Source organism: Trichosurus vulpecula, chromosome 7 (assembly GCF_011100635.1).
Source record: "Trichosurus vulpecula isolate mTriVul1 chromosome 7, mTriVul1.pri, whole genome shotgun sequence".
NCBI classification, from domain to species: Eukaryota; Metazoa; Chordata; class Mammalia; order Diprotodontia; family Phalangeridae; genus Trichosurus; species Trichosurus vulpecula.
This window is the reverse complement of record NC_050579.1, coordinates 45,596,305-45,740,483: the sequence shown is the minus strand read 5'-3', so window position 1 is coordinate 45,740,483 and position 144,179 is coordinate 45,596,305. Positions and strand designations below refer to the sequence as shown.

The following is a 144,179-nucleotide window of genomic DNA, read 5'->3' as shown; positions in this document are numbered from 1 at the left end:
AAACAATCTCTGTAATGCACTTTTAATAACTTCTTTTGGCTTTGTTGGTTTTAATATAATGGGGGGGTGAGGGGAGAAGTTTGGTCCCTTAAATTGTTCTGGCAGGAAGCTTCAGAGGCTTGGCCAAGGATTGGAGAAAGACCATCCCAGAATGATGAGCCTCCACTTTGGAGCCTGTGGAAGCACAAGAGCCCTCAGAGCTCCAGACAGAAAGTATGGCTTTGGCAGAGCAAAATCTGAATCTGTCATATTGAGAGTTAAAAGGATTGTTAGGTAAACTATTTACACCCAGCTTTTTTTTTTTTTAGTCAAACTGTAAAAACTGAAGTCTAGTGACAAGGGTCCTTACGTAACTCACATCTGGGTGTGACGCTGTATTGAGTTTTGCTCTAATTTGTATAACGTAGTGTAGAAATCAGATACTACTCAAAATGTCATTATGTAATAAAAATGCTATTTTTATAGAAAAGGCAGAAGTGAGTGGATTGTATGCTTTTCTCAGTCATTCACAACTAAGGAATCAATCACCAAGTGTTTTTCAAAGCTTTTTATGTGGCAGGCATTAGGGATATAGAGACAAAACGTGAAACAGTGGCTGCTCTCAGAAGCTTCCATTCTATCAAGGCAAATAATGTGTATCCATATAAAAACACAGAAAACAATACAAAGTATTTTAGGGAGGGGGAGCACTAGCCACCAGGGGGAATCAGGAAAGGCTTTACTTAGCTGTGGTGCTTGGGCTGAGCTTTGAAGGATGCTAAAGATGCTCAAAGGTGGAGATGAGGAGACAGCTCAGTCTAGGATGGGGGATGGTCTGTGTAAAAGCAGAGTAAAGATGAAAGATGGAATGTCATGCTTGAGAACCAGCAAGAAAACCAGTTTGATCAAACTGTAGGTCGAACCCAATGAGAGAATAATGTAGAGCAGAGGGGTCAAATTGAGGCCCTCCAAACTCCTGAGTGAGGCCTGGGCCAGATTAAAATGCAGTGGGGAAAAGGTTAACCAAGTAGGATACAATGAAACACACATAATGTTAATTTGTGCTTTTCTAAGTCAAAATGCAGCCTGCTGGGATCTGTTTCTATTTGACTTTGACCCCATTGATGTAGAGTAAACTTGCAAAGATAAGTTGGAGCTAGGTTGCAGAGGGCTTTAAATGCCAAACAGGAGTTTGGACTTGATCCTAAAGGCAACAAGGAACCACTGGATTAATTAAGCAGGAAACTGACAGCTACGTAGAGGATTGATTGGGGAGGGGAAAGGCCGATGAGGAAGCTATTAGGATAGTTCACATGACAGTTGATGAGGCCTGACTTAGGATGGCGATTGTGTGAGTGGAAGGAAGGAAGCAAACGCATGAGATGTTGTAGAGGTAGAATCAACTAGACTTGGCAGCTGAATGGATATGTGGGTGAGGAAGTGTAAGGAAGTCAAGAATGCCAAGACTGCAAACCTCTGGGACTGGGAGGATGGTGGTACCCTCAAGAGAAATAAAGAGGAAGAGTGGGGTTTAGGGAAAAGATGATGGGTTCTGTTTTGGACATGTTGAGTTTGCGGTGCCTGTGGGATATCCACTTTGAAATGTCCAGGAATGTCACGCAGGACTGGTTTATATAGATAAAGTCTTCTCTGTCCTTAAAAACTTTTTCTTAGATCCTAACTTTTCACCAGCTATCATCCTATATTTCATTTTTAAGCTAAACTTCTTGAAAAAGCCAACTAGGCCCCTCAACTTCTTCCTTTCTCTCTTCCAATTTGGCTTAACCTCATCATTCAACTAAAACTACTCTGTCCAAAGTTACTATTGATCTCTTTCTTCAACTCTTCTCCCATTCTAGGGAAAATAGATATTTCCAAAATAAATTTTGAAGTTTAGATCTAAAAAAACCCAAGAAATGCTATTTTCCTATTTCAAAGAGGATTTTTGATGTAGAGCTAATTAGTACTTCCAAGAATAACAACAAGGTGATGTGTGACTTTGAGGTCCATAGAAATTAACCTCCAAATAACATATCAGTCTAATTTCTATGTCTCACAGTCTGTATGTCTCTGCGGTTTATGAGTTCTCTGTCTTGCTCTGTGTTTCTGATTCCGTCTCTCTTCTGTTGGTTACTGAATTCATCACTGTGATGAGCTCTCTGATCTGTACATTGGGCTAAATTCAGTCTTTGAAAAAGTTCTTCTCATGAATCTGCTTCCCTCAATTCATCTTTTCTTCAGGCAGTTCCTATTTCCCTGAATTCAAAGGAACAGAAGAAGCCTTGGGAGTTGAAGATAATAATGTAGCTTTTTCTGATGGAATTTCTGTCATGAAAAAGAAATGTTTGCTGCCCGAGGAAAAAGAGCTCAAGGAGTACCTCAGGTCTGGGAAAACCCACCAATGATCTCTTCAAAAAAAATTTTCTTTTAATTTACTAAATATTTCCCAATTATATATAAACAGTTTTAACAATCATTTTTAAAATTTTAAGTTCTGATTTCTCTCTCTCTCTCTCTCTCTCTCTCTCTCTCTCTCTCTCTCGTCTCTCTCCCCTTCATGAGAAGGTAATTTGATTTCGATTATACATGTGAGGTCATGCAAAACATATTTCCATATTAGCCATGTTGTAAAAGAAAACACAAACAAAATAAAACAATAAAAATAAAGTTGAAGAATATGCTTCAAGTTGCATTTAGAGTTCATCAATTCTCTTCTGGGAGAAGGATAGTATTTTTCATCACAGGTCCTTTGGAATTGTCTTGGATCATTATCAGAGTAGCTATGTCTTTCACAATTGATCATCTTTATAATATTCATCTTACTGTGTACAATGTTCTCCTGGTTCTACTTACTTCACTTTGTGTCAGTTATATCTTACCAGGTTTTTGTGAAACCATTGTGCTCATTTCTTTTTTTTTTTTTTTGAGGGGAGAAGTCAGGGGTTAAGTGACTTGTCCAAGGTCACACAGCTGGCAAGTGTGTCAAGTGTCTGAGGCCATATTTGAACTCAGATCCTCCTGACTCCAGGGCCAGTGTTCTACTCACTGTGTCACCTAGCTGCCCCCTATTTTGCTCATTTCTTATAGCACAATTGTATTCTATCACAATCATATGCTATAACTTATTCAGACATTCCCCAGTTGATGGGAATTCTCTTGATTTCCAATTCTTTGCCACCACAAAAAGAGCTGCTACAAATATTTTTGTACAAATAGGTCCTCCCCCACCCTTTTAAGAATCTCTTTGGGTTACAGACCTAGTAGTGGTATTGCTGGATGAAAGGTTATGCACAGTTTAGCCCTGTGGACATAGTTCCAAATTGCTCTCCAGAATGATTGGATCAGTTCACAACTCCACTAACAGTACATTAGTATCCCAATTTTCCCATGTCCCCTCAAACATTTGTCATTTTCCTTTTCTATCGTGTTAGCCAATCTGATAAGTGTGAGGTGGTATCCTCAAATTATTTTAATTTGTATATCTCTAATTAACAGTGATTTAGAGCACTTTTTCATGTGACTATTGGTAGCTTTGATTTCTTCTTCTGAAAACTGCCTGTTCGTATACTTTGACCTTTTATCAACGGAAGAATGGCCCTTATTTTTATAAAATTGGCTCACTTCCTTTTATAGTTGAGAAACGACACCTTTGTCAGGGAAACTTGCTATAAAATTTCCCAGTTTTCTTTTTTCTTTCTAATTTTGGCTGCATTAGTTTTATTTGCACAAAACCTTTTTCATTTCATGTAATCAAAATTATCTATTTTAATAATCCCATCTATCTCTTGTTTGGTCGTACATTTTCCCCTTAGCCATAGATCTGACAAGTACATTTTCCTATGCTCCCCTAATTTACTTATGAAATCATCCTTTATGTCTAAATCACTTATCCATTTTGACCTTTCTTAGTACATGGTGTGAGGTATTGGTCTATACCTAGTTTCTGCCAAACTGCTTTCCAATTTTCCTAGCAATTTTTGTCAACTGTTGAGTTCTTACCCCAAAAGCTTGGAACTTTGGGTTTATCAAACATTAGATTACTATGCTCATTTACTAGTATATATTGTGTACCCAATTTATTCCACTGATTTTTTGTAGCCAGTACCAGATTGTTTTGATGACTACAACTTTGTAAGATAGTTTGAAATCTGGAACTGCTAGGCTACCTTCCTTAACATTTTAAAAAATTGATTCCCTTGATATTCTTGACCTTTTGTTTTTCTGGATGAATTTTGTAACTATTTTTCCTAGGTCTTTAAAATAATTCTTTGGTAGTTTGATTGGTATGGTACTTAATAAATAAATTAACTTAGGTAGAATTGTCATTTTTATTATATTGGCTCGGCCTACCCATGAACAATGAATATTTCTCCAGTTGTTTAGATCTGCCTTTGTTTGTGTAAAAATTGTTTTGTAATTGTGTTCATATATTCCCTGTCTTGGTAGTAGACTCCCATATATATTGTACGCAGTTATTTTAAATGAAATTTCTTTTCTTGCTAGATTTTGTTGATAGTATTATAGAAACACTGTTGACTTACGTGGGTTTATTTTGTATCCTGCAACTTTGCTGAAGTTGTTAATTGTTTCATCTAGTTTGTTAGTTGATTCTCTAGGGTTCTGTAAGTATACTATCATACTATCTGCAAAGAGGGATAGCTTTGTTTCCTTGTCGCCTATTTTTATTCATTCAGTTTTTTCTTTTGTTATTATAGCAAGCATTTCCATTAGAATATTTAATAACACTGTTGATAATGGACATCCTTGCTTCATTGCTGATCTTCCTGGGAAGGCTTCAGGTTTATTCCCATGCTTTGGGATTTAGATTGATACTACTTATTTTAAGAAAGGCTCCCTTGATTTCTATGCTTTCTAGTGTTTTTAATAGGAATGAGTGTTATATTTTGTCAAAGGCTTTTTCTGTACTTACTGATATAATCATATAGTTTTTGTTGTTTTTGTTATTGATATGGTCAGTTATGTTGATAGTTTTCCTAATACTGAACCAGCCCTGCAATCCTGATATAAATCCCACCTGGTCATAGTATGTGGTCTTTGTGATATGTTGCTGTAATGTCTTTGCCAGCATTTTATTCAAAATTTTTGAATTAATGTTTTCATTCACAAAATGACTAATGTGGAAATGTTTTATATTATTGCACAAGTGTAATTTATATCAGATTGCTTAGTGTCTCGGGGAGAGGAAAGGCAGGGAGGGAGAGAGAGAATTTGGAACTTAAAACTTTAAAAAAGAATGTTAAAATTGTTTTTACATGTAATTTGGGAAAAAATAAAACATTATTTTAAAATATTTGCCATTGCTATTCATTAAGGAAATTAGTCTATAGTTTTCTTTCTCTGTTTTTGTTCTCCCTGGTTTAGCTTTCAAAAATATATTTGTGTCATAAAAGGAATCTGGTATGACTCCTTTACTTATTTTTTCAAATAATTTAGATAGTGTTGGAATTAAACATTTCTTAAATGTTTGGTAGAATTCATTTGTGAATCCTTCTTATCCTGGGAATTTTTTCTTAGGATGCTCATTGATGGCTTGTTCAATTTCTTTTTGTAAGATAGAGTTGTTTATTCTATTTCCTCTTCTGTTAATCTGGGCAGTTTATATTTTTGTAAATATTCATCCACTTAGATTGTCAGTTTTATTGACATATAATTGGGCAAAATAATTCCTAGTAAGCTTTAATTTCATCTTCGTTGGTGGAGAATTCACCCTTTTCATTTTTGATACTAGGAATTTAGTTTTTTCCTTTCTTTTTAAAAACCAAGTTAATCAATGGTTTATCTATTTTATTTTTCATAAAACCAGCTTCTAATTTTACTTATCAGTTCAATAGTTTTCTTTCAGGTTTTTTTTTCTTTGTTTGTTTTGGGGGTTTTTTGGAGGGGGGAGGGCATGGTAATTGGGATTAAGTGACTTGCCCAAGGTCACACAGCTAGTAAGTGTGTCAAGTGTCTGAAGCCATATTTGAACCCAGGTCCTCCTGACTCCAGGGCTGGTGCTCAACTCACTGCGCCACCTAGCTGCCCCATTTCAGTTTTATTAATCTCCCCTTTGATTTTTAGGATTTCCAATTTGGTGTTTAATTGGGGATATTTACTTTACTATTTTTCTAGTTTTTTTTTAGTTGCATGCTTAATTCATTGTTTTGTTCCTTTTCTCTTTCATTGATGTACACATTTAGAGATATACATTTTCCCTTAAGTACTGCTTTGGTTGCATCCCACCAATTTTTTAATGTTGTCTCATTGTTGTCATTCTCTTTAATGAAATTATTGTTTCTGTGATTTGTTCTTTGATCCACTTATTCTTTAGGATTAGATTATTTAGTTTTCACTTAGCTTTTAATCTATGCTTTCATAGCCCTTTGCTAAATGTATTTTTTATTGCATTTTTGTCTGAAAAGGGTGCATTTAATATTTCTGCTTTTCTACATTCGGTTGTGAGGTTTTTATGCCCTAGTACATGATCAGTTTTTGTGAAAGTATTATGTATAGCTGAGACAAAGGTATACTCCCTTCTATTCACATTCAGTTTTCTCCAGAGGTCTTTCATATCTAACTTTTCTATGATTCTAGTCAATTTCTTAGCTTTTTAAAATTTATTTTATGTTTAGACTTATCTATCTCCATGGGAAAAGTTGAGGTCCCCTACTAGTATAGTGTTATTGTCTGTTTCTTCTTGTAATTTATTTAACTTTTCCTTTAAAAACTTAGATGCTATGACATTTGGTGCATATGTGTTTAGCATTGATTTTACTTCATTGTCTGTGGTTCCTTTTAGCAAGATGTAGTTTCCCTGCTTATCCCTTTTGATTAAGTCTATTTTTGCTTTTGTTTTGTCTGAGATCAAGATTACTATCCCTGCCTTTTTTATTTCAGCTGAAGCATAATAGGTCTGCTCCAATCCCTTATTTCAAATCTGTGTGTGTGTGTGTGTGTGTGTGTGTGTGTATCTCTTTTTGTTTCAAATGTGTTTCTTATATACAACATATTGTTGGATTCTGGTTTTTAATCCATTCTGCTGTTACTATTTTATGGTTAAGTTCATCCCATTCACATTCACAGTTATAATTAATAACTGTGCATTTCCTTCCATCCTATTTTCTTCTATTTATCCTCCTCTCCCCTTTTATCCTGTCCCTCCTCTAAAGTCTATTTTGCTTCTGACCATCATCTCCTTTTATTTGTCCTCCCTTTTATCACCCTCCTCTCCTTGTCTTTCCCTTTTCTCCTCCTACGTCCATTGGTAAGATAAATTTCTATTAGCAATTGAATATATATATGTATACATATATATATGTTTTCCTTTTTTATACCAATTTAAATATGAGAGAAGATCAAGCATTGCCCAACCTCCCCATTTTCCCCTCTACTGTAAAAGCTCTTCTTCATGTGCCTCTTTTATGTGAGATAGTTTTCCCTATTCTTTTCCTTCCCTCTTCTCCCACTGCATCCCTCTTTCTCATCTATCCATTTTTAAACATCATACCAAAATAAATCACTCATACCTGTGCCCTCTTTCTTTGTTGTTGTTGTTTGTCCTTTGTTTTTGAAGAGGACCAATGTTTAAATTGGATTTAAGTGAGGCATGGTTGCACAGATATTGCACAGTCTAGATGACTCTAGAAGAGCCATCAAAATCCAGTGGCAAGACAAAAGTCACGACAACTGGTGATGGCTCAGGATGCAGTGGATGACCTTGGCATCTTTGATGTCTGACCAAGCTTAGCAGGTCACAGCACCTGTGTTAGCCACCTTCATGGCCTTTGGAACAAATTGTTCTCATCTACCCATTCCACTGGGGGAGGTCTTCACTGATAGGTTTATGGCCTGTCACTGACCCTCAATCTTGTTTAGCCCATCTGCTAGCCCATCTGCAGGGTGGCTGCTGGGCATGCTACTGCTTCTTGGAGCCACAGGTGAGAGTTGAGTGCCAAGTGGACACCAAAGGCGAATGAGCAGCCCTGAAAAGGACTCGGCTAGCCCTTCTACCAGAGGTACTAGTCCTCTTTGAATATCCATACACCCTTTTCTGTGTAGAATCCTTTTAGCTGCTGTAATAATGACAAAGTTCCTAGAAGATACCTGTGTCATGTGCCCATGTAGGGAGGTAAACAGTTTAACCTTATTGAATCCCTTATGATTTTTCTCTCATGTTTACCTTTTTATGTTTTTCTTGAGTATTGTAGTTGAATTTCAAATTTTCTGTCTAGCTCTGGTCTTTTCATCAGGAATGTTTGAAACACTCTTTCACTAAATATCCATTTTTTTTTCTCTTGAAGGATCATACTCAGTTTTACTGGGTAGATTATTCTTGGCTGTAGTTCCAACTCTTTTGCCTTCTAGAATATCATATTCCACGCTGTCTCATTCTTTAAAATGGAAGCTGCTAAATCTTATGTGATCCTGACTGTGCCTACGTGGTATTTGAATGGTTTCTCTCTTTTTTTTTAAAGTTCATTACATTTATTTTTAAAAATTAATTAATTTTTAGTTTTCAACAGTCATTTCCACAAGATTTTGAGTTCCAAATTTTCTCCCCATTTCTCCCCTACCCCCACCCCAAGATGGCATGCATTCTGATTACCCTTTCCCCTAGTCTGCTCTCCCTTCTATTGCCCCACCCCACCCACCCCTCTTATCCCCTTCCCCCTTACTTTATTGTAAGGCAAGATAGATTTCTATACCCCATTGCCTGTACATCTTATTTCCCAGTTGCATGTAAAAACAATTTTTAACATTTGTTTTTAAAACTTTGAGTTCCAGATTCTCTCCCTTCTTTCTTCCCATTTTTAGATGTTTTATTGCTTTCTTTTTTAAGTGTGTTCGGTGGATTGGTGGATTCTTTCAATTTCTATTTTACCCTGTGGTTCTAGAATATCAGGGCAGTTTTCCTTGATAATTTCTTGAAAGATGATGTCTAGGCTCTTTTTTTGATCATGGTTTTCAGGTAGTCCAATAATTTTAAAATTATCTCTCCTGGATCTATTTTGCAGGTCAGTGATTTTTCCAATGAGATATTTTACATTGTCTTCTATTTTTTCCTTCTTTTGGTTCTGTTTTATAATTTCTTGATTTCTCATAGTCATTAGCTTCCATTTGCTCCATTCTAATTTTTAAGGAATTATTTTCTTCGGTGAGCTTTAGACCTCCTTTTCCATTTGGCCAGTTCTGCTTTTTAAGGCATTCTTCTGTTCATTGGCTTTTTGGACCTCTTTTGACATTTGGGTTAGTCTGTTTTTTAAGGTGTTGTTTTCTTTAGTATTTTGGGGATCTCCCAAGCAGTTGACTTGTTTTTCATGATTTTCTTGCATCACTCTCATTTCTCTTCCCAATTTTTCCTCTATTTCTCTTATTTGATTTTCAGTCTCCTTTGTGAATTCTTCCATGGCCTGTGACCAATTCATATTTTTCTTGGAGGCTTTGGATATAGGAGCTTTAACTTTGTTGTCTTCTTCTTATTGTATGTTTTGATTTTCTTTGTCATCAAAGTAAGATTCTGTAGTCTGATTTTTTTACCGTTTGCTCATTTTCCCAGCCAATTACTTGACTTTTGAGCCCTTTGTCAAGGTAGGACTCTGCTTCCAGAGTGGAGAGTGCTGTGTCTCAAGTTTCAGGGGTTTTGCACAGCTGTTGTCAGAGGTGCTTCTAGGCACCTGTAAATTTTCAGTTTTTCTAAGGTGGTATGATCAAAGGAGAGGTATTTACTCCTCTCCTGGCCTGTGCTCTGGTCTGTGAGTGACCACAAGCACTCTTCTGCCTTGGAACTGTGAGGAGGGTTCCCTCTTCACAGCTGCCACAAGCTCTGCCACGCCAGCACTCCTCCTCATCCCAGGACCACCACCCAGGACTGTGACCCAGATCCAAGCATTGTAAAGCAAGAGAATCCTGCCTCAGTGCCAGCAGAGATCTCTGCAATCACCCTCTGATCAGCTGCTTGATTCCCCCCACTGCCTATGGGCCTGGAGCTTCAGAAGCAGCCACTGCTGCCACTGTCACCTCCACCTCCACCACCCCAGGATTGGGGCCAGACCATGCTCTTCTCTCATCCAGGTCCAGTAGAGTTTCCCCACTGACCTTCTACTTTGTCTTTGGCATTTGTGGGTCGAGAAGTCTGGAAACTGCCACAGCTGCTAGCAACTCAATCTCCTGAGGCCTGTTCTGACCTGATCTGTGCATGTATGTATATATATTTGAGCAAAACAAATTCATGCATTAGTGATGTCTGAAAAACATGTTTCAATCTGTACTCTGAGTATACTCTGATCAAGATATTGAAACTAAATGGAAGACATGCAGGTTTCATCTTGTCTTCCATAACTGTGATTATCTTGATCGGAGTTTTTAAATCTGTCAAAGTTCTTTGCCTTTACAGTATTATTGTTACTGAATAAATTATTCTCCTGGTTTTGCTTACTTTACTTTGCATCAGTTCATAAAAATCTTCCCAGGTTTTTCTAAAACCAATCCCCTTCATAATTTCTTACAGCACAACAGCATTCTATCACATATATATACCATACATTATTCAGCCATTCCCTAACTTATGGGCACTGTACTGTTCCCCCCAGTTTCCAATTCTTTGCTGCCACAAAAAGCTGTTATATTTTTGTACATAAAGATCCTTTTCCTCTTTCTTTGATCTTTTTGGGGCTACACAACTAGTAGTGGTATTGCTGGGTAAAAGAGTTTATATTCACAGCTTACTAGCCCTTTGGCCATAGTTCTAAATTGTTCTCCAGAATGGTTGGATCATTTTAGAGCTCCACCAACAAAGCATTAAAGTATTTCTTTTCCCACAGCCCCTCCTGCATACTATTTTCCATTTTTGTCAGTTTTGCTAATATGATGGGTGTGAAGTGATAGTTCTGCATTTCTCTAATTATTAGTGATTTAGAACACTTTTTAATATGGCTACTGATAGTTAAGAGCTTTTCCTCTGACAACTATTTGTATCCTTTTATCATTTATCAGTTGGGGAATGGTTTATTATTATAAATTAGAATCAGTTTCTTATAGATATTAGAAATGAGACCTTTATCAGATAAACTTGCAAGGATTTTCTTCAATTTCCTACTTCTCTTCTAATTTTAGCTGCATTAGTTTTGTTTGTGCAAAAACTGTTTAAGTAAACAAAATTGTGCATTTTATCTTCTGTCAATCTTTCCATCTCTTGTTTGGTCATGAACTCTTCTCCTTATCCATCATTCTGACAGATAATTTCTTCCATGCTCTTCTAATTTATGATATCACATTTTGTCTAAACTACAATTTAAAACTTGTCTTCATGTATAGTGCGAGATGTGGGTCTATAACTAGTTTCTTTCAGACTGCTTTCCTGTTTTCCAAACAGTTTTAATTGAATAATGAGGTCATGTCCCAATACCTTTGGGCTTATCAAAAACTAGATTACTGTGCTCTTTTGCTGCTGCATATTTGATCCCCTAATCAACCTATTTCTTACTCAGTACCAAGTTGTTTTGATGATTATAGTTTTTTGTAGTATAGTTTGAAATCTGGTACTGGCAGGCCCGCTTCCTACTCTTTTTTCATTAGTTACCTTGTTTTTCTTGACCTTTTGTTCCTCCAGATGAATTGTCACTTTTTTCCCTAGCTCTCTAATCTTTTTGTAGTGTGATGGATATAGCACTGAACAACTAAATTTAATTTAGGTAGTTTTTAATTTTTATTATATTGGTTTGGCCTTCCTGGGAGCAATTAATATTTCTCTAATTGTTTGGATGTTTTGTGTAAAGAATCTTTTGTAATTGTATTCATATAGTTTCAAATACTTGGCAGGAGGACTCTCAAGTATTTTACACTATCTGTAATTATTTTAAATGGATTTTTTCTCTTTTCCTGCTGGATTTTATTGGAAATATGCTGATGATTTGTATGAGTTTATTTTATATTTCATAACTGCTGAAGCTGTTCATCGTTCTAATTAGTTTTTTCGTTGACTTTCTAGGGTTCTCTAAAGAAACCACTATATCAGCTGCAAAAAAATGAAAATTTTGTTTCCTTTTTGCCTATACTTATTCCCTCAGCTTCTTTTTGTCTTACTGCTATGGCTAGCATTTCTAGCACTAGATTGAATAGTAATGGTGATACCTGAAAGCCTTTACTCTTGATTTTATTAGAAAGTCCTTTAGCTTATCTGAACAGATAATGCTGATTCTTGGTTTTGAATAAATACTATTTATCATTTGAAGAAAAGCTTCACTTATTCCTATACTTACTATTGTTTATAAAAGTAATAGGAATTGTCAAAAAGCCTTTTCTGCATCTATTGATAAAATTACATTTTTTTTTTGTTTTCGTTATTGATGCAGTCAGTTGTGTTTATAGTTTTCCTACTATTGCACTAGCCTTGGATTCTTGGTGTAAATCTAGTGTGATCATAGCATATAATCTTTGTGATCTGTTGCTTATTCTCCTTGCTAATACTTCATTTTTTTGGCATCAATATTCATTAGGGTATATTGGTCTATAGTTTTCTTTCTCTGTTTTGGCTTTCTCTGGTGCAGGTACCAAGATCATTATTTTTATCATATAAGACACTTGGTAGGAGCCCTTCTTTTCCATCCCCCCCCCAAAAAAAAGTTTGTGTAGTTTTAGAATTGTCAATTAAATGTTTAGTAGAATTCATTAGTAAATTCATCTGGTCCTGGGAATTTTTTCCTTGGGAGTTCATTTAAGACTTGTTGGTGTTGTTTTTTTAAAGTACTCTATTTCCTATTTTGCTAATCTGGGAAATTGATTTTTTTTTAATAAATATCATCTATTTCATTTAGATCATCAGTTTCATTGGCATGTAGTTGGACAAAATAGCTCCTAATAATGTTATTTTTCTTCAATGGTTGTGAATTCATCTTTTAAACTTTTTATACTGGTTACTTGGTTCTTTTTTTAAAAATCAACTTAATAGCTTATCTATTTTATTGTTTTAAAATAGTTCCTACCTTTCAATGGCTTTTTTGCTTTCAACTTTGTTAATCTCTTTTGATTTTCAGGATTTATAATTTGGCATTTAATTGGAGGTTTTTAATTTGTTAGTTTTCTAGTTTTTTTTTTATTTGCATGACCAATTTATTGATCTGCTCTTCTCTTTTACTGATGAAAACATTAAGAGATTTAAAATTTCCTCTAAGTATTGCTTTGGCTGCTTCCCAAGGGCTTTGATGTGTTGTCTCATTTTTGCCATTATCTTTTTTTCATTCTTTTTTTTTTTTTTTTGGAGTGGGGAAGGCAGGGCAATTGGGGTTAAGTGACTTGCCCAAAGTCACACAGCTAGTAAGTGTGCCAAGTGTCTGAGGCCATATTTGAACTCAGGTCCTCCTGACTCCAGGGCCAGTGCTCTACTCACTGCGCCAACTGGCTGCCCCATTTTTGTCATTATCTTTTTCTTTTGTTTGTTTGTTTTTGGCAGGGCAATTGGGGTTAAGTGACTTACCCAAGGTCACACAGCTAGTACGTGTCAAGTGTCTGAGGCTGGATTTGAGCTCAGGTCCTCCTGACTCCAGGGTCAGTGCTCTATTCACTGCACCACCTAGCTGCCCCCAATCGTCATTATCTTTAATGAAATTAGTGAATGTTTCTATGAATTGTTCTTTTACTCACTCATTCTTAAAGATTGTTACTTAGTTTCCAATTAATGTTTAATCTTTGCTTCAAAGGCCCTCTTTAATTGATTGTAATTTTTATCACATTATGTTTAGTAAAAGATGCACTTAGTATTTATGCTTTTCTGCATTTGTTTATGAGGTTTTTATGCCCTAACATATTTTTTTTGTGAAGATGCCATGCACAGCTGATAAATAGGAATAAACTGAGATTCTCCATTGTTACAGTTTTACTTTTCTCACTATTACTCATTTACCTCTTCTTCTAAGAACTTAGAGGCTATGCCATTTAGTTTCTACCTTATCTACCTTAATTTATTGTTTGGGCTTGCTGAGCTCTTCTAACAGTTTAAGAAGCACTGAAGGGGTCACAAGTGAAAAGTTTTAAGAAGCCCTGGTTTAGAGTACATTTTAGCAAAATGTAGTTTCCATGTTTATCTCTTTTTATTAGGTGTATTTTTCCTTTTGTTTTGTCTGAGGTTATAATTTATACTCTTGCCTTTTTTACTACAGCTGAAGTATAATAGATTTTGCTCTATCCCCATATTTTAACTTTATGTATCTTAATGTATCAAGTGTAAAAAGCATCTCTTTCTGTATCAAGTGTTAAAACTTTAAAAACATTGTTAGATTGTTCTGCTGTCTTCTGTTTTATGAATGAGTTCATCTTATTCACATTGACAGTTATGATTGTTAGGATTTTTCTTTTCTTTTTTCCCCAACCCCTCTTTGAGAGATTGTTTTGCTTCTGATTAATCTCTCCTTTAATCTTACCTCCCACTTACTCCCTTTCCCTCTGTTTCCCTGTGGATGAAATATATTTCTGTATCCATCTCTCTCTCTCTCTCTCCCTCTCTCTCTCTCTCCCTCCCTCTCTGTATTCTTCCTTCCTTTGACTAGTGTAGATGAGTGAGCCTCCCCGCTCACTCTTTCTTGTATAAATTTCTACTTTCACAACCTTATGTTGGAAATTTCCCCCCATTCTTCCTCTTCCAGGGTATTCCATTTTCCATTCTTCTTTTAGGGGTGATTCCATGATCATGAAGGTGGTTTCCCCAGGGTGAGGCTTATCTACTGCACTCCAGATGGGCTGATCCTTGTGATTTTCCCAAATGCAGGAGACTTGACTGCATAATTTGTGGTAGTGGGAGACCCTGTTTGTGCTCTCTCCTGATCTTTCTCCTTAAAAAAAAAAAAGATAATACAAATATAAGAGAATCACTCCCAGGCCCTCTGTCAAATTCGGCTACCTCTATGACTCTTCATTGTGATAGAGTTCTGAGGGGCTACAGCCATCATCTCCCTAGTAAAAATGTAAACAGTTTAACCTTGTTTAGTCCCTTATGACTGTACATTTATGTTTATCTTTTTATGGTTATCTTGACTCCTATGTTTGTCTGTCAGATTTTCTACTTAGCTCTGTTCTTTTGATCAGGAATGCTTAGAAGTTCTTTATTTCATCAAAGGTCCATTTTTCTCCATGTAGGAAGGATTATGCTTAGTTTTTCTGGTTATTCTTGGTTGTAAGCCTTCTGTCCTTTGCCTTCTGGAATATTGTATTCCAAGCTTTTTTCTCCTTTATATTGGTGGCTGCTAAACTATGTATCATCCTGTGAGTCCACCATACTTGAATTCTTTCTTTCTGGATGCTTGCAGTTTTTTTTTCTTTGATTTGGGAGCTTTGGATTGATTTGGGGTTTGTTTTAGGAGGTAGCTGGTAGATTTTAATTTCTGCTTTTCCCTTTGTTTCCAAGAGATTTGGGCAGTTATTTTTTATGATTAAAATATGCTATCTTTTTGGTCTTGGCTTTCAAGTAGCCCAGTGATTCTTAAATGATCTATTTTCCTGATCAGTTGTTTTGCTTCAAGATACCTTATATTTTCTTGTATTTTTCCAGTTTTTAAATTTTGTTTTAATATTTCTTGATGTTTGGTTAATTTGGTTAATTGGTTAGTTTGGTTAATTACAATTTTCAGGGAGTTATTTTCTTGGATAAAATTTTGTACCTCTTGTTCCAAGCTGTTAATTCTCATTTCATATCTTTCTTCCATAGCTCTCATTTGGCATATAAAAATAATTTCTAGCTCCTTTTCTAAATTCTTGCTTTAACTTTTCTAGGGACTCTTTTTGGACTTGGGTCCAAGCTGCATTTTTCTTTGAGGCTCTGCTTGTAGATGTTTTTGAGGCATTCTCTTCTTCTGGGTTTTGTCTTGAGCTTCCTTCTTGCCATCATATCTCTTTATGGTCCCTCTTTGGTGTCTAAGACCTTAGACCCTTTGGGCCTAGGATGTCTAGATCTGAGATATCCCAATTATACCTCAAGAAGGTCAATGATTAAAATGAAAGGCAGACACCAAAATATTTTAGCAGTATTTTCTATAGCAGCTAAGAACTAGAAACAAAGTAGGTGCCCATAAGCTGGGGAATGGCTAAACAAATTGTGGCATATTGTAATATAATATTAGGTATGAATATAACGTATTACTTGTACTGTAAGAAATGGTTAAGAGAATCATGAAGAGACTTATATGAACTAATATAAAAATGTAAGCAGATCCAGGAACTATACATATAGTGAATGTAAATGTAAAGAACAGCAAAACAATGGAAACTGAATGCTATGAAATCATAAACAAATTTGGCTCTAAAAAAGATATATGAGAAGATGAATCCCCCTCTTATGTACATAAGTGTAGACTATGCGTTTGGAACCCATGAACTGGGTGTATGTTGCCAAACTTTTTCTACTGTTGGTTTTGTTGAACTGGTTTTTTTTTTTTCTTTCCTACTCTTTATTATGAAGGATGGCTCTGGAAGATTGGGGAGGTGGGAATGTGTGCAAAATATATTGGGAAACAAATATAGTGATATAAAAAAAGATACCAACAAAAATAGTTTAAAAAATATAAAAAGACCAAGAAAGGAAGAAGTCTTCAGGAAGAGAGGATGGTCAAGAATCCAGTTTTGCAGAGAAGAAAGATGAGGACTGAGAAAAGGCCACCGATTTAGCAATTAAGAATTTCTTGGTTACCTTAGAGCAGTTTCAATCGAATGATGAATTTGTGGGGGTGAGGGGAGGAGAGGGAGGTAAGGAAGTAGAAGCAAGGCATATAGATCACCAAATATTCCCTTAGTATTTTGTTTGTACCTTATGCACATAATGGGTATTATTTTGTGTTATAATTCAGTAAGTGGTCTTGTCAAATTTTTCTATTTACCCTAGCCACACTGTACATAGAAGATATTTAAAAAATTCTTGTTAAATTCAAAGTTGAAAGGTAACAGACTCTTTTAACTCTCCAGAGGAGATAAGTGAGGTTGAGACCACAGTAGGAGGAAGAGAATTTTGTATTTCACCCTAGCAGCCACTTCCTGAGACCATAAAACAGGGAGGGTATCACGGTACAAGGGAAAGATTGTTGGATTTTGACACAGGGATCTCAGTGTAATTACTGGCTCCAACACTAGGTTTGTGGCTTTTGGCAAGTCATAGCTTCCCTGGGCTTCAGCTTTCTCACCTGTAAAATGAGGTCGCTGAACCAAAGGGGGGAAAGCATTGGAGAAAGTATTTGAATAAAAATCAATATGAGAAACATAAGTGATCTTGTTACCTAAGTATACTACAGACTACCTGGAGAGAAGGAAGAAATAGATAAGGAGCTTGAGAAACAGATCAAAATTGTGGAAGAGAGGCAGAATATTATTAGTGAGGAGAGACTTCAATTATCCAGACATCTGTTGGAGCTCTCTCTGTTTAAGGCAGAACAGCTAATAATTTCTTGAATGGCCTTAATGATAATTTCATCCTTCAAAAAGATGGAGAAACTAACAAGGGTAAATTTTATTCTGGATCTGATTTTTCACTAACTAGTTGCTGGGGTAGAAATGATATGAATCCTGGGGAAAAGTGACAATACCCTGTTGGTTTGTGATAGATGAGAGAAAATTCAGGTGTGGATTGAATTTGGGAAAGCTGATTTCAAAAAGTTTAGAGGAAAAATATATAGAATCTCATGTACTATGATTCTGCATGGGAAGTTAGCCCAATACAGATGACAGATGACCAAGAATGGAAATCTGAAGATACAAAGGGAAACAATTAACAATGAGGAAAAAAACCCCAGGATTTGTCATAAGAGACCAATGTGAATGCACAATAACTCAGCAATCAACAGATTTTACAAAACCAGGTAATAGAGAACAGATATAGGTCCTTGGCATGAGCCTGTAAAAATGGGACAAATGCAGAAGTTCAGAATGAGTTTAAGCTGACAAAGTTAAGGACAATGAGAAGGATTTTTTTTTTAAGCTATATTGGCCCCCATGCCTGGAATGCTCTCCTTCCTCACCACCTCCTGGCTTCAAGACCTAGCTAAAGCCCCACCCACATGAAATCTTCCCCAATCTCTCAACTATATTGTGTTTCCTCAATTATCTAAAATTTATCCTGTATATATCTTGATTGTACATAGTTAACATGTCTTCCCCTTCAGACTGTGTGCTCCTTGAGGGCAGACACTTTCCTTTGCCTTTCTTTGTATCCCTAGCTCTTAGGACAGTGCCTGGCACAAGAGGCACTTAATAAATGTTCATTGACTGGGAAAAAAAAGCTACATTGGAAAGCAGGTGCTGTTGAGGAGAAAGTGAGGCTGGTGACTTTGCATAGCCCTCTTTCAGTTACATCAAATTCACTTGCATGTCATGGCATCACCTCCCTGATACCACATGGTCCTTTTCAAGAATGAAGGACAAACAATAATTGGGAAGCAGGTAAGTGGGTGCAATGGATAGCTTGGAGTCAGGAAGATCTGAGATCAAATCCAACCTCAGACATTTATTAGCAGAGTGACTCTGGACAAGCCAATTAACCTTTGCCTATCTCAGTTTCCTCATCTTCCAAGGTTGTTGTGAGGATAAAATGAGGTGTAATATAAAATATTTTGCAAGCCTTAAAGTGATGATGATTGAAAAAAAGATTAAAGAAGGATCTTTGCTTTGGATGGATAGGATGATAATTAGCAAAAGAGGGAAGACAGCTGCTCAATTCTTATTTTGTTGTGTTCTGTGCCAAAGACAGTTATCTTTGCCCTGGAAATGAAAGACCACAAGTGACTAACAAGGAGCTGAACACTCAAGATAATTAAGGGGACAGTATGTGAGCTGAACTACATTTGGACAATCATGGAAAACAAGAGAGGTACACAAGCCTGGAGAAAGGCAAATGTTCCAGTTTGCATATTATAGGCCAGTCATTTTTACTTTAATTCCTGGAAAAATTCTAGAATAGATCATTAGAGATATGGTTGACAAGGGAAGAGTGTGGTTTGACATGCACAAGGGAAAGTGATAATTATAAAGAGCCAGCATGGAAACTGGCAGAGAAGGCAAATATTGTGCATATGCTTTCATACCTAGATTTTAGCAGAGTTGTGAGAAGATGGAGAGATGTAGACTAAATGAAAATACAGTTAGATGGATTCAGACACGGCTGGATAGACAGGCTCAAAGAGTATCTGGTTCAATGGGAATGTAGCACAAAGTCTGGAGAAGCTCAGGGGCCAGTGCTTGGTTCTGTGCTGTTTGACATTTATCAGTGACTTGAATGAAAGCACAGATGGCATACTCATCAGATTTGTAGATGACACAAAGTTGGGACAGATATCTAAAATAGTGGGTGCCAGAATCAGGATAAAGAAAAAATCCTGATGACAGGCTATAACATTGATTGGTCTTAATCTAATACTATGAAATTCAATATGGACAAATGTGGAGAGAATCTTAAGACTTGTGTACAAAAATCAAGCTCCTAAATACCAAATGGGGGAGGCACATTTAGACAGCCGTGTTCTGAAACAGACTTGGGGTTTTAGAAGCCTGCAAATTCCATTTGAGTCAGCAGTATGAGGTGGCCGCCAAAAAAGCTAATGTGACCTTGGGTTGTATTCAGAAAGGCATAGTTTCCAGGAACAGGGTACTGAAAATTCCTCTGTACTACTCTCTTCTGGTCAGACTTCATCTAGAGAATTGTTCAAGTCTTAGAACTGGTGGGAGTTTTCAGAACATGGTAACCTGTATGATAAAGGGTCTTGAGTCTACCTCATATGAGGATCAGTTGAAGAAACTGGTTAAATGTCACCAAAGGATTTTCACAGGATCGTACCAAGGTCTTATACTCCATTTTTCATTACCTGACTTTGCCTCCTTCTTCTGTACATTTGTTTTTTAAAATCTAAGTTGACTACTTAAGTTCTTGTACATTCACATTAGCCTCTTCAGATAAATTGTCATTTTCCTTCCTCCTCGCAATTGTTTTCCTTTGTGTCTTCAGATTTTCATTCTTGAACGCATCATTAATGCTGTTCTAGTATCTGAAGGAGGGATTAAGTTTGGTTTGACCCCAGAGGGTAGGAACAGTAGCAGTGGGCCCCAGATGCACAGAGGCAACAACATCAGGAAGAACTTGCTAACAGAGCAATCCCAAAATGGAATGCACTTCCTGGGGAGATGGATGGATTCCTCCCTTCTTCAAGTGTCTTCAGACAACCTAGATGAACACTTGTTGGGTGTGTTTTCCTGCTTGGATTGGATTAAATTAGAAAATCCTTTCTAGTCTTCAAATTTTGGGATTCTTCTAAATTACTTTTATGGTTCCTTCCAGCTCTGAGTCTATGATTCTCTGACCTGAATTTCTCAAGCACAGGAATGCCCTCAGTTTACATGTTTATTCTGAGTCTCCATGTTTATGGTCTGGATTCCACTAAGGCAGGGAGGGATTCATTTCTCCCAAGACTCTCGAGAAGCTGATGGAGTTGGATCAGGCTCCTGGCTGGGACAAAACCATCCCTGCGATGCTGCAGAGGTTTGGTAAAGGAGTGTAGTACAACATGGAAGTGATCTGGGGGCGGGGGGGGGGGGCAGAAACACAGGAAAAGACTCTGGCACAGATTCCAAGGGAAGAAGTTTGTGGAAGAGTATATGCCTGCCTGAGATACAAGTCACTAATATCCACTGGAATGATTAAAAAAAAAAACAATGACATCGAAAAGGTTCATGAGGTAGCAGGTGGCCTTATGAACTGGAGCTAGGCATGGAGTCAGAAGATCTGAGTTCAAATATGTCCTCAGACACTAGCTGTGTGACCCTGAGCGAGTCACTTAATCTGTTTGCCTCTGTTTAAACTACAGTTACAGTAAAATAGAAGTTTTACAGTTTAACTGTAAAATAGAGATGATAATAGCACACTTATATTCGCAGAGCTGTGATGATCAAATGAGATAATATTTGTAAAAAATGCCTAGCACATAGCAGGCACTGTTTTAATGCTTATTCCTTCCCCCTTTCCCCAGGCTCTGGGATAATGCTTTCATACTTCAAAAGATCCACAAGATAATTAGTGCTGGAACTTCAACCATGAAGATTCCAGCCCATTCCATACACTCTCATTCTTGCAAGTCTTTCTTCTGCCCTCCCATAAATTCTCCTATGGTGACTACCCAACATGCTGAGAACCTTATAGATATATCAGTGGAACAGAAGCTGTCAATTCTCAGCACATGACTTGCCCACCTCATTTTTTTCAGTCATATACCTCTCTGATAACATCTCTTTAACACCCTTCTCTAGCACAGTTCTTCCCAACCTAGGACAGTAACACGTAAAAGTTCACCAGCTTCCAGTCACGTAATAGGTTAAACACATTAAGTTGTGTTGATGCCACTCCACATTTAACACAAGAGTCACCAGTGCCCTCTGATGGCTAGGCTGAGAATACCAAACAGAAGCCAATCCAGCTCTGTTAATCGGCTCATTTCCATGTCCAGGAACTAAAACTCAATCGTGGCACATTTTAAGAGTTGCCCAAGGAATCTGAAGGATACCTTCAAACCTGCTACCTCTAGCCTTTGGATTAAAGCATTAAAATGCAAACGTGTCACCTGGAAGAAGAACCACATTAAGACATTACCAACCACTGAAGCTTCACCTTGCGTTAGTCAGACTCATTATCCAGTCATTTGAGAGAATGGGGTGTGTGACTGGCTCTGCAAAACCATGCATTAGAGGGAGCCTTCATTGAGTGCTCCTTACCTTTCTCTTTCCTTTCAAATACCCCTGCTAGCCAGTTTATTTAGGAAAGAAAACCTCTGATAATACTAAAGGCAAGTGGTATTCTGAGTCTTTCAGAATATTTGTATTTAAAAGAATGTTTGGCAAATTTTACTATAAAGGAATATACATCTCTAACAGTGAAATTTCAAACATTATCATAAGCCAGTGGGAGAGGTTTTTAAAGGCAGGGTTCCTTCACCTAAAAATCATACCAAAGGCATTTAAGTGTTGACCTCATTTATGCATAAGGCTGACTTTATGCAAAATTACTTTGGTGACATCAGGGAATAGTCCAGAACATGAGGCTTCTATTGGAAGGCAAGTCTCGGTTAAGTGCCATGGTTGGGGTTGGGAACACTCAGCAAACATTAAGAGAACAGTGAATCCCTTGAGATGGAGGAGCACCCTAAAGGGAAAGCAAAAAGTAGATAGAGTAGGGGGAGCCCTAAATCAAATTCATTTCCTTTCCAATATCATTTAGGGCCAGCTCTTTCCTCGATGATCCAAGATCTAATTGTTACCAGTGCACCCATTTTGCCCCTTGTTCATATACAAAGATGGAGAAAGGAAAAGAGGACAAATTCAAGCTAGGTCATGGGATTGCTAAATTTGATTTGGTAAAAGGGGATGAAAACTTCCGGCCAAAATTGAGGTTTATGAATTGTGGGAAAGCAGCCCCTTAGCTATATCAAACTAGCTGTGTGACCTGGAGTAAGCTCTTTAATCTCACTAGGCCTCAGTCTCCCTAACTGTTCAATGAGGGGTTAAGCTGAGGTCCTTTCCAGTCATAACACTGTTTGACTACCTCAGTTGTCAAAAGTTTTATGTTTACACAGATTTTTAAAATTCTGAGGTATCATTTCATACTCAAAAATTGGCAAAAATGGTAAAAGATGAAAAAATTCAATGACAGGAATGAAAGAAGACAGTAACTAACTGCTGGTAGAGCCATGAATTGGTCCAGCTGTTTTGGAAAAGTTTGGAATTATGCAAGAGGAGTTATAAAATTGTTCATTCAATTCAGCAAAACAGTTCAAACATTTATTAAGTGACAACTTAAGCAAGGCAATAGTAGATACAACCAAAAGCTGAAAGAGCCCCTTGTCCTAAAGAGGCTTACGTTTTACTGGCCAGCAGCTGATAGGGTTTATACCTCAAGGAGTTTATTGAAAACAAGGAAAACCCTATTTGATGAAAACTCATAGCAGCACTAATTGTAATTGCAGAAGAAATCAAAGCTATCTATAGTCACATTAAAAAAATGCTCTAAATCACTATTGATTAGGGAAATGCAAATTAACACAACTCTGAGATACCACCTTAGCCCAATCTGATTGGCTAATGTAACAGAAAGGGAAAATGATAAATGTTGGAGGAGATGTGGGAAATTTGGGACTCTAATGCATAATTTCTTTTTCTGAAAACTGCAAAGAAACATAGGAAGATCTATATGAAGTGATGCAGAGTAAACAAAGCAGGTTCAAAAGAATATACACAATTATAACAATCATATGATGACAACTTTAAAAGTCAACAAGTGTTACATTTCCAACACTGATCGCAATCAGTTACCAGAGTTCACTTAACTAGAGGAAGTACACATCATGGGGGATTTAATTCTGAGTACCTTGAAGTTTTGTGTAACGTAACAAAAAAAATTAATAATTAAAAAAGGAACAAGCAGAAAAAAAGAAAAACATCATTCACGTTAAAGACACTTTGCTCTGGAAGATACTGGTTATATTTTAGAAAGTAACTTCTGGTATAAATTAAGAGGAATAGTAATATTACTGAAACTAATAGGATTGTTGGCAGCCTGTTAATGTGTCTGCTGAAATGAACTATTATCTGAATTTAATTAGTTGGAAAGGCTTAAATTCCGGGCAGTCCTATTTAAATGAACCATAGTAACATCATAGGAGTTAGAGGTTAGCTTTTACTTCTCTAGGCTGTTCCAGCACAAACATGCATAAAATCTATCAGATAATTGTTTGGAGCTAAAATGCAATGACAGGGGGTCCAGGGAGGGGAGAAGATGGAAAACACCGGAATGGAAGGGGACAAAAGTACTCTTGGTTTTTAAAATAGTTGGCAATGATACCTGTACCCACACTAAATACATTACAAAGCATTTCAACAAAAGGCATTTGTGCTCAGCCTTTTAGATACACATAAGCTCATTAAGAATCCAGTCAAGAATCTTCTTTTGTTTCTGTATCCCCAATACTTGCCTTGCACATAGCAAGAATTTAATAAATACTGAATTGAATCTGGGAGTCCTGCTTATTTTTAGATCTGGGAAAAAGCTCCCCTTTTCTCTTCAACCATAACCCGTCTTCCCTCGCTCTTCAGTACCACCCTAGAGCAGACACAGATGCTGTTTAACTTAGGTTATGAAAAGAGGTCTTAAGGCTGGTCACTACCTGGGGGTTTGAAGCAGAGGACAAAACAGTCTGGGTCAGATTAGAGATTTATCTCCATAACTAGAGGTGGGGGTGGGGAGTAGGAAGGGAAGCCTAAAGTATTCTGAGGCACATCAGCTTTAAAAACTCCTTAGCCTGGCATTTAAGGCTTTCCACAATCTGGTGCCCACCTACATTTCCAGTTTTATTTCATTCTGTTCTCCTGTACAAACACTATGTTCTAGCCAAATTGAACTACTGGCTATTTTTAATCTGTATTGCCTCCTTCTATCTGCCTCTCAGTAACTTTGTCTTCCTTTAAGGCTCAGGTGTCGCCTCCTCCAGGAAGCCATATCTGATCCTGTTGTCAATGTTCTCCTCCTCAATTTTCCTTACATGATACTTATTTGTGTAGATGCTTGCTGTATACTCCACCCCTGCTCCCTCCAATCCTAACAGAGCGTACGCTTCTTGAGGCAGGCCCTGTTTCCTTTTTATATTTCCAGTATCTAGCACCGTACCTTCTTAAGTCTTTGCTTATTTTCAGATATAAGGCAAAAGAAAATAAAAGTAAACCATATCGAAATATGGTGTGTAAGAGAAATCAACCTTTGTTCTGTCTTCTAACTAGATGTCAGAAAACCCTAGAGGAGCCTTCTAGATCTCCGAAGCAAGTGTATTGCCAGGAAACACAGCTAACAATTCATTTTAGCTGAATTAAAAAATAAAACAGATTTATTGTTTATATGTAGAACATGGAAAACAATTCTGAAAGGCACTTGATTTATTCAATTTGAACTTCCCTCCCATTAATTTACTATGGTGTGAAAAATAGAATTTAATAGCTGTATTGGACCATAAGGTTTGCTTCCAGAAGGGAGGTGGCCCCTATCTGTGTCTGAGACAGTTCCCTTTCCACCCCCACTCACCAGTCACCAAGAAGCAGCAGCCAGTGCTGCTTCCAGACTGCTTGGGCAATCTGGCACCTACTGAGGAAAAAAAGAAGGCCTTAAGGGGAGGAATTGGGAATAGAACTAAAGACTTCAATCATACTAGAAGTGTGAGATATTCATGTACAAAGATACAGATGCACACAAATGAGACAAAATCAGAAAGACACAGGACTCCACCAAAAGGAAGTTGAATAAACTCATAGACATTAAAAGGTATGTTTCTGTGATTTTTTTTTCTCTAGGAAGTGAAATATTCACTCTTAGAAGTTATATGTAGTGGGAGGAGGGGGAAAGGGAGGAGTGGCCATGATCAGGCGATAATGTTTACAAAGGGCAAAAACAAATTGTACATTTGTTAAAGAGAAACATATATACATATATATGCATATATATGTATATATATGATTTCATTGTTAAAAGATAATTTTTTTAGTTCAAGACTGTGTTGGTGATAACCATCATGGTCCTTTTCTAGGAATTTAAGATATCTAAAATTCAAATACCTGTGAAATATAAACACCATCACTTATGGATGGCTACAGATGACTCCAAGACAAAAGAACTTTGTTCAAACAAATGACTACATTACAGATGGCCACAGAAATACAAACAGGACCCTAATTAACAAAATTTCTAATTGTTATTTTCTGCTATGGGCTATTAGAACAAAGGAAGAAAAATAAGTAGTTACAAGGATAATCATTACAATTATTAGCTTTCCAAGTATTGTTATTTAGAATGTCTTCTGTGTCTAAGTCTGAGATTTAGCCTCCTAGCAAATAAAATTAAAGTCATAAGGTTAATTCCAGCAGACATATTAATAATTAGGATGAGAATAATCCTCCTAGTTTCCATAATATTACTATTATTACTAAGTTCTTCCCGTGATCTCTTCGTTAAATGATGATATTATAAAGATTCCTCTGGTGAAGGTCCACGTTAGTTGGTGTTTGGGTTTTAGCCATAGTATGTCTATATAAAAGCACTAAGATTATATACACATTACAATTCCAAAATTTTGTGTACCTCAGATTTTCCACACATAATGAAGCAATATTCACTGAAATGCCTGGTGGTTACCCTGGGGTCTTGAAGGCTTTGCCAACAGAACATAGCTCTGATTGACAGATCCTGCCAAAGTGGAAAAGCTTTGAATATTTGTCTTTTAAGAACCAGCCTATCTCTGTCAGGAGTGATTTCAGCTATAGCAACTAAGATGTCAGAAGGGCTGGTTAAGGGAAGAACCATGCTGATGAGATCCTGGCCCCTGAAATGCTGAACTGCCTAAGGAAACAATACAGACTGAATGATAATCTGGAGTAGGAAGGGCATTATTTCTGGACTTGTTCATGAAGGACCCCGCCTCCAGTCAGAGCTCTAGACACTAGAAAATTGTACTCAGGGAGACAAGAGAGCCAAGAATACAAACTTTATTGAACAAAGGTGATGGCCATATGCAAGTAAAGGGAAGCTGATTGGCAGTATACACAATGCAGATTTACACCTGGCCTCTCCCTGTCTTTTTGAGAGAGAAGTATTAAAAACAATGACTGACCAAGGACTGAACAGAACCATACTCAACAAGACCTCTAGCACCATTTAAACTGATGCTTCCCACAGGACAACCTGGTTTTCATGCATATGAACTGTTCAAACTGCAAGAAAAGTAAAGCTAAGTTGGGTTATGAGGGACGTGGCTTCTATGTCAAGAAAAGCAAATTTGGAATTCAGCCTAGTTTCATAATGATCACCAATAATTTGCTTCCAGCCATCAAAAGTCATTAAAGGAAAACTAAGACATGTTAATTTGGTAATATTTGTTGTCACTGTGGCCAGGTTAAGGAGAAGGAAGGAGATTATGTTGAAACATTCAATTACTTTTGAACATGCATGACGGCCCTCTGGAGAGGTCTATTCCAGAACTAGCAGGAGGCCTGGCCATTGATAGACTGTTTTTAGCCATAGTCAAGAGGCAGTGCTTATTTGGGGGTAGTGGTGGTGGTGGTGCAGGGATGGGTAGATTTCTAACATGAGCTAAACTCATTCCTAGGACTTGCATTTCTAATACCAAATTTCCTTTCTCAAGATACAGAATCCCCAAGAGGAGCCCTCAATAAAGGTTTTTCCTGCCTCTTCTACAGAGTTGAAAACAGGAGACCTTTCTGTTACAAATTAAGTTAATGAGGTTTGAAGATGAGTGAAATGGAAGGGGCTACCCTATAACTCTAACAATAACATGGAGTTTAGGAACTCACCGTCTCTGGTCAAGAAGCCTGATGGCATAAATGAAGACCTAGAGCTTAGACACTTACTCTGAACTCAGGAGGCTGCATCCCAACAGCAATTTCAGTTCTAGCTTCATTGGCTGAAGTCAAAATAAATATATGAAAAGGACTGGAGGGCATAGGAGGGAGGAGGAAATCAAAATAATCTTGTGGTAAGGGGTAGGAATTTTATTCCTTCCCTATCACAGCTTCCAATGCTGCAACGCATAGAGGTAGTTAAGAGCTAAATTTTTAAATTGGTTTTCTGACCGGGGGAAGGGTGGAGTAGGAGGGAGTCTGAAAATTTATCACTCATCTCTAAATATTTATGACCAGGCTGGCAGGTTTTAGACATGCTTGAAGCTGGAAATGGAAAGAAGGGGGAAAACAACAGCATGACAGGAATATACAAATACCACATCTCAAGTGCTTCAAAAATTAGTTTAGATTCTGCCCTTCACCCAAGGAGGATGCTACTTTAATAATACTATAGTACACTGAGAGAGTCCAAGAGACAAAGGACTTGAATGATCTATATATTTAAGATGGGACAAATGTTTTTGAAAAATGAAGAGCTCGCTCTGCTCCTTCTGCCTGCCATGCTGTGGCCGAGGCATCCAGACCCCACCTGACTAGTCATATTTGCCCAAGCCACGGGGGTGAGCCAAAAAAGGAGAGCAGGGAACTGAGCCCCATGTTCTCCTCCACGGGGTAAGAAGTGTTGGGAAAAGTGGCAAGTCTTCATTTATCATGTCAAGGCTTGTGGCGATGCCCTGAGGTTGCTCCCTTACTCACCAGGAATTTGGTCCAAGAGAAGGAAAAAAAACATGAAAATCAACCAACTCCCAAACACCTCATCCCCTGAATGGAGTGATGTGGCTTCTGGTGGTCAGCAGCAGCAGGGGGAAAGGAGGAACCCACCTGCTGGCTTTAGGATTTATTGAAGGCTGCCAACACGGCCCAGATCATCTCCGTGGCACTGTGTCTTGTTCCTTCCACTTCTGGGTCAAGCTCTACCAGGTCCTTGGCTCGATTCATGGCTATGTCATATCTGTCATCTGCCAGGGTGGAGAAGACACTTTCCAGCACATCTGAGGAGTGGGCCAGCACCAGGAGTGCCAGGGTCCTGCGGTCCATGCGCTGGGGGTCATTCACCCATCGCTCGAGAACACTCTCCTGAAGCTTTCTGACCAGCCGCTGTTTCTCGGTTGTGTTGGTCACTGGGTGGGTGGTCATGTCAAACAGCAGGAAGTTTTGCTTCTCCGTGGTCAGAATACCCTTCTCCACCAGGTTTTTGGCAATTCGTTCTCGCACATTCCTCAATTGGTACTGCAGTTTGAAGGGATTCCATGTTTCACCTGTGATGATAGGTGAATCGATACAATACACAGAGAGAAACAAGCAAAAAAAAAGATTAATTTTTTGACTTACAGAAGCAAGTATTAAATTCTAGGTGTCTCTGGCAAATTCTGTGGAGCTATGCCCTCTAGTCCAGGGCTTCACCATACACTCTGGGGTGATCCTCCTTCCATGGTTCATCACTGGACAAGCACTGCAATGGCCATAAGGTCTTGTGAAAAGGGAGAGGAAGGTATTGGTGGGGGGCAGGGGAAAGAGGCTGAAACTAAGGTGAAGCTTTTGGATTCTCTCCGAATATCAATTATCCATGCTTCCTCTGTCTTTGGACGAGAGAGAACACTCTATGAATCCTAGCAGAGAAGTGTTAAGAACAAAGGCTTTGCAGCGACAGAGAGCATCCAACTATAAGCTTATGATACCCCCCTGCCCTCATATTTCTGGCACCTTCTTGAGACTTTTCCAAACTTTATGATAATCTGCATGGTAGGGCTCTTGGGGCAGTGGGCAGCAGTTGGAAAGAGCAATAAAAAAGGATATGTGTGTTCATCTCCAGAAGGGACTGTGTGGCGTGTGAAGAAGCACACTGCCTTCCCTGTCCCTGGCTTGGGGGTAGGGAAGAGGCGAAATGGCCACTGGCCCAAGCCAGAGAGGGGGAAGGACTGACACACTCTGCTGACGAGGGTGAGGAGGAAAAATCTCAGCTACTTGGGCTGCTACCAACGGGGGCTGGGAGACAGATCAAGGGACATGTGTAAGACTGTGGCCCCAACAGTCCCCAAGCAGGTAGCCCTGTGGTCTGGGGCCTCTCAGGCAGAGGTTTCCAGCCTTTTTCAAGCTCTGTACTCCTTGGCTTTATTAACCTCCTATTCAACATGAAATGAAATAAATTCCTAAGTTCACCATGAAGAAACACACAAAAAAATAAGATTTATTAATTTCTATAGGATATGGTTATTTGCTAAATATTTATCATCTCCTCTTGACAAGCTTGTATCCCTTGGTGTACTTATTCCAGACTGGGGACTCCTACAATAAGAAAATAATACTTGTCCCAGGCCTGTGGTCTTTGGTGTCTGAATGTAAAAGAATTACAGCACTACCCACTCGTAGCAGTGGGTATGATAATAAAGGAGCCTGGGGCAGCTCTGGCTGCCTTCTTGCTGCTACCAATTATGATAAGGTTTTTCATTTTTTTAGATTCACACTACCTACCGAGTCTGTGTGGTGGCCACAGTCTTCCTTCTGTCTTTTCCCCTGCCTCACAGCCTGACCTAGGGCATTCCCCAGGGGCCCCTCGGGTAACTATCACATTGTTCTCTCTTGCCTCTCTCAACAAGGTTCCCCAGGCTTTACTGACTTTTATATCCTCGCTGCCTAGGGAACAGGCGGCATGCCTCCCAACACTATAAACATACCACACTGTGTCCTCCTGTTTGTTTGGGGTATCATTGTTCCCCAAAAGGGTAGTGTGACCCCTGTCGTGCTACATATCCCATGCCCTCCCCTCCCCTGCAGCCATCACCCTGCTGTCCAAATTGTCTTGAAGACTGGAAAAGCCTCAAGAAGGCACCAGAAACAAGCATGGGAGGGGAGAGGAAGGGAGCCACAATCGGGTGGCAGTGCTGGCACCTGTGTCATTAGGCTGCTCGGTAGAGCCCTGGACAGCCGGATGTTTGGGCAAGTCACTTAACCTCTGTGTCTACTTCAGTTTCCTCAGCTGTAAAAAGAATAACAACGCCATTTATCTTCCAGGGCTGTTGTGAGGATCAGAGGGGACAGTATTTGTAAAGCAAGTGGCACGCGCCTGTATGATGTTAACTATTATTATATTAATTTTATGCATTCAAAATCAAGTTCTTATTCTCTCATAAACAAATAATCTGAATTTCTGCTTCTCTTTTCCTGGGAAGGAGCCAGCCCTATGTCTTGGCCACTAAAGAGCAGAGATAAGAGACATTCTGAATTCTTTTACCAGTGAGCAGCTCGATCCACGTTTGAACTGTTTCTGCCGGTTCTGTGGCCTTGATGTGCTTGAGTGTTTCATCCAGTAAGACATCGCCAGTTGGACTATCCGACTTTAGCAACACCTTTTAGGGAAGAAGAGAAAAGAAACAAAGGCCATGTATTTATTCATTCAAAAGAACTCCACAAGTAGATATTAAGAAACTATTATATCCATAATGTTATATCACTATAGGAGATTAAAAAAAGATGTAATACATGTTCCCTGCCCTCGGGAGTTTTCAATCGAATGAGGATTTAGGACACACACCCACAAAAAATAACAAGACCTTAGAGAAGAGCCCTTTCAAGGAAGGATAGAAAGGACTGGCGGTGGATGTAGGGGACAGGAGGGAGGGGGGATTCAAAGAGAACACCAAGGTTTTGAGACTATGTGAATGAAAAAACAATCCACAGAAATATAAAAGAGGAGCTAGTGCAGAGAGACAATGAGGAATTTGGTTTCAGAGCTAAGAAATGGTCACCGGATTAGTGACCAATGAGACCACAGTTTCACAGAGGAGATGAGAGCAGCCTGGCTGCAGGAGGGGAAAGGGCGAGTTTGTGAGGACACAGATGAGAGCTTTGGGCATAATTCCCATGTTCACCCATTTGAAAGGAAGGAAAGAAACTGGATAGCAGCTGAGAAGGCATTGAGGACAGGCGACCACGTGCCGCTCCTTTCACCTGTTCCCCTCCCCAGGGTTTCATCCCCAGCTTGGCAGTGGGAATGGAGGCCTCAGAAGGTTCTTAGGAGGGACCACAGTTCAGTTCCACCCAGTTTTCCTCTCCTAATGGAGGCAGTGGTGTGGTGTGAAGGGGAGTTCCAAGTTACCTTTCTGTCGAGTAGTCTCTTCTTCCGTATGGTCGGGGGCTCAAGATGGATCCGACCTCGCATGGCCAATTCTATCAGGATGCCTCCTCGAAGCCCAGAAGAAATGCAGTCATTCCAGAAGGATGTATAACCCTAGGCAAAGGGGAAAGAGAAGGCAGAGAGAAAAGAGTGTGGTGTGAGGGCTCAGATTTGTCATGGGTATCTTTGAGGATGGTTCTGTTCACTCTTCAGATTCATTTTTGCAGCACATACCAATACCATGTCAACATGGATAACAACATGGATAACAGCCTATATAGTTTGTGCATGGCTCTGTTACCTGGGACTGCAAACTTTCCTAGACAGGAGCTAGTTTCCCCCCACCAGCTTGGGACCTTCTTGGCATAAGGAGACAGCATCTCCTTATCTTTTCTCCAGCAGCCAGCACATGATTTGGAGACAGAATACTTGGGTTCAAATCTGACTTCTGTCATTTACTATAGGCCTAAGGGACCCCGAGCCAGTCACTGAACTCTGAGCCTCAGTTTCTTTATCTATAAAATGAGGGGGGTGGATTAGATGGCCTCAAAGATCCTGCCAGAAGCAAACCTGTGATTGTGTAGACACAATACAAAGGCCCACACAAGAAAGTTCACTGTTTTCCTGAGTCTTTGTGGCTCTTCCAGAAATAACAAATAACATGGTTCCACTAGCAGGCGACAAATAGCTTGTCAATCTCTCTTCCTAGAAAAGAACCTACACACTCTCTGAAGTCTGGTAAATGCTGAGAGGTAGATTTAGTTTTGATATAAGGAAAAACTTGCTAACCATTCAAATAATCCCAAACTAGAAATGTGCATCTAGATGCCTCAGTGGATGGAATATGGGGCTGGGAATCAGGAAGACCTGAGTTCAAATCTGGTCTCAGACATTTACTAGCTGTGTGACCCTGGGCAAGTCACTAACCCTGTTTGCCTTAATCCGCTGGAGAAGGAAATGGCAAACCACTCTAGTATCTTGACCAAGAAAACCCCATGAATAGTATGGTCCATGGTCTCACCAACAGTCAGACACTAATGAAAACCAACTGAACAACAAGAAATAGTCTAGTTCACGAGATGGTGGGTCTCCATTCTGTCAAAGCAAAGTCTAGATGACCAGACAGATGGCCACTTGTCAGGCATGTGCATGTGTATGTGCTGATTTCTGTTCAAAGTAGGAGCTGGACCAGATGGTCTCTGAAGTACCGCCCAAAGTTAGGAGTCTGTGATTCAAGGCTAACCAGGAAATTTAAGTTACAGTTATAGAAAGGCATTGTAGAGCTCTCCACAAACTTGCTCTTGTGACATTCCAAAGTTCAGGGGAAAATACAGATTAGTCAGAAAGAGCAAACCACAAACCATCTAGCTCTCCGACAGTCCAACCAATGATCATTAAGCACAATACACTGTACCACAGTGCTGGGGGTTAGGGAGGCATAAAGGAATTTTTAATCTAGTTGAGAAAAGATATAAAGGCGAGTAAAAGAAGAGCTATCACAAGGCAGTAGATGACTGATCAAGATATAAATGGTACTAACAGTGTGCTTTAGGAGTTCTAAGGGACTGTTCCTTTTTACTGTGGAGTATTCCAGGAAATCTGAACAAAGAGGTAGACTGAGCTACATTTAGGCTAGGGAGAGAAGCCTAGGGTGGGCATCCTAAGCTGTGAGGGGATAGCATGAACGAAAGGGGAGGGGCAGGGAAGAATAAGGATTGTTTGGAGGACGGAGTGTTTGGGGGATGGTAGTATCAAAAGTGGTGGATAGGTCAGAGCCAGGTTGTAGAGGGTCATGAATACCAGACTAAGGATTTTGATTTTACAGACAAGAGAGTCCCTGAAGTTTTCTGAACAGTGAGTTTCATGATGAAAACACCACCGTAGATTAATGTGCCTATCTCTATAAGGGCAGAGGAATTTACAAGCAGGACAGATTATTGCTTCTGGAGTCCTGCTAACCATAACCAGATTCTAATCTTTAATCACACCCTCCAAAATCAGTGGGATCCACAGCTTCAGCTGCTTCCTGTGACAACATAAACGAGTTATCCTGATCTATCTATCATAGGTTTATAGGAAGTGGAAAAGTACATCAAGCACCCACCTTTCCTTTTCCTCCAGGCCTGCCATCTCAGATCTTTTCTAACCCTAACTCTTTTAGCCCAAGTCCCAGTTAACCCTGACAGGTCAGCAGAAGCCTTTACGAACTCTACCTCGCCTCCCGGAGGTTCCAGAGGTCGATTCTACTCCCTCATCTGCCAGTGAACCGCACCTGCAGCAGAGGGCACATGGAAACAACCACATCTATTCTTTTCATATGAACACTGGAGTTTATTCACTTTACCAGCTGGTTCAGATTAAAGCACAACCTAATTCCTGAACAACAAAGCAGCCTGAATAGGCTGTATATGCACATCAGAGGCCATTTCAACTAGGTGGGTAAACGCTTCAATTCAAAGGAAAGTATTTAGAAAAGATTCTTCTGGGGGTTTCTTCTTTACAACTCACTACTCAGCTTCTATTTTATGGTGAGGTCAAAGATTTCAACAGTGTAAATAAAGGAGGAACAGAAACCAGGGTGTAAGAACTGGACTTCCTTGAAAAGGGTTCTTTCCCACTTCAGCCTTACAAAACCTATAAAACCCCAGAAAAATACCTTCCTTTAGGACTATGCAGGAACATGAGGAGAATAAAGATGGCCAAGTAAGAACAGAGGGGTGCAAGGTGGGAACAGGTGTGAGGGAGGCCGTGGCACTGCCTTCCCTGGTGATGTCTCAGAGCAAAAGGGAATACCGACACAAATCTTGGTAAATAATACCTAGAAGCAAAGGAGAAGATGTTATCTAGAAGACTGGATCTCCAAAGGGCTCTTCCTGGGTTTCCCTTCTCAATGTAACACATCCAGGTGATCATATCCCTATAACCCATGCATATAAGCAGTCAGAAGGATCCTAGTGAGAAAGGAGCACTGTTTTCTAAGGCTGAGCAGTACCTTCTGGTACAAGAGAAGAGAACCCTTCCTCAATGCCTGTGCCAGCAAAACATCACAAAAAACCGATGGTGAGGTTCAGTGGCAGATAAAGGAAGCTTGGGGAGGTGAGGTGGTTTGTAAAGGCTTCTGCTGAAGGCTTCTATCAGTGTTAAAGAGTTAGGAACTTGGGCAGAAGTGTTAAGGTTAGAAAAGATCTGGGATGGAGGGCTGGGAGGAAAAGGAGAGGTGGGTGCTTTATGTACTTTGTCCACTTCCTGTAAGCCTGGGATAGAGGGATCAGGATAACTCATTTACACTGTCACAGGAAGCAGCTGAAGCTGTGGATCCCACTCATTTTGGAGGGTGTGATTAAAGATTAGAATCTGATTATCAGGATTCCAGAAACTATAATCTCTCTTCTTTGTAAATTCTTCTGCTATTACAGAGAGAGGCACATTAATCTAAAATGGTATTTTCATCATGAAACTCACCTGCTCAAAAAACTTCAGGGGCTCTCTTGTCTGTAAAACCAAATAGCCTAAATAGAAATATTTGAGGGGGAGGTGTGGAGTGACCAAGATGGAAAGTATGAAGAGGGTCATATGTTAGGTCAGGAAATTTCCATAACCTTTTGCCAGAATAATCTAGCCTGAATTTCCACCCAGTGATGTATACATAGTGCCCTTCCCTAGGCTGAGCTTCCTTGAAGACACACCTTAAAACAACTCTGTGAAGGTCAAGGATTTAAAAGCTTCCTGCCCAGGGCAAACAGAATTAAAGATGGAAAAAAAGAATCCTTAAAGCATACACTACAAAAAAAAAAAAAAAAAGCATACACTAAAAATATCTTCTAGAGCTTTGACTAGAAAACTGGTTTAATTTCCAAAGAAGGAATCAACCCCCTGAAGATATAAAAGAATACTGAAAAAAATGTAGCTAATTTTAATTTATAAAATTATGTTAAATAGCACTTTTTGGAAAATATGGCATTTTTTCTTCATCTGGTCTATTGAAGGGGCATACAAATATGAGCGCTCCAGAGCTTCCCCTGGATCTCTTCTTGTCTGCCTCTTTATCCGATGCCTATCCAACTTATCCTAACTTGCACAGACAGAGCTCATATAGCTATTGCTCATGGGACCATTACTGATACCTGAGGATAAAGAACATTGGCCTGATGAGGTCATTTAAATTCAGTGGATGATTCCATGACAGAATGATGACAACGCACTGGTCTTGGTGGCTTTTAAATACAGATTCAGGGCCAACACAACAGCACTTATTGAGGGAATCTTAGGGCCAACGAGAGGTCCATAAGGGCCAAGCAAACAGGTACAAAGGTAAAACGTGTCCTTTTCACCAGGCTTTTGTATCTCCAGCACCTAACACATTGCTGGGCACCCAGTAGGCACTTACAATCAATTAGATTTTAACCAATACTTAAAACTGTCAAGGTGGGGAAGGGAAGAGGGGTATAGCTTGGACTGAACATCGGGACTGGAGGGAGCAAGGCATTGGAGAGGGCAAAGAACGTGGTTATAGGTTGTAAGGCTGTAGGAGAGGTGGAACTGATGAGATTGTGATCATCAACACAGAAGTGGAATGTTTGTATGTAATGATAAGATCAATGACCATCTCTGTGTATTGCTGAGGGAGAATGAAGGAGTAGGCTCTCCTTGGAGAAGGTGTGAGCTGCTGCTGATGGAAGGAGGAAACTTCCTAGGCCCATTCCATAGGTAAAAGGTGAGCTCTCACCTTAAACAAAAGGGTATTCCAATCCCTTCCCCACCCCCAACCAGTGAGCTGGTGGTGGGGTGAGGGTGTGTGTGGGTGACAATATAATCAGTGCTGGAAATGTGGCCAGGGAAGCTATCATCAGGACAGAGACAGATCTCAGTGACTACAAGGAGGTGGAAGGAATGAGAAAGAAAAAGGTTTAAGATGAAAGCAAGTTTGATATTTGTGGAGCAGGCATTCCAGAGAGCACAGCAGAAGGGGGGGGGGAAGCTTTAGAGTGAGGCATGCGGGATGGAGAACAGTTTGAACAATGTCAGCTGGGTGTTCAGAATTACTGGGATGGGGAGGGTATGATGGGGTAGGAATTACATTCATCACTGAGTAGGTTAGCAGTGTATAGCTGGAAAAGGGAGAGGGGAATCCTTCTGTCATGGATGCAGGCAAGGCAACTGGTGTAGGTAGCATTGTAGGAGTTAAGATCAATCAATCAATCAATAAACATTTATTGTCTACTGTGTGCCAGTCCCTGTGCTAAGTGTTGAGGATACAAAGAGGCAAAAGACAATCCTTGCCCTCAAGGAGCTTATAATCTAATGGGGAGATAGCATGCAAGCAAAGATATACAAAACAAGTTATATATAGGATAAATCAAGATATATCTATATAGGAAATAATTAACAGAAAGAAGCCATGAGAATTAAGAGGGGTTGGGGAAGGCTTCCAGTAGAAAATGGAATTTCTTAAAGGAAGACAAGGAGGTCAGCAGTTGGAGCAGAGGAAAGAGTGTTCCAGGTGTGGGGGCTAGCCAGAGAAAATGCTTTGGGCCAAGAGATGGAGTCTTGTTCATAGAATAGCCAGGAGGTCAGTGTCGCCGGGTCGAAGAATACATGCTCGAAGAGTAAGGTGTAAGAAGGTAGGAGGGGGCAGGGTTATAAAAGGCTTTGAAAGCCCAATAGAGCAGTTTGTATTTGATCTTGGGAGGCACTGGAGTTTTGTTGTTGAGGAGAAAGAAATGCTGCACATAATCTCTCCTGCACTTTAGGAAAATCACTTTAGTGACTGAATGGAGGATGGACTCGAGTGGGGAGAGACTTGAGCCAGACCAACCCAGGCATGAGGTGATGAGAGCCTGCACTAGAGTGGTGGCCACATCAGCGAGAAGGGTGACTGAGAAAGTATAACCAATGACCAATTCTTAATGCTACTTTCTCATTTCTGTGAAATCTATGAAAATAGCCTATGTGCATACATCAAGGGTACCCTTGATGAAACTAGAAGGGAATAGATAGGCTTTTGATGATTATTTCTATAGCAGAAACCTATATTGTCTCAAAACTGATTGAAAATTGACCAGAACATAAGATCCCACACTATCTACTGTTGGTTGATTTTTTAAAAATTGTTTGTTTTTTTGTCGGTTGATTTTAAAATAGCATTCGACACCATAGTGAAAAATGCAAATTGAGGACTCTTCTCAAACAAGGGGTCTCCTACACATTAAAATTATACAAGACTCTATGATAAACGCAACTAAAAATAATTTTTTTCATCAACCATCTGAGCATTGACAGCAAGCAAAGTACAAAAGAAAGTAGACTAATTTACCACAGACAGGTGTCTATCAGTGCAAAGGAGGACCCCTCCCCCTCACAGGCTAATGCAGACAGGTCTGGCGGCAGCGGCAGGGTTCTTCAATTGTTTCTACAGATGACACTGTCCTGATTGCATCAAGCACTGGAACATGAAAACACTTGTCCAATTAACTTCATGATAATTCAAGAGAACAACTGGTTCTTTCCTTTATTCCCCTATTATCCTGCAGAATGGAAAACAAGCCTTCTGCTTCATCCTCTGGCCTGGCCATAATAATTCCTAAGAGCCAACTTCCGAAACCAATAACTGGCAAAGTGGAAGGCTTTGTGTGAGCGATTCCTGTGAGTTAAGCCAGCCCTTGTGTTTTAATACGTAAAGACTAAGGAAAAAAAGAGAAATTCTATTCTCTTTCACTCAAAAGCTATCATATAGAAGATATTGGAGAGATATTTTTTCCATATAAATGGATCTTATATTTCTGCCCTTAGAACATACCCTCACGGCTAACAATAAGAGGTAATAGCTAACATATACAGAGTATTTAAAGTTGTATAATGTGATGTATAGATAGGTATAAAATCTCAGTTGACTCTCACAGAATTTCAGAATTGGAAGACACCTGTGACTATCTAGCAAACTCATATTTGAAAAGGAACCCTCCACCCCTGCCTCCAACCATGGCACAAGGGACAACAGTCAACCTGTTTTTGCTTGAAGACTTCTAGAAAGGGGGAGCTGCTTTCTCCCAAAGGAGCGGTTTCTACTCTCAGAAAGTTCTAATCATCACAAGATCACAGATTTGGAGTTGGAAGGGACCTCAGAGGTCCTCGAGCCCAACCCCAGAGATGGACTGACATGCACAGGGTCACACAGCAAGGAAATGTCTGAGGCAGGATTCCACCTACGGTCCCCCTGATCCCAAGTTCAGAGCTCTCTCATCTCGACTACATTGGGGCATTATTTTTCTTGACATCCAGCCTCAACTTCCACTCATTTCAAGTAGCGAGGCCCTCTAGGGACAAGCAGAACAATCGTTTCTATGGGATAGCCTTTAAAGCACTTGTAGCAGCTATCTGTCCTCCCTGAGTCTTCTCCAGCTACACACAGGCAGTTGGCTGGGCCAAAGCCTTAGTGGGAAGGGACTTAAACCAATTCTTCATCCTCCAATCTCTCAGTCCTTTGGTGCTTTCCTGGGCCATCATCCTGGCGCTGGCTCCATTCTCTTCCCTTCTCATTCTAGAACCTTTTGTCCAGTTCCCCTCTATACTATGTGCCACTCTTGAAACCCCTACTCCAACCCTGGGCTGCTCTGCTATTCCCCCACCCCCCACGCTACTGATGTAGTGGTTCTTCTCCTGGCTAAGGTCAATGCCTCTGCATGGACCATGTTCTCATGTCTTTCCAAGCAGACTGTCACCTCTACCAATCCTCCTTTCCTTCTCATTTTCAGTCTTTCCCTGGTTCTTTCCTTACTGCCTACAAACATCTTCAACATATTTTTTCACTGGCTGTCCCCCATGCTGGAGATGTTCTCCATTTTTGTCTCCACTTCCAGACTTCCTTCAAGCTGAAATCTCACCTTCTGCAAAAAGCCCTTTGTGGTTCACCTTAATGCTAGTTTCTTCCTTTTGAGACTACCTCCAATTCATCCTGTATATATCTTATCTGTACAAAATATTTTAAAGTTGTAATCCCCATTAGACTGTAAGCGCCTTGTGAGCAGGGGCTGTTTTTGCCTTTCTTTATATACCTTCCCGCCCCCCCCCCCCCGCCCCCTGCCCTTGGCACTTAATAAGTGCTTTATAAAAGACTGGTGACTGACTGCTGAAATCTACCCAAGTTTCTGCATCTTTAAAAACCTTCTTTGGATCTAACCACTCCTCAAGCTTCTTAGCCTGGCTATCTCCTCCCTTTCCCAGCCAAACCCCTTGAAAAAGCATCTCTGCTTGTTGCCTTCATTACCTCTTCTGTCACACTCTCTCCTAGGAACAATCTGGCTTTGATGGCCTTTCCAAAATTCTTGTCCTTCTTGACCCCTCTGTGGCATCTGGCACAGCTACCCTCACCTCCCGGATATTACTCTCTGAATTTCTCTACCTTGACCACCATCTTCCCCACTAAGACCCTGATGGGGATAGCCAAGGACACAACCACCACAGGACAGGAATAGCAGTACTCCACAAACCAGAGTATCTGCCTCCCCCTCAGGCTCCTCCCATCCCCAGCCATCATTGCAAACAGGGGGGTCATCTTCCTTGTCACTACCAGCAATAACTGCTAACCAACTGCCACTAACAGACAGATGGGGAGTAGCACTGCTTCCAACCTAGTGCCCTCATCCACCATCCTGGCTAACTGCTCCTGCAGCCACAACTACTGAAGATCCAGAAAGGAGAGTTCTTGCCACCAACATCCGAAACTGATGTGATTTTATTAGTGGAAATAACATTAAAAAAGAAACATTACCATATACTTTGTGGCAGCTAAAACCTCCTCTAGGTCAGTGATGTCTTCCCCCATTAGAATGGGAGCATCCTGAGGGCGGGGCCTGTTTTGCCTTCCTATTTGTCTCCCTAGGGCTTAGCACATTGCTTTACAAATAGTCATTCATTCATTAATTCATTCTGATGACACTGTTTCCTTAGTCTTCCTCCTACCTGTCTTACCATTCCTGCTCAGTCTCTTTTGCTTGTCTCAATAGCCACAACATGCCCCTAACACTTTCTTGTGGTGGAGGCTGCTCCCATTTTGAAGCCATGCCTGAAAATAGAAATACTAATCACTTTAGGTCTGGTTCTTCTCTAATAAACAATATATCCAGTACTTTATTTGCCATCATGGTAATTCTACTATTAATCAGTTGCTTAATGGGTAAGCCATATGATTATTTTCAATTGGAGCGAGCATAGGATACTGCTGCTTTTGAAATTTTGAGCCTGTGTGCTATCAAATAAAAGCGATGTGTGTGTGGCATCACTAGAACACGGGTGACAAAAACAAAGAGGAGCCATAGAGCTTTCCCTCAAGGAATTCACAATTTAATGATTAAGACACAACTAGAGAACAATTTTGTTGTTGTTTGTTGTTGTTGAGTTGTGTCCAACTCTCTATGACCCAATTCGGGGTTTTCTTAGCAAACATACCGGAGTGGTTTTCCATTTCTTTTGCCAGCTCGTTTTGCAGATGAGGCAAACAGGATTAAGTGACTTGAACAAGGTCACACAACTAGTAAGTGTCTAAGGCCACATTTGAACTCAGGTTCTCCCGACTCCAGGGCCAGTGCTCTATTCAGTGCACCACCTAGCACCCCTCAGAGAACAACATACGTATCTAAATAAGCTTAATATTGTGTGGCTACACACTTGGGCCATGGAAATTTAGGGAACAGAAAAATCAGCATATACAGGAGAAACTGAAGGTTTTAAGGAGGAGCCAAGACCTGAACTGGACCTCAAAAGAACTATAGGATTTAGCCTGATAGAGAAAAGGAAATCCTGTGAACAAAAAGAAGCCACAGATGAAACATATGTTTTCTGTGAATAACAAAATGGAAATAAAAGATTCACGTTGGGAAGTACTGCAAGAGGAGGGAAGACAGATGGAGGCATCTGATTGAGGTCCGTGAAACCCATGGTAAGGAATGCTCTATTAGTGGGAAGGAGGAAAGGAATTACCATTTACACAGCACCTACTATGTGTCAGGCACTGTGCTAAGCACTTTTTACAAATATCTTATCTTACCCTCACAACAACCTTGGGATGTAGGTGCTACTATTATCTTCATTTTACAATTTGAGGAAACTGAGGCCAACAGAAGTTAAGTGACTTGCCCAGGGTCACACAGCTGAATTTGAACTCAGGTCCTGACTCTAGATCCAACGTTGTATCTGCTGCACCATGGCTGCCCCTGTGATGGTGATTACTGATAAAAGTTATGGAAGAGAAAAACCTATACTAGCCTGCTACTAATAAAATGGGAATAGAATCCATGGATTACTGAACAAAAAGCTTAAGACTTTAGTATTCTTCCCAGCTATAGAGTTCTTGGTGACACTTGTCACCTTCATTCTTGATAACTATGGCTCAGTAGGTAGGAACAGATAAAAGTGGATTTGTTCTGTGAAGTTTGGATTCATTCAAAGGGCCAGAGGGCCACACGTAGCCTTGAGGCTGCAGGTTCCCCACTCCTGGTAGGCAAGTTCAGTTCCACAATTCAACAGCCTCTATGTGCAAAGCACGTGAGAGATGCTGAGGGGACAAAGATGAAAGAAGCCACTTTCCTTAAGGAGCCTTAGTTTAATGAGAAGAAACTGCATTCCAGGCAGGCATAAGCAAATCATAAGCAACAATCTCTAAGATCTTTCCATTTCACAGGAGATAGAAAGTGGACTTGTGAATTCATTAATTTAGGGACTACTCAGAAAAGAAAAATCCCATTAACGGTACCTTAAGAGAATTGCCCAGAGAGGCACTGACATGGGACATGGGATGGGAACCTAGGTGCTCCCAAGGCCTGAGCTCTCTGATCATTCCACCACAATGCGATCCTTCTGTTTTTTATCCTTGGGAAACTTGTATAAGCGGCACCTGCTTTCATCCTTCCACTAAAAAGTTACGGTACCCTGGATTACGCATTAGCATTCGCCATGTCTTAGTGTGCCTGTAAATGCAGCTGTTAGAAAAGGGATTTAACAATGTTTTTACATGATTGCACATGTATAACCTATATCAAATTGCTTACCAATTTGGGGAGGGAAGGAGAGAATTTGGAACTCCAAATTTTCAAAAATGAATGTTAATAATTGTTTTTATGTGCAATTGGGAAAAATAAAATATTATTTAAAAAATAAAATTTAATAAAAGGAAAAACATGATATTTACTGAGATTCCTTGCTCTGCTTCCCTTTTAAATGGATGCTTTGCTGGTAAAATGGGGTTAAGGAGAGCTCCTCGAAGGGCATTTTTTCAGCTGTGTCTCCTGGGTGGAACCTGCGGAACTATTGCCAAGAGGACATCCTTCTACTCTAATCTCTGAAGTTGTGATTAGTAGCATCAGACATTTCCTCATGTACCCTTTTTCACTCTGAGCAGCCTAGAGCATGTAGGCCTCTTACAGGACCTTAGGATGGAAAGGGCCCTGGAAGGTCATGTGGTGTAACTTCCCACACCATCAATGCTCTCCCACACATTCTGGACAATAGCTGCCCAGTCACTGCTGGAATGTTTCTTGTGATTGGTGGGGCCAGGGGTGGGAGAAGACTTACTACCAGGTTCTAAGGCCCTCCCTTTCATTTTTTGGACAGCCCTACTTGTTAGATTTTTTTTTTTTTAAATTTGGAAAACGCCTCCAATCAGTAGTCTAAGTTCTGTCTTCTGGATCCACAGAAAATTAAGATAATTCTTTCCTCAGATTACTGTACTTCAAATATTTGCAAAGTAATAATCTGAATGCACAGTTCTCCCCATGTTACTCCCTTCTCAATAAACTCCACTGGCTCCCATATCTAGGACCAAATATAGGCTTCTCTGTTTGGCACTTAAAGCCCTTCCCAATTGGGCTCCAAACTGCCTTTTTAGGCTTACTGTGCATTATCATCTCCCCCCACAAACTATCATGTCTCTATTTTTATAAACTTAGATTTTTTTCCTGATAAAACGTAAATTCCCCAAGAACAGCAATTCTTTCATTTTCGTTTTTGTATTCCCAGGACCTAGCAGAGTGCCTTCCTCATTTTTATTTGTTGTTCAGTCATTTCAGACCCTTCGTGACCTCATTTAGGGTTTTCTGGTGTGGTTTGCCATTTCCTTCTTCGCTCATCTGACATTGAGGCAAATAGGGTCATGTGACCTGCCCAGGGTCACACAGCTAGTAGGCTTCTTAGGCCAGATTTGAACCCAGGCAGATGAGTCTTTCCTGACTCCAGGCTAGCCCTCTACCCTCTGCATAGATGCTAAATGTTGCTGACTGTCTGAAGACAGTTTTCCTGTTCCCCGCAAAGCTCCTCTCCTCCACACTAAACATTACTAGTTCCTTTAGCTGTTCCTCAGGTGACATGATTTTAAGTCCCTTTACCATCTATGGTCACCTTCCCTACTCTGGATGCCTTCAAAATCCAAAGCATCTCTTTTATAAAAACAGAAGGCAATATTCCTGAGGTTCTATCTACGACACTGGGATTATCTTCTGGACGCTACTTTAGAGAGCGACTTTATCAGTTTCCAAACTTAGACTCTGGCTTCGTCTTAAGGTCTTATGCCACAGGTGAGCGTGCCAAGTCAATAAACATTAGAAAAGGGATTCCCAAATTGTTTTGAGTAAAACAGCCTTTTTAATGTGAAGTAATTTCTCAAAACCTGAGAGTAGTTGAGTATACAATGACTGAGAAAATACAAGGTGATGAAAATTCAATATGGATTTAGTTATAATTCTAAGAAAAGCAGCATGGTATGTATAGTGGACAGAGAGCAGACCCTGGAATGGAGGAGAAGACCTGACCTAAATACCTCCTAGGACACATCCTGAGTATGTGCTTCTGGAAAAGTCAATGCTCCTGGGGCCTCTTTAAGACTAGAAATTGCAGAGGAGTGACTGAGCTGCACACAGGCATTCCCTACTCCAATGAAATCACAGGCTCAGATCAAAAAAAGGGAGACATTTAATATCTCAAAAATAGTAAAACATTTCTGATATTATTTATTCAGTCACCAGTTGCTGTCTTACTTTGTGGAGCCATGGTACCTATTTTGTTGGAGCTAAATAATGATTAAAAATGACAAATGCTTAGTAACGTGTAAACAGACAATTAGACTCTTTACCATGATTCCACGACACACAGGGATGAAGGGTCACAAACTGGGAAGCTGTGAATTAGCGCAACAACAGCCTAGGACAAATGGCTTGTGAAACAGCTATCTACTGAAGGTAACCGAGGAGGAGGATTTATGTCCTTATTGCTTAACAGAACATATGATTAAACCACTAGATTACATATGAAGATACCTCAGGGCATAAAATTCTTGGGAGTTCTACTCAAAAGAGTTAACAAGTCTGAACAGCTCCCTTGGCTTAGTAAGAAGGGCAAAGACAGGTGGCAGATGATGTTGTCTTTAGAAGCATGTCATCCACAATAGTAATGTGGCAGGAATAAAATGGCCCTATACCAAGTTCCTAGACTCCATGGTCACATCATCAAAAGGGGGGAAAGGGAAGGGAAACAAACATTTGTTAAGTGCCTGCTATGTGCCGGGCACTGGTTAACAAATAAAGTGCTGTGGGATAGGTACTGTAATTATCCCCATTTAACAGGAATGCAAACAGAGTGACTTGCCCAGGGTCACACAGCTAGTAAGTGTCTGAGGCCAGATTTGAACTCAGGACTTCCTGATTCCAGGCCCAGTGCTCGAACCTCTCAATCCCAGCCAAAAACCAAGGAGGATGAGGACGGGCTTTTCCCTCACTGCCAAAGTTAGATCTAGAAGAGAGCTGGTACTTTGAAGAAGGAACAGAGAAGGATTAGTTCATCTGAACTATATTTATTCTACATATAAGATAAGACTTTAGCCTTTCAAGCTATGAGGCCAACGATCCCTTTGTTATATGTTATGGGTCTGATAACATTTTTCAATATAATTCCATGAAGTGTAATAATCAAATAGCAGAATTTCACAGACCATGCAGAACAACCTGACAAACAAGTCTCCTAACCCAATAACAACAGCAATAGCCATTTTAATCCCCGGGAGAAGTAATACTCATATTACTATTAAATTAAAATATAAAGCTCAGCTGTCTTACGATGTTAGGAAATTCAAATATAGAAAAGAGCCTAACATTTGCAGAGAGATTGTATTTCATTCATTCTTTCCAACAAGTTGTTTACATGATTGACATGGCCTGGCTGAAAGACTCACCTCAGGCTTTCTAAGGAACTAACAATAAAGCTCTTAGCAAGAGATAGCGATAGCCTGATTGAGTATAATGTCAAGGCTGGGGGCACCATATTCACAATTTTAAATCAAATTCTCACTTACCCTGTCTGATATTTTTTATCATTTATTTTTTATATTCTTCAATAGTGTGAACATTAAATTTTTTCTACTTTTAAAACAAATTCTCTTGATGTCTTTTGTTTTTACATCACATTTATTTCCATATATACACCTTCCTCCACCCATTGAGGCTTCCATGGTTACAAATATAAAACAAAACAAAATAACAAAAAACCCAGACCGGTCCAATACAACTGACAGAGAGGCTGACCATGTCTGATAGCTTGCGCTACTTTCCATACTTAGAGTTCTTTAGTTCTTCAAAAACTTTGACTTTTTTCTATGGGCAAGATTAGTCAAAATGATAAAGCATTAATTTTAAAAATATTCCTATCTAGTCCTAATTGGGATTTAGTTCAAAAATTTTCGTTAAAAGTTTTTTTTAAAATGCCTACTACTTGCAGAATACAGAAGTCTGAAAATCTGTGGCTATTCCATTTGCATACCAATGAACACAGAGTTACACTAACATACTATACTCCAATAAACAATGGGGGAAATTAAACACAGTGACTTGCATATAGAAGGTGCTAAAAACGTTTCTATTATATTAATGAAATTACAAATGAATAGCCAATCTAGGTACTGTATTTTGCAAGAGGTTAAAAGATTTCTCCCCCCAAATCATTAAGACAAGAAAGTTGACTCAATTACTATTACAAGTAACTTTATATCTAGAAAATATAGTCTAATAAATTATTAGTTACAGAATCCCAGTCTTTCACGACTAAACATCAGTGAGCCAATGAAAGCTCAGTATCAAGAATTCTTATCTTAACGATGGCAATGTTGACATTTCAACAGGAAATGAATCTATTTTCACGCTGGCCAGGTTGGCACTCAGGTTCAGTGTTCTCATCTGATGCCAAGTACTATTTGTCTGAGGCAATACCAAATTTTTCAAACGTGTTTTTCCATATTTGAACTTCCCAATTTCTCACAAAGGAGTTTATATTTTCAAGGAAAGTTGCGGCATTATCTCCTAAACTACAGATTTCTAAGAAAAGAGAAGACTTTCTGTGACAGCTAGAATATAATCCTTCTGGGAGATAGCTGAATGAATTAAACTCTTGCAGTGAAGTCTTCTTCGAGGTCAATAATTATCTGAAAAAAATCTGTCTTCTAGGCTTTTAAAATATAGATCTAAATTTAATTTTTGGTGACATTAAATAATATTGTTTCTAAGCAGAGGTTCTGAACGGAGTAATATGGAAATCATTGGCAAAATTATCTTAAAGGTGGGTCTTTTGAGTTATAAAGTTTTTCGTGGAAACAGTTTCATATGTGTTCAAATATGTAACTGATAGACAGGCAACATGACATAATGGCTTGCTTCTGACACCTAGCTGGGAGTGCAATCCTAGGCAACTCATTCAACCCCTCAACACTCTAAGACCACAAATTGGTGCAAAATGTTGACCACAATTGGTTGAGGAAGTTTCTTATACCAATGAAATCACAGGTCTAGTGTCTGTCTCTGTATGATTGATACCAAACACCCAATACCACACAACCAGTTGCTTTGGCCAAAGAGAATGCACATAGTAAGTAACAAAAGGCAAAGGCTGGATTTGGCTAACACCCTTAAATGAGCTTCTTCCAATTTAATCATGGTGACTCATGCTTAAAAAGCTTTAACAGCCCCCTTCACTCACAGTTCCCCACCCCCTTACTTATAGAATAAAGTCTAAAGGCCTAGCTAGACACACAGTTGTCTTAAATTCATTAATATTTGTTAGATGAATATTCATGAAGTCAGTAATTTGGAAGACCAGTAGAAAAAGTGTAGGTGCCACCTAACTTACAGATTCATAGAGACAGCAAAGGCAAGTAACTAGCAGTTCAGAATTGCTAACGTTTAGGTACATCAAAATACTTTGTCCCAAACGCTCTCTTTTAAAAATGCCTACAAATTTTTCTCATGTTTCCTGTGCTGCAAGTTAAATAAGCTAAAAACCTTATTTATGAGCTTCCCTTTGAAAGCCAACTAGAGCAATTGAAAAGGCTATTAATTCAATTCAGCAGCCATTTAACTAGTGCCTGCTCCATTCAGGGCACTGTGTACACAGCATAGCTGGTTAGAGGTGAGATGATCATTAACCAAGTATGGGCTGTTGTGCAGAGGGGATTTCTGCACAGGGGAGGAAGGGAGAGTAGACAGATGACAGGATCATAAGGTTGCCAACACAGAACTTAAAGTCAGAGGGACCATCTAGGCCAACCTCTCATTCTACAAATAAGGAAACTGAGGGTCAGAAAGGTCATGTGACTCACCCAAATCAGTATTAGAATCCAGCATTTTTCCAAACAACCTCTAGGATTCCATTCTCCTCTAAGACTCCATGAATTCCTTTTAACTTGCCCATCCTTCTCAGCAGACTTCTTGCCTCTCTGGGCATTTGTTCCTCCATTCATTAAATCAAAGGGTTGGGCTCCATGATCTCTCAGATCCCTCCCAACTTTATATCTACAATCATCAGTTAATATTTGTGTTTCTAACATCATGTACGGTGCTTAACATTTTTTAAAGTGTTTTATTGACACTTTTTTATATGACTTCACCTTCCAACTAGTCACCCCTGCCCCTAGAACCTTGTCCTGTGACACAACAGTTGTGTAAGGTCCTCTTGTCCCCTGCTGTAAAATTCCTATTTGCACCAGTATAAAAAGACATACAAAGACAAGATCAGATAAGGGTGGTCCCTGGAGCAGCAGCATAAATCTGAGGATACATAGGTCAGCAGGAAATGAATTCAGCCCACCAGGGCTAATGCCAGCCTCAAACAGTGAACGAATAAATCTCTTTAGCATTCACCGTCATCTACTCTGTGAGAAATGTTCTGGCCACTGCACTAAGGGATACCAGGAACTAGATTCCTATCCAATCCTAAACACTGCTCTGAATGTCGTTCCTAATCAGTAGCTTTGCTTACTTAATATATTCTTTAAGATTTTCTTATATAATGCAAGAGCCCAATCCAACTTTTTCAGCTAACTCTAATAGTACAATGGAGTTTTGTTTTCTCAACTGATTCGTACTGAATATTTCTTTTGTAATACAGATCCCCAATTCAACTTTCTCAGCTATCGGAGGAGAAGGAGGGAAAAGAAGGAGGTACTGGGAACCTCTAAATAAATAACTCCTTTGTGAATGCAATTAACAAAGCTATAATTTTAACTAAGGAAAAGGCTATAAATCCCCACCGGGCAAGGAGTTCTCCAAGAGCCTTTTTATGTACCTATGAAGTACCGGGCAACTGTCTAATATTAAGGTAACACCAACTTTCTACATAGGTCCAGCAGCTTCACCTAAGGAATAGGAAGTAAAGAGAGTATAAGTACCAGCCAAAGGTGTAACAAGGGCTCTCCCCAGTTACACCAAAGAATCCAAGGCAAGGGAGATATGATAACTACTTGGGACGTTTCCTTAAGTACCCTGAAACACTCCACTGTTGGCCATGTTATGTTGCCTTTCAGCTCAAATCAAAGAGCAGAGTGTTTGTTTAAACGAGGCAAATTCAATATTTTCAATTCAAGTTAATGTTGAAGCAATATTTCACCTTAAGACATTTTCAACATCTCTATCAGTAATAAAGATTTCCCGTGTTTACAAAGAAGATACTCAAATGCTTACTGAATGTAAACTCATAGTCCCCACTCTGTGAAAGATAAAAAAAAGTATGTGAGGAAACTGAGACAGAGAAGAATTTAAATGACCCATTGAGGGATGTCCTATTGGGAGGAAGACTCTTACCCAAGGCTTGACATCTCAAAGCATTATTTGACTATATAATAAATGTTCTGTCATGATAAGGAAAAACACAGCAGGAAGAGGAAAGTTTAAATTGTTTTTAAAAAAAAAACCAAAAGTCAAATAAATACTCACTAAATGAGAGTATTTAAACTTAAAATAACTAAGTGAAGAATCCCTAACATTCAAAAAGTTATAGCGCTCTACCCATTCCGTACATTTGTAAAACAAGTAAACGCCCTTTCCTTGTTTCAATGCAAGAACAATTTCCTTCAGAACTCAAGAAGTCATCTATACAATGGACCCTCTCCTGAGCAGGTAGTTATTTCAGGCTTGTTAATAGTGAATGGTTTCATCAATAGTTTTGTCTAAGGAAACTGGGAGTACAGTAAGCCTTCCTCTCCCACAAAATCTAAGACTTTGGAGGAGTTTCTCAGTTATTTATACCTCTGGGTCTTACCTTATGGGCCTCAGTCATCATCCCCAGAGGCTACTGGAGCTCCAAAACTGTGGAGCACAAAAGTCATCCTTCGCCAAAAAAAAAAATAAAAAAAAAGAAGAAGAAGAATCCCAGGAGTTTTACTTCTCTCAAACGTCTCAGTATTAATATGACTAATATGTATCATGCACACGGAGATCAATACCTGAACTCCATTACCTCCTTATCCTTCAGGCCCAGGAGCAACACCTCTTCCATAAGGTTGAGGCGAATATCCTTAGAGTCCCCGGAGTCATCATTATCCAGACCTCTCTCTTGGTTGGAGTCTTCCTCACCTTCCAACTTCTTTTCAGAATTCTTGCCAACCTCAGCTCGCCGCCGGCCTCGGTGAGTCAAAGATGACATTCTCACCTGTCCCAGGGGAGGTTGAATAAAAACATATACATATATATATATGTGTGTGTGTATGTGTGTGTGTGGTTGTGTATGTATATACGTTATATAGAGACACCTTCAAATACATATATATGCTCAAATATCTCTTTCAATATAGATCTCTATATATGTCTCAAAACAAGAAATATTCAGAAATTTGAGTTGATAATAGAGAGAAAGGGAAACTTTTAACAATGAAATTGGAAAATCCTATTTGCTTTTAAAACGGCAATGACCTGACTGCACATGTATAATCTTTATCAAATTGCTTGTCTTCTCAATAATGAGGGAAGGGAGGAAGGGAGAATTTGCAATGAGAAATTCTAAAAAACACAAAGGTCAAAAACTGCTTTTATATGTAATTGGTAAAAATATTAAAATTCATTAAAAATAAAGTAGATAAGCCTTTGTAAAAAAAAAAAAAGGGAGGGGCAACAACCCAGTTTCTTCATATAATGAGTCAGATCAAACCAGGAAACCTCCTGCTCAACTAGATAATATCCTTATGATTAATATATCATCCTTCCTGTCTAGGGCTCAAGTGTGAACTTTCTGTGACCTAATGTAAAATATCCTCCACGATGCATCTACAAATTAAAAAAGATAGGTAGCTTGATTTATTAACATAGTTCATTCATTCATCTAATATACACTTCTTAGGTACCTGGCAGCTAGATACTGTGAAAGATCCAAAAATAAGTAAGAAACACTTGTCTTCAAGAAGCTGACATTCTGGTAGGTGAAATAAGACATGGACTCAAACAGCCACAACACAAAACAGAATACGAAAGCATATGAAAGAGGTTTAAAAAAGGGTTCTATGAGATTTATCTGGAGGAAAACTTCACTTTGGATTAGACGAAACAATGGAAAAAGCTTCACGAAGGAGGTGACAGAGCCTTAAAAGATGGATAAGATTTCAATAGCCAGAGAGCAGAAGGAAAACAGCATAAGCAAAAGTGGGAAAGCATGGGATGTACTCTAGGGCTGGGCACACAGCACAGTCCGGCTCATGTTTAGAATTCATGATGGGGTATCATGTGAGATAAAGTTGAAAAGAGAGGCTAGAACCAGATTGCAAATAGCCTTCCTTGAAAGCCAGACTACAGGGTTGGAGCTTCATTTGATAGGCAGTGGGAACCTACTGAAGGTTTCTGATGTGTGTAGTAAAGTGATCAGAGCTGTGAAGTAGAAAAGTTAATCTAGCAGTGGTGTGCAGGATGAACTGGAGAAGGTAAAGAAAGACCGAAGGCAGGGAGACAGAAAAGGCTATTACAACAGTCTGGGCTAGAGGTAAGGAGGGCTGGCCTAGGATGATAGCTGTGGGAATGGTCAGGAGGCAGCAGATTTTAGAATTTTTGTGATGGCGGAATCCATAGGACTTGGTGTCTTATTGGTCATGGAAGATAAAGGAGAGAAAGGGTTAAAGATGAGTTCAAGGCTGTGAGCAAGGGTGATGGTAAGAATTGCTGCACATCCATAACAGTAATGATGTGAGGCCAAGGTTATAGTTCTATCTTCAGGGAGGTTAGTCAACTTTGTTTCATTCCACAGCTAGTAAAGACTTAATGTTGGTAGGTCAGGCAACAAGTATTTATTAAGCACCTACTATGTGCTATGCACTGTGCTATGTAGTGATTAAATTAATCTCAGCCAGCTATCCATTTGGCAAACACATAAAGTGACTGACTGGTCACAAGAGAAAGTGGCATGGGAGTGTGGGCAGATTTACATTTGCCGAGGGCACCACCATCATCTGAGTCACCCAGCTTTGTTAACTTCAGAGTCAACCTTGACTCTTTCATTCACTTCTCTCATTCACTTCTAATATCCAATCAACTGGATTCTATCTTCACGATATCTATCACATCCACCGCCTTCTCTCTATTCACAGCCACCAGACCAGCTTGACTCAGGACCTTCAGAATTTCACCTGCTCTATTTCACTAACCTGCTAACAGATCTTCCTTTTTCAGTCCTAACTGCCCTATTAGTATTCCCTTATGTTTCACCTGGCTTGCATTTGCATAAGCCATCCCCTGTTCCCGGAAGGTGGTCTTTCCTCCCGGACACCTTCAAAGATGCCTCCCATGCCACCTCCTTCCCTAAGGCTTTCTCTGACTTCCCTAGTTGCTAACGCTCATTCATGCCTCAAATTATTTTGTATTACATTTGTGCATATGCTATAGCTCTCCGACAAAATATAAGGATCTAAAGAAAGGACTTGTTTCATTTTTTGTCTTGTACTTCCAGATGTCTTATGCATAGTAGTCTGGCTAATGTTTGTTATTCCATCACTACAAATCCATTTCTGATACTGTAAAAACTCATAGTACATGATCTCCCGATGATTCATGTGGGGTATTTTCTTCAAATCTGAAGTTAAAGTGACTATTAAAAAAAACTATATTAGGAAAATAAAGGTGTAAGGAGAAGGGTAATGATAGCCAGGCCATTCACATATAGGTATGTCACCGAGAGAATAAGGGAACAAGGGAGCTGTGCAGAAACTCCCCTAGGTAATAGGACTTGGAGGTAAATGGAGGCTTGCCTAGGGATCACTAGTCCAACTCCCTCATTTTACAGATGGGGTTAACTGGAAACTACAAGAGCACTAAAGAGACTGGCTAAGGCCAGAATTAATAACAGCAGCAGGTGTGGCATTTACCTACAGCTTCGTTCTTTCATTTGAGCCTCACGACAATCCAGCGAGGTGGGGACTAAGGGGAAATTGCGGCTGACCTAAGGGATGTGCCCACGTGTCAGAAGTTAGATTTGGGGGGAGGCGAGCCTCCGATTCCCAGGTTCAGCACCTCATCCAGGACCCTGTCCTTTCTTAAAGGACGCTGTATGCAAAATAGCCACGCTGTGCATCGGAGGAACCTAAATACAGACTGTACACAAGGGAAATTTAAAATCAACACTTAAAAGGGGAAAAGATGTAAGGTCGAATCCCTCAAAACACGGTTTCTTATGCAAAATACGGCCCAACTAGGCACACTCGTGGGGTCGTTCCAGTAGGCGGGAGGATAGGCTAGTTGGAAGAGTAAGAAGAGGAAGAAGAGGAAGAGGAGGCAGAGGAGGAAGAGGCGGAGGAGGAGGACGCGGGTAAATGCTCCGATCTGGCACTGCAGGAAGGAAGCGTACGTCCTGCCCGCTCCACGGCCAAGAAACTTTAAGCCTCGCATGGCCGTGACCAAGGAGAAGAATTTCCCTGACGGAACCGTGCGGGGGCCAAGTACGTGGGTGTGTGTGTTCGCGAAACAACCGCGAAGCCGACGGACAACCAACAGGTCACCGCAGCCCGCGCCGGTTCCCAACCAGATAACAGGCGGCCCGGCGGCCGGCAGAGGCCTCGGGCGGACTCACCTGGCGTCGCGGCGGCTCCTGGGGGTGCGGGGCCCGGACGGTTGCAGGCTTTCCCCGGCTCAGGACACTTGTTCACCCTCCGATCCTTCGGGGTGAGAAACTTCTCCGGCGCCGACAAAGCACCAACTTTACTTCCTGATCCTCGACTGCAAACAAGGACTAACACATCAGCTTCCTCGGCGATCGCTAGGCAACCTACCTTGGTGCTTCTGCCTTCGGCCAATCAGGGGCTGCCAGGGCGGAGCTCCAGCCAATGGGCGGCAGCGAGGGGAGGGCCTCTCCCCCGCTATTGTGTTGCCGTCCATACAAACCCCACAAAAAGGAGGTAGGTCGGGGCTCTGGCCGACAGCCGGTCAGCCCAATGACAGATCCCTGACCTGGAGGGCACGGAAGGCAGCCCACCTTCGGGGCCGGCCCTGGGCCGCTGAGGGAGGGGCGTGACCAAAGCCCCAGAAGCAGGTGTGCGGGCGGAGCATCCTGCCTGCACTAGGCCGGGCTGGGCAGGGGACGGAGGGGGAGGGGGGGTCAAACCCGACGCTTTGGGGGTTGGCCCAGAACGCGTGACGTCAGCGGCCCGGCCTGCGGGCCAGGAAAGCCTGAGCCTGGTCAGTGCAGAAATTGATGCTTTCAGAACATGGCCAAACTCTCCATTCCAAAGAAATGGAAATCCAAACCCTGTCTGGTGGGCCTAGACCCCAGACTGGCGGATTCCGAGGGCTCCCTCCTAGAGCCCACCGAGCCTAGTGGAAAACGGGTGATGGCCCTAAAGTGTGGCGTCTTGGGTTCGAATCCCACCCCCTGCAATTAGGTTCTTGATGTTTTATTTATCTCTCAGAGATTCCAGGCCCCTCACTGGCAAAAGAGAGATGATAATCCTTGCTCCCGGGGCTGTAGTGAGGAAATGGTGCAGCGGTGAATGTGAATCACTGTGAATACCTTTCCCGCCCACCAGTTAAAAGGGTATATCCTAGCAAAACAGCATATATTGAGAGCTTTGCCATTTTTTCTATTTAAATAAAAAATTAGAGGCCATGAAAGTCATACGATGCAGAACAGTAAATGCTTTATTTATGTTACTGAAAATGGCATACAATGCTCCAAATCACTAATGATAAAAGAAATACAAATCACCCAACAAATGAGCAAAAATGACAAAAAATGGCAACATTGAAGGGCCTGAAGACAGGCACATTAATAAATAATAAATTGTTGGTGCAGCTGTGAAATGGTACAACCATTTTGGAAAACAATTAGAATTACAAAAATAATGTGACTGAAATGTCACTTTGAACCAGAGACTAACTAGACTCCATGACTGGGCTTATACCCCAAGGAAGCCATGGATAAGAAGAAAGTCCCCATAGCCTCCAAAATATTTATAGTAGCACTGAAAGACGGAAACAAAGTAGATGCCATCAACTGGGGAATGGCTAAACAAATTGTGGCACATTAACATAACGAAATACTATTACTGTCTGTGATGAGTGCAAAGAGGCATGGAAAGAGCTAGATGAACTGTGCAGAGTGGAGTAAGCAGATCCAAGGAAACAACATACATAGTTACTACAACAATATAAATGAAAAGAACCAAAAATCAAAAATAGATGTAACAAAATTACAAATATCAAACAAAGCTCAGATGAAGAGCTATGAGAAAACACCTCCACCCTACCCCTTTGTAGAGGTGAGAGAGCCACAGGTCTTACTTACATCATATGTTTTTGGACTTTTTCAATGTATTGATCAATTGTGTTGACTTTTCTTCTCTAAAAAAATACTGTTTGTCATAATGTAATATCAATTAAGTTGGGTGTCTTTGATTGAGCCTTACTAGGTGCTAAACCCCAGGCCCCCGCCCCCACAAAAATGCTATCTATTGGACGCTAAGCCTATGTGGGTGTGAATTGGTAACTAAGGTGGGGCTCCAGGTGGAGCCAATAGTAAGAGCCTAAGTTTTGGTTGCTCAGATGACATTTGATGACATCTGAAACTGTATAAAACAAGAGAACAGAGTTATTTGCTTAAGGCTCTCACTCCTGCAGGCGAGGGACTCTGGGCAGCTGCTCTAAGGGCCTTCCGGCTGAACTCAGATGTTGTTGGTTTCCTTGGTAACTATGAATTGTATTTGGTCTATTTGTAATTTGTTTGTATTTGCTCTGAAGTTCAGGGTGCTGGCTTTTTCCCCTGAACTAAGTGAATGGTGTTTGTGTGCTGGATTAAAGTAAGATTGTTAACCCCTTAACATTGCTTTCCTTAGTAAAGCAGATCAAAAGAACCTGGGCTTGCAGTGTTCTGTGAGCTGGTTGTTGTTGGTTTTACACCCCCACAGCAGCTGCTAGATGAATTGTTGAAACACGGGATGTTTCTCGGAGAAGGGGAGGAGAGGGATACATAAGGATACTATGGTGATGTAAGAAAGAAAATATCAATAAAAACTTGCCAAAATAATGTCATATAATAAAATCTGTTGCTATATTAAATTGTAAAAAAAATTTTTAAAGTACCAATATTTGCAATAAATTATAGATCATCATTTTAATACACTATAAAAAAGTATGGAAGAACATTGTTTTAATAATAAAACATAAAGTCACAATTTATATGGTAAAGCTGAAACATACATATAATTTTGAGTCCTCCAAATGTTACTACCTCAATATATACTATTTCAAAAGAGTGGTAGTATTAAAGTAAATTCAGAATTAATAGATGTATTTCTAAATGAATAGTCTACCAAACAGAGCTGACAATTTATTTGCCTTTATCCCTAAAAGTCCTCAGAATAGATCAAAATTAGGTTCTTCATAATATTTTAAGCTATAGTCAATTCTGAAATGTGTGCAAACTGTTTTAGGGTTATATTAAATTTCAAGTTCATTGGGGATAGGGGCAGGGGAGGAGACGCACCTTAAAATGTAATATTAGTACAGTTTAAATAGCAATGTTGAGAAGATCTCTACAAATAAGCAAAAGGGAAAATGATCTCTATATGTAATCCTTTGGTTCACTAAACTTTCTCCTTTTTGGCACTGAATCTTGACTACAGGAAGATTCAAATAGTCGGAGGACCTGTCAAGAGAAAATACAACTAAGGAAGGATGCATTCCACTGTGCCAACTTCATTGTGAATTTAGGTCTCTTTCTAATTCATTTGCTATTTGGGGCCACATAGCAGGGCTTTATGGTGATGCTCAATGATATAAGAACTTACATCTTTAAAAGTATGTGAATATTAATATGTGTCCATTTCCTGATGGCTGCTAAAACAGTACACATTTAAAGTATGTACTAGGGAATGTCAGATTAAAAAGCATCATGCTCCTCAAATAAGCAATTTTAGTCTCTTGTATATTTCATATTACTGCCCTTCATGAACTCTATATGCTAAGCCATGCTGTACTACAAATCTGTTCCTAATGCTTAGCATGACATTCCCAACTTCTAGAAAATACTCCCTCTTTATTTCTACTGTCCAGATCCTTTTCCATAAAGACTTAGCTTAGGGTACTATCTGCTTTGTGAAGTCTAGCATTTAAAAGTGTTTTCCCAACCTTAAATTTTTCTAAAGCATTTTGTTTGGCTGTATCCTTTCCCAGCATCATAGATCTTGTGTTTTATGTATGTATCTATATATGGTCTATATATGTGTAGTAATACATATACAGACACATACCTGCACATGGGTATATATGCATATATGTATATATGTTTGTATATGTTGTGTTCCCTCTATTAGAATTAAGCTATTTGAGCTTAAAGACTGGATCATTTTTTATCTTTGTATCCCAAGTGCTTAGCACAGTGCCATTAACACAGTAAATGTTAAACAAATGTTTAACTCAACTGAACTGCAAAGAGAAATACTTTATGAAAGGCAAATGCAAAAATGTGTTTCCTTTGAAGTTGCATAAGATTAAAATCAGGGCATCATAAACATGATTTTCTGAGCTTATATTAATTTTCACAAAGATTTATACTGGGGAAACAGCTATCAGTATAGATTGCAGTTCAGAAATCACTTTATAGAAAATTGTTAAAACTTTAAATTTCACTGGGAGGAAATGGGAAGCCATATTTTAATTTTACTACAGGTGAAAGTGCTTAGAACTTTAATTAGTTTTTTAGAAAAGGTATTACATAAATCTAAGTTAATATTATTATGTATTTAAAATAATCAGTGTTAATTTAAAATGAAAGTAGCTGTGAGCTGTTTATTTTCTTAAATACTTGAAATGAGAGTTTTGTTCTTTTTAAAATGTTTGTTGTTTTTTAACTTTAATGTATCACACCTTTCCTAAAGTCCTACCCAGAAGCTTCAGTGTCATGAAGGTGACCTCGGAAGTTCTGGAAGACTATGTCAACAAAGTGGCTGTAGCTGTGCCCACTGGGCTGGAAAGGCTTTGAGCATTGGACCAGGAGTAGACTGTATGCCTGTTGTCTTAGGACCAGGCACCAAAGTTTGGAGAAACCCAAAAGGTTGGCTAAACAGTGATGAAATTTTTGGCCACAGCAACTCACTAAGACCATGATCCTTGCTCAGTGGAGTGAATACTCTCACTGACAAAATCATGGCTCCTCAAAGTATGCAATAATATCTGACATAAATCGCTGACCTAAATGATTTGATTTAGGAGAACCAGATTCTAGCTTTATTACAAATGGTATGTGGACAAGGTATCTTATTGAAGAATTAACTCCCTTTTAAAATCACCATTTAAACAAAGAACTATCAATAATACACTAGATGCCCCATAGAAAGCCCATTATCTATCCTATTCACCATTTTAATGCTAGTTTATGGAAATATTCTGATAGTTCACATTTCATACAATATATACCACAGCAATAAATTTTCTATAATCAATATAAATTTACCTTTCTCCCTGATTCAGGTCGATTTCTCTTCTTAGTTTCTTTACATATCTTCATTGGCTGATTTTCGTAAGCCTGAAGAGACAAAATAATTGGTTAGCTTTCAAAGTAGTGAAAGGCATTACTTGGTCATATGTTGATTTCCCTATCATTGTCATACCAAATCTCATCTTTAAAATGACCGAATAAACTTCAGCATTATGAAAAAGTAAGTAGTCACCTTATTCTTCCCTGCAGGAAAACTTTTTTATAGACAGTTGCAATGTTTCTTCAATTTTTATTTCCATGATGGAAATATTGCTGTAGCATAATACATAAATATGGCAATACAAACATCACTATATATAGCAATAACACTGAAAGCTATAGTTGTGAAGATAATTGTGAACATTTAATAATTCATTTGACAAATATTTATTTTGCACCTACTACGTTTAAAGCACTCTGATAAACACTGAGGATACAAGGACAAAAATAAAAAACCATTCTTGCACTCAGGGAGTTTATACTCTACTAGAAGATGCAGCATTCAGCATACATGCAAACAAGGAAATGTGAGGTACCTTGAGCAGAAAGCACCAGTAATTAGAGGGAATCCAGAAGGGTTTCAAGGAGAAGGTGGCACCTACACTGAGCCTTGAGCAAAATGAATCATTTCAAGGAGTAAAGGTGAGGAAGGATGATCATTCTAGTCATGGAAGACAATGTGTTCAAAGGCATGGGACATCAGATGATGGAATAGCAAGTTCTGGTATTGGCAAGTAGGCCAATTTGGCTGGAATAAAGTGGCTTGAAGGAGAGTGAATATGAACTTAGTTTAGAAAGGTAGGCTGGATTGTGGGGAGCATTAAATGCCCAGTGGAAAGGCTCGCTACTTTGTCCTAGAGTCAATAGAAAGCCAATAATACCTTCTAAGCATTGACACAACATGACTAAGACTGTATCTCACAAATATTATTTTAACAGCTTTATGAAAGATGGATCAAAGGGGAAGAGGACTAAAAACAGGGAAATAAGTTAGGAGACTGGAATAATCCAATCCAAAAAGGGGAAGAGCCTAAATGAAGGCCTCAGTGTCAGTGGAGGGAAATAATTCATGAAATGACATGACAGTAGAATAAGGCTAGGTAACAGATTAGCTATGGAGGATGAGCAAGGAAGAGTGAAAGGTGTCTCTAAGGTTATGAAGATGGATGAGGCACAGGTTTAGGGAGAAACATAACTAGGTCCACCCTAGAACTGTCAAGTCTGATAAGCTAATGGGACATCTAGGTGGTGGAAATATCCTGCACACATTGGTAATGTGGAACTGGTATTCAGGAAAGACGTTGGGGCTGGTTAGATAGATTTTTTTTAGTCATTTACATAGAGTTGATAACACTGCCCAACACATATTTTATCATATAAAAAGTTCTTGATGTTTTATTTGTGTATTTTTGTGATGAATTCAAAAGTACAGGTGGAATTTTTTGAACACCCATAATTATTGTGATATTTTGATCTGGATTATTTGTAATAAGTATCTGGCATACGCGTAGACTCCATTACCTTGCTGAAACAGTCTCTCTACCAGGAGGATGTCGGTACTTCTGCAAGAATTATGATGTAAAATGGGTAATTTTGATTATATTAAATTAAAAAGGTTTTGTACAAACAAAACCAATGCAACCAAGATTAAAAGGAAAGCAAAATGCTGGGGGAAAATGTTTATAGCAAGTGTTTCTGAAAAAGGCCTCATTTCTTAAATACGTAGAGAATGAGTCAAATTTTTTAAGAATATAAGTCATCCCCAGTTGCTAAATGGTCACTGTGACAGCGACTATGAGTAATGGGAAGGGATCAAATACAAGAGAGGTATAAATAAAGAAATTAGGCAACTGACTGAATATGTGACATGACAGAAAGTGAGGAATTGTGGATCTGGGTGACTGGAAGAATGGGCTATCATAGAAGTAATGGAAATTTAGAAGAGGCGTAGGGTTTGAGGGAAAGATGTTAAGTTCTGTCATCAAGGTTGAGACATCCAAAAGATATCCAGTGTGAAATCTCCAAACGTCAATCAACAATGTCTTTTGTATTTGATCCTTTCCTATCACTCATGGTCCCCTCTTACTTTCCAGTCCTTTGCATCCTCCTCATTCAACTGCTTTTTCCACAGTTACCAAGGTTAGCTCTTCATTGCCAACTCTGATAGCCTTTTTTCAGCCTTAATACTTTTTGACCACCTTCTCCTCCTGGACACTCTCTCTTTCTGGGTTTTCCTGACTATAAGCTCTCCTGGATTTTTCTCACCTGACTGCTTGGACTAATAAGGCATTACTATGAAAAAGTTGGATGTGTTTTTGTTTTGTTTTTTAGTACAAAAAGAGAAAGGATTCTTACTCAAGCCAACTGTTAAAAAACTCTCCCACTTCCCACAGAGACCTATACATTTTTTTTTTCACTTTATAGTTGTACCACGTGTGGCTTAGAATACTAGAGTTGACATTCATCTGGATCTGGATCACCTGGATCCTCATGGAATCTCTAGGACTCAAAGTACCAGGAAAAGGTTTGCTCTTTCAGGTAATGGCCCTGTACATACTGCTCTTCTCTAGTCCTCACTTCCAGTTTCCTACCATGTTGATATTTCTCTCCATTGCAACACCCCTGTTGCTCCACTTCTGGTTCAGCATCTCCACCTGGCACCTGTTCTTTTCCTCTAGGGTTGTGTGGGTGCACTGGCCTTTGGTGTAGGCCTATTTCCATGTATTCATGTAGCTCAATATGTCCATCTGCTGCCAATTCCTGCCACAAACTTCCCTCTACAGCCCTGTGAATGCAGCATTCTTCAGTGAAGGTCTCTTCTCAGGTTCACATGCATCTTAGCATCTCTGTTTTGTTTGGTCTGTCCCCCTCTTCAAGTCTGCATGGTGTGCTCACTCTGTGTCTTCCATTTTTGGCCATGTGGTAGTTCCTCATACAGAATCAGCTCCGCTATTTCTTAATGTTTTCAAGGAAGGGGAAGAAGCTTACTTAATTCCTCTTGGTACATACCTGCTATATGTTCAAAAAGCTAGAAATAGGCCCCTAAATCACTATGTTTCATATCTCCATTCACTATTTATTAAAAGGATGCATATTCCCCACAAGAGTACTCTTCAAAGATTTGCCCAAACTAATAAAAATTCAAATGGTTCTATCATGTCATTTTGTAAACATCAGCTTTTTCTCCCTACATCCTAACATCCTAACATTCAACCTATGTGGAAAATGTTTGGAGAGAGTTTTTGCTATTAATGATTCTATTTTTCCATGCTTTTTTCCCTTGCTCTCTGTCAACTCTTATCTCATTGAGAGCGTAAAACAAGATATGTGTAAATACATATTGAATCACAGTTTGGGGGACTGTATTTTATAACATATTCCTTTTCAACCCTATAATTCTGATGTGAACTTTGAGAATAAATATTTTTGAATATGAAAAATAAAAATTATTTATTATTAAATTTTATATTTGGTGCATAAGGGGATGTAGGTTAAATAGCGTATACCCCCAGAATTTGGGAAAGTAGTCTGAAATTGAAACAAATAAAACTGAATATAAGATGGATAAGATTAGCCATTTGCATTATCCATCCTAAGAGATACTTGTAAATGTGATGCCAATGAGACTAGGGTGTCACCCAATCTCATCAAGGAAATATTAATAAAAATGTAACCAATATAAAACAACACATAATCTATTTATAGGGTAGCTTAAAGTATGCAGGTTTGTTACTAACTATACTTGCATGTGACAGGCAGGAATTTATAACAAAGGAATTGAATTGCGGAGAAAGAGGGAAGAAGCCTCACATACAACACCCTCCTTCCCCCAGCCTTTTGTTGTTGTTATTGCCTTTCCTCTAGCCATTCATTCACTCAGGAGACCCAAGGAAAATCCTGTGCCTCAGACCCACATGACTTCTGTGGAGTTTCCTTGAAAAGAATGGGGTTCGTAAGGGGTTAAATGGACTAACAAAAATATTTTAACTCTAAATCAGAGAAAGGGCTGGGACAGACAGCAATCTTGTCAGGAGGAAATTTTTTAAAAAAGACTAGATGCTTGTGGTTCTAACTAGCTGGCTAGCTGGTTCCAAAAAAGCTTGGCCCCTCAAGTAGAGAGGACACTTTCTCCTTATAATACCTAAGTTCTTAGCCTTTTTTGCAGTCAGTATGGTGAAGCCCATAAACTCCTTCCCAGAATCATGTTTTTAAATGCTTAAAATACATAAGATTACAAAGGAAACCAGCTCCACTGAAGTAGTTATAAAGACATTTTAAAAACGAGTTCCACAGACCTCAAGTTAAAAACCCGTGTTACAGAGAGAAAACAGCTTTCCCCTATTTCAGTAACTAGATATGGGTTCTACCTTTCCCAAAGAGCTGAAGTTCTGCCTTTGGACTTGAAGCTGAAAGAGAGATCACTAAGACCCATACTCATCTTCTTGTAGAGAAGTGGTAGTATCTTACCTGAAGATTCTAGAAAACAGCTCAGGTGAGAGAAATAGGAAGCAGAGATGTGATATTGAAGGAAGGGGGAAGAAAGAGGGAAGGATCCTTAAAAGTGGCACAGTGATAGCAACTAAAATGTCATAAGTGTGAATTCCCTATCCACATATGTGACCTGGCCACATGTATCCCATATGCACATACCTTTCTATGTGTGTGCCCAATATAAATCTCTGCATGTGTGTCTCACGCATGATCCTTATGTGTCTACTCCTCCCATTGATGCTGAATGTATTTGTTGGAGGGGGTGCCCATTTTCGATGCTCCCAAATTAATATATTTGGGGGGGGGAGGGAGAATAATTTAGTCCTGCTTTCCTTACTGTGCTATTTCATGAAATGTCTTTTCTTTGAATTCACTGTGTCTTCTGGCTGAATAGCAAAGACAATAACATCAGTAGGGGTCTTTGTAGACCAAAAGAATACCCTAAAACTGGTGTAGCTTTTCTGGGGGGTCCTCATGGAAGAGGTGGTGATATAATGGGTGATCTATAATAATGGTAACATGTCTCTCATGAAGTAATGACATAATAACAAAAAAGCATGCTGGCTAACCTAGAGTCTAGAAAAATTGGTGGGGTATCATGAGATTTGTTTAAGGTGGAATTATTATATATCTTGTAGAATCAACTATTCTGGTCACTAGCACAGTGTTCTCTAGTAGGAAAGAATTCTCTAGTCATGGCAGAGAGAAATGAGCACTGCACTGGGTTTTAGATTTGACTCTAGACTCTGCCTCATCGTAGGTGATCCTATCTAACTTGGGCAAATCATTTAACCTTTTTCACCTGTTTCCTCATCTGTAAAACAAAAGCAGTGCTACTTAAAACTAAATCACAATTGTTCTAAGGAAAGTAAATTCTAAACTACAGAAAACTGTGTAACATGGGCAGGGATTGCCTCCACTTCATTGCCACTCTAGGACAGTTCTAGGCACCCTGTGATACTGAAGACAGCTCCAGGGTGTTGGGGGCTAAGTAGGGATTTGGCTGGGTATTGTGGATGTTTCAGGGGGACTGTGGGGATTGAGTCAGGTAGCACAAACCTGGTGAAGAAGAGAAGAGAAGTTGTGGAAAAAATAAAAGAGCTAGAAAGTGACCTAGGCCAAGCATCTGGGTTCCTAGGCTGGCAAAAGGAGACCAAATAAAGCTGAGGGATGGAAGGGGGAGTGCATGGAGCAGTGCTGCCATGATGCATGTTTCCAAGTTCTGAAGACCCCAGAGCTAACCTGAGAAACGTCAGCAGAGTCCAGCTGCTTTAGGTCCAGCCTGCATCTCTCCATATGGGCTACTGAGAGCATGCTGAAGAGATAGGTGACCAATTGACAGTTTCCCCATCCTGTGTAAGTTTTCCTAATGAGATTTCTATTGTCATCTCACATCTGAGGAAGTATAGGAAACTATATGCATTTGTGTATGGGGCAGAGAATAATTATACTGTTTTATTTCCTTTAGTTATTTATATTGCTTTTATGTCCTTATTAAATGCTTTTGCTATAGGATAGGATAATTTTTGCATGGTCTATTAATAAAGTGTTGTACTGGATAGAGGCTTGGGCATTATTTATATAATTAATTACTCCAAATGACTATACTGAACCTGAACTTGGGAAAAGTAGAAAGGGATCAGAGGTATCAAATATTTCAGATCCCAATTGTTGCAATCAAACAAAAAACATTTATTAAGCACCTACTATGCAACAACCATTATGCTAGGCTCTGCAGAATAAATACAAAGAATGAAACAATCCCTATTTTCAAGTAGGGTAGACAAGTACATATAGTATAATATAACAAGTATAAGCAGAAAAAATAAGTAAGAAGGAAAGAAATCCTTACCCCAATTAATGTAAACAGAGAAGGCCCAGATTTCTTGATTGATTCAATCAACAAAAGGTATAAACCAGGTACAAGTCTATGATCAATTTGGGAAGACTGATAATCAATAGAGAATAGACCAAATGGGGGCTCATGAGTGATAGTATTAAAAAAAACCTCAGGGTTATCCCCTAGAACTCTGAGGGGAACAATAGCCCATTGTCTTGTGGACAAGACAGGAGGAGCCCCAGAAGGAGTGCTACAGATATAAAGAGAATAATTACAAATAACTATAAAGAAGATCAGATACACACTACTTACAACTAAGAGGCTGCAATGAGGTGAGAACACGTTCCAGGTATGGGGGACAAAGGGATGGCAATGGGAGATGTAGTGTCATACTGGGAAAAGAGCAAGTAAGCCAGCATAGCTAAATCACAGAGTTCATGGAGGTAAATAACATGTTAGAATAATGAAAAGCAGAAAGGGGCCAGGTTATAAAGATTTTTAAATGAGAGAGGACTTTCTGTTTGATCCTAGAAGACACAAGGAAGCCACTGGAGTTTATTAAGTGGAGAAGAGACATGGTCAGACCTATGCCTTAGGAAAATCATTCTGAAAGCTAGGTGGGGGATAGATTGAGATGAGAAGAGACATGACACAGGAATACCAATCAGGATGATATTGAAATAATCCAAACAAAAAGTGAGGAGAAATTGAACCAGGATGATGGCTATGCGAATGGAGAAGGGGATACATGGGAGAAAAATTGTGAAGGCAAAAGATTTGGTTAACATTGGATATGTAGGATGAGTGAGAATGAAGAGTCAGTCTGTAATGACACTGAAATTTCAGGTCTGGGTAACTGGGAGGACAGTTGTGCCCTTGACAATAACAGGGAAGCTCAGAAGAGGGGAAGGTTTACATGAACCAGCATGATCACCCCTTGGTAAACTGGTAAAGCTGGGTTTCTAAAACAACAAAGCTAAATACCGTATTCATTTGTGTTGACTTCTCTAAGGTAAAGATACCCCATAAATCTCAGCCTGAGCAGTCATCCAATTGGCCACACTCTCTCACTTTAATACCATCTTAACTGCAACACAATTCACTATGATTCAGATTATAAAATAAAACAAACCAGTTGTATTACACACTGGTCATTCTGAATGAAGTACTTAACCACGTTATTCTGAAAAACCTTTCCACTTCTTGTTCTGCTTTCAGACACATCAAGTTCTGATGTCTTACTGATCAACTGCTCAACCTAAAATGAAGAATATTTATCACTACAGTACAAAACCACATATTATATGTGAAAAGTGCATTAAGGAATATTTTGTTCTAACCTTGAGCAAATCAGATACTAACATGAGTGTTACTAAAGGAGTATCAGTATAAATGAAAGAGCACTGGGCTGGAGCCTGGGAAACCTGGGTTCTAGTGCCAGTTTTGATACTGTGTAACCTTAGACATATCACATCAATTTCACAGGCCTCAGTTTCCTCACTTGTAAAATAAGGGGGTTGGTTAATGATGATGATGACGACGATGATGATGATAACTAGCAATTGTATAGCACTGTAAGGCTTGCTAAGCAATTTACCAACATCATCCCATTTTGTACTCACAGCTACCCTAGAAGGTAGGGTTCTTTTATTATCCTTTTACAGATGAAGAAATTGAGGCAGATGAAGCTTAAGTGACTTGCCCAGGGTCACACAGCTAATAAGTATCTGAGGCTGCATTTGAATTCAGGTCTACCTGCCTCCAGGACATAGGATCTTTAAAGACCCTTCCTGCCACAGTATTCTATAAGCTGTATGTAAAATAGTAAGAGTTATGATTATATACCTATAAAATCCTTTCCAGCCTCAAAAATCTATGATTATATATGAATGGAATGTAAGATTACTGTCAAATGAACCCGCAACTACTAATGACTATCTGCCAACATAGTTGCAGATGTTATTAAAGTTACAGGAGTTCAAATTGGTGAATATTCTTTTTGAAGAACTGAAAATAAACAAATAAAATATAAGAAACAGCTAGCCAAGGGCAGCTAAGGGGCATAGTGGTTAGAACACTGGCCTGAGTCAGGCAGACCTGAGTTCAAATTTGACCTCAAGACACTTAACTAGCTGAGTGACCCTAAGCAAGTCACTTAACCCCAACTGCCTCCAAAAAAAGAAAGAGAAAGAAAGAAAGGAAGAAAGGAAGAAAGAAAGAAAGAAAGAAAGAAAGGAAGGAAGGAAGGAAGGAAGGAAGGAAGGAAGGAAGAAAGAAAGAAAGAAAGAAAGAAAGAAAGAAAGAAAGAAAGAAAGAAAGAAAGAAAGAAAGAAAGAAAGAAATAGACCTAGCCAAAATAAATAAATGAAATTGTTCATTCTTGGGAAATACAGTCTTTTTATTTTTTAAATTAATTAAAGTTAACCCACATCTTCCCTCTTTTCCTCTCCCACCTTCCTCCTCACACCCACTAAAAAAGAAAAACAAAGTCCTTGTAACAAATACATATAGTCAAGGGAAACACATTCCCACATGATAAGGTCAGAATCAGTATGTCTCCCTCTGCTCCTCTCTGTCAGGAGATGGGGAATCTGTTTCCTTACGTGTCCTCTAGGAATCGTGGCAGGTCACTATGGTGATCAGAGTTCTTAAACCTTCCAAAGTTGTGTCTTTACAATATTGCTGTTATTGTGTGAGTTATTCTCCTAGTTCTGCCCACTTCATTATATCGATTCATTGTTTTCCCAGGTTTCTTTGAAACCACTGCTCTCATAATTTTTCACAGAACGAGTATTCTATTACACTCATAATTTGTTCAGCCATTTTACAATTAATGGGCATTCCTTTAGTTTCCATTTTTTTTCCCACCTCAAAGAGCTGCCATAAACACTCTTGAACATTTGAGAATCTGTTGTTAATCTCTTTGAGATGTGGGCCTAAGGGTGACACTGCCATGTTGAAGGATATACGTAGTTTATTAACTTTTGGGGTTTAGTTCCAAATTGCTTTACAGAATGGCCCGATTCACAGCTCTACCAGTAGTACCTGTTTTTAATGTACCTGTTTCCCCAAAACTCCTCCAACATTTATCATTTTCCTTTTTTTGTCAATTTTGCCAATCAACAGGAGATGAGGTAGAAGCTCAGAGTGGACTTAATTTGCATTTCCCTAATTATTAGTGATTTGGAGCATTTTTTTCAAATGGCTATTGGTAGCTTGGATTTCTTCTATGAAAACTGAAAGGCAATTCTTTTAAAGTGAAATTAAAATATGTTTTTATACCTGAGAATAAGTGATGGAAAGATTTGGGCTTTCTTCAGCTTCAGACCTCATAATTTCATCTTCTTCACAAGCTAAACTGGATTCTGTACAAACAATAAGATTAAAATGACATAAAGTAGAAAACAAGGCGAATTAATCTATATTTTCATAAACCTACCTCCAACATCTGAAGACTCGTAGTTTTTTTCTTGCTCTCTCATTTTATCTCTAGTGACAAAATCTTCCTATATAGAAAGCACATAAACAGGAATGAAATGTACATATTTCTAAGAGACACAAATACAGCTAGATAGAAGTATTTACTACCATGAAAAATTAATTTTTAAAATTTAAACTTTATTTTTATTCTGAACCTAACACCAAATAAAATTAGCATTTCCATATGAATTGTAGTATACCAGAGAAGATTACACATCAAACTGGACTCTCATTATGTAGAGCTTACTTTTCTCTTAAAGTCTATAATAAATTTAACATGTAACCTTCAAAATGGTCCCACTTGTCTGTGATTCCTTCTGTTTTCTTTTGGGGGAGAGTGGACCCTATCCCTAGCTCTACCTTCCCTTCCTACCTCCTTCCCCCAAATTTGGAAAAAAAAATCCTTGTAGCAAATACATCCTAGTAAAGCAAAACACATTCCTACATTGGCTGTGTTGTCATACATAAAATGTATGTTTCATTCTGCATCTGGAGTCCATCACCACTCTGTCTGGAGGTGTGCCACACACTTCATCATCCCTCCTCTGGAGTCGTGGTTGGTCATTTCATTGTTCAGCATTCTTAAGTCTTTCAAAGTTGTTTTTCTTTTTTTTTAATAAAACAAAATTTATTAAAATGTGTACAATTTCTTTGGCTATTCCCAGTTGATTTCCATAGCTTTCTCAGGCTTTCTGGAACCCAGAAGTTTCCAAGTCTGCTTCTGCAACTTTAAGTGAACCCTAGAAGCTTACATGATTAGTTGAAAGGATCAGACAGATATGCTGTGGGATGACAGATTTCAATGTGAGAATTAAGACAAAAAACTATTCGAATACAAGACCTGCCCATAGCACCAAGTCATGGAAATCTTATAGTTATCATTAACTATCTCAGGAGATCAACACTGAAGTAATTATATTTCAATCTTATTTCACCTTATTTCTCAATATTGAGAATATAGATTTCAAAATATTACAGCCTCAAGACGCTTCCTTAAATTAAGTGGAACATTTAGATAAAAAATTGGTTTCTGACCATCACAGTTACTATTCCCAGTATCCCCACTGAATACCTTAATGATCTGTTTGCTTCCTTTTGTATCTCAGAATCAAATATCAGAACAATTTTGCCAATGAGTCAGAGAACAGAGCAGGAAATTCCCAAGTTTCAGAGGATACCTTTTTTTAAAAAAAGAAATTTTAAAAGCCCAGAAGGTGACATAGGTTCTATAGCAATATCATTTCTGAGCTGTAGGAATTACAGAATCAGAAGCTTAAGAGTTGGAAGAGATCTTAGAAACCAAATATAATGGCACCTCCACTATTGTCCCCGACTGAGGACTTTTACAGGAGCATTTGCCACCTGATAAATTCCACTTGATCACCCTTCAATGAGCTTGCTTGTACTTGAATAACACAGTGCCATGCTTTGGCTGTCTTATGTATATATGCTCCCTATCTCACATTAGGTCAAGTAGCCATGTCCCCAACACTTCTCTCCCAGACAGTGGAGCCTGGTATGGGGCTGGGCACACAGCAGGTGATCAGGAAAAACCAACGGTGTCTTGGAAAACAAGCTGGATTGGAGTCAGTAGACCAGGATGTAAATTGCGACTTTGTTATTTCCTGCCTCCCCACTTGGAAAAATCATTTAATCTCCCTAGAGCTCAGCCAAAATCATCTGTAAGATGAGGGTTTGGACTAGATTACAGGTTCTTCACCTCTTCTGTGTCAGGGACCCCTTAGGAAGTCAGATGAAACTTGTGGACCCTTCTCAGAATAAGGTTTTATTGCCTACATTCATAATCAAAGGAAATGCATGATTTCAGGGAGAGGTTAGTGAAAAAGAAGATGCCACGTTTTTTCTCATCTAAGGTCATGGACCGCTTGAAATGTATCCACGGATCCCTGGGAATCAGTAGACCTTCACTAGACAGTCACTAAAGTCCTTTCCATTCTAAGTCCTATTCTCCTATGACTCCATGTCAACCAAACACGGCAAGTTTAAAAGCATATATTGCTTTCCTCCAGTGGTAGACTTTAGAGAACACAGGAAATCAGCAATACAGGAAAACAAATCATTAACAATACCCATTCACATTCAGAGAACACTTTACAGTTACTAAGCACTTTACAGACATTCTCTCATTGGAGGCCCACAACAACCCTGTGAGGTAGGTAGCTTTATTATCCACATTTTACAGATGAGGGAACTGAGGCTCAGAGCAATGATGAGATCTGCCTGACATCCCCCAACCAGAAAGAGGTGGAGCTGGGACCCTAGCCCAAGACAGGAAGCATGCACAGAGAGCAACTGAGAGGCCCCCAAGCTGCTTTCTCTGTGCCAGGCTAGCCCAGGGCTACTGGAGATCAGTCTCCAAAGGGAAAGGCTGCAGATCACCAAGAGGACTTGAGGACTGGGCTGGGGACTGGGAAATGATATTGTTACTGGCTGACTTCCCAAAACGAAAACATTTTGAGAGAAGGAAAATGTAGAGGGCCAACTCTGAGAAAGTCTATTCTGGGATAAGATACAGGCCAGAGGCCTGTTCTTGCCCTTGGGCTGATAACTCAGAACATGGGCTCTCCATCCCCCCCTCGGCATGCTGCTCAGGATGAAGGCTCTCCAAGCCTCCTGGGTATACATGTGCTCTCTCCAATACCCTCCATGGCACACACATCCTAAACACCACCTGTGGGCTATTAACACAATATTGTTTATGGCAAAGGGGAACTAAGCACAAGGAAGTCATGCATTATGCAAATGCCTTGCAGGTGGATTTGTTGATTCTGCTTGCCTAAAAGGGTATATACGCCCTGTCCCTCAGTTTAATAAACAGAGCTGTTCTTTACTCTTCCGCCTGGCCCATGTTTTCTTTTTACTCTCCACAGCATTCATCCATCTCCGGCCATTTCGGCACCACAGCCGCTGGTGGCAGGAAAAAAATGCTTTCTTGGCTTGATGCTCCTTGATACTAGATACCATCAAGACTCTGATGACTGTTTGTCAAGAGGAGAATGTGAATCCCTACACCATGATTCCTGCCCACGGACCACACCAGTGATAGAGTGCAGCACCATGTGGGGCAGGGAAAGAACTGGGGATTGCTTCTAACTTCAGGGGCCAAAGCTGACCAGGAAAGCAGGCTTTATAGAGAGCCCTGGGAACGGCCTGTTGGAGAAGGAGCCCTTTGTGTAGCCGGGTTTGACTCAGGTTCCCACAATCCCTCAGCTCTGCATCCAGGGGCGGGATGTGCCATGTTCTCTGACCTCAACCTGCTATACCAGACCAGCGGGAACAGATGGAAGCAATCCAAATGAAGGGAATGGCTTCCCCAGCAGTGGAGGGGCAGAGCAGAACCTTCTGGGCAGGTCAATGTGTTTTGGAAAAGGCCTTTGGGTTAGTAGGAGGAGAGGCAGGGGAGGGCGAAACAGACCAGGAACCTGCCCAGTGGACGTTCTGGAATCCAGACATCATCACCTTCCCTTTCAGGTAAATGTCCTCATCAGCCCCTTGGTTGAGGTGCTTCACCATGTTTTTCTCAAAGAGAAGTGGGTGGTAGGCACCCATAGTGCATGTGCTGTCAAAGAAGCACTGGTAGTAGTAACAAATGTCTGTTTTGCGCTTTGAGAGAAAAAATTCATATACATCCACCTTGTCACAGAAGCTCATCATGATCACAATGCCTAGCATCCCTGAGGATGAGGGATTTGGCTGAATGTCCTCTGGGGAATTCTCCTGGAGGATGTCCCAAAGCTCCCATGGCATCTTGGGGCTGAGTATATAAAAGGACTGGTGGGAGTTCTCTTTGCGATATTGCTTGTAGTTTTGAAAGAAATTGTAGTTGGGTTTCTTGTACCACGCTGGGATCTCAGAATAGTATGGAGAGGGATCCTACACAATTAAGATTCCTTCTTTATATAAACTGTCCTGAAGAAAGTTGTGCTTGGCTGAAGTTACCAACTATTTCTCTGCCCAGGTATGAAGCCTTCAGGGATCCAGCAGATGATACAATAGCACATGTGCCCAGTTGCCCAAATTTGGCTCTGATATCCTTCTGAGGCAGAGTTTCCCACTCAGAGGTGTTGAAGGGGAAGTCCACCCCCTCTATCATGGTAACTTTCACTCGACTCGCGAGCTGACATTGCAAGGCACTGACACTGAGCTTCTTCAATTGACACTCCCCTTTAAAGGTCACATTATATTTGTTCATGTGTAAATAGTTCTTCCTGACCTTTTGCAACCGGGGAGGAAGATTCTTGGAGGAGTTGTTTTAATTCCAGACCTTGGCATTGAACCTCTCAGCCTGGGATCTGTCTCTAGCGCCATTTGGAATGCTGCTCCCTCTTGGAGAGTTCATCATTGTTGTCATGTACACAGGCTTTGGACCCAACTTCCTAGCCAAAAATTGCAGGTTTCTGGGCAGCTGGAAGTTTTTTGATTCCAATTTCAGGGAAACTGAGTACTCTTTCTTTGATTCATTCCACAGACAGATGGTGAGGAAGAGGAGGAAGGCCAAGAGCCCATACATAATTTTTTTGAGGAAGTTGATATGGACCATACTGAAGCACATAGTGCCCCAGGCACAAGGTAAGAAATCACTTCTGGGAGGGGCGGAGCCAAGATGGCGGCTGGAAAGCAGGGACCAGCCTGAGCTCCCTGCCGAGCCCCTCCAAAAACCTATAAAAAATGGCTCTGAACCAATTCTAGAACGGCAGAACCCACAGAACAGCAGAGGGAAGCAGGGCTCCAGCCCAGGAGAGCCTGGATGGTCTCTGGGTGAGGTCTAACCCGCACGGAGCTGGGAGCTGGGAACGGAGTGGAGCAGAGCCCAGCCTGAGCGACTTGGACCATCCAGACCAGAAGCCGGGCGGAGGGGGCCCTAGCACCCTGATTCAGTGAGCTGCAGCAGTTACGAGACATCTCAACCCACAAACACCAAAGACTGCTGAGAAGGTTAGTGGGAAAAGCTGCGGGAGTGGAAGGAGTTCGAGGTTCGGCTTCCAGCCCCGGGGGCAGCGGAGGTGGGGCAGCTACGGCTGCTGCTGCTTTCGGCTCCAGGCCCACCTGGTGGGAGGAATTAAGTGGGGGATCAGAGCAGGGGTGCACAGCCTGCCGAAGATCTGAGCCCAGTTCGGGTTGGGGGTCCTTGGGGAAGGAGCAGTGCTGGTGCGGCAGAGCTGGCACCTCCCCCCCAAATGTGGAACATAGAACTCTGTAGTCTACAAGCAGTCATACCCCACTGAAAAACTCAAAGGTCAAGTTAGTTGGCTGGGATTATGGCCAGGCAGCGAAAACGCACCGAGATTCAGTCTCAGACTCTGCATTCTTTCTTTGCTGACAAAGAAGACCAAAACATACAGACAGAAGAAATTAATAAAGTCAAAGAGCCTACAACAGAAACCTCCAAGAAAAACATGAACTGGTCCCAGGCCATGGAAGAGCTCAAAAAGGATTTGGAAAAGCAAGTTAGAGAAGTAGAGGAAAAATTGGGAAGAGAAATGAGAAGGATGCGAGAAAACCATGAAAAACAAGTCAATGACTTGCTAAAGGAGACCCAAAAAAATACTGAAAAATACACTGAAGAAAACAACACCTTAAAAAACAGATTAACTCAAATGGCAAAAGAGCTCCAAAAAGCCAATGAGGAGAAGAATGCCTTGAAAGGCAGAATTAGCCAAATGGAAAAGGAGGTCCAAAAGACCACTGAAGAAAATACTACTTTAAAAATTAGATTGGAGCAAGTGGAAGCTAGTGACTTTATGAGAAACCAGGATATTATAAAACAGAACCAAAGGAATGAAAAAATGGAAGACAATGTGAAATATCTCCTTGGAAAAACCACTGACCTGGAAAATAGATCCAGGAGAGATAATTTAAAAATTATTGGACTACCTGAAAGCCATGATCAAAAAAAGAGCCTAGATATCATCTTTCAAGAAATTATGAAGGAGAACTGCCCTGATATTCTAGAGCCACGGGGCAAAATAGAAATTGAAAGAATCCATCGATCGCCTCCTCAAATAGATCCAAAAAGGAAATCTCCTAGGAATATTGTCACCAAATTCCAGAGCTCCCAGATCAAGGAGAAAATACTGCAAGCAGCCAGAAAGAAACAATTTGAGTATTGTGGAAACCCAATCAGAATAACCCAGGATCTGGCAGCTTCTACATTAAGAGATTGAAGGGCTTGGAATGCGATATTCCGGAGGTCAATGGAGCTAGGATTAAAACCTCGAATCACCTATCCAGAAAAACTGAGTATCATGCTCCAAGGCAAAATATGGATTTTCAATAAAATAGAGGACTTTCAAGCTTTCTCAGTGAAAAGACCAGAACTGAATAGAAAATCTGACTTTCAAACATAAGAATCAAGAGAAGCATGAAAAGGTAATCAAGAAACAGAAATTGCAAGGGACTTAATAAAGTTGAACTGTTTTGTTTACATTCCTACATGGAAAGAGGACATGGATGATTCATGAGACCTCACTATTAGGGTAGCTGAAGGGAATATGCATATATATATATATATATATATATATATATGTGTGTGTGTGTGTGTGTGTGTGTGTGTGTATATATGTATATGTTTATGTATATATATATATATATAAGTGAATGTGTATGTATGTATATATCTATGTGTATATATATGTGTGACACAAGGTGAGTTGAAGATGAAGGGAAGATATCTAAAAGAAATAAAATTAAATTAAGGGATGAGAGAGCATCATACTGAGAGAGGGAGATAGGGAGAGATAGAATGGGGTGGATTATCTCACATAAAGGTGGCAAGAGGAAGCAGTTCTGTGGGAGCAGGGGAGAGGGCAGGTGAGGGGGGAATGAGTGAACCTTGCGCTCATCAGATTTGGCCTGAGGAGGGAATACCATACATACTCAGTTGTGTATCTTACCCCACAGGAAAGAAGAGGGAGGAAGAAAAAAAAAATAAAAGGGGGGGGATGATGGAGGGGAGGGCAGATGGGGGTGAAGGTAATCAAAAACAAACACTTTGGAAAGGGGACAGGGTCAAGGGAGAAAATTCAATAAAGCGGGATGGGTTGGAAAGGAGCAAAATGTAGTTAGTCTTTCACAACATGAGTATTAAGGAAGGGTTATACATAATGATACACATGTGGCCTAGGTTGAATTGCTCGACTTCTTTGGGGAGGGTGGGTGGGAAGGGAAGAGGGGAGAGAATTTGGAACTCAAAGTTTTAAAATCAGATGTTCAAAAACAAAAAAAAAGTTTTTGCATGCAATTAAAAAATAAGATACACAGGCAATGGGGCGTAGAAATTTATCTTGCCCTACAAGAAAGGAAGGGAAAAGGAGATGAGAGGGGAGGGGGGTGATAGACGGGAGGGCTGACTGGGGAACAGGGCAACCAGAATATACGCCATCTTGGAGTGGGGGGGGGAGGGTAGAAATGGGGAGAAAATTTGTAATTCAAACTATTGTGAAAATCAATGCTGAAAACTAAATATGTCAAATAAATAAATTTAAATTAAAAAAAAAAAAGAAATCACTTCTGCTTGAGTGTTTCCTTCTTGGACTGCCATCCATGTATTCTGTATGTATCTTGCACATACTGACCTTACATATTGTCTCTCCCATCTCCTCCTTCAGGGGAGGGAGAATGAGTGCCTTTCTTTGTATCCCCCTGCTAAGTACATAGTAGGTGCTTTAATAAGTGTGTGTTGATTGATTAACCAAGAGATCAAGCCTTTTATCAGGCATGTTGTATAGAAGAGTATTGTATGAATATGGATTGGACTAGGTGGGTTCTGAGGTCCCTCAGCTCTGAGATTTGGTGGGTCTGAAGAAATGACAAAGGGGGTAAGAACTGAAGAGTTTCTGGCCCATCTACAAACCACAATTTAATTCTTGGTAGCTAAACTGGGCAAATTTTGTCCACTGACCAATGAGTCACTACCCTGGAGAAACTGACCAGCATCAACTTTACTATTCTTGCTATGAATGAAACCATAAAAGGACCAGCAGCTACAGACAAGACAGATGAACAAGGTGACTGCCCTGCCATCATCATAGGCCCCAAGGCCCTTTCAAAGGCGATTTAATCATCTCATCACTGAGTCAGACAAATAGATCTAGCCTCTAGTCTCCCTTCCAGCTCCTCCAGGCAAAGTCAGATAGAAACGAGGAGGAATCCAGGCATCACCAATCTGACCTGCTGGAACACCCTGTTGCTACCCCAAAGCAGGAAATGGACAAAAGTAAACATGATGATTTGCCAAGGAAGTTTCATTGAAGTAAAAACAATCCACATCAAGGACCCTGACAAAAAGAGCCTCATAACCAGGAGAGCCAACAAACACTTAGATTTCCTTCACAAACATGGAGAGTCATCAGTCAAGAATGGCAGTAACAGGGTACAAGTTAGCTGGTAAAAGATGCAGAGGAAGGAGATGGGAAATTACAAACTGATATGCCTCACATGACTGTGAAAAATAGGTCAGAAATTATCATACTCCAAGCAAGGTGAGTCCTCTGTACAGATTCCAATCATACAAAATTCTAGGAGAGACAAGACAATGGATTTAATTTGATTCAACTAATCCTGAGTATTAACATTGTGCCAATTAGAATCACCTAATCTGCAAGAAAAATCACCAAGGCAGAGTTCTGAGCTAATGACACTTTATTAAAGGGTCTGTGATCCCCTCTAATGAAGAGGACCTCAGATCTTCCTCACAATCTAAGATGTCCCCTTCTTCCAGGACCTTGTTTTTATAGAGTTTGATACCCAAATATGCAAAAGGGGCATGGTAAAATAAAGAATCTCATTGGTTGACAGACCTTGCTCTTGAGGGCCAAAAATGACATATCAGCATGAGGGTCACAGGTTGGGTGAAGCATGGGGCATATCCACTGCTTAAGTGGCCATAAGATGGTCATAAAAAGGCCACCTGCTTGTGTTGGACAAGGGAGAATAGTCCAGAGGTATAAAATAAGTTGGAGGATTTTCCAAAGCATCTAGGCATCCCACCCATGCTGGGCTTGGACATGGAATTTGAGCAAAACAGGATGGAGATATCTTTGTCAGAATTCTTATGGTTGCACAAGTGAGCCTCATTAGTTGGTAAACTAGTAGTGAATATTGTATTAACCACTATAAGAACCTATCTATCTCTATATATTTATGTAAAATATCAAACTGATTAATACTGATTGGAATAGAGCAGAAGTCCAAATGGATTATTTCTTATAACATTAAGCAAAGCAGTGGGGAAGCAAAGGCTTGCTGTGTCATGGAGGATACCCAACACACAGGCATATATATGTATGTGTGTGTATGTGTATATATATATATATATATATATATATATATATATATATATATATATATATATATATATATGTGTGTGTGTGTGTGTGTGTGTGTGTGTGTGTGTGTGTGTATATACGTATATACATATACACACATACACACACACACATATATATATACATACATACACACACACACACAGAGGGGGAAGAGAGAAGGCGGAAGGGGAGAGGGAGAAAGGGGAGAGGGAGGACAAGGCGGAGAGAAGTAGGACAGGGAGGAGACAGAGGGAGACAGAAGGAGAGGCAGAGAAAGAGAGAGAGAGAGAGAGAGAGAGAGAGAGAGAGAGAGAGAGAGAAGAGGACAGCCAAAGTTGTTTTTCTATACAATGTTGTTGTTATATAAATTGTTGTCCTAGTTCTTCTCTCTTAAATGTGTATTAGTTTATGCAAATCTTCCCAGATTTCTCTGAAACCATACCTTCTATCTTTTCTCATGATATTCAGATATTATAATTTTAAACACATTAACAATGTAAAGGTAAAACATAATATGACACTACACCTGCTGCATGCTTATAGAAATATAATTCTTGTAAGTGATAAGAGACTTTCTCATGAAAGTATGATGCTTCTTAAAAAACGTACCAGAGATCCAGTCCTACATCTTCAGCTGTCTACTGGTTATTCAAACCTCCATGTAGAAAAATCATTACCACCTCAAGCTCAACATGTCAAAAAATTGAATTTATTATCTTCTTACCAAAACCTATTCTATTTCTGTTGATGACACTACCACCCTCAAACCTTATAGTCATCTCTGACTCTTCTCTCTCCTTCACTTTCCACATCTAAACCCTGTCAATTTCGTCTACTATTTTCATATTTAGCAAGAAGGAATGCATTGTAGTGGATAGCTCAATGCACCTGGAAGTCAAAAAGACCTGAGTGCTAATCATACCTTTAACAATAATTGTGTGAACCTAGACGAGTACTTAATATCTATACGTTTCAGATTCCTCATCTGTAAAATGGGAATAAGAATATGTGTACCTACCTCACTGACTTATCACTCCAATATTCAAAACGATCTGTGATCTCACTGATGTGAATGTTCCCTCCAGTGAGGCAGATCACACCTTGTCAGTCCTGTTTGACTCTTATCCGTGGTTTCCCATATATTTTCAACAGGGGACCATGGAGCCTTTCCTTGAGATTTCAACATATATAACAACACAACACACAGGCTTCTTGTTGGTATCCTGGCTTTCATTTTGTGACCAGTCACATGCTTTCATTAATGGAATCCTCATGTGGCTCACTTATGCTCACCACACAATGCCCACGGACCCTTCCTGGGATCTCTAACCTCAATTTTTCAGAGACAGTGGTTTATCTTGACTTGCAGTCATACAACAATAGCATTATAATATGGGTTTTAAACAGATAAGCCTTATCTTCAAGAAGAAATTGAGACCATTAAAAGAACTCTGCAGTATTTCAAATGCAATTCAACTGAATCTTCCTCTGTTCAATTCTGTATTTGTCATTTTCAGTGTCTATTCAAGATAAAAATACTGATTGATGAGCTCTATAGGCTGTCCACCTAAGTATATATTATAATATGAATGACTGACATTTTGATCCTTTTGATTTTTCCTGTGTGGATAAACTTTTGAGTTACAAATCTTATTTAGGAAGCTTTGCAGTGTTCTGGACTTTATGCAATCAGCACAATGTCATCTGCAAACATGACTATCTGTGAGACTTCACTATCCCTCTTCAACTTAGACACTGTTAGATCTTCTCCTTCACAGTGGTAAACACCTTTGGTGAGCATGTTATCTCTCTAGTAAGTGACTTGCTGAGGGTCACACAGATAGTAAGTATCTGATTTTGAACTCAGATCTTCTAAACTCCAGAGCTACAGAATACTATATAAATAATATTGTTTGTTGACTATACAATGGTACCTTGGTGGTACAGTGGATACAGTACTGGGTCTGGAGGCAGGAGGCCATAAGTTCAAATCCAACCCCTAACGTATTTTTTGTGGGAGTCTAGACAAATCACTCGTTCATGTTCCTTGTCTATAAAACTGTGAAAATCATAGCAGCTACTTCCCAGGGTTGTTGTGAGGATAAATGAGATCATATTTTCTAAAGTGCTGTGCAAACCTTAAAGCCAGATATAATTGCTAGCTATTTTATTTTTCCTTTTCCTGACTGCAGGTCCAGTGCTCTATCCATTGCACATTTTTGTTGCCTTTTTTTAGTAGTCAACAAACAATAAGCACAATGAGACCTTGTATTCTCTATCTTTCAATCATTTGAATGATGGTATAGATATCTACTGTAGAATACAGCAAGTGAAAACCTGCCTGTTCTCTTCTGAATTTTTTCATATAGATGAAAAACTACAGATATGGCTCTATAGTTACTGATAATCTCTCCATCACATTTTTGGGGGATCCAAGATTTTTTCCTTGCTTGGTAATCTTCCCTCCTTCAGATATTTTAAGAATGGATTCCTTATTGCCTTTAGATTGTGTTACCTTCAGCACAGTTCTCCACTGTCTGTTTGGTTTAGTCCAGCTACTTTTTACTGTCCTTTTTTTTCAGTGCCATTTCCACTTTCTCTATAGGCATATTATATGCACTACAATATTAGACGACAAAATGTCCCAAGAAATGTTTCCTGCAGCCTCCGGTTGCAGGATAAAACCAACACCACTTATTCCTTTATTTGCCTTTCCAAGGAGAAACTGTGAGCCATCCTTCCCTTTAATCATAATTTCCTTTTGTTTCATGGTTTCATTTATAACAAAAAATTTCAAGAGTTATACAATTCCTCCAGTAGTTTGTCAGTCCACTGGTAATTGAGCTTAGTGTTTATAGATAATCTAAAGTGAGATTCTGAGCATTCTCTGTGCCCCCTTTCTGCTACTCCTCCATTGTTGCTACAAAAACAGAAGGGGTCACACAAAACTAAGGGCTACTTTGTATTATTCTTTGTTTAATGGGTTATCATGGCCAAACAATTCATCACTAAATGGCCAGCCTACTAGTGATAAACCCCTCTATACTTAGCTAGCTGGTCCTAAGATAATATACATAAAATTTATTATAAACTTTATAATTCTATATAAAAGTCAGTGATTATTACCCACCACCACTACACTCTACTCTCCAATCAAATTGGACTGCTTGAAGCCCTTGACTCTCATTTGCCTATCCTTGCTCATTAAGAGATAGTTAGGCAGTAGAGTCAATAGAATATTGGTTCTGGAATTAGGAAAACCTGAATTTAAATCCTGCTGTGATCATGGATAACCTAATTACTTACCATTTCAGGGAGGAGGGAGGAGAAGGAGGGAGATAGGGAGAGAACTTAGAACTTAAAACCTTAAATAAAAATGTATTAAAATTTTTTTTTAAATCCTGCCTTAGAAATGTACTAGCTAGGTGACCCTTGGTAAGCCATGTCCTCTCTGTGCCTCAGTTTCCTCATCTGTAAAATAAGGGAATTGGGCTCAGAGGCCTCTATGCTCTTAATTCTAAATCTATAATCCTATGATCATTTGCTTATGCAGTACTGTATTTCTAAAATGTCTAACCCTTTCTAAAATGTAACCCTTCCAGTTATTAAAAAAAAAGTTTACAAAGTGCTTTACATATGTTAACTCATTTGCATCACACAACAACCCTTGAGCTAGGTGCTGGTATTATCTCTATTTTAAAGATGAAGAAACTGAGGCTGAGATGAGTTAGTATGGGTCTGAGGCTGGATTTGAATACATATCAGCACTTAGCAGAGGGCCTAGCACACAGCAGGCACTTAATAAATGCTTGTTGACTTGACTTGTCTTCCTGACTCCAAGCCCAACACTATCCACTATCTCACTCTACCAGCTGAATTCCTACCTACCCTTTAAAAACCAATTCAAGTATCACTTATTCATAGGACTACAGATCTAGAGCTGGAAGGGACCTTGGAAATCCTTTAGTCCAACTCCCTAAACTTTACAGATGAAGTAATTTAGGAAACAATCACAAATCTGGCACAATGGCCTGTTTTAGTAGTAAAAAGAGACTCATGTTGGAGCTCTCTGTACCAAAAGCAGAGCACCCTTCTTGCTCTTGGTGATAATTTCATCCTTCAAAAAAAGCAGAGGAACCAAGAAGTAGAAATTTTCCTCGGCAGCTTGTTCTCACCAACAGAGAGTAACTATAGTGGAAATTATATGAATCCTGAGGAAAGGTGACCACTGTCCCAGAATTTGTTTTAGAGGAGAGGAAATGAGGGTATACTCTGACATACTACCTAGATTTCGGGAGTGTAGAGTTCAAGAATTCAGAGAAAAGAAGGTATGATCATAGGGAGTAAAATTTTTCAGGGGAAGTCAGCCCAGGTGTTATATTCAAAAATGAAGTTCTAAAGACACAAAAGGGAAACAATTTCAGTGAAGAGGAAAAGTGGGATTTGTCTAAAAACACCACTAGATGCAAAGGAATTCAGTAACCAAATCCGATTATAAAAATAAATTTCAGAGGTAAGGCCAGGCAACTGAGAATGAAGATAAAAACTAGGCACGGTTCTGTAAAAATAATAAAAAGAACATTCAAGCTCAAAATGAGTTTAGTCCGCCAAGTGAAGTACAGGACAATAATTTTTTTTAAAGTTGTAATGGAAGAAAGAGGAAGATCAAAGTAAGACCTTCCAGTGGCTCTTGGGGGTATCAGGATGATGAATGACAAGAGAGACAGAAGTGAGCTGCTGATTTCTTAATTGATTTTCCCTACAGAGAATGACTTTTATACTGGAAAGGAAAGAACAATAATGACTTATCTGTAGCGGATGCCCAAGATAAGGTGATGCCCAGAGAGTACCAGCTTTGTGGTATCTGTGGTATCTTTGTGAATCTAAGTTACTTAGCCCAGATGGATGACAACCTTGGGTCCTGAAAGAGCTGGCCGATGTGATGGCTGAGCTACCGTCAGCAATATGTGAAAGATAATGGAAAACCAGAGAGGTACCACAACTTGGGAAAAGGGCAGATACTGTCCTAGTTTTCAAAAAAGGGGAAAAAACAGAGTCTGCAAACTACAGACAGGCCAGTGAGGTTGGCTTCAATTCCTGGGAAATTCTAGACTGGATCATTAAAGATACAGCATCTAGGAAGGGAAGCAGTGATTACAAAACGTAGTATGGCTTCATCAAGTAGGTCATGGGAGACTAATCTCATTTCCTTTTTGATGGAATTACTAAATTAGGAGATGAGAGTGTTGTAGATATAGTTTACCTAAGTTTTATCAAAGCTTTTAATAAAGTATCCCGTGGAAGCATTTTTAAAAAATAAACTCCTTTTTAGATTTTCTACAATATTAAGAAATACTAAAAACTTTTCCAGGGAAGAACAAAAGCTAACCCTTTCTCTGAAATGGGGATGTCTTTTAATATATTATGATCTTTTCCTTATTTAAGATTCCCACAAATGTTACCTGAAATCTTCTTGGGACAGAGAGGTATGTCAGAAAGCATGAAGAACTGTGCCACTATGGACATCTCTTTTTCCAATTTAGAAATGGCTTGGTTACATATTCAGAAATAATGTTTCTGGCAGACTTGACCCTAAATCAGAGTACAATATTTATATTAACATTTTTTTCAACATCGTCTATTCTTGTGGAGAATATTGAAAGATATTGATTAGATAATAATGTAATCAGATAGATTCAGAACTAGTTGGATGACTTGATTCAAAGAGTAGTTATTAATGGTTCAACAACAACATGGCAGAAAGTTTCCAGGGGAGTTCTCCAGGGATCTGTGCTATTTAATGTTTTTATCAAGGATTTGGATAAAGGCATAGAAGGCATGTTCACTAAATTTGCAAATAACACAAGGCTAGGGATAAATAAACAATACATAACAGAGTCTGGATCCAAAGGGAGCTTGGTGGGCTAAAATGTTAAGCTGGATCTAACAAGATAGTATTCAGCAGGGATCAGCACAAAGTCTTAACACTTGGGTCCAAAAAATTCAACTTCACAAGGATAAGATGGAGGTGATATGGAGAGAAAGCAGTTGTTCTGAAGAAGATCTGGACAGTTTAGTGGCCAGACAGCTCACTGTGGTTCAGTATTCTTCCAGTCCAGTCCTCACAGCCATTAGCTGGTACATGGTTCCTGTGAAAAATACGCCAGCCGTTCTCACCAACTGTCACCCAAATGCCATACATTGAGACAGGCAAGCTAGCCTGGTGAAGCAGCGAGGTATTCAGAGAAACAAAGAGAAGGTGGCATGTGCCATGAGAGTCAAGCCACTACTACCTCTTGATCAACATTTTCCCCTGGACCTTAATAAACAAAGTCTAGAAAAAGATCCTGCCTCACCCTGAACCTAAAAGCTTTGGGAAAAACAGTGTTTCCAGTCCAGTGTCCTCAGGTATCATCTTGGGAAGCAACCTCTGTGGAGATGCAGCCTGGCAACTGCTCCTGTAGGGGCTATGGCTATAGCTAGGGAAGACCTAGAAAGGAAAGTTCTTGCCACGAAAGTCCTTAGCATTATCAAATGGTTCAACATCAGAAAATGATATAATTTTATCAGTGGAAATGCCATTAAAAAAAAAAAGAGAGGATCTAGTTGGAGGTGGAGCCAAGATGGCAGCTGGAAAGCAGGGACTTGCCTAGGGCTCTCCCCCAGGACCTTCCAAACACTGATAAAATGTGGCTCTGAACAAATTCTAGAACTGTAGAACCCACAAAATAGCAGAAGGAAGCAGGGCTCCAGCCCAGGACAGCCTGGATGGTCACTGCGTAAGGTCTATCGCACCATGCTGGGAGCACAGGGGAGTAGAGCTCAGCATGGCCCACCTGGTGGGAGGAATTAAGTGGTGGATCAGAGCAGGAGTGCAGAGCCTGCTTAGATCTGAGTCCAGTTCAGGTTGATGGTTTTTGGGGGAGGAGGAGCGCTGGTGTGGCAGAGCTTGCTGTGCAGAAATAGCTCTGAAAACAACAGCGAGGCCCCTCTAGCTTGGAACAAAGTACTCTCTACTCTACAAGCAGTCATACTCCAATGAAAAACTCAAGGGTGAAGTAGTTGGCTGGGAACATGGCCCTGCAGCAAAAACGGTCTCAGATTCAGACTCAGACTTTGGAATCTTTCTTTGGTGACAAAGAAGACCAAAACATACAGCCAGAAGAAGTGAACAAAGTCAAAGAGCCTCCATCAAAAGCCTCCAAGAAAAACCTGAACTGCTCTCAGGCCATGGAAGAGCTCAAAAAGGATTTGGAAAAGCAAGTTAGAGAAGTAGAGGAAAAATTGGGAAAAGAAATGAGAGTGATGAGAGAAAACCATGAAAAACAAGTCAATCACTTGATAAAGGAGACCTAAAAAAATACTGAAGAAAATAACACCTTAAAAAATAAACTAACTCAAATGGCAAAAGAGCTCCAAAAAGCCAATGAGGAGAAGAATGCTTTGAAAGGCAGAATTAGCCAAATGGAAAAGGAGGTCCAAAAGATCACTGAAGAAAATACCACCTTAAAAATTAGATTGGAGCAAGTGGAAGCTAGTGACTTTATGAGAAATTAAGATATTATAAAACAGAACCAAAGGAATGAAAAAATGGAAGACAATGTGAAATATCTCATTGGAAAAACCACTGACCTGGAGAATAGATCCAGGAGAGAGAATTTAAAAATTATTGGACTACCTGAAAGCCATGATCAAAAAAGAGCCTAGACATCATCTTTCAAAAAATTATCAAGGAGAACTGCCCTGGTATTCTAGAGCCAGAGGGTAAAATAGAAATTGAAAGAATCCACTGATTGCCTCCTGACAAAGATCCCAAAAAGAAAACTCCTTGGAGTATTGTCACCAAATTCCAGAGCTCCCAGATCAAGGAGATCTGGTGAGCAGCCAGAAAGAAACAATTTGAGTATTGTGGAAATACAATCAGAATAACACAAGATCTAGCAGGTTCTACATTAAGGTATCGAAGGACTTGGTATATGATATTCCAGAGGTCAATGGAGCTAGGGTTAAAACCAAGAATCACCTACCCAGCAAAACTGAGTATCATGCTCCAAGGCAAAATATGGACTTTCAATAAAATAGAGGATGTTCAAGCAATCTCAGTGAAAAGACCAGAGCTGAATAGAAAATTTTACTTTAAACACAAGAATCAAGAGAAGCATGAAAAGGTAAACAAGAAAGAGAAATCATAAGGGACTTACTAAAGTTGAACTGTTTTGTTTACATTCCTACATGGAAAGATGATGTGTATAATTCATGAAACCTCAGTATTAGGGTAGCTGAAGGGAATATACATATATATATATATATATATATATATATATATATATATATATATATATATATATATATATATATATATATATATATATAGACAGAGAGCACAGGGTGAGTTGAATATGAAGGGATGATATCTAAAAAAAATCAAATTAAGGGATGAGAGAGGAATATATCGAGAGAGGGAGAAAGGGAGAGATAGAATGGGGTAAATTATCTCACATAAAAGTGGCAAGAAAAAGCAGTTCTGTTGGGAGGGAAGAGGGGGCAAGTGATGGGGAATGAGTGAATCTTGCTCTCATTGGATTTAAGCTGAGGAGGGAATACCATACACACTCAATTGGGTATCTTACCCCAGAGGAAAGAAGGAGGAAGGAGATAAAAAAGGGGGGATGATAGAAGGGAGGGCATCTAGAGGGAGGCGGTAATCAAAAGAGACACTTTCAAAAAGGGACAGGGTCAAGGGAGAAAATTGAATAAAGGGGGATAGGATAGGAAGGAGCAAAATATAGTTAGTCTTTCACAACATGCGTATTGTGGAAGGGTTTTGCATAATGATACAAGTATCAAATTGCTTGCCTTCTTGGGAAGGATGGGAGGAGAGTAAGGAGGGGAGAGAATTTGGAACTCAAAGTTTTAAAAACAGATGTTCAAAATAAAAAGTTTTTGCATGCAACTAGGAAATAATGGGGCATAGAAATCTATCTTGCCCTACAAGAAAGTAAGGGAAAAGGGGATGAGGGGGAGTGGAGTCACAGAAGGGAGGGCTGACTGGGGAATGGGGCAATCAGAATATATGCCATCTTGGAGTGGGGGGGAGGGTAGAAATGGGGAGAAAATCTGTAATTCAAACTCTTGTGAAAATCAATGCTGAAAACTAAAAATATTAAATAAATAAATAATAATTTAAAAAAATTTTTTTAAAAAGTTCCAGTCCAAAGACAGAGAGAGAGAGTGAGAGAGTGAGTCTCATCTTCTTTGCCACTGTACCCTAAGGATCATGGAACATTTCCATATAACCTGCAGCTGAAACCTTCCCTAAGGATTATTTTTCCTATTAGAATTTGAGCTTCCTTGAGAGAAGGGACTTTTCTATCTACATCCCCAAGGCTTAGCACAGTGCTTTCTACACAGTAAGCTAGGTCATTTGATCCCCTATGCTTAAATGGACTCTCTTTGTACTCCTCCCAACTCCATATTTTGAAGTCTCTCTCTTCCTCCAAGGCCCAATCAGGTTCCACCTACTCCATGAAGTCTTATTTCCTTTCCCCAGATGAAAATGATCTCTCCTACCTCAAATTACTTAGACCACTGCCTGGACTGCTCTTTAGCATTTATCACATTCTTCCTTGTACAGCTTATTTGTGTCTATATATTCCCCTATCCAAGATTTAAGATCTTTAAGAGCATCGTCTATGTTCCTTCTCTTTTTTGTATCCCCAGTACCTAGGATTAGTGCACTGTACATTGTAGTAAATAAAATGTCATGTACAAACTGACATTATGAGGCAAAGGCCACTGATTCTACATCAGAATATAAATCAAATAAATATTTGTTGAAATGAATATCCCCATCACTGGGAGCATTAGCCAGATATTGCCACTTAACAAATCACTTCTTACAGATCATATATTTTTCCTTCGTCAGATAGCCGCAAGTGATAGAATAGTACGTTTTCACCAATAATAAGTAAAATAATATCTGAGGGATATTTTAAGGTTATATGCAATGAATATATATGTCAAAGAATTTGGAGTATTTAAAAAATGTTCTATATCATTAATAAAGCAAAGTTATTAGGGAAATTTTTTCTTCCCAATCTGAATTACCATTCTCTCAAATGAAGTTTGTAATAATACTAATAGCTAGCATTTACGTAATAATATATTTAGCGTATTTAACATATTTACTATTTAAGGTTTACAAAGCATTTTACAAATACTCTTTCATTTTATCCTCACAACAATCCTGGGAAATAAGTGCTTTTATTATCTCCATTTTAGAGATGAGGAAACTGAGGCAGACAGAGATTAAGTGACTTGCTCCAAGTCACATAGCTATTAAGTATCTGAGGCTGGGTTTGAATGCTGGTCTTCCTGAATCCAGGTCCAGCCTTCTATTCAATGTGCTACCTAGACTGTACTAAATGAAGTTCACAGGTCAATGATCCTTCCCCGACCCCAACCATCAGAGTTAAGAGTGAAACATGGGTGCTATCACCACTACAGGCCTTCACAAATTCTTACATTCATAACCTGTTCCTCTGCTTCTAGATCTTCATTATCCATCAGGATTTTCTGTAGTGGTGTTTTTAACTGTTTCTGTGTTAGTATAGCTCTATCAATGCTCTCCATTCGATCTTTCTCAGTTGTCACTTTCACTTTCAAGGTATGAAAAGGTGTTGGAACTTCCCCCACATTTAGGTACATGGGTTCCCCATCAAATAATACTCCGTCACTATCACCTTCCTTGAAACCTGGAGGTTGGTAATCTGGTGGCGTAACTACAAAAAATACATATAAAAATTGCATTTTTTACGAACTCAAAAAAAAAATTAACAGTACAACTCACAGAGCCTTACTTGAGTTCTGAATGTATTATAACAAATAAATAACTCACAGTCAAATAAAGCATATATCCTAAGAAGTAAATGCCCCTAAAATATATTCTTTTCACCAGAGAAACAGATATAGTACTAACATTTTATATAGCTAAATTATTCTTAGCCACTTTCTCAAATACTGACATTAAATGGGAAATTTCCTGAAGTTTATAAGTGGTATGGCTATAAGATATCATAGCTAAATGACAGTTAAAGCTAGTTGTTTCAATAACAAAACCTGCATATGTTTGCTAAAAACAAAATGCAATGTAAATAGTACCTTCATCGTAGTAAAAAAGTTTCATTGTCAAACAGACATCATTGGGTAAAGGCCCCAGATTCTGCATCAGAATATAAATCTTGCGAATTAAGAGAATACTTGCTTTCTTTGTGTCAGAAGATGACACGTTGGAATAATTGCCTTTGCTTTTACTAAGAAAGAACAAAATATTAGAGAAATTATGGTATCAGTAATTTTCATATAAAATTTAATGTTTTAAAATGTATTCAAGTATATCACAACATTAATTATTTAGGTAAAAACTATCATAACATGAAAACAAATATTTATTTTCAAAGAGCTTTACTAACATTTAATAGGTTAATCAGTTCTTAGTTTAATTTTAAACACATTAAAATACCTTCATAATCTTGTTCATTTTTTTATAAAAACATTCAAAGAAACTAGTGTTGGAATTTTACCAAGTGGTTCCAATCCAACAATAACTTAGTAATTTCAACACTTTCCTGCTCTTTGTCTAGGTTTTCAACTAGACTAACATATCCTGACATACAATTGTGGCGTAGTGCTACTAAAGGATCACAACTCTAACAGTTTTACATTAATGGGTAGATGGGGTAGCTTGAATAGCTTCAGGCAGCAACTCTTAAATTAGTTTTATTAATATGAATAAGTGGAACACAGTAAGGAAAAAAGAAACTAACACGACAGTACCTCGTGAGATCCATAACTGGTCCATTGATGGTATACTTGAATTTAAACTGATAACACTCTGAAATTGTCTTAAAATATAAATAAAACATTATAATTATGTGTCTAACATAGAACGCTAGTTTCCAAATTTTTTTGCTGCTTTGATTTGGCTATTAAAATGTAAAGATTGTAAATTCAACAGAATAGAACCAAAAAATGCTTTTAATATTGACCACAACTATTTTTAAAAGTATATAGAAAGATAATGGACAAAAAAAGAGCAGAGGGCATAGTCCTCTATGGATAATGGAAAATTTTAAATTTACCTGTTATAGCAGTTAGCTTCTTTAGGCCTCAGTTTTTTCATTTGAAAAATGGATATAAAAATACTTGCACTACCTACCTCACTAGGTTGTTGTGGAATTAAATAACATATTTAAATCACTTTGTAAATTGTAATGTAATATATAAACAAAGAATTATGTTAAATTTTTTTAAATTATAAATATATTTGGATACTGCTTTATGTTGGTTTGTTTACTGTTTAGTTTACTTCACTATATTGGGGATCCTAATTTCAGCCCCTCTGTCTATGCCTTTGTAGATAATCTTTATGCACTCCAATGGCCAAAAATATTTATTACCTGGTGCCCAACCCTCTGGTAATGATGGTCTTCTCCTAACTTCTCTAGGCTAGTCTTTGGTCAACAGATACACTGTCCTCCAGCCCTTATTTAAAGCTTGGCAGCACTCACCAAAGCTTGTGTTCCCTGGTATGTCTTCAAGAACTCATGGTCACTGCCACATCATGGTGAGGCACTGAAGTAGGGCTTTATGGTCAAGTTATAAGAAAGATCATATATTTATTCAATCTTTTCCCCCAGTCACCATAAGGCCCAATTTCTGCACAGCCCCTCATCAAATCAACAATGTTATTGACTCAAATTGCCTGTAGAGAATGAGACTAAGTGATATGTTCCATTATTATCAACATAAATTTATTGAGCGTCCTCTATTACATAAAACTTACATTTCTCTAGCCCTTTATGATTAATAAGGCCTTACAATCATGTGTATTTTCATTTGGATACCAAAGAAAATCAGAGAAAAAAATACATTTTCTTCCTTCAAGAAATCTTGATGTTTTCTCATTTTCTGGAAAATTGAAGACTTTAAATGGAGAGAAACTCCTGTTTGGCCTTTCTGCAGGTGTAATACTATTAATCATTTCTTCCAACCAGATTGTCTCTCCTTCCATCTTCAGAGACTCCACACTTTCTTGGTTCTTTTCCTACATCTCTATGAGCCCCTCCCCCACCCCCTTTTTAAAGCTCTTAATCCTTTACCGATCTCTTAATGTGGGTGTTCACAAATGTTTGTCTTTGGCCTTCCTTTTTTCTATTTCTATACCCTCTTGCCTTGGCAAACATCTACTTCCAGGGCTTCAATTACTTTCTCTATGCGGCCAACTCCCAAATCCCAACCATAACTTTATGAGATTTAGTACTAGAAGGGAAGTTAAAGATCTTGTAACCTAATCCCTTTATTTTACAGATAAGAAATTACCCGTAGCCTTTAGCTCTCTTCTATGGATTCCTATCTCCAACTATTTACTTCGCTTCAGTGGATCACCAGTGACTCAAAACTCCATAGGCTCAAAGGCCAAGGCGTTCGTTTCCACTTCAACCTTATTGTTTCACTATTTCTATCTGTGGCATTATCATTTAAACCACATTCCATGTTCAAAAGCTTTTTCTTTAACTCTTCATTTTCCCTCTCTTACCCAATCAGCTACGAGAGGCAGCATAGCCTGGAAGAAATGTCGTCCAAGCTGGAAAAGCCCTGAAGTCTAGCCTTTGATACTGGCTGTGTGACCCTGACCAAAGCACTTAACCTCCCTGGGCAGTTGAAAACTCTAAGCTTCAAAAACGGAATTCCCTCACTCAGGAATCCTTTATGCTAACGCACGTGATATCAATGTAGTCCTGGGTATTATCCTTATTGCTACTGTTCCCACCATTACAGCGTCTCTCACGTCTCTCTCTTCCCTCTGCTCCATTCCCCTGAGGGTCTGAGTAGAGACTTTCACTGCACCGCTCCACCCTCATCAGCCTCTTTAGTCTTCTTGCCTTCCACGTTTCCCAAATGTTGCTTCCAGAATAATCCTTCTGGCACGTGCATCTGGCAATGTCGCTCCTTTACTCAAAAACATTTTTGTTGACTGAGTAAAGTTCAGACCCCTCTGCCTGGTGCTCAAGACCATCTATGATGTGGCCCCGTTGGCCTTTTCAGCTTCCTTCCTTCCTCTCCCCGGTGAATTTTCTATTCCCATCAGGCCTTTCTCTCTCTGTCAACATCCTGGCTCCACTCCCTTGCACAACTTTGCTGGAATGCCTTCCATCTTCCTCCTCCTCCTCTTCCTCTCTCTCTCTCTAATTTCTAACCATCCTGCCATGCCCACTTGCATGCCAGATCATCGATAGAGCTTCTCTGATGCCCCTGGTCAGATGCTTCCGTGGAGCCTTCCACAGCAATGCACTTATTATGTAATACTGGGTGTCATAGCTATTCCATTTTATTCTTCAACTGCATTATATACCCAAGCCCCTCCCACCCCTCACAGCCAGTCCTTCACCAGTTTGCTGTTCTCTATTATGCCATCACTACTGAGCGCCTCTGTGGCCCTGCCTTAGTCATTTAACAGTCCCTGAGCCCTGGCTTCCTTATCAAATAAGGAAGTGTGTGAAAGCTTCTAAAAACCAAAAAGTTCTATAATATCTCTCCCTTGTTACATCACAAGTTGAAAAATAAAGTATTTTTAGATATTAAAGGCAACATATTATTTTACTTACCTGAGGGTCTTCTGGATTGCTGTATACCTATTTAAAAATAATAAAAAGAGTTATTAAGACTAAGCCTATTTTAATTAAATTTCATCAGGGAAATTCAGTAAAAAAAAAACTAATTAAACTACTTTAAATTTTGGCATCATTTAGAAAAAGCCAAATTAAATTATCTTGAAAAGAATCAAAGAATCAGAAATACTTACAGCTAGAACAACCATCCTTAGCTGAAATACACACACAAAAAAAATCTTAATTTTGTAAAACATTTTAAGATGGTCATAACATTTTGAACCTACTATTTCACTATTTATTCCCAACGGGAAATTACTATGATACAGGGTGAGCTACAGAAACAGATACCTTAGGAAAGCCCTCCTATCCCCCAATGGCTTAAATCAAATAAGAACTTTGAAATTACTTATAAAAGTAAATACTCTGAGAAACTTAAAATGTTAAGACATGAATAATTTACACTTCTACATGAATGACATGACTGCTCTTTTCCTAGGAACTGGTTTTATGCAAAGAAAAGTAGAACACGAATGCCTAAAGGAAATAGGAAGGAGACCAAAAAAAATAAGTTTGGAGGAGCCCTAAAAAGGGGAGACAAAAAAGTTGTGAATAGCTTATTTAACAATTTTTTCTAGGGCTAAATTTCTGTATGAATGTAGATATATACTCGTGATTATGTTTATATCAAATTTTAGTTACGTTAGTATTTTAGAAGTTTGTAGTTAATCCTCATTAATGCAAACTCTGTTAATTCATTCTATACAGTACTTGTACACCTCACCGCTGTATATGGATAAAGGTTATGCTAAGCAAGTCATGGAAAAAGAAAGATTGTGGGAAGCATATTAAACCACACAAAGAAGGGGATATTTCTCCCAGATTTTAATATGCTGTTTTTAAGTTAATGATTATTAATTACAAAGGTCTTAAAATCCATTAATTAAAACAAGGCTGTTAGGACTTGGGAATACTTGCTTAGTATTAATTCCAACTGATGCAGATGGCTTAAAATAACAAGGCTATTTCTTTATAAATATTCTATCTAATTTGGAGTATGCCTTTCTTAATTCTAATTAGCGATCCTTTAACATGATAATATTGTATATACCGATATAAAAGGTAAAGAAATGACAATGGAAGACTTACATATTTTTTCTGCAAAGCATCATAGCATCCTAGCATCCTAAAAAAATCAAATGTTATTTGTCTTCTATCCTGAACTCTCGCATATTTGAGTTTACTTCTAGAAAATTAAATTCTTTACAGAAGTCTTCAAGATAGCCCATTACAAAAGTAATTTTAAAACTGTTTCGCTGTTTTAGGTTAGAGTCTTCTCTTTTGCACATTATCAAAGAATTATAAAATTATAACAGGAAATAGGAAATGAGACAAGAAGAAATATTCTAAAGGCAAAATGTAGGTTTTGGCAGCTATTGGGGGAGGGGGTAATGAGAGGTAATTAAGAAGTTGAGCATATTGAGTTGTTATAGGACCTGAGAAAAATAGAAACTTGAAGAAACATTATGAGGTTGTAAGGGCTAAAGGGGTCACTGAAATTCAGTTAAACAAGTTAAAGTATGCAAAGCTAAAACAAAGTCAACCACAGATTTTTGTGATATGAGGAAAAGTTATCCTATAAGGTACTCTTATGCTTACCATTTCACTAACTGAGTGGCTCCTGGACAGTTTTTGTCTTCTCTCAGAATTTTGACACAAAAATCTAAACATAAAAATATGATAATGCTATTTTGCTTCTTGAAGAAAAAACAGTAAAAATCTAGAAATAATAAATGAAATTGTACTTATGAAATACAAAGTACAGACTGAAATTGTAAGGTTCTTATTACTTAAGAGTATTTCATTTTTTTCCAATTACATTTAAAGATAGTTTACAACATTCATTTTTGTAAAATTTTGAGTTCCAAATTTCCCTTCCTCCCTCTCCTCCCTCCCCCCTCCCTAAGGTGCAAGCAATCTGATATAGATTATACATTTACAATCTTGTTAAACATACTTCCACATTAGTCATTTTGTAAAAGAAGAATAAGAACAAAAGGGAAAAGAGAAAGAAAAAGACATGAGAAAGAAAAAAACAACAAAAAAGTGAAAGTAGTGTGCTTTCATCTGCATTCAGACTTCATAGTTCTTTCTCTGGATGTGGATAGCATTTTCCATTGGGAGTGTTTTGGAATAGTCTTGGATCACTGTATTGCTGAGAAGAGCTAAGTCTATCATAGTTGATCATCTCACAATGATGCTATTACTGTATGCATTGTTCTCCTGGTTCTGCTCACTTCACTCAACACCAGTTCATATCTTTCCAGGTTTTTCTGAAAACTACCTGCTCATCATTTCTATAATATTCCATTACATTCATATACTACAACTTGTTCAGTCATTCCCCGATTGATGGAAATTCCCTCAATTTCCAATTCTTTGCCATCATAAAAAGTGCTGCTATAAATATTTTTGTGCATGTAGGTTCTTTCCCTTTTTTTAATTATCTCTTTGGTATACAGACCTAGTAGTGGTATTGCTGGATCAAAGGGTATGCACAGTTTTATAGCCCTCTGGGCATAGTTCCAAATTGCTCTCCAGGAAGGTTGGACCAGTTCATAACTCCAACAACAATGCATTAGTGTTCCAGTTTTCCCAATCTTCTCCAACATTTATCATTTTCTGTTATATTAACAAATATGATAGGTGTGAGATGGTACCTCAGAGTTGTTTTAATTTGCATTTCTCTAATCAATAGTGATTTAGAGAATTTTTTCATATGACTATAGACATCTTTAATGTCTTTCTCTGAAAATTGCCTGTTCATGTCCTTTGACCATTTATCAGTTGGGGTAAATTGTACATTCTTTAGTTATGTATCAATGTTGTTTTTTTTTTATTCAATTATGTCTGACTCTTTGGGGTTTCCTTGGCAAAGATAATGGAGAGGTTTGCCATTTCCTTCTCTAGTTCATTCTACAGATGAGGAAACTGAGGCAAACAGGTTTAAGTGAATTGCCCAGAGTCACACAGCTAGTAAATGTATGAGGCCAGATTTGAACTCAAGAAAATGAATCTTGCTGACCCCAGGCCTGGCACTCTATCCACTATACCACCTAGCTGCCACCCATCAAGGGTTAAATTTACATTACTGTTGAACTTTAGCAGTGAATTTCCAGTTAATGAACATTATTATGTATTTTTAAAAAGAAAAAATGTGAACACATTGTATCATTAACACTGTTACAATATGGCATTATGAGGATTACTGTGCAATCTAAAAAATTAGAAAAAATATACTCTCTTATCTTCATCAAAGTATTTGCTAAGAATCCATCAGCAAAATATAATGTAGTTTCAAAGAACCAAGAGATTAACTGTTTAAAAAAGGTCAATGAGCATAGTATACAATGTCCACATTGTTTTCATTTATTTAAATTAGTACAAGAACAGATACTACTACAAAGCTCTACAATACACTACTTTTGTCCACTGCACTATTAGTGTATAGTGGCAGGTAGAATAATTCAAACCAGGTAAAAAAATGAACAATAGTCTTCACTGCCCTTTAAAGGGTGAAGAAGAGGGGACAAATAGATATTTTAAAAGGTTTAAAATAAAAATCTCAAAAAATCAAAGCTAAATTAGAATTTTAAAACAGAAAAAAATTAATATGGCTCATCCCTCAAAAAGGTCTTCATAAAAAATTACATTACCATCTAAATATCTTGTTCCATAGGCACATTCTGGAAATATTCCTCTTAAGTATGTTATACAGGATACAGAAACAGCTAGGAGCCTCTTCACCAACACCAAGGATTGTTGCTCAGTTGCAATCTTAGTAGGAAATATCACTGCACTCTAAAATTTAAGAAGAATTAAAACATTTTCCAATAGTCATTGTAAAAACTGAAGGTGACAAAAATAATGCAATAACAATTTTAAATCAGTTTAGCTACTTCTCCCTACTAGTCTTTTAAGCGGGTAAGGGCCCTGGAAAGGAGGAAGTCCCTGAGGATGAAACATGTTAGGGAGATCCTATGCTAAATAAAGGAGGGAGCCTTTTTCTAACTGAAATTTAAACCACTCAATACATGTCACCTAACATTAATTTGGTAGCAGAAAAACTGTATGCAATTATACAATATTTATCACTAATGCCAGGTCATTTTCTTTTTTTCTCACTATCTGGATAGAAACAACAGAGATACAAGCTTCTACACTTAGAACAACAAACAACGCTGAGAAGAAAACCACTGATGTTAAGTGTCTTCATGGGAAGGACCTCCTTTTCCAGAGAGATGGATTAAAGCTGACAAACTAATATTTCTTAAAGTTACTGAGCAACTTTCAGTAAGACCCAGTGTAGTATGAACTTGAACTAACAACTTAAGCAAAAGCTTTCAAATTCTTTTTTTATAATGCATGTTTAATGTATTCTCAACATGTCAAGCGCTTACTAATTCATCATTATTTCTTGGGAGAACAAAATTTATTTACATAATAAAAGGCCCAAGCACAAAACATTTCATTGTAATTATTTTTTAAATATAAAAATTCATTATAAAGTAATTGGAGCTCAGAGGGCCTCACTAAAAGACTTCTTGGTTTATTTCTGGCGGCAAAGTATAATATTTATGTAAATGGAATTCATACCATACAATTCCTGTGCAGCTGAGCAGTGGCCATTTTTCCTCATAAAAAGTGTCCAATTTAGTACAACCTTGTGGAAAAAAAAAAACAAATTTTTAACTCCAAATTTTATTCTTATCCTTACTATTCTAATTTCTCATCTCTATACACAGTATACAAGAATTCTAACCAAAGAAGAGATGAACACATGAAAAGTTTACACACGCAAAGTTAAATAACTTTTAAAAAATCCTCCTTCCTATAATTTTCTCATTTTTTTTTATTCTTGCCTTTGACTAGCAAGTATCATCATATAGGGGAAAGTAAAAAGCCAGGTTCAACAGTTTGTGAAATTTGATAAGTAAAAAAAGATAATATTGCCTGTTGTTTCTTTCTGGCGCATTTTTTTTTTTTAGTCTACTTGGCATAGTGGCAAATCCCTCAGTAAATAATAATAATAAAAGTTGTCATCCCACTACTCCCCCTCAGTCCCTTCCTGCCCCTTCCCCCATTTCACTTCCAATCTTTTGTCTTTTGGTCTGCAGTTTAAAATAACAGACTGTTATTCTTCCATTACTGGTACTAACACACGGGACCAAATTTGACTATAGGGATTTTCTCAAGGCCAGAAAAGGGAAGGAAAGCACAAGCTACTGATATTTTTAGCAAATCTTCTGTAGTTTTGCATGGTTTGTGGTTTTTATTAATTTTTAGTGTTGTAACGAGCGGAAAACCAGTGCTCCGCACATGTTTGATTCGCCTCAATTTGCCCTTTCTGTGGTCTGTGGCCTGTGGCCTAGACGTAACCAGCTCCCACAAAAACTTGCCCTAAGCCCTTTTTGTTGTTTTTTTTTTTTAAATATTTGGACTTTCTGGCCAAGACTCGAAAGATTCCGCCTAAGTAACTGGAATTTGGGGAATAGGGGGGTAAATACATATTTTACAGGATGCCTGGAAAACAGCCTCGCGACGAACGACGACAGCTTCTCGGGATCCAGCGTGTTCTGCGCACTGCGCACGTGCCAACCTGCCCTAGGCCCCGCCCCCCACGGTTAACGCCCAGGGAGCGAGGACCCGGCGGGCCAATCCCGAGGCCGCTATTCCCGCCCAACGAGCCCAGCCCGCAGCCTGCCGGGAAAGCCCCGCGTTGTAATCCTCAGGCCAGGGAAACTCCGCCATTATTCTGAGCCGCCTCCTTCCTGTTGCGCGGCCTGGCCTCCGCGCCTCGTACACGCTTCCTCTCCCGTCGGCCTCGCGCGGCCCTGGGAGTCTCGGGGGCCAGAGCGCGGTGGTGGCGCCCCCTCGAGAGCTCCCGCGGCCGCTCCAGGATCTGCAGCTCGTGCGTGCCCCTTGTGTGCCGTCCTGCCCCGGATGATAGAGGGGAAAAGGAGATGCCTGGAGGGGTCAGTGGCCTTTGGGGTCTGAAGAATGCTGTTGTGCACGTCAGGGCTGTATTTCTTGAAAACTAATTTTGCACCATTTATGGGCCGTCTCTCCGTATTACCGTGAGCTCCTTCAGAGCAGCGGTGGGCTGATTTTTCTGTTCGAAGCCCCAGAGCTTAGCTCAGCGCTTGGCACGGAGCAAAAGCCTGAGAAACACTTCTTTTTTCCCAAGTAATTAATTTCAGCGGCATTAAACGCCTTTTTCCGTTGATAGTCATCAGTGCCAATATGGCAAGATAATCGATGAATTTAATAATCAGGCTTTAAATGTGATGAAGATGACCAAATTTACCCATCTCCAGTTGATTTTCTTATGTCTTTCTCCACCCCACCCCCCATCCCTTCCCTCCATGTGAATATATAATGTGATTCCTTAAGTCTTTCTCCCTCTCTATGTGATTTCTTAAATATACATTTTTTTAGTTAAGGTGGGTAAGCAATTATTTATTATAAAATGTAGGTGAGTACTTACATATTTTTGAAAAGGAAAGACTTTAGTCCTTAGTGTTGTGTTTCCTTCGGTGGAAAAAGGAATAACTAGACCAGGGTGTTTAGTATTGTATTTCCTCAATTAAAACAATCTGCATAAAATACATTTGTCAGTAGGACTGTCCGAAGAAATATAGAAGAGAAATGAACTATTCTGTGTCTGGGGCAAGATACTGCCTTTAGTTTTATTTCTTCCGAATTACATAATAATGATAGAATGTGATGAGATTGGACATAAAAACCTCAAGCATGAAAAACAAAAGGAATCAGCATCCTAGAAATTGGAGAGGTCAAACCATTTAGTACAAGAACTTTTGAAAAAATAGCAGTTTTTCAGAAAATAAGCTTAAGTTTACACTAGCATATTAAGTATACATAAGCATACTTAACTAAAAATTTATACAGTAGCATAAGTTCCACAAGGATGTATGAACTAAATATAAAGGATCACATCATTTAAATATTAAGGGAGAAGAAAAAGATGCCTTTTAGATCTATGATTAGGAATTAAATTTTCAACTAAACAAGAGATAGAGGCTATTTAAAATCAAAATTATTTTGGTTACATAAAATTAAGCCTTTGCTTGAACAAAATCAAAATGTATGTAGAATAAGAGAAAATTCACATGGGAAAAAAATCTTTGCATGAAATATTTATGCTAAAATTCTGATACCCTAGATATATGAGGGTTTGATATAAATATGTAAGCTGAGGAGCTCTTCTCCAAAAGATATTTGATCAAAAAGGATATAAAGTTTTCAAACAAAGTGTAAACTATCAATAACCATATGAAAAAAATGCTCCTAGTACTAGTAATAAAATATGAATTAAAACAACACTCAGTTTCAACTATAGTCATCATACTTACAGTGTTCATAAAAGATGGAAAAAGTATGTTGGAGGATGTTTGGGAAGACAGGCATTGTTTAGTGGGTGTCTATTGGTACCATTCTGGGGGGGGGGCTGGGGGAAATATAGAATTATGTGAGAAAGCACTAGATAATTCTTATCCTTTGACCTATCAATCATGTAATTCAAAGACAAAGATATCCTATGTATGCCAAAAATGTTGAGAGTATCATTTTTCATGGTAGCAAAAACTGAAAAAGAAGGTGGGTTCCTGTGATTTGGGGAATGATTGAACAAGCTGTGATATGTAAATATAATGGAATATATTTGTGCAAAGAACTACAAATATAAGAAATAGGAGAAGACTTATGAATTGTTGCTTAGTAAAGTAAATAGAACTGAGGGACAGTATATATAATGACTGCAATAATATTTTAAAATGTCACTAAAAAGCAGCCAGATTAGTGCAATAATCAGTCTTGGTCCTAGATAACACATGATGAAATTCATTTCTTTGTTCCTTTTGGAGAGGTGTGGGATTACAGGTATATAGAATGTGGCATCCTGTTAATATCCTGTTAAACACAGTTGCTTTATCAGTTTGGCTTAACTGTTTTGTTTTGTTTTGTTTTTTTGCAATTATTAGGGAGGATTCACTGAGTTGTGGAAGGTATAAAAGGAAACAACTGAGGTGTGTGAAAACAAAAGGTAGCAATAAAACTTTAAAAAAAAATCATTGTCTTTATATATCCCCAATCAGGAACCCTCTTTACAAAAACCATGATAGATCATTTGAACTTTTCTTGAAGTGTAGGTGACAGGAAATTCACTACCTAAAAGGAAGCCTGTTTAATTTGGGATAGTTTTAATTGTAATAAAGTTCTTTCTCTTGCCTCCCTGTAACTTTCACCTGCTTTTTAGTTCTGCCCTCTACAACTAGACAGATTAAGTCTAACCCTATTCCAGATGACAATTTTTCAAATATTCAAAGGTAGCGATCATACTTCCACTAAGTCTCCTCTTTTGCAAGCTAACATTTTGATAACTAAAGAAATAAACTTATGCAAGTGTACATATTTATGTATTTTTACACATTTAATTACATCTAATGACATTACACTTTGTTCCAGCAATATTAGGGGGAAAAAGCAAGTTATTCTTCTTTATATTACATTACTAATTATTTATTAGTTTACAAAGTACTTTCTTTACAGCAGTCCTATGAGGTAGGCCCATCTTATGGAGGAGAGAACTAAGACTGAGAGGTTAAGTGACTTTCTAAGGGTCTTTCAGGTGATAAGTGACAGATTTAGAATTTGAACTCAGGTCTCTGCTGCCACTCTTTCCAGCTTTCTTTTCTAAGATTATGATGCTTGCATTGATTATTCTTTTCTTTATATACATATCTAGCTATAGCTTTGAGTATCAGCCTAAAACAAACAATGATGATTATAAAAGTAATCATAAATAAAAAGTTTTTCTCATTGCTATTTCAGTAAATGACACTGAAAGGGGAGGTATATCTATAGTTCCCAAGAAAAGTTGTGTTTCAGTTTGGATATAGCCATTGGATATAGCCAGAATTACTCACAGAACTTAAAAAATCATGGTTTCCATAAATCACAGAATCACAGGATGAGGTTTTCAGCTAAATATATGCATATATTTGCATATAATATATATCTCTATACATGTACATATATATACAGATACATGTATATATGATATATATTCATATATGGCAAGACCTTACTGAATTTACGAGTTGTTAAAGGATATAAGATTATTATTTACAAATTAGTTTAATGATAAGAGAATGTAAAAATGTACTAGACACTAAATAAAAATTAATTCAATAAACATTTATTACAATGCCTTTTATGTGTAGGTTGCTGGGATGGATACTGGCAATACAAATACAAAAAAACTTTTGTTTTCCTCTCTTTCTCTCTATACATACAACCCCATCACAATTCAGGCCTTCCTTAACTCTCAACTGAACTATTGCAATATTCTTTTAATAGTTCCCATCTCAAGTCGTTCTCTCTAAGCCATACTCTACACAGCTGTCAAAAGGATTTTCTTAAAGCATAAGTATATGAAGTATATGTCATCCTTTTACTCAGTAAACAATGGCTTCTTATTATCCTCAGGGTCAAATATAAAGTCTTCTATTTGTCATTTAAAGCCCTTCATAAGCTGGCCTCTTCCTGCCTTTCCAGTATTTTTATGATTTACTCCACTAAAACACATTTTATAATCCAGCTAGACAAGCTTATTTGAACATGATGCTTTATTTCCTATTTCTACATATAATACTAGCTAATAATAATAAAGCACTGTGCTAAGTGCTTTATAAATATCTTTGATCCTCAAAACAATCTTGAAAGATAGGTTCTATTATCCCCATTTTACAGTTAAGGAAATGAGGTAGAGATTAAGTGATTTGTCCAAGACCACACAGCTAGTAAATGTCTGAGGCTGGATTTGAGCTCAGGTGTTCCTGACTCTAAGGCCCATGTTGTAAAGTCTCAGCATCACTTAGCTGTCTCACTGGGTGCCTTTCACTGGCTGCCCTTGTGCCTGGATTGCTCTTTCCTCCTGTCTCCATCTCTTAGCTTCCTTCAAGTTTCAGTTCAAATACCACCTCCTGACCTAGAGGAAGCCTTTCCTGATCCGTCCAGCTGCTCATGATTCCCTCTCTGAGGTCTGAGGTACATGTGTGTGTGCTTACCTAGTGTGCTATGTGTTGCTTCCCTCAGAGTAAGAGCTCCTTGAGGGCAATGACTGTTTACCTTTTTTTTGTATCCTTAGCATAGTGCCTAGCACACAGTGGCAGTTTAATAATAAATGCTTATTGACTAAGAAATGCTTTTTATTTTGATTCAAGGGGCAGCTAGGTGGTGTAGTGAGTAGAGCACTGGCCCAGGAGTCAGGAGGACCTGAGTTCAAATTTGGCCTTAGATACTTGACACGTACTAGCTGTGTGACCTTGGGCAAGTCACTTAACCCCAATTGCCCTGCCTACCCCCCTCCAAGAATTTTAAAAAATAATAATAATATTTTGATTGAAAGAGTTCAGAGTCTCTACCTCAGCTTATTAAATATTACTCATTTAACAAACTGAAGAAACTTATTTTCCCGTAGGCAGATGCTCATGTCTCTATCAGAATCCCTAATCTCTTAAGCTTAAGTGAACATTAAAGTTACTAGCTATGCTATTTATTTAAAAAGGCAACCCAGGAAAAAAAAAACAAAGTGAGATAAAGCATTATTGACAGTGTTGAAGCTGTGAGAAAGATGGCAGCCAAAGGTACCTTTGACCATCATGCTAACTTCTCACTTTTGGTTAGCACAGCCCCACCATTGGAGTCCTCTAAAGAAAAAAAAAGTTCTTTTCATCCTCTTTCTCTGTACCTGGCACAGTCCTTTTCTGTTAGGACAGGAAAAGAGTCTTGTCACAGATTCTTACCCTGAGAATGGCCATTAAACTGTCACTTCAAGGTTCTATAAGCTCTCTTAAAGATACAGCAATAGAACCTATAGACTCTAGGAAAGAAGCTATTGAAGTCAGTGTTGAATTTTCTTCCTATTGCTAAAAAATTTCAGTGCTCTGACAATCATTTTGGAGGGGGACATTAAATCTACCATAAGATGCTCATAATAATGCAAAATATCACTTGCTTAGAATGCTTTTAACAAGGAGAAAAGCAATAAAATACAACCATAGTAACAGTAATAAACAGAATAACACCCGCCTAGCACTGAATTACTCATCAAAAAATACAGAACAATGTTGGATTTAATTCCTCAAAAGGAACTGCAAGAGTAGCAACCTTCTGTTTCTTCTGCCATATCATAAGTTAGCCTAGTCAGAGAGCAAATGATTTTGTTTCTTTTGTGACTTGTTTACCTTTCTATACGTACACATGCATATTTACACATAGATGAATAAATAAAGCATTTATTAAGCACTTATGTGCAAAGAAAGCATTTGTCCCTTCTCTCAAAGAGTTCACATCCTAATCAGGGAAGACAGTACATAGGGAAGATTTTTCATTGCAAATAAAAAAGGTCCCATGGTCTTTAGAGTACAGCTCAAAAGCAGAAGATTATGCCTGTTCTTTAATGCCGTTTCCACTGATAAAATTGTATCAGTTTCTAATGTTGAAACATCTGACAGTACCAAGGACTTTGGTGGCAAAAACTTTCTTTTCTGGGTCTTGAATAGGTGTGTCTGTAGCCCCTGCAGGAATAACTGCCAAGTTGTATCTTCATGAGAGACTATCATGTCCTCATTCTTGAAAGTGATGATTTTCTTTAATGTAGCCCAAAACAGCATCATCTCTCTTGGCTGCCATATCACACTGTTGACTCATATCAAGCTTGCCGTCCGCTAGGCCCTGGGATCTTTTTTAAGACAAACCGTGATCTGACCATGCCTCCTCATCTTATGAATGTACCCAAGTGTAAAACTTTACATGTATGCCTACTGAATTTTATTTTGCCAGACTTAAATCAGTGTTCTAACCTATCAAGATCTTTTTGGATCCTGGCTGTCATCTGGTATTGTCATCTACAAATTTTGTAGGGATGCCATCGATGCCCTTAACTAAATCACTGTAAACCAAAAAAAGCAAACCCTTCTTTATTAGTCTTTGATTGATTCTCTGGTCTCAGTCCATTTTGAACTTTTGCACTCCCAATAGTATTTCCATAGGACCACACCATGATCTTATTGCCATCATCTACCACTTGGCCTTGCTTTTATTACGTATACATTTCTTTTGTAACAATATGATCCCCTGCTGGGTCTAGGCCACTGTACTCCTTCCCTTTCCACTAAGGGTCCCATCTACTCTAGATCCACATCCTTGGTATGAACCAGGTTCAGTCCTGGAGAAACCTGGCTTCTAATGAGTGGGGTTTGGGCTTGTTAAATCCCACCCCAACACCCTAAGTATGATTTAATTAAAGTTTGGCTCATGTCTAGGGTCTTGCCAAAGGGAAAAATAGAAAACTACTAAATATAGAATAAAAATTAAGGGACAGGTATTTCCTACACAAAAAATAAATGCTAACCACGGAACATGTTTGACAGAAACAAAAATAAGAAGCAGTGGTAGCTGCTGTTATAGTTTGCTGGGAGTTTCAGACTTAAACATCTTCTAAACATAAAGCTTTCTTTATGTAGTGTTTCACCTCAGCTCTTCTCTTTCCTCCTCCCAATAGATGTCTTCTGGCAAGCCAGGCCAGGGCTTTGGGCTAGTCCCTCTCGGTGGTCATCTGCTACAAAAGCTTTAGGGTAGTTGCCATAAATGAGGATTCTTCCTGTTGTTTCACGTCTGCTTCTAACCAAAAGACACATGGCTAGCATGCCTCTCAAATTCACCACGTGACTCCACACCTGAACACGACCACCTTGGGAAACATACTCAATCACCTGAGATCAGGAAAGGACAAATATGGAAGAGACAAGACCAATACAAGGATGAAGGTCACCTGGGCAAGAAGAAGCCTTAAGCTTCCGTCTGTCCACAGCAGCCATTCTGCTAGTGTGTGGAGAAGAATAGCCCCTCAACCTACCTGTGGCAGAAAAGCTACTTGCTACATATATGAATCCGAAGAAGGGCAGGGGGTGGAGCCATTTCCTTTTTAAAGATAGCTGGCTTCATCATTCCCAACAAACCTTCAGTACTGAGTCACAGGAAGTGACCAGAGATTTTGTCATCGTTAAAACTCCCAAATGTTGAACTATCACATGTGCTCAGTCAATACCAGGAAGCACAGTATTGCACACCCCCTGCTGAACCCCTGGTTCTACTTCTTTAAAAAGTTGCTGAATTTCCTGTGCATCTGTGTTGGTCTCTTCAGATAAATCCTATTTTTTTCTTTCTCATTGAAATTATTTCCCTTTGTTTCTTCAGAATTCCATTCTTAAATATCTGGGCTAACTTCCCCTGAAGCACTTTACTCCATGGCATCCTACCCATCTTTCCTCTAACCTTTCTGACATATACTTTCTCAGATTCTAGGGTATGTAACAGACTATGGCCAGATTTCCTCTCTGTCTCTGTCACCGTCTCTAGGATTAAATGGTCACTCCCTCTCTAAATTTCCCATCATTTTTATCCCAGCAACCAGTTTCTTCCTGTTGGTAAGAATCAGATATGCCTTGTTGGTTTCTCCACCTTTCGAAGGATGAAATTATCACCAAGTTCAGTGAAAAAGTTATTAGGTGCTAGGATTTTGGCAGAGAGAAAGAAAGAAAAGCTCCAGCAGATGTTTGGATAATTGAAGACCCCTGTAACCACTATCCCTTTGTGGCAGGCTTTGGATCTATTTCCCAAGCTATCTAGTTCCTCTTTCTATCTAGGTGTTCTGCAGTACACTCCAAGGAGGTGGGGGGGGAACCCACTTCTGTTTCTCCATTTGACTTTTATCCAAATACTCTCTATCAGGCTTCCCTTTTCTGTTTCTTGCATTTCCTCACAAGAGCGTACCTTCTTTTTTTCTTTTTCATTTTTTTTTTGCACTTAATGGTATTTTTTTTCTCAATTACATGTAAAGATAGTTTTCAACATTCATTTTTGGAAATTTTGGGTTTCAAATTTTTCTCCCTCCCTTCCCTTCCCCTTCGCGAGACAACAAGCAGTCTAAAATAGGTTATACATGAACAGTCATGTTAAACATATTTCCACATTAATCAGAAGAATCAGAACAAAAGGAAAAAACCATGAGAAAAAAACCAAAACGGTGAAAATAGTTGGCTTCGATCTGCATTCAGACTCCATAGTTCTTTCTCTGAATGTGGATGGCATTTTCTATCACAAGTCTTTTGAAATTGTCTTGGATCATTGTACTACTCTCTCATGATCAGGTCTACAAGTATCTGCCTTGGTACTGCTGAACAGGGAATAACTAACCACCACCACTACTCTTCTCTTCTCCCTCTGACACATACTAGACGGTTTCTCCTCTAATAGTTTCAGTAGCTTTAGTATATAATTCTTGGGAGGATAAGAAGTTTTTTTCTTTTTGAGAGTATCCAGTCCTCTCTTTAGGAAGAACTTCAAATCTGTTTTTAAGCTCTAATTGTTTGGCTATCCTTTTCTCTTCCCTTCTTCTTCTGCGTAACACTGTCTCATTCTCCATCATCCTGACTTGCAAGGGTCAATTCTCTCTTCTTCAACCTTAGAGCTGTTTATTTCCCAGGGAAACTAAATTTCTATTTCCTTTCAAAAATCCTCCATTTTCCCTAACAACCTGGAGTGTAGAGAAACCTTTTTTTCAAATTCCTTTACCGTCTCCTCCAGAAAAGAGATCAGCCTACACTTAGAACATGGATAATAACCACTTGGCTGTGGCAGAAACAGAAACATTGCTTGCGATATGCAAGTCACTACACAAATTCCCTTACTCTCCCTCGAGGCTTAGATTTTTCATCCTTGGGAATGTTTACACCTCTGTTATAAGCATCTACTTAAAACTTTTGCAAATGACTTTATTCAAATTCCTTGCCTTGTTTCAATAACTCCTACCTCTCCTTCATCCTAGCATTAGCCTCCTGTCTATTTCACCAATCTGACCCCACTCACCACACTATCAATTTTCTTAACCATCCAATTATTCCACTTATCTTTTCTTACTTAACCTGGCCTTATCTTACCAACTACCTTTTCCTTATCCTCCTTGAGTCTGCAGTTTTAGGTTCTATTTCCTAATCTTCCTTAATCTTTATATATTTTCCTTAATTGTCCTTGATTCTGTTGCTTTTATAACCCAGAAATAGAATCTGGACTAGTTTCTAGGCCTAGAGATTTTTCTTCACATTTTCTTCAATTTCTCCCAAATATTGCCAAATTTCTCTTTCCTAAATTCAATTCAATTAATGTTTACAAGCACCTACTATGTACCAGCCCCTCCTTGTCGTGGTGAAGAAGCTTGCACAGAAATGGAGGGACCTGAATAGTCGATAAAAGAGTGGGAAAAGCAGAACTGAAGTACAGTCTCAAAAATGACAGAAATACATCTGTAAGGCAAATTGTTCAATACTGAAGAGGCTCACTCAATTCCACGAAGACTGACAACTTCATCTAGAAATAACACCAAAAAAAATGTCACATTCATCATAGAGGATTGGAATGCTAAAGTAGGAAATCTAAAGATAATTGGAATAGCAGGCAAATTTGGCCTTGGAGTACCAAATGAAGCATGGCAGAAACTAATAGAGTTTTGTCAAGCTAACTCACTGGTCATAGCAAACACCCAAAAGGTGAATTAAAATCAGATTGACTATATACTTTGCAACCAAAGGTGGAGAAGCTCTATACAGTTAATTAAAACAAGACCTAGAGCTGACTGTGGGTCAAACCATGAGCTTCTTATTGCAAAATCTAGACTTGAATGGAATAAAGTAGGGAAAAGACTATATAGATATGACCTAAATAAGATCCCTTATGAATATGAAGTGGAGGTAATGAATAGATTTAAGGGATTAGATCTGATAGATAGAATGCCTGAATTCTATGGAGAGAGGTTCACAATATTGTACAGGAGGCAGCAACAACAACAACCAAAAAAAAACATCCCAAAGAAAGAGAAGAGCAAGAAAGCAAAATGGCTGATGAGGCTTTACCAATAGCTGGTGAAAGAAAGGAAAAGGTATATCCAATTGAATGCAGAGTTCCAAAGAATAGAAAAGAGAGAGAAGGTTTTCTTAAAAGAGCAATGCAAAGAAATAGAAGAAAAGAACAGAAGGGAAAGACAAGAGGTCTTTTCAAGAAAACTAGGGATATCAAGGGAACATTTCATGCAAAAGTGGGCACGATAAAAGACAAAAATAAAAATGGTAGGAACTTAACAGAAGTAGAAGAGATTAACAAGTGGCATTAGTATACAGAAGAACTATATGAGAAAGAACTTAATGTCACTGATGATGTGGTTACTGATTAGAGCCAGACATCCTAGAGAATGAAGTCAAGTGGGCCTTAGCAAGCATTGCTAACAATGAGGCTAGTGGAGGTTATGGAATTTCAGCTAAGCTATTTAAAATCCTAAAAGATGATGCTGTTAAAGTGCTGCCCTCAATGCGCCAGCAAATTTGGAAAACTCAATAGTAGCCACTGGATTGGAAAAGTTTATGTCCCAATCCTAAAGAAGGGCAATGCCAAAGAATGTTCATATTACCAAACAATTGTGCTCATTTCATATGCCAGCAAGTTTATGCTTAAGATTTTGCGAGCTAGACTTCAGCAATATGTGAACCGAGAATTACCAGAAGAGCAGGGTGATTTTCAAAGAGGCAGAGCAACTAGAGATGAAATTGCCAACATTCACTGGATTATGGAGAAAGCAAGGGAGTTTTGCTTCTGCTCCATTGAGTACACCAAAGTCTTTGATTGGGTGCATCACAAGATGTGACAAGTCCTCAAAAAGATAGGAGTACCAGATGATCTTATTTGTCTCCTGAGGAGCCTGTATATGGGTCAAGAAGCAACAGTTAGAACCAAACATGGAACAATGGGGTGATTTAAAATTGGAAGAGTAGCACAGCAAGGCTGTATAGTGTTAGCTTATTTATTTAACTTATATACAGAATGCATCATGTAAAATGTTAGGCTGGATGAATCAAAAGCCAGAATTAAGGTTGCCGGGAGAAATATCAACAATCTCAGATATGCAGATGACACTACTCTGATGGCAGAAAGGGAAGAAGAATTAAGCCTCTTGATGAGGGTGAAAGAGGAAAGTGTAAAAGCTGGCTTGAAGCTTAACATTTTTAAAAAACAACCTAAGATCTTGGCGACTGGTCCCATCACTTCCTAGCAAACAGAGGGAGAAGAAATGGAAGCAGTGTCAGATTTTATATTCCTAGCCTTATAGATCACTGCAGATGGCAACCGAAGCCATGAAATTAAAAGAGACTTGCTCTTTGAAAATAAAGCTATGGGAAATCAGGACAGCATTCTGAAAAGCTGAGATATCATCTTGCTGACAAAGGTCCATATCATCAAAGCTATGGTTTTTCCAGTAACAATGTACGGCTGTGGGAGTTGGATTAAAAGGAAAGTTGAGCATTGCAAAATCGACACTTTTGAATTGTGGTGCTGGAGAAGACTTTTGAGAGTCCTTTGGACAGCAAGGAGGTCAAGTCAGTCAATACTTCAAGAAATGAATTCAGGGTATTCACTAGAAGGTCAAATACTGACGCTGAAGCTTAAATACTTTGGCCACAATAAGTGGGAAAGTTATAGGTCATACAACAATAAAAATGGAGTTTATTTAGTCACAACATAGAAAGAATATTCAATAAAGATGCTGCAGAACTTAACTTGGTTAAATGGCCACTTACCTCTATATGGAATGCATCTGGTCAACAGGGTAGGTGTGGTGACCCTCGACCAGATCTTAGGACAACCACCAATTCTGAAGGGTTTCCACTCTATTTGGTTGGACCTTTTGATGTCTAGGTGACTAAGAAGCTACCTAAAAATGGTCAAAGGCCAGCAGAAAGCTGAATCAAGAAGTCATAGCATGTCCCCTGGGAAAATCACATAGAGGGACAGCTTTGACACCTTTTCTGGAAAAAAACCCTAACTCATTTGGCAGAGAGAGGTGAAACCTGTTTTGTAATGCTGCTATCACATTTCTGTATCAAACAATTATTTCCAAGTCAACGAATCCAGTGGCCTTTCATCATGCTTTATTTTTCTTGACTCCTGCAGCATCTGACACTGTTGACTACTCAATCCTTCTATATCCTCTTGCCTAAGTATACTGAACCATTCTTGCATTCTTAATATAAATCTAATATCTATATTGTGTATTATATGTAATATGGTGGTATAGACATTTGTTGTAGCCATGTTGTAGATTTTTGCTAATATTTTATTTAAAACTTTCGTGTCCATGTTCATTAAAGATATTGGTCTATAGTTTGTTTGGTTTTTTCTTTCTGTGCATTGTCTCTCCCTGGTTTAGTTATCAAGGCCATATTTGTTTCATAGAAAGAGATTGGAAGGATTTCTTCTTTTCCTATTAATGTAAACAGTTTAAATAATAATGGAATAGTTATTCTTCGAATGTTTGATAGAATTCACTTGTAAATCCATTGAGTCCTGGCTTTTTTCCTTTAGAAGTTCATTTATAGCTTGTTCAATTTCCTTTTTTGATATTGGATTTTTAAAATAGTCTTGTTTCTTCCTGTCTTCTTTGATCCTCTCTGTCTCTGGTTTGGTCATGAACTCTTCCCTTATCCATAGATCCGAAAAGCGATTTCTTCCTTGCTCCTTTAACTTGCTTGTGATATCACATTTTGTATCTATGTTATGTACCCATCTGCAATTTTTCCTATTATGCAGTGTGAGATATTGGTATATATAAGTTCTGCAAGATTGCTTTCCAGTTTTCCCAGAAATTCTTGTCAAACAGTGTGAGCCTTCATTCTAGCAATGGGTCGTTGGGTTTACTGAACACTACGCTGCTGTGTTTGTTTCCTTCTGTATGTTACATACCTAGTATGTTCCACTGATCAAGAGCTTGTTTTTTTTTTAAGTAGTACCAAATTGTTTTAATGATTACTACTTTGTAGTGTAATTTGACTTCTTGTACGATAGGCACCCTTCCTTCCTACTTTTTTTTTTGTTATTGCCCATAATATTCTTGACCTTTTGTTTTTCCATATGAATTTTTTTTATTTTTTATATCTTTCTCTGGATGCTTCTACTGGCACCAAATATTCAACATGTTTAAAACCAAGCTTATTTTGCCTCCTCCATAAAGCCTTTCTAGAGCCTTTCAATGACTTCTCTCTTGTACTTCATAGTACCTTGCATTTATTTACCTAGGTACATGTTTCTTTCCTTCCCCAGCCCCGCCCCCCATATAAACTCTGCAGGGACAGGTATTGTTTCATATTTTTTTTAACACGCTCAGCTTTAACTCAATGTCTTACATGTAGTAGGTATATAACAATTGCTTGTTGTTTAATTGAACTTGCTTCTAGTTCTGACTTCACTTTCTGTCAAGGTCACCATCATTTACATTGTCTCCTAGGCTCGGGAACGATTTCTCTATAAAAATTAGACCAAACACGAAATTGATTTAAAAAAAAACACTATAGGTTCCACAAGCAGGATTCCTGGAAATTTTAATAAATTCTAAGAAACTTAAGAAAATTTTAAGTTATTATAATCTGAAAAAATATTTGGTGAAAACCCTAAAATGGCAAAGCCGGTTCTTAATTTCGGGATCCGCATAAATGAGTTGTAGACGGGTAGTAGCAAAAAATATGACTAAAATCAGTTTGGCCATTTGGAAAGAGTTCTGGTAAACGTTTTGGTGTGGAGAAAGAAGTTGACATTCATAGTAAAAAACAAGATTTATTGATCTATTGGTGTATAGATGGTGTGATATGCTATAAAGAATTTTGAAATCAAAGTCAAGAGCCTTGGGTTCAGATTTCTGACTCAGCCACTAATTAGTCATTTGATCTTGAGGAAGTCATTCCTCCTTTTTGGCCCTTAGTTTATTCATCTGCAAAATTAGGAGGGTGGACTAAATGATCTCAAAGATCCCTTTCAGCTCTAATATTTTATTAGTAAGAGAACACGAATATAACTGATAAACATAGCAGGATAGAATGTCTGTTGGAATGTTCCACTGATAGCTATAGGGCTTTTTGAAAATGGAACTGGTTTTCTTTACCTTCACCAAACTAGCAAAATCCTCCCTAATTTCTCCATCATCATCCTTCAGGTCCATGATATCCCAATCTTGGAATTATTTAAATTCTCTCTTTTTTTTATACCATCCTCCTATCACTTGTAAAAACTCCTAATTTTTTACTTTACTGTTCCTTAGATGTGTTTCTTCCTTTCCATTTTCACAGTCACTTTCTATGCCCAAGTCTTCATCAATGCACATCTGAACTACTACAGGTTTATTAAAAAGATCACTCTTCTCTAATCCGTTTTAGTATAGCAATGATATTGGAATCATTCTCCCATGGCAAGGCCAGCTAGATCTCCCCTCTCAGGAGCAAGGGGTATACCTGAAGGCTTAGGGATATCTCTTTTCTAATGTTTTCCACTTGAGCTCCTAGTCTAGTGAATTCCCCTCACTGTAAATTGTCAGTGATAGTGCCTAAGTTTTATTTAACCAATTAGCATCAATTAGCTTTCATGGTGATATATTTACTATGAAAATATAGTAAGAACAGAAGGGACAAATTTCCCCCAACATCACCTTGGTCTCTGGAGAGAGGGGGCTCAGACTTAACACAGTTTCCAGGTTCACTTCCAAATGAGACATAACTGATGGAATGAGGAGTTCCTGACTGCTAGTGCTGAGCTCATTCACAGGAGCTTGATAGACTCAAGCTCCCGGAGCTCATTATCTTTCTCGCCAAATCTTTCCTTCTTCCTAACTTTTCTATTACTACAGCAGATAACCACTATCCTCCCAGTCACTCAGGCTCTCGCTCTCATCCCCTTCACAAAAAAGCAATCAGTTGCTAAGTCCTATCAATTCTTTCTTCAGTAACATCACTAGTATTCATGCCCTTCTCTCATCTGATACTGCCAGACATCTTGGTGTAGGCCCTTATCACCTCTCTCCATTTCCCTGCTTCAGGTTTCTCCCCACACCCATTCGTCTTTCATTCAGCTGTCAAATTTATCTTCTTAAAGCACAGGTCTGACCAGTACTTAGTAGACTCCAGCAGTGCCTTGTTACCTCCAGGATTAAATATAAATTCATATGTTTGACTTTTAAAGGCCTTCACAACCTGGCTCCTTCCTACTCTGCTAGTCTTCTTATACCTTACTCTCTCCCACATATTCTCTGCAATACAGTGATACCAGCCTCCTTAACTGTTCCTTGCTCAAGACCTTCAATTTTCTAAATCTGAGAATTTTTTCTGTCTGCTACTATGGTTGGAACACCCTCTCTTATCTCTCCCTCCTGGCTTCCCTGGCTTCCTTCAAATCCCAGCTGAAACCACCACCATCTACAAGAAGGCCTTCCTGATCCCCTTTAATTCTAGTGCCTTTCCTCTGTTAATTATTTCCGACTTTTCCTTTATATAGCTTGTTTGTACATAATTGTTTACATGTTGTCTTCCCCATTATATTGTGAGCTCCTTGAGAACAGAGATTTTTTTTTTTTGCCTCTTTTTGTATCCCCAGTGCTTAGCACAGTGCCTGGCACATAGTAGGCACTTAAAAAATGTTTATTGGCTGACTGAGACTTCTGGTGGCTTGCTCTCCTGATCTTTTGAAGGTCTCAAGGGAGTAGCCATCTCCAGTCTCCTTTACTTAGAAGGAGCAAAGAACAGATGCAGCAGAGACTGAAGCAAGAACAAAGCCATGAACCCTCTACTTCATGTAAGCTCTGAATGATAGAGATTCCAAGGCCTCTCCCCAACATCTTCCTGCCCTACCTCCCCGCCCCATCTTCCTCCTTCTCTAAACTGGCAAGAAGGAGCCCACACCAACAGGCTCACTCTGGCTAACAGTACCTTTTTAATGTACCCTCTTCCCAGCTCCATAGCCAATCACAAAGGCTCACCACATGGTCAGTGCATGAAGACTAGTTACAGAATGTAGGCTCAAGCTCCCAAGTGGACCTGAGGATTTCATCAGCCAAGCACTTGGAACAAGCTCCTAAGGACTTGAGATTATGGGATTGAGAACTCAAAGGGATCTTAAAAGGTCATTTAGTCCAGCCCCTTCTTTCACTGAGGAAATTGAGGCACAAAGAAGTTGTGACTTTCCCAAGGTTATACAGTTAGCCAAGAGAGTTAAAATTTGAACTAAGGTTTCTTAACTGTAAATCTAATGCTCTTGCCACTAGCTATACTGCCTATTTGTCCTCAAATACAGCTTTTATCATGTAATTGAGCCTATTTGTTGTTGTTATTCAGTTGTTTTCAGTCATGTCCAACTCTTTGTGAGTCCATTTAGGTTTTTTTTTGGCAGAGATACTGGAGTGGTTTGCCATTTCCTTCTCCAGCTCATTTTACAGATGAGGAAACTGAGGCAAAGAAGGATAAGTGACTTGCCCAGAGTCACATGGCTAGTAAGTGTCTGAGGACAGATTTGAACTCAGGAAGATGAGTCTTCCTGAATTTAGGTCCAGAACTCTATTCACTGTGCTGCCTAGCTACTCAACTGAATCTATAGTAGCACCTTATTTTTTATCCCATCAAATTGCAGATCTTCAGGCTTCTGTTCATTTGTCAATTGACTCTCCAACCCTGTCTAGTTATCAAGGCAGGGAGGGAATTCACCAGTGTCCCAGCAAGAGTACATGTATAATTGGAAGTAGCCAGGGCATTTAGCAACATGGTAGATGGGCAAATAAGAAAGATGTGACTTGCTAACTCTATCTAGGCCTTTGTTCATTCTAGTCTAAGAAACTATCTCTAATTAATTGTACTTCATTATGCTCATTACTTTATTCTAATTCTTATCATTGCATATTCAATTTCTAAAATATCACCTTGTCATTTATTTAGCACACTAACTCACAGCTGTACCAACATAGGATGTTCCAAAAGCACTGTGCTAATGTAGTTTTAAGCAATTAAAACTCAAATAAGTATAAAGCTTAAGAGAACCTTTAATAATTTAAAACTGCACTATGAGTTTTGGAACATCCTGTATTGTATCTAACTTATAGAGTATAAAATAACTCATTTATAAAGTAAAAATAATAATAATAGATTGCTTATAAACTAAATAGACTTTTCCACCAAAGAATCCATATCAATGAATTTTTGTATACCTTTTTTATTGTCCTCTATTCAAATACCACATACAGGTCCCTTGAAATTTATATAACTTATCTTTATTGATCAGTGTTTTGAAAACCAAAATCATTGGTAAAAGAGGCATAAAAAAACCTTAAGAACATAATACCTTAAAAAACAGAATTGGCCAGATACTAAAAGAGGCACAAAAAATACTGAAGAAAATAACACCTTAGAAAACAAAATTGGCCTAATAGTAAAAGAGGTACAAAAATTCACTGAAGAAAAAAATTCCTTAAAAAGCAGAATTGGCCAAATTGGAAAAGAGGTACAAAAGCTCACTGAAGAAAATAATTCCTTAAAAAGTAGAACTGAACAAGTGGAAGCTAATGATTCCATGAAACACAAGAAAAAATAAAACAAAGTCAAAAGAATGAAAAAATAGAAGAAAATGTGAATTCTCTCATCTGAAAAACAACTGACCTGGAAAATAGATCAGGGGAAATAATTTAAGAATTTTTGGACTATCTGAAAGCCATGATTAAAAAGAGCCTAGTTATCATATTTCAAGAAATTATAAAGGAAAACTGCCCCCAGTTGCTTAGATCCAGAGGGAAAAATAAAAATTAAAAGACTCTACCAGTCACATTCTGAATGAGATTCTAAAATGAAAACTCCCTGGAATAATATAGCTAAATTCCAGAGCTCTCGGGTTAAAGAGAAAATATTGTAAGCAGCCAGAAAAAAACAATTCAGATATCATGGAGTCTCAGTCAGGATCACACAACATTTAGTAGCTTCCACCTTACAGAAGTGAAGGGCTTAGCATGTAATACTTATGAAGGTAAAGGAGATAGGATTACAACAGAAAATAAACTACCCAGCAAAACTGAGTATAATTCTTTAGGGGAAAAAATGGATATTTAATGAATGGAGGACTTTCAAGCATTCCTAATGAAAAGACAAAAGCTGAATAGAAAATTTGACATTTAAACATAATCGAGAGAAGCATAAAAAGATAAACATGAAAGAGAAACAAGGTTCTCAACAAGGTTAAACTGTTTATGTTCTTGTATAGTAAGATGGTACATGTAACTCCAAAGAGCTTTATCATTATTAGGGCAGTAAGAAGGAGTATATATAAACAGAGGGCACAAGTATGAGTTTTTTATATTGGAATGATTTAAAAAATAAAAAGGTGAGATGAGGGATATTCTGAGAGAAGGGGGAAGGGAAGGGAGGGGAAAATGATCTCATAAAAGAGGAATGCAAAGAAGAGCTTATGGAAAGGGCAGTTGACAACACTTGAACCTTGTTTTCATTGGAATTCATTTAAAGAGGGAAAAAAAAATGTATATATATATATATATATATATACATATATATATACACATATGTAAGTATATGTGTGTGTGTGTGTGTGTGTGTGTGTGTGTATGCATACTCAGTTGGGTATAGAAATCTATCTTACCCAACTGGGAAGTAGAAAGGGGAAGAGGATAAGAGAAAGAATGGGGCGGGGTGCAATAAAGGTTAGGATGTATATATGGAGGCAGTGGTCAGAAGCAAAACAGACTTTTGGGAGAGAGACAAGGTTAAAAAGAGAGAAAGATAAACAAGAAAATGGGATGGAGGAAATACACAGTTGGTAATCATAACTATGAATGTGAATGGGTTAAGCTCACCCATAAAATAGTAGCAGATAGCAGAATGAATCAGAAACCAGAATCCAACAATATGTTGTTTACAAGATACACACTTGAAACAGAAGACACACACAGTTAAAATAAGGGGCTGAAGCAGATCTATTATGCTTCAGCAGACATAAAAGATAGGGTAGCAATCATGATCTCAGACAAAGCAAAAAGTGACCTAATTAAAAGAGGTAATCAGAGAAAGTGCATTTTTTTAAACAGTACCATAGACAATGAAGTAGTATCAAAAAAAAATTTTACAGCAAATTTTTATGAAAAAGGGGTCGGTTCTAAAATATACTGGTAACTGAGTTTATCAGCAAGGCAAAAACTACAATATAGATGACAATTGTCAAAATGCCTATGTGGTTCTGTATTGCAAAACATACGAGACTCTACATATAGAAGATAGAAGAAGTAAAGCATTTATTCAGACACCAGAGGACCAGATCCCATAAGCCATCTGCCCAATCCATTACAGCAGCAAAGAATTTGATACACAATATCACAGCATGGAGCCTCACCATCCCAAAACCATCCAACCCCTGGCTGGGGCCTTGAACCCCACAAGCAAAACTTACAGCACAGCTATCACAGATAGGCTCTCTTTCCCTCAGTTCTAACTGTCATAACTGCTCTCTCAGCATTTCCTGTGACACAACTTCCTTTTCCTCTCAGCAAGCTACTCCCACCACATGTGATTTAGGCTTCCCATGATTTAAGCAGGTCATATGGCCTATTAATGGGTGGGAAAGATCTTCAAATCTAAATTGCTATTACACTGAGTCAAATTTATAAAAATAAGAGCCATTCCCCAAATGATAAATAACCTAAGGATATGAACAGGAAGTTTTCAGAAGAAATCAAAGCTATTGATAGTCAAATGAAAAAATGCTTTAAATCACAATTGATTAGTGAAATGTAAATTAAAACAACTCTGAGGTACCACCTCACATCCATCAGATTGGCTGACAGAAAAGGAAAATAACATGCTGGACAAAATGTGAAAAAATCTGGACACTAATGCATCGTTGGTTGAGTTGTGAACTGGGCCAACCATTCTGGAGAACAATTTGGAATTAAGCCCAAAGAGCTATAAAATTGTGCATACACCTAGCAATACCACAACTGGGTCTGTATCCCAAAGAGATCAAATAAAGAGGAAAAGGACCTATGTGTGCAAAAATATTTATAGCAGCTCTTTCTGTGATGGCAAAGAAATGGATAAACTGCCCATCAATTGGGGAGTGGCTGAACAAATTGTGGTAAATAATTGTGATGAATTACTATTATGCTATAAGAAATGAGGAGTGGGATGGTTTCAGAAAAACCCAGGTAAACCTCTATGAACTGATGTAGAATGAAGTAAACAGAACCAGATCATTGTATATAGTAACAGCAATATTGTAATGATGGTCAACTGTGAAAGACTTAGCTAACTCTGATAAATGCAGTGATCTAAGACAATTCTGAAAGACTCATGATGAAAAATGCTATCCACCTCCAAAGAGAACTGAGGAGCTCTGAGTGTAAATTGAATTCTGTCTTTTTCACTTTATTTTTGTGACATGGCTAATATGGAAATGTGTTTTGCATGATTTCACATGTATAACTGATATAATATTCCTTGTCTTCTCAAGAGGCAGGTATTAGAGGGAGAGAAAGAATTTGGAATTCAATTTTTAAAAAAAGAATGCTAAAAATAAATAATAAATTCAAAAGAAAAGAAAACCAAAGTCATAATCATATCAAATGTGACAGGCATTGGCACATTTTTCTAAAACCTTCACTCTACTGTGTTCATGTAATGACTTAATAAAGTTTTTGACATGGATTTTATCATTTCTGTTTATAATAATTTGCAAAGTCAAAAAGTGAGATATTAAAATACAAAGAGAAACTGTATTTTTATAAATGACCTTTATAGATAAGGTTTCACTGTACTTTTTTCTTGATTTTCATATCATTATTTTGTTGAAATTATGTGGTTATAGTTATTTAGCCAAAATCCTTCCTCCTTCTTTAAAAAATGTCCCTTGTTTTGGGGAATATAGGCAACTATTCATTGTTAAGCCCCAGGTCTGCTTAAGAATTATGAATCATATTATCCTGCTGGTTTTCATCTCAGAAACTTTGACCTATGATTTTTAAATAGGCAATGATTTTTAAATAGTTTTTGATAAATCATAAACTTAACACTGGATGAGTAATTGAACATGGTTAGTGTGAGAAATGGTGGGAGGAGTTTTGTTTCCACAGGATTAAAAGCACTCCACTACCCCTCACCCCCCACAGATTTAGCAGAATGTAAGTCAGGTGACTGGTTCTAATCAGTGACCTAGCAGAAACGAGGCTTCTGATCAGGTGAAAGGTTAGAGGCTTGTTCGAATCCTTAATGAGCTGTTTGAGGAGGGCATGATGTAGACATTCAGGGGGTTGCATCTGGCCAATGAAGAGCCAGGCAAGAGATTCAAATTGGGAGTCAATAAAAGGACTGGCATTTGTCTGAGTCCTTGTACTCTCCTATACTCTGTTCAAGAGACATGCCCATTTATTCAGAACTAATAAATGTAAAATATAATTAAAACCTTCCTGGCTTTCCAATGAGTATTGTTTATTCCTAGATTAAGTATATTTCTAACAATTTGGGGGGCTCGTCCGGGATTAATATGGCATCAGAAAAAGGGAAAATTCACTGCGGAAAAAAAAAGGAGGTGCCCCCACTGGTTTTCAGTGGGCCTGAGTATCTGCAGGTGGAACTTTCCCTTCTTCAGATGGCTAGCTTCCCGGGACTAATTTTTTTTTTGAATCCTTGGGAAGAGATTGAATGAGAAAAAGTGAAACTAACTGACCAGAGACAGCTTAAGTCAGGTACCCGAAGAAGGTAGGAAAATTCGGGATCTAAGTATTGCTTCATCATGTCTGGGGTTCTAGGTTGAGAAGTAAGGTTTGCCTAGAACTGGGAAAAGACCTCTTAAAAGATTTGAACCTAGGTAGGGAGAATGGATTTCTCCTAGCATTTTATCCACATAGCCTGTTAGGATAAATGCTGGCTAACTGAAAAAAAAAAACCAGTGAGTTAACCCAGGAAGAAGACTTGGAAATTTTGGGGTGGTAAAATCTCTCTCTCTCTCTCTCTCTCTCTGACTCTCTCCCTCTCCAATCTAACTCCAAAAACTCATGAATGTGGAGAGAGAAAAGAAAGAAAGAGAGGAAACTCCCCTGCAGATAAGGGAGAGGTAGATCAATTTGCATTTAAGACCATTCCCTGCTTCACATAAAGGAGAAGGTTTGTGTGAGAGTGCATAGCTGAGAGGTGATTTGGAGATATGAAGCATGAAATTGTGTGGGATGGATTTTACGAATCCAAAAATTAACAACAGAGGCATCTCAAGGTGAAAGTAGAAAGGAAAATTTATTACGATCCTGCAGGAAAGGGCAACCCGGACATTGAGAGGACTGGGGGTCCTCTCAGTGTCAGAGCGCACTGGACACAGAAAATTGGGGTGTTTATATAGGTCCCTAACCGCAATTCCCCCTCCCAACCTCCTTCCTCTCAGCTTGCAGACGTAAGCTTTGAGGGTACAATCTAGACGCGATAAATCTACCCAGGGATAATGGCAAGGAACAAACAGTATGGTTATTTTTACAAGCAGGAGACAGTCATAAACTTCCCACCATCCTTGTTTCATTCTACTATCAATCTCAAGGTAGTAAATCTGTCTTAAATGACAATGACGATTAAACAAACAGTTCGGTTATCGGTGACAGGCAGGAATTAGTTGTTAGTTACCTAACCTTGCACATCTATATTGCACCTGGCTTTTCGGCTTTCCATCCATTCTTCCCCAAACAGAGGTTCTCTTATCTTGGGGTCAATGTACAGGGGGTGAGTATCCTGTGTCTTATCCTCATCCTCAGAGAATTTTATGGTTGCTGACTTATTCACCTCAACCCTTCTTTCTTTCAGGCCTCTCGCCATTAGGTAAATACACAGGACCTGTTCTTAACCTCGGGGGCCTACGGTCACTAGCTAAGCTTGTGGAGGGGAAAATATCTAAGTAGAGAAATGGGACTCACTATCCTACTTATTTCTATTTATTTAATTTGTTCCCTTTTATGAGAGGTCTTCACTCGTCCCACACAAAATGCATTACTTTTAAGTTAATGCTTAAGGTAGGTCTGAATTTGAATTCTAAATCGGCTTCTAAATTGGTGTACACTCTCTTGTCTAATATTTTGTCTATCGTCTTGTCTGTGTGTTTGAGAAATGTTTTATGTTTTATATAATGGGAAGTCTGAAATGTAGTGAGTGAAATTTTTGGGAAGTTTTTGAGCCTAGATGTCAAGAAGTTAAAAGAAAGGTTAATTAGTGAAACAAAAAGCTCTCTGGCAGGCTGCTGGAGAAAGAAAACTGAGGTTGGGAGAAGGAAATTTGGCTCTTTCTAGTGTGTAAATTGTTAGGCATTTAACTCTGTCTAATTTTTCCAAAAGGTGCAGAGAAGCAGGACAGAATTGAATTGAATTGGGTAAGTGTAATTCTTTTAACTTATTTGAAATATAAAGGATTTGGGTGGGGTGGAACAGCAGCTAGTCCAGGTGGTTCTCAGGTCCATGTGTTCTTAGCCACTCCCTCACCCACCCTACTTTAGAAGACCTGGGTATGTTAATTAGGGGCTGAAACTAAAAACTTGCAGCCTGATTGGAAAAAAAGCCTGATTAGTTAGTGATGAAAGGTTTTATTGAGTCTGGGTACTGACTATGGTAAAGATATTGGTTTGTATAATTATTAAACTTTGCTGTTGTAAGGTATGATTGAATTTTGTTTCCACGGAGATTATATAAAAATATGATTTGAAACCATACTAGTGACTAGTGGTAGGGAATAAAATTCCCTTCTAAGGCAATTGAGGAAGCTGGTCACCTGAAAATCAGCATATCTAAAGGGCAAGCTCCTTTGTTCTAAGAAAGACCTCTTCCTGTATCTCAAAAAAGCTACCAGGCCAGATGTAATTCACAAAGGGATGAGATCTTTTTTATTGATAATCTGGGCTCATCTTCAACTCACACTTCTGTCCATTCTCTTTAGCAATTGAGAGGGATACTTTCTCATGCCATCTGAGGCAGAAGGATGGAGGGAACACTAAAAATATTTTATCCTGGCATAAAGAGTATGTGTATGAAGATGAGAGGGGTGGGGGTGCTGCAAACCCAAGAGCCACTCTCTCCTTATCTTTCTTTAGATGACTCCAGGACTTTAAAGAGTCCAAAGGTTTCTGCTTGGAAGGGAATCAGCCACACTTTGTTCAAATTGCTTAGGCCTTTTGTCTTGACTAAGCTAATCTAATTCAAATCTTTTTGTGAAATCTCTGAAAAAAAGGAGTAAGGAATTGGAATGCCTAAGGTGGGGTTTGGTGAAAACTGACCAATGAGGATCAGGGCACAAACTTCAAATCTAGATGAATCATAAAAGCAAGTAGTGATGTTAAATAAAAATCTTTTTTCTAAATTCACTCATGGCCAGGTAAATATTCCTAATACCCAGGCCAGAGGCAATAGTTAGCTCAGAAGAACTATTGTTCAGTGCTAGGAATATTCAGCTCAACAAAATGTAAGGGAATATTTAAATACTAGGATGTAATTAAAATGTTTACATATTGTTATTTGGCAATGATTGGCCATACCTGATAACTTTGAAGATTTTTTTTAAATATCAAAAGTAATAGGATCAATAATTTCTATATGGGATAATCTAGAAATGTAATTGATGTCATCTTATTTCTAAATTCTATTTTTAGAGTTCTCTTAGGTTGTAAAATTTGAGAGACCATTGTGAGGTAGAAATGGTATCTGAATGTTGTTACATACGAATTGATCTTTTAGAGGGTATGATAAAAATGTGATAATTTGAACCCGTATATTTGGTTATAAACAAGTAGTAATATTATAGCAGATTTTCCATTCGAAATCTTGCCATTTATGAAAATGTGTACAGTGGTTTAGGGTGCTAGTTTCTACACGTTGGGGATGAGATGAATGATCCCCTGTACAAAATGATTTAGAGATGTATTCACCTAAATTGATGAGTTGTTTCAAGTTTTAAATATATATTCAGATATATTGTTGAAAAGGCAATTTCTTTTACCTAAATGTTGTTAGAATTATATCATTTAAAAAAATGATGAATGGGTTAAGAAGCTGTTCTACTGTACCATTGCTATAATTTAAGAAATCACAAACTTCCAAGTTTCGTCTTTATTTAAAAGGAAGTTTCAGTTAAAATTGTTTTGCTATCACTTATAGCATTTGTGAAATTGTTAAATAAGACTTTGTAAGATCTCCTCTTGTAATTTTTGTCAATTACATACAGAGGGGTTTTGTGACAATTTGGCATTTTGTGATATCTAGGATTTTAGTTGTTACAGTATTTTGGGAATTTATGAAAAAGCAATTTCTCTTATAATCTAGATGTTAGGTTTAGAATTATGCAAAAAAAAAATACAGTGTGTTCCTAAAGTCTGGACACATAGGCAAAAATACGTATGTTCAAGAAATGAAATGAATGAAATTTTCAACATTTTATTTAATTGGAATATTTACAAATAACATCTTCAATATGATTTCCATCATTTGTGATGCAAAGGTTGATGCGCTTTGCAATATTCACATGAACTCAATGCAATAACTCCACATTGCCATGCATTTTAGCACATTCACTCTTTATGCATTCAGTAAAGTGTGTTGCATCTGTGATTTTCATTGAGTATGCCTTCTCTTTTAACATACCCCAGAAAAAGAAGTCAAAGGAGCTAAGGTCTGTTAATATTCCAAATATTTCAAAATATGCATTTTTCCTATGTGTCCAGACTTTAGGGACACCCTATATAATGAAGAATGAATGAATTAGGATAAACTTCCAAGCTCCACCCATATTTATTTATATATATTTAAATTCTTATAAACTCTATGCAAAATGTTTCTGTGTTGTAGAATTTGTAGAATTCCTATTGAACAAATGAGAATCCTTGGAAAAATATATGGGTGTGATTTTCAAGCCTGTATCATCTAAAGATGTATTTATATATGTTAATCTGGAGGTTTATGGTCTAATTTGTGATGACACTTTGGGAATTGGTGAATAAATCTCAATGTTTAAAGGTTTATTTTTGCTTTGAGGAGAGATACCATTTTAGAGCTGTCCAACTGATTTTCTTCATTAAAGTTTAGAACTATTCCTCTTAACATCAGGATTAATGTAGAACTGTTTTTAAAGATCATGTGTTGCACTAACTTGATATTGAAAGTTTATATTCAAATCCACTGTGAATTTTATGAGTCTCTGGGGGTTAAGAGACTGGGGAAAGGTGATGACACAAGATAAGGAAGACAGGGAAATTTTATGACCCAGGATGGGGGGAGAGACAGGAAATTCTATGGAAGAAGGCTTTGGGACACCTTCAGCTTAAAAATTTGGGATTGCTACAGGTTTTTTTGTTTGAAATACCATCCTTACAGTCTCCTCACTCCCTTCGCCCACTTCCCCCTCCTTAGTCTAGATAAGAAGAGAGAGTTTTACCTTTTTCCACCTGGAAGAAGGGAAGAAGGGGGGAAGGGCAGCAGTTACTGGGATCTCTATTTGTACAATATGGGCCCCTGAGGCTGGGAAAGCCTGGAAGTTTTACTGAAGAGAGAGAGAGCAGCAGGGTCAGAAATCAGCTCACTTCCAAACTTGGCTTGTAAAGTCAGCAGAACTGACTTGTAGTGATTGGCTTTTGCACAGGGACAAATCTAAAATTTGAGATGTGAGTCCTGGTAAATATTTGATGAGTGAAACTTGCCATCTGAGGTAAAAGCTCATGGGACTATAATGAATTGTGTTTTGAGCTATCTGGTGGATCATAAAAATCCATCCATAACCAATAGTCAATAATGCACGATCTGAGAGAAATGCCACAAGTTACTCAAGAGAGAATGGGACTGTTACAAGTGGAGGTCTGTGTCTGGAAAAGCTGAGAGAACAATCCTAGCCTTAGCCTAGGATGGGATCCTCCTGACTCAGTTTCTCCATTGTGTCCCTTTGAAAAGGAATGTTTCCCACCTGACCATTCCTGAACCTGGCTATGAGCTAGTATTGATAGCGCATGGTTGGAAAACTGAGATGTTTTATCTAATCATGTCCTTGTCTTTCCCTTTTATGGCAAATTTCTGAATGTATAGTTATTCCATACCCCAGTTGGGTAAATTAGTACTCCAGCACAGCCATGTGAAAGATTAAATCCCTGGAATAAGACATTCTTTCTGATATCATGATGTGGGAATAATTAGACAAAGGGAAAAGAAGTTTGTGAAACAAAGGTACAAACACAATATTGAATCATATCCCATAAACTAAGGCTGGGTTTATCTGAGTTATTATAACAAAGTGTATGTTTAACATCTGAGCTATTTTGCCCCAAGTTTCCAATTTTAAATTTGTAAGAATGATAAGGCTATAAAAGATTTGGGAATGTTAACTTAAAATTATGCTAAGGTCACTTTTGTAGGAGAATGTATAAAAAACTGCTTCCTACAAGAAGACAAGAAGAAGATGCTGGGATGCTGTGCTGGAGATGGGTGGAACAAATACCAAGGACCAGAGGACTTCATTGGATGATGTTCCCTGCCAGATCGCTGTATGAGAAGAGACTTCTGAATCTTAAAGGGACGGTTGCATTATTGTTTTCTTTGGTGCTTCTGTATCTGTATTTATAAAGTGGTCAGCCCCCTTTGATTTGTCAATGCACCAATCAACCTCCCCCCTGCCCCACCTTCCCACATTTATTTAAAGTGGTGATGGTTAAGGGGAAGAATTCATATGAGAAAGAGTAAGAGAGTATTAAAGATGTGGAAACAAAAAATTGAATAAAAGAAAAGAGGGAGGAATTGTGAGAAATGATGGGAGCACTCCCTCCCTCCCCCATTTAGCAGAATGTAAGTCAGGTGACTGGTTCTAATCTCTGATCTAGCAGAAACCAGGCTTCTGATCAGATGAAAGGTTAGAGGCTTGTTCACATGCTTAAGGAGCTGTTTGAGGAAGGCATGTCATAGGCAGTAAGGGGTTGTATCTGGCCAATGAAGAGCCAGGCAGGAGATTTGAATTGGGAGTCAATAAAAGGACTAGCCTTTGTGTGAGTCCTTGTGCTCTCCTGTACTCCTGTAAAATATACTTAAAACCTTCCTGGCTTTCCAATGAGTATTGTTTATTCCTAGACTAAGTATATTTCTAACAGTTAGTAACTCTGATTTAAATTAATTTTAATGTAAAAAATATCAAGTTTTCAGTCATTCTCTCTCTAACAGAATTCTTGATTATCTATTCCTTGTCATTCATTTTTCCTTTTACAGGGCTATGGTATATACTGTGTTCTTTTCCTCCTTTTTTTTCCTTGAATTATTTCTTAAAGACCTTTCCAGATTTCCGATGCATGATTGGGACAGCCCTTCTCAAGCAGCATGTGCCTGGTGTTCCTCCCTCCCCCCTTTACTTTCTATTAGCTGCCAAAGAAACAGAAAAGGTGAATGGAAAGATGAGCTAATTTCAGTTACTGCCCATAAATCATGCATTTAGAATGGGAAGGAACCTCAAATGTCAGATGAGGAAATGGAGGTCTGGAGAGGTATGTGATTTGCCTAAGGGGATGTAAGTATAGAGTGAAAGGGCAGGGTTGTAACTGGAACTCCGGTGAGAACTTTGAAAAGCATGATGCTGCCCTGACTCCACCTTTGGGGATTCTCTGACTCTCAGGAGTCTGAGTCAGTGCTGCCTATGTTCCTAACAGCTTGATTGGTGGGAATGCTGGAGACACACATTTGATGAGGTTTGGGGTGCTTGAGACCCCAAAATACTGACACCCCGGGTCCTGCTGAATGCATTCAACCCAAGCCTTCTTATAGCCAAAGAAAAAGTTCATTAAAGGTTTGCCATATTGGGTAGATTCTTAAGAAATCTCACCATTTGTGACATGTCTGACAAGCGGGACTCAATCTAAGCTAGATTGAATCTGACCCCCTTCATGGAGGCAAGATGAAACTTAAATACAGAAAGATTGTGGGAGGGATCTAGGGTGGTCCTGGGGTGATAGGAGGAGGGGTTTAGGGTGTCTTGAAGAGGAGTCTAAGGAGTATCTTGATGGGACTGGGGTGAGGTCAGAGTCCAGGAATCCAGAGAATGAGATTAAAGGTGGGAAGTAGCTGAAGGCTACCTGGAACTTACAGACAATGGAGGGCTAGGCTAATTTAAGGGTAACAGATTTGGGCATAGACATTTTGATAGGATCAAGGGTAGGAAGTAGCTGGACTATGAAGGGCTGAGCTAGGTTAAGAGTAACCTAGAGATTTGGGCCTAGGCATAATGAGATAATGAAAGGTTTAGGGCCTCAGTCAAAGGCCTCAAGTGTGAAGGTTCAAGGGGGCTTCCAGATTCTATACCCCATCACATCAAAGGCCTTTGGGAATAGGCCTGGTGCTGTACCTAATTGTATTCCCCAGGGCAGCAGGTCAAGGTGGCTGGTAGCTGATTTACCTGTCTGGCAGCTAGGAGTTAAGGGCAGTTACTATAGGGAAAGGGTGGAAGGGAGATGATTTTCTCCTTTTGTAAGACTTAGAAAGCAGTATCCCAGAGAAAGCTTCCCTGAGCACTATGCTAGCACATATAGGAAATAATCAGCCAAAAGACTGGACTGGGGGAAGCTGAGATTTCAAACTTTCGAAGCTGATGTTGCTTTTGTTTTTACTGTAGTAAAAAGTTGGGAGGAATTAAGATTTCACATGCTGTCCAGTAGCGCTGCTCTGGATGTCGTCCACATATGAGGAAGCAGTCTTCTTGAGACAGGCAAAGTTGGAAAGGAAATTAGAATCTTGACTGGAGAAGGGCCTGAGCCATTTGTCTAATGAGGGACTGTCTGGTAGAGAGCTTAGTACCTTGAATAAGCCCAGTCTGATCTGCCTGTGGCTAGTGATCTGCTGGCTACTGGAAAAGCTTAATGAAAAGCCTGTTCTCACCATCAGAGAATGTGACCATTGATGAAGCCATCTGTACACATGGTTCCAACGGAATGGTTTTTCCTTCCTCTCTTCATGCTTGCCACAAGGCCAGAGGGCCATGGAGAGAGGAGGAGAAGGGGAAGGATTGAGTTCAGGGCCTCCTAGATAGGCTGACCCAATAGTCTTTATTTTATGACAGTAAGAAGTATTCACAGGAATTTTCCTAGCCTTTGGGAGCCATGGACCCAATCAAGTCTCCTTTACAAGTGTGTAAAGGGAAGGAACAGGAATGCCTTGAGCTCAGAAAGCCTTTGGCATCTCACGGTAAGTAGTTCTTCCAGCCACATCCTCAAGAGGCACTAGAAGCACTGGCTGCCTGTGTGCATTCACAGGATTTGCCTGTCTTGACTCACCTGCCTTTCTGTCTCTCAGTGCAAGTGCAAAGTGGGCACTTCTGTGCCTGGGAGCACTTTCCTTTACAATTTTATTCCACTGAATTGTCAGTAACTTACATATAGTATCCCACAGGGGCCATGGGGGTACATGGGTGATTCAGGTCTCAGCTCTGACACCTATTAGTTGTGCAATCTGGGGACATCACTTTACCAACTCTCTAAAACTATTAAATTTGCAGAACAGTTGCCATCTGCAGTCTTATAGGGAATTTCCTGCACCACTGAATTTACAAGTCCTAACTATTCCATTATATTAATGTGACACAATTTATTTAACTATCCCCTTATTGTTGGACTTTCTCTTTCCTTCTGCTTATTGCAACCCTCAAATAATGCTATGAAAGTCTTGTAAAAGAAAGCTCTTTGTGTTTGTTTTTGATAACACTTTTCAGGGTATATTCTCAACAATGAAATTATTGGGTCAAAAAGTGTAATGATTTTTGTAACTTCACTGTAGATTGTATATTGCCAAATTGCTCTCCAAAAAGATTCTTTAAGTTTGCAATTCCATCAGGAATTTGTTTCCCTACGACCCTGTTCATGCTAAGGGACCTATGGAATCTACAATTCCCCTCCAAACTATGCACAAACTCTCAATAATCTGGTAGAGTTGTGAGGAAAATCAATCTGAATTAGTGAAAAGTTTGAATTGTAATGTATTTTTAAGGAAAAACAGTTTTCCATATCTATACGGTAATTTGAGCGGGGTTCCAAAGTGTTGCCCAAGTACCTGCTGATCTAATCTTTTATGATGAGATAAAAATAATGTGTAACTACTGCTGCACATTAATCGTTGACATATTAATGAAGACCTTGAAAGTTCTTAAATGTTTTGTTTTCAAGTTTTTTTTTTTTTATTTCAACATTTATTCAGCAAATACTGAGCATCTGTGTGAAAGGTATTGTGTTAGGCTTTGTAAGGGAATACAAACATGGAAAACACAAGATCCTTGTCCTCAAAGAGTTTACAATGAAGACAAAATATGTACACAGGAACCATAGTCTTTTCCACCAAAATTACTACACCTAATTACTAGTACATTGTGATTTATGTTCTAAGTACTAGATGAGTTGTACAAACACCTCAGAAGAAATGAATGTTATAATGACAATAATAGACGTTCAGAAATACGTAAATCCTAAATTATCTAGGATTCTTAAATAATCATTAAAAAAAGCTTTGGGGCAGTTTATAAAACTATATTATAAAAATGGATAATTAAAGGTTAAATTAGAACAAATTTTTAATAGTTAAGCACTTTTCTGTAATTGTCTCTAAAAACAATATTAAATTACTTACAATGATCAGCTATGAATGACTTCACTATTCTCAGCAATACAACAATCCAAGACAACTCTGAAGGATTATGATAAAAATGCTATCCATTCTCAGAGAAAGAACTGATGGTGTCTGAATACAGATTGAAGCATACTTTTTTTACTTTATTTTTCTTGAAGGTTTTTTTCCTTTTCTTTCACAACATGACTATTTTGGAAATGTTTTGTATGACTACACATGTATAATCTATATCAAATTGCTTGCCTTCTAAATGGGGGTGGGGAAGAGGAAGGGAATTTGGAATTCAAAGTTTTAAAAACGAATGTTAAAAAATTGTTTTAATGTGTAACTGGGGAAAAATAAAATACTGAATAAAAATGAAAAAATTGCTTAGCAAGCCTCTTTTTCCATAAACATGCAAAGATTACAATTCAACGCAACCATGTTAGAATTATGAATTGATGAAACCTAAATTAGTGAAGCTTTTATTATATTTAAGTCTATTCAACATTTCTGGTTATTTCTACTGGTTAATAGGAGTAAAGTAAAATTAAACTCAGAACAAAGTGTCATCCATCTTTCTTAACTGATCAAATGTGAAATGAAGAGATCTTTTAGATTTCTGGATAAGAAGGAAAATTAGCTATCCCACAATGATTTCCTCTATTTCTTGCTATCCGAATATATCCTTTGTCACCAAAGGTGAGGCCCCAGCTTTAAAAAAAAAAAAGAAAGAAAGAAAACTATGTAAGTGAATAGAATTAAATGAATAGCACTATAAGATTTTCTTTCTATCTGGTTTTTATCTTATTTTTTAACTTGTTGAAATCATAGCAGTAAAAGGCTGGAAGGACTTTATGTGCATCTTATAAGGATGTTTACCATACTGTGCTTACCATCTGCTATGGTTACCATAGTTCTATATAGATGTCATGTAGTTATTTAACATGCCATTTTACCAGAAACTATGGAATCTTATCATTTCTTGAAAGAGTTTACTTAAACCATTCCATGATTCATGACCGTATGAGGCCTAAGCAAAAATCTGTTTGGATATTTACCTGTTTTTAACAAGCCAGTAGTCCTTTCCTTCTAGGTTACCGTAGCCAATCACCAGCACACCATGATTTACCTTCTGAGTGCATGATGGGTCATAATAGACACCTGGGAATAAGGAGTAGATTGCAGGTGACATAGACAGAAATGGACATGCAACTGCTTTTTATGAGGCATCTTTGGATTGCTCAGCAAGGTCCACTAAAAAGTCACCAGTAGAGACAACGTCAGCTTCAATCACCCCAATGCTTAAAATACCCAGTCAGAAAAACTTTTTTAAAAATCAGTCCAACCACACTTCTTCCTGAGTCCTTCCTCGGTTAACCCCACTCTGTGCTAATCACTCCTTGGCAATGCCTACAGATATATGTAGCTATATGAAAAAAAAAATTTTAACTCAAAGCAATTCAACCAATCAATGAGCATTTATCAAGCACCTACTATGTGCCTGGCTGTATGCTAAAGACTAGGAATACAAATACAAAAATGAAACAGCACCCGCCCTCTGGGAGTTTATAGTCTGTGAGGGGAAATGCCAGGCATACACACAAAAGATAGGGATTTAGGATTTCACTGGGAGAAGAGGACCATCTAAGGCTAGAAAGGGAGGTTGGAGCCAGATTGTGAAGGGCTTTCAATGCCAATCAGAGCAATTTGTATTTGTTTCTAGGTGATAGGAAGCACTGAAGTTTATGAAGCAGGGCATTGTTTATGGATATCCCTTTAGCAGCTGAGTAGAAGATAAAGAAAGGAATACACTTTCACCTTCCTACCTCTGAGAAGGCAGCTTCACCCCCACTTTCTAGATCCCCTTTCAGGTGTTACCTTCTCCAGAGAATATAAACTGCTGGAGGGCAGAGTCTGGCTGTGTTTTTGCTGGTATGTGTATTCCCAGCACTCGGCACAGTGCCTGGCATGTATTAAGCACCTTACAAATGCTCAGTCTTGACTAGGCGTTCAATTTAATGAAGAAAAACACTATAAGCCTCCATTCCCTCATCTGCAAAATAAGGATTTTCCTACCTGTACTGCCTGCCTGAAAGGGCTCTTGTGAAGAAAGTGCTTTGTAAATCGTACAGAAAGAGCTCCATGAGTGTGATGTAGATGTGAGTGTAGATGCTCTTACTCAGCAGATTCTAGAACTGATTTGTTGAGATATTGCATTGTAAATATGTCTGGATTTTCTTATATGCATACATATATATTCTGTCTAGAACTGGGCTATATGGTCAGAAATGTTTTTCTTTGAAAAAGTTTTTCCGGATCCCTTACCTTCCCATGGTGTCTAGAACAATGCCACACATGAAATACATGCTCAGTAAAGACTGCTGAATTTCAGTTTGTGGAGGATAAGGGCTGTTCTCAGCCCCTGGCTCCCCAGCACCTGGTGTAGATGAGGTTCCTAATGGATGTTTGCAGAATTAAAGTGCACTGACTAGGGAGGCAAGTCAGAGTAGCTGGGTTCACGGCCTCACTGGGTGGGGGTGAGTTGTTTAACCTGACTGCCTAAGCTTCAGTTCTTTCATCTGTAAAACGAAAGGGTGGCAACATATGACTTCTGGGGGCCCTTCCAGCTCTAATAGTCTATAAAGTGACTGGCTTATTTTAAATTTTTGCTGTGCTCAATCTCTAGCTTTACTGATTAGAACAGGGTGGAAGACCTCATTTACGAGTCCAGGCCAAACTTATAAGGATCTAGTTACTTCTGCATTTGGATGGATCTGTGTGAGTTCATCCATGCGGATGCTCCCAACAGTGCAGATTGTAACGTATCTGTGTCCTCTCCTCCTGTGCATTTCTTGTCCATGTCCTTCTGTAATCTCTAAGGGGGGACCAGCCAGTGTATGGAGATTCTTGATGTGGTACAGATACCAATGCTGCACATTTTGGGCTGTTATTCCTTTTCTTTCAGTACAGGATCAGTAGAGAGATCTGTCATGGTCTAGTTAACCTAAAATAAACTCTTTTGTACATCCCTCAACATTTAGGGGTGGAGGGGACAATGTTCCTATGTATAATGCAATAGGGATACTGAAAAAAAGAGGGATGGTGAATCTGAGAGTTTACCACTTCTATACAGGAAGAAAGAAGGGTGAGATGCATCTATTCCAACGGACACAGGTCCCTTGTTGGCCACGGCTTCCTTCAGGGCATCTTCACTTCCATAGGGAAGCTCTGTGTACTTTGAACACGTGGCAGCTCGGTTAGCTGGGTTGTACTGGCATTTTCCATCCTGAAAAGAGAAATGTGGCTCATATGCTTCAGCACATCCCAAACTCCCACAGAAACTCCATAACCTCTTTGAAATCCTAAATATATGTAAGGACCTAGAGTTCTACCCCCCTACCCCAATTAATCAATCAACAGAGTAAACTACGTATTAAGAAACTTTTCTATAACCCCCTAACTACGCATGGATAAGTTTCGCATCAATTTGAAAAGACTATAATCCTTGGGCTGAAAGTATTCACTGGATCGAAAGAAGATGGCACTGCACAGGAAACACCTTGTGATGAGCGGAGAAGGTCAGGTCACACTTCTTGGGCTACTATATAAGGCAACAAGTCAGTTGAGCGGTGAGTCAGTCAAGCGAGAAACTGGAGAGCTGAAGCCATGCCCCTGAGGAGGAACTGCCCTTGGAGAAAGGAGAAAGTCAAGGGGGATCGGACCCCCACCTTCCATAGAGTTTATAACACACCCGATCCTCACTCCTTTATCACTGAGTTTCTACATTCCTAGGCCTCCCAGGCCCTTGGCATTTCCTTTGGCAGAAATGGAAATCTAATCTTTAGTAACCACCTGCTTCAGCAATGGGGGAAGGGGGGGAGGAATTAAAATCTTGGAAATAAAGCAGTGTGCTCTTTCTACACTCATAGCAAATAGCTATATTGCTTTAAATTGTAGAGTTCTTAACGTTTATGGAAAAGGTGCTATGGAGACCAGCCCTCAGACTTAGTGGTCTTGATTCCTGGGTAGAAGAGCGACAGCATCTCAGAGCTGGAAAGGACCTCAGAAGTCATGTAGCCCAACACTTATTTAAACAGCCATCCCCTCCACAGTACCCCTGAGAAGTGGTCTTCTAGGCTCCTTGGAAAGTCCTCCATTGAAGGGGAACTCAGCACCTTCCAAGCTACCAATTTTATGGTTGGACAACTGCTTGGGTACTCAGGAAGCTGGGTGGCAAAGTAGATAGAGTGCTAGGCTTGGAGTCAGGAAGACCTGAGTTCAAATCCAGCTTCAGACACTTGATAGCTGTGTGACCCTGGGCAAGTCATATAACTTCTGTCTGCTTCAGTTCCATCATATGTAAAATAGATAATTATAGCACCTACCTCTTAGAGTTGTTATGAAGCCAAAATGAGGTATTTATGAAGCACTATATGAATTCTAGCTATTACTATTTTCAGGAAATTTTCTTTATAGTAAGCCACATCTCTGGTTTCCAACGCATTGCTTTTGGCCCTGTCCTATGGCTCCAAGCAGAACAAATATAATTCCTCTTCCAAATGACAAGCCTTCATATATTTTATTTAAGTAATCGTGTCTCCCCTAAGCCTTCTCTTCTTCAAGCTAACTGCCCCCCAACTTCTATAACTAATCTTCTTATGATATGGTTCCATCTTGTCCCAAATGCTGAAATAGTCAGAGATCAAAGTTTCAACAGAATGTGATTGTTTCTTTTTGGTAGGGAAAGGGTAGGAAGGCCAACAGCTCCCTTAGAGTTTGAAGGCTTGGGATGAAACCCCAGTTTTGCCACTGACAACCTTATGTAACACTGGGCAAGTCGCTTAATATCTTTAGGCCTCAGTTTCCTTACCTGTAAAATGAAGGGGTTGGATTAAATGATCAGTAATGTCCCTACTAGGCCTAATATTCTGTAAGTATATAAGATAAATTTATAAGGGGGAATAATATTGAGAATGAGATGGGGGAGGGTTATCACAGGAATCTTCCAGGAAGCAAAATTTTCAAAAACTCTGTGTTAGATGAATATGCAGCAAGATTTTAAAAACCAAATTATCTTCATTGATTTTAAAAATATGCCATTGGTAAATTAAGTAGAACCCTACCTAAGAAGGAAAATTAAAGAAATTTCAAAATGAAAGATCATAGCACCCTAGGTCCTTAGATTGAATACTTGAAGGGAACTCAGAGGCCATCTAGACCAACTACCTCATTTTACAGTTGAGGAAACTGAGGACCTGCTACATTAAGTGACTCTTCCAACATACTGTAGCTTTGTAAGGATAGGAATCATCTGAATCGATGCCGTTGTTATCAATGATATACTGGAAGGCCTGAGTCATGAAGCCACCATTGCAACCATGATTTTGGTATTTATCAGTTGAACAATCCACCAAGTTCTGTGCGCTGAGAGACACCAGCTTTCCTGTTTTCATCTTAAGCTGTGCTTCCAGGGCTCCCACAGCACTGAAAGCCCAGCAGGAACCACAAGCACCCTGGAAAAGAGGAAAGAAAAGGGTAATCATGGACATCACAAAGAAGACTAGGGGACCCTCTCCCGTCCTCTGTTCCTCTCCCTCCCTCTTCCTATCTTTATGAGTGTAGGTCTGCAAAGGACTAAACTCAGAACAGACATGTCTGCCAAGCCAACCAATCAAATCAATAAAATGTATTGAGCATCTATTCTATGTTTGGCCGGGCTTACAGGTGGGTAGGGTAGACAAGAGAACAAGACTGCCTATTGCAGTATTCATTTGAAAAGAATGCTAGGAAGTCCCCTTTCTGTACCCATCTTCCCCCAAATGTGACCTATCACTGAAACCTGAAACATTGACTTAATTCCTCTAGGTGAGAGAGGGCATTGATTCTCTCTCCCACCCAAACTGAGGGAGGCTAAACAATAAACTGTTGACAATCATTGACACCTAAAAGCGAAAAAAGTTAGTTAATCTTTCCTGGGTTTTATTAGCATGTGAGTTCTTGGAAGGAGCCTTGCTGGAAGGCCTAGTACAGCAAGAGGGCAGCATAGGAACACTGAGGGAAGGGACAAGAAGCTGTCCAAATGATTGGTGAGAGGTCCTCCAAGACACCCTTCTCTTCTGTACAATTCTGACTCAGGCCAGCTGGGCGCAGTACTGGGGTTAGGAATTATGGGAGACACCATGAGGAAATCACCTTCAGCTTTCCCTCACAGATATGGGCTCAACCGTCAAGAAATCAACAATCTCTTTGGGAAGAGTTACTCCAGGCAATTTGTTTGCTAAATTTTGTCAGACTCTATGGAATTTAGGAAAAAGGGAGACCAGTGTAGGCCATGGTAGCTTGGGGACATAAAACACACCTGATATTTCACATTAGTAACACATCCCTTGTCCCTCCAGTCCACAGAATCCGGCAGCTTTTGATTGGAGTTTAGTCTGTAGGTCACATTCCTGTTCCATTGGTTAGGAATTTTCAGAGAACTCATCAAAGAAGCCACTTCTTCACTGGTCTACAAAACAAACATTTCCTTATTTTTATTTCTGTTGCTCCTTTCAGGAGCCCAATCATTTCTACCTTCACAACGTCTTTATATGACCCCTTTTCTGCACTCACAGCCACAAGCCTGGGGTACAGGCCTTTATCACCTACCCATAGGCTATTACAATAGCCTCCTAATTAGTCTCCCTGTCTCAAGTCAATCCTCTCTCCGATCTATCCTCCACCCAGCTGCCAAAGCGATTTCCTAAGGCTTGGGTTTGACCATGTCACTCTCCTACTCAATAAACTCCAGGAATAGCCATTTTCACTATAGGTATAGACAATTTTGATTGTCCAAAATCAGTTATCAAGTTCAGCATTAGGTAGCATCACCTCCACACCCCTTTTTAACCACTTCACTTTTTGGGGCAAAGTGAAGTGGATTCTTTTTGGAAGACAGAATAATTTTTTAAATCATTTTATTTTCAGGTCTACACTTTCTCCTTTGGATTAGAGAATAATTCTCTTTGATAAGAGAATAATTTTAAAAATAACTATATTTTCAGGTCTACATTCTCTCCTTTCCATCTCCCATCCCACCCAGCCATTGAGAAAGCAAGAAAAACAAAACCCTTGTCACAAACCCATGTTACAAACATGTATAGTCAAGCAAAACAAAATATTTTTCCATCTGTACTGAAATAAGCACCTCTCTACCTGGGGGTGGGTAGCATGTTTCCTCATGAGTGTTCAGGAATTATGATTGGTCATTGTGTTGAAGAGTTCCCAGGTCTTTCAGAGTTGTTTGTCTTTACAGTATTGTTGTTATCATATAAATTGTTCTCTTGATTCTGCTTACTTCTCTTTGCATCCGTTTATACAACTCTTCCCATGTTTTCCTAAAGCCATCCCTTTATCATTTCTTATGGCACCATAGTATTCCATCACATTTATATACCATAACTTGTTCAATCATTCTTTAATTGATGAGTACTCTCTTGGTTTCAAATTCTTTGCCACCACAAAAAGAGATGCTACAAATTTCTTTGAGGGGGGAAGGCAAAGCAATTGGGGTTAAGTGACTTGCCCAAGGTCATGCAGCTAGTAAGTGTGTCAAGCATCTGAGGCCAAATTGAACTCAGGTCCTCCTGACTCCAGGGCTGGTGCTCTACTCACTGTGCCACCTAGCTGCCCCGCTACAAATATTTTTGAGATATGGATCCTTTTCCTCTTTCTTTCATCTCTTTGGGGTATAGATTTAGTATTAGTATCTCCGGGTCAAAGGATTATTTGTAGTTTAGTAGCTTTTTGAGCATAGTTCCAAATTGCTTTCCAGAATGGCTAGACCAATACATAGTTCTACCAAAAGTGCATTAATATGCCTGTTTTCCCACAGCCCCTCCAGGCTATGAACAAGAGAACAATAAATTGATGAAAACTGCAGCTTTTACCAGGTTTAACAAAACCTTGGCAGAAGGGGATGGAGTTTAAACTATTGGAAAATTATTTGCGGAAATAATTATTCATATCCAGCAATACCATTTCTAGGGCTGTATCCCAAAAAGATCATACAAGTGGGAAAGGGACCCATATGTACAAAAATATTTATAGCAGCTCTTTTTGTGGTGGCAAAGAATTGGAAATCAAGGGGATGCCCATCAATTGGGGAATGGCTAAACAAGCTGTGGTATATGATTGTAATGGAATACTATTGTTCTATAAGAAATGAGGAGCAGACGGACTTCATAATAACTTGGAAAGATTACGTGAGCTGATGCTGAGTGAGGGGAGAAGAACCAGGAGAACACTATACACAGTTACAGACACATGGTATCTGTAAGGACTAACTTAGACAGACTTGGCTCTTCTCAGCAATACAAGATTCAAAGACAGCTCCAAAAGACTCGTGATGGAAAAAGCTATCCACATCCAGAGAAAGAATTATGGAGTCTGAATGCAGATTGAAGCAAACTATTTGCTCTCTTTTAAAAAAAAAAAAAGTCTTCCTTCTTTTATAGTTTTGTTTCTTCTTTCTCGTGATTCATTCCAGTGGTTATAATTCTTTACAACTTGACTATTGTGTAAATAACTTTAATGAGAAGGCATATGTAGAACCTATATCAGATTACACGCCATCTTGTGGGGGAGGGGGGAAGAGGGGGAGGGGGAGGAAATTTGGAACTCAAAAACTTGTGGAACTGAGAGTTGTAAACTAAAAATAGAAAATAAATGTAGAAAAAAAGAAATAATTATTCATGCGATACCTGATAACTGACAATGATAGCTAACATTTATATAGCATTTGCTATGTGCCAGGCACTGTGCTAAGCGCTTTATAATTATTATCTTATTTGATCCTCGTAATAACCATGGCAGGTAGTGGCTATTATTATCCCCATTTAGGAGCTGAGGAGACTGAGGCAATCTGAAGTTTAGTGACTTGCCCAGAGTTGCACAGCTGGTAAGGGTCTGAGACTGAATTTGAACTCAGATCTTCCTGACTTCAGGCCCAGCACTCCATCCACTGAACCACCTAGCTGTCTCCATTATTGAAGAAAATTGTTTGGTAGCTAATTTTCTTTTTTCTTTTAAATGATTTTCTTTAAAAATTTTTTTTATAAACTTTTATTATTTCTTCCTCTCACTCTCCCCAACAGTACGATTTTTTAAAAACTTGCAATAAGTACTCATAGTCTAGCAAAACCAATTCCCACATTGGCCATGTCCAAACATTCTTGCCTGGGTGGCATGATTCATTTACTTGTGGTTTATCATTGCATTATTCAGAGTTCTAAAGATTTTCAACAAAAAGTCTTTCTTTCTGTGTTGTCTTTGTGTACAGTGTTCTAGCTCTGCTCACTCCACTCTGCATCAGATCACAGAGGTGCCATGCGGGTCTGGCAAAGGGGCTAAGTGCCTCAGATGGCATCTGTCCATAGGAAGGATGCTAGGGAACTATTTCTTATAGCACTGTGACTATATGTACGGGAAATGCCTTCGAGGGACAGGAAGGGGCTTTTTTTCCACTGACTGAATAACCACAACTGTTAGTAACTTCAAAAAAAAACCAACTCCTCTTGGCTTCCTTTGGTCTGGAGGGACCTGAGGCCTCTTTAGATCATGGGACCTACTGAAAGATTATACTGTAGGGGACCTTTATCCCATCTAACTGCATCTGGCATCTCCTGAGAAAGGGGCCTGGGACCTTGTCCTTTTTGCTTGTTCGTTTCCAGGGTTAGGGCATGGGAGTTTCTGACTTGGCTGGGGAAATGAGATATTGCAATCTGGAAGCTAGGATCTAGGCTGGGTGTTGCTGCCAGCCCGGCATCAATGCAGTCATCTTTCGGAATGATCTCTGGTACTCCAGCCCAGTGGACAGATTCATTAAGCAGCTGTGCTGCATCTGGACCCTGGTGGGACTACGGAGGAATGGCAATAAGGCTTGAGATTACTCCTCCAGAGGCTGATGTGGTGTGGGGGGAGAATATGCCCCAGGGGTCCTGGTGAAATGCTTATGTATTTGTTCTAACTCTCTCTTTGAAGTTTATATGTCTCCATAAAAGCTACTCAATGTTAAATAATTAAATGGAACTGGCAGATGCTAGTCACCAGCCCCTAACAAATGAGACGAACACAGCTGGTGGACTGGAGCCAATGGTTGTAAAGAAAAGAGTCATTGCAATTCTTCAGGGTACTCTAATGTCCCGAAGGGGAAATACAGCAGGCTTAATCCTGAGAGAGAGGAGCAAGAGAGCACATATTATCAGGATCTTTCCAGTTCCCCATGAAACTATTTCATCATTCTCATGGCCCAGTAATATTCCATTACATTCATATACATACCGCAATTTGATTAGCCATTCCTAAAAAGGTGAACACCCCCTTAGTTTCCAGGTTTTGGCTACTACAAAAAGAGTTATGATAGATATTTTTGAATACATGAGTTCTTTTCCTATTTCTTTGATCTCTTGGGCAGGGGGAGGTATGTACCTGTCCAGTGATATAGTTGAGTCCAGAAGTATGCATAGTTAGTAACTTTGGGGGTATAGTTCCAAATTGCTTTCCAGAATGGCCAAACCAATTCACTGTGGTTACTTTTAAAAATGAGCTAAAATTTTAAAGCTATGAATGAATGAAGACATTCCAAAATCCTATCTAGAAGTCATTCAAGAGAAAATGCCAGTATCACAAATTATAAGCAAAATAAAATTATTGTAGGATTAATATGGAAATTTTAAAATACCCCTGAATACAACCCCCTGAGATAGATACTAGTATTACCCCCATTTTGAGTGAGAAAACTAAAGAAAGCAGAGCTTAAGTGATTTGCCCAGGGTCACATAGTTAATAAGTATACCTGGCAGAATTTGAATTCAGGTCTTCCTGACTCCCAAACCTAGAGCTTTTATCTACTGTACCTTCTAGCTGCCTCCGTGATATCATCAAGGACACAGAGCATTGGAAAAGGAGCTAGTTTGGTTATGTGACAAAAGGGAGGAATAACACACAGATATCCTGAATGTTACAGTGGCAGCTGCACAATTATCAAAAGATCCAAATAAAGGCCTACACTGTTTTGAGCAGAACTTCTACAGACACTTGAGAGAAGACACGAACAAAAACTGAACAGAGTAAGAAGGGTTGCAAGCTGCTCTGGGGAAGGGTGTTGTGTCTAGTTTCATGTGTATATGGCTTTTCTCCTTATTAAAGTATTTTTTTAATTGGCTGTCTTCAGATTCTTCTTTCAAATAGAAATCAGATTTCCTGCCGACAACAGTATAGGTTTATAGGTAGTGAACCCACCATGTCACTCAGATGGTTCATGCTTAGATCATAGGAATGTAGTCCCATGGAGTGCTCTAGGTTATGCAGCGTCACAAATTTTAGATTCTTTTCCCAGATGAGTCGCCGTGCTACTTCTTCATTCTAAAATTTAAGGAGAATAGACAGTTATGTTACACTTTGCATAAAAGCTACAAAATGAAAACCAGCATAGTATGTTGAACTATGTTAAGCATTTTCTACATGTAATGTGTCTGAGACCATGTAAATAAGGATACACCTAATGTGATTAATTACCAAAAGTCGACTTCCATTCCAATAGTATTTATTAAGTATACCTTAATTTTTATTTTATCCTACAATTTATTTGATGGAGATCATTATGATAACAATATGCATGTATAAATCTTCAATATAATATTCTCTCACAGTAATTTGCTATTATTAACAGTCTAGGATAGCAGTGTCTTTGAAACTGTTTCTTTGTGTTCATTATTAAATAAATAAAAATTTTTTTCCTGCCTCTTCAAATCTTCAAAATGTTTACAAATAGATGAGACATCACCTTCCCATTTTCACAAGGTGATTTGCATCAGACAGTTGTGTTTCTTAATACTGCTTATAATCGTCCACCATGCTCCTATTACCTCATAAAACAATGAGAAGCAATGGTGAGAAAAATATATTTACAGAAAGTTTAGCTTAAATAAGCCAGCTCTATCTTATGGCATGTTAGGAAGAAATGGAATGACAACAACATAACAAAAAGAAAAAGGAAAAGATCCATAAAGATTTTTTATAACAAACATTTTTCTTCATCAATGACTATGAAGACACTGTATTGAGACTCTAACATCACAGTGACTGATGCACTACATAAAGAAGTAGAAATGGTACTAAAGAAAAGGCTATCAGAATAATTGAACGAGACCGATTACACACAGAATTAAGTTTGCTCTGGAGGCAAGACAATTCTGAGGACGCTTTGAGACTGATTCTCAATATATATAAAATAGGAAAGTGTACGAACTACTTGGGAAAAAAATCACAGACTGTATTAATTAGCCCAGAAGGTAACAGAAAATATCAGCAACTTCCAACCTATATCCCATTAATACAAAATCTTTATGTGAATAACCTGCAAAAATATTGAGGGTATCCTTCACGAAGGTACAAGAAGAGAACAAGCAACCTTTTCTCTGCCTTAAGAACAAAAAATCTAACTACTTTGTTTCGTCCTTCCAACTACTCACTATTTTTATAGCAAGTACCCGGTGGCAATTTGGCTTTGTCCCCAACAATCTACAGAAACTCTTCTATTGAAGGTTACTGAGGAATTCCTTCTGGCCAAATCCAAAGGTCTTTCTTCTATCTTCATTCTTTTTGACTTATTTCCATCATATAAGTCTCCTGATCATGCCTTCTTTCCTGAAATTCTTTCCTCTCTTGGCTTCCATGATATGATCCCATTCTGGTTCTCCTGCTTCTCTTATTACTTCATCTTCTCTGTTCCCTTATCATGGATCTGTTTCCTACCTTTTTCATCTCAATGGTGGAAACTTCCATCCCTACCTCAGGCTCTGTTATTAGCCTTTTGCTCTCTCTTTTTTTCACTCTTTCTCTTAGTTCATTTATTCTCATGGTTTCAGCTATCATGGTTATACTAACAGCTCCCGAATCATCTTCAGCCCTAGCCTCTCATCTGACCACCAGGCCCATTTTTTTCAAATTGTCTTAAACATAATCGGATGTCTTGCTTTCACCTCAAGCTGAGCACGTCCAAATTCGAGCTGGCAAGAGCTTTAGTGCTGCACTGATTATGCCCATTGAATTTTAGGAGACTCCTAGAAGTTGGTACATGCTCTCTGGAGGACTATGGGAGGCCAAGAACAATTGTGTAAGATTAGAAAGAGAGGAAGGGTGATCTGCAGTGTTGGAGGAGGTACCCATATTCATGATATCATGGATCCATTGAAATATGTTCATTTTTAAGTCTTCCTAATCCCATTTTAATTTCTCCATTTCTATCAATGGCATCATGATTATTCAAGTTTTCCAGGACCAAAACCTTTATCTTCCTAACATATATATATGTATATATGTATATATATGTATGTGTGTGTATATATGCACATACACATATACATATGCATATATGTATACATATACATATATACATACACATACGCATATACATATACACATACACATACACATACACATACATAATATACAACATTGATCCAAAAAGCAACTGCATCCCCACCCTGGGCAGCTTGGCTACTGAATGTAAAGGGAGCTACCTAAGGGTGGACATGTGGACAGCTGGTAAAACAATTCACAGCACTTATCCTCCTGAAAGTGAGCCAACGGGACACAGCACTGTCGTCCAGAGACTACACATATGTAAGGGTCAGCTAGGTGGTGCAGGGGAGAGAGAGCCAAGCCTGAAGTCAGGAAGACCAGAGTTCAAATCCAGCTTCAGACACTTACTAGCTGTGTGACCCTGGGCCAGTCACTTAACCCTGTTTGCTTCAGTTCCTCATCTGTAAAATGAGCCAAAGAAGGAAATGGCAAACCACTCTATCTTTGCCAAGAAAACCCCAAATGGGGTCACGAAGAGTGGGATAAGATTGAACAACAACAGCAACAACACGTGTATCAAATTCCAGTAGCACCTAAGCTCTCA

General features: G+C 38.8%; 3 protein-coding genes, 1 non-coding gene and 1 pseudogene across 5 annotated transcripts in view; 1 reads left to right on the top strand and 4 right to left on the bottom strand.

Annotated features, from left to right (window-relative positions):
- Window positions 1-14,630: 14,630 nt before the first annotated feature.
- Window positions 14,631-14,792, top strand: LOC118858869. Its single transcript, XR_005010992.1, has one exon. It is a non-coding gene; the product is annotated as a U1 spliceosomal RNA (small nuclear RNA).
- Window positions 14,793-26,487: 11,695 nt separating this feature from the next.
- Window positions 26,488-54,424, bottom strand: GOLPH3L (golgi phosphoprotein 3 like). Its single transcript, XM_036768827.1, has 5 exons — window positions 53,903-54,424; window positions 50,318-50,509; window positions 31,541-31,672; window positions 30,677-30,791; window positions 26,488-28,703 (listed from the first exon to the last, which is right to left on the bottom strand). The coding sequence occupies exons 2-5, from the start codon at window positions 50,501-50,503 to the stop codon at window positions 28,276-28,278; spliced, it is 861 nt and encodes a 286-aa protein (XP_036624722.1). The 5' UTR covers window positions 50,504-50,509; window positions 53,903-54,424; the 3' UTR covers window positions 26,488-28,275.
- Window positions 54,425-56,887: 2,463 nt separating this feature from the next.
- On the bottom strand, window positions 56,888-97,299 carry HORMAD1 (HORMA domain containing 1). 2 transcript variants are annotated; one of them, XM_036767644.1, is made up of 14 exons: window positions 97,267-97,299; window positions 96,327-96,471; window positions 94,270-94,333; window positions 93,760-93,796; window positions 92,805-92,825; window positions 92,608-92,634; window positions 89,777-89,844; window positions 89,102-89,253; window positions 88,466-88,722; window positions 68,572-68,638; window positions 68,415-68,497; window positions 66,307-66,390; window positions 58,778-58,849; window positions 56,888-56,971 (listed from the first exon to the last, which is right to left on the bottom strand). In XM_036767644.1, the coding sequence occupies exons 1-14, from the start codon at window positions 97,297-97,299 to the stop codon at window positions 56,888-56,890; spliced, it is 1,194 nt and encodes a 397-aa protein (XP_036623539.1). The 2 variants fall into 2 exon arrangements, with proteins under 2 accessions (XP_036623539.1, XP_036623541.1); XM_036767646.1 differs by lacking the exon at window positions 92,805-92,825.
- On the bottom strand, window positions 71,985-73,208 carry LOC118856396 (annotated as a pseudogene).
- A 32,480-nt stretch (window positions 97,300-129,779) lies between the features above and the next one.
- CTSS (cathepsin S) overlaps window positions 129,780-144,179 on the bottom strand; it is a 20,600-nt gene continuing 6,200 nt past the window's right edge. Inside the window, exons 3-8 of the mRNA XM_036767990.1 lie at window positions 141,512-141,634; window positions 136,590-136,739; window positions 135,517-135,744; window positions 133,352-133,517; window positions 131,290-131,392; window positions 129,780-130,942 (exon numbers count right to left, since the gene is read on the bottom strand). Of these exons, the coding sequence (XP_036623885.1) occupies window positions 130,843-130,942; window positions 131,290-131,392; window positions 133,352-133,517; window positions 135,517-135,744; window positions 136,590-136,739; window positions 141,512-141,634 (870 nt within the window). The 3' untranslated portion in view covers window positions 129,780-130,842. The remainder of the gene's footprint in view (window positions 130,943-131,289; window positions 131,393-133,351; window positions 133,518-135,516; window positions 135,745-136,589; window positions 136,740-141,511; window positions 141,635-144,179) is intronic.

What these genes read in the sequence shown, in the direction of transcription:
- GOLPH3L (XM_036768827.1), bottom strand. Translation starts at nt 50,503, where the DNA reads ATGTCATCTTTGACTCACCGAGGCCGGCGGCGAGCTGAGGTTGGCAAG. An exon ending in TGGGCCTGAAGGATAAGGAG is followed by an intron (nt 31,673 to 50,317) that starts GTAATGGAGTTC and finishes CCCTTTGCCTAG; the next exon opens with GGTTATACATCCTTCTGGAA. An exon ending in AGAGACTACTCGACAGAAAG is followed by an intron (nt 30,792 to 31,540) that starts GTAACTTGGAAC and finishes CTTCCCTAAAAG; the next exon opens with GTGTTGCTAAAGTCGGATAG.
- HORMAD1 (XM_036767644.1), bottom strand. Translation starts at nt 97,299, where the DNA reads ATGGCCACTGCTCAGCTGCACAGGAATTGTATG. An exon ending in ACTTTTTTACTACGATGAAG is followed by an intron (nt 88,723 to 89,101) that starts GTACTATTTACA and finishes TATTTTTTGTAG; the next exon opens with TTACGCCACCAGATTACCAA. An exon ending in TTTCCATCACTTATTCTCAG is followed by an intron (nt 66,391 to 68,414) that starts GTATAAAAACAT and finishes TCTTCATTTTAG; the next exon opens with GTTGAGCAGTTGATCAGTAA.